This window comes from Amborella trichopoda, chromosome 5 (assembly GCF_054954075.1).
Source record: "Amborella trichopoda isolate Santa Cruz 75 chromosome 5, AtrichopodaSantaCruz75HAP2 v2.0, whole genome shotgun sequence".
In the NCBI taxonomy this organism is placed as follows: domain Eukaryota; kingdom Viridiplantae; phylum Streptophyta; class Magnoliopsida; order Amborellales; family Amborellaceae; genus Amborella; species Amborella trichopoda.
Window position 1 is genome coordinate 14324684 of NC_142340.1, and position 144179 is coordinate 14468862.

The window sequence follows — 144179 nt, forward strand, 5'->3', positions numbered from 1 at the left end:
GACCTTTTTATATATAAAAATATTAAAAGATGACTAATTTTTAAATAATAAACATAAATAAATAAAATATTGGGTAAAGCCATCAAAAAAATGGTTAAAAATAAGAGAAATTTCAAAAATTGTGGTAAAAATCCAACTCATGCAAAAAATTAAATATTAGACTTTAAAAATTAGTAAATTACCATGATTCAAATACCTAATATCATCTGACCTATGACATTAATATTCATAAATTATTAATGTCCGTGATGCATAATTACAACAAAATAAAGCGTATTTGACTTTTTAAGCCAATAAAGAAGATATGATTTATGGTATAATAAATAAATAATTCCTTAAAAAAGTTACATTCTCATGATATTATCATGATCAGTGTTTAAAAAAATGCCGAGTCGAACCGCACTCGCCCGGTTCGACTCAGGAATCGCCATGGACGGATCGAATCGGTGAAAAAAACGGGAATCGTCCGGTTCTAGAGAGAACCGGATGATTCTGTACAATGACCCGCCGATTCACTGTACGGAATCGGCGGGTCTGTACAGTGAATCAAGAAGTCCCGTACGATTTTTTTATTTTATTTTTTATTTTTTTTATTTTTTTTATTTTTTTTTTTGTAATCCATGATAGATTTTTTTGTAATACTTGATGGATTTTATTGTAATCCATGATCGAATTGTTTTTTTTTTTTTTGTAATCCATGATCGAATGTTTTGTTTTTTTTTTTTTTTGTAACCCATGATAGAATTTTTTGTAATCCATGATCAAATTTTTTGTAATCCATGATCGAAATGTTTGTTTTTTTTTCTTGTAATCCATGATCGAATTTTTTGTTTTTTTTTTGTAACCCATGATAGAATTTTTTGTAATCCATGATCGAATGTTTTGTAATACATGATCGAAATGTTTTTTTTTTTTTTTGTAATCCATGATCGAAATGTTTGTTTTTTTTTTTGTAATCCATGATCGAATTTTTTGTTTTTTGCTTTTTTTGTAACCCATGATAGAGTTTTTTGTAATCCATGATTGAATTTTTTGTAATCCATGATCGAATTGTTTTTTTCTTTTTTTGTAATCCACGATTGAATTTTTTGTTTGCTTTTTTTTGTAATCCATGATCGAATTTTATGTAATCCATGATCGAATTTTATGTAATCCATGATCGAATTTTTTGTAATCCATGATTGAATTTTTTGAAAATTTGTGAATTTTTTTTTTTAATCCATGATCGAATTTTTTTTTGTAATCCATGATAGAAATTTTTGAAAATTTTTGATTTTTTTTTTGTTAATCCATGATCGAATTTTTTTTTGTAATCCATGATAGAATTTTTTGAAAATTTGTGATTTTTTTTTTTTAATCCATGATCGATTTTTTTGAAAATTTGTTATTTTTTTTTTAATCCATATTATTCAAAGAGAAAATGAGAGAGATGATGATTCTGAGGCCACCCTATCCCAACCATATTATTCACATATCGAGTCCCAACAGCAACAATGTAGGGATGAGAATGACAGTGCAGGTGAACATGAAGGATGGACAATCTTCGGGGATTTTAGATTGGGAACACAACAAAACACTAACACTAAGGGATTGGGGAATAGTCAGACGCCTGCTAATATCGATGATTTGTTTTTAGATCGAATCAATGAATTGTTAAACGAATTCAATCAATGGCACCAGCGTGACCAAAAAGAACAATAACGTCGTTTATCATTTTATTTTTAGATCATATGTTACTAATTTTATGCTTTATTGTAGTCCATGTATGTTGATATACTTATTCCATGATAATTATATGTTTATCCTTTTGTGTGATGTAAATTAAATGTTGAATGACAGTTCATGCAGGGAAAGAACATATCAATATTCGCATATTCATTCAACAACATGAAAATTCTTAATGGAGTACCCTCATTTCTTATTGAATTCCTAAAAAATAATATTTATAATGAATTTTAATAATTTTTTCGGATTTTTTTTAAGCTTTATTCTGACCGATTCACCCGATTCCTGATCCGGATCGCCGATTCGCCGATCCGGATCGGTTCTTTGGAAGCCCGATCCGGGTCACCGATCCGTTTTTTAAACCATTGATCATGATAATTTAGGTATGGTACTAATTGGCGAAAACATGAGAGAGAGTAGACTTAGGTGGGTGTCCATGTGCGGCGTTGACCAAGTATAATACCTATTAGGTCATGTGAGTTAGTTCAAGGGGTATGACCAAAAAAGGCAAGGGCTAGGCCCAAAAAGACGTGGTAGAAAGTAGTCTGAAAAGATATAAAGACTTATGGCTTCATTGAGGGTATGGCTTTTATTAGAACAGAATGACGGATTGGGATTCATGTAGTCGACCCCAATTAATTGGAAAAAGGTTATAACGATGATGATTTTCGTCATATTATCATCCATCAACAACTCTATCTTAACCATATACGTATAATAAGATAGAGCTTATTTTACTAGTCCAATTATCGTCAAACACATCCAAATTTTTCATATCCCATTGTCTCAATACTTATTTTCTAAAGTAGATAATAGATCTAAGGTTTCTTATCAATGTCCTCCATGAAGTAATCCCCCTCTTCAACATTTGCCCCGTCATCTGTATTAAAACATGGATAAATTAGTTTCAGTATGTTTATTGTAATATTTTGAATTTTGAAGATCATTAGAGAAAAAAAATAAACAAGGACAACATGGTCATAGCCTTATACTTAATCCAAGTAGACCTTGATCACAATCTCCATCAAATGGCCAATTTGATGGTGATTATTTCATTCTCATCTGAGACTTGAGCTCCTCATCATCTTCGAGGATTCCTTGGTCCTCTTCCACCACCTAATCCACAACTACGTGAACTATATCCAAATTAATAAGATCGATGATTTTTTACTTGCTTAATGTCCTTATATGCATTCATTGTAATATACAATAACCAATTCTTAGTTATGAAAAATAAATAATACTGTTAAAATTTGTGGCAGGGAGTATACATGGAGATAGAAGAAGAGAGAACCGTTAACACAATATTTACGTGGTACATGTCGAAGCCTTAAGTCGACAGATCCAAAGCCCTAACTGACTACATCTTCACTATTTTTGGATAAAAAATTATACAAATACGTGCCTCTATATATAGAAGATAATCACAATGAATATTGAAGATAGAGGAAAATAATATGAGGCTTATCACCAATAACCAACTTGACCAGTCAATTTGACTTGGTCTATCTTCAACAAATACAAGTATAACACATAAATTGACAAGTATTTCATTGAAATGTTATCTCTTACCTTTGCCTTGTCCTCGAGTCATACATAACATAAACCAAATTATTAAATATTTGATACTCCAACTTATTATTTTTTTAAGTATTCTCATGTCGCGTCCTGTGGCACTGCAATTCTAGCTAAGGATATAAATAGCCACTATTTGGAGGTGAGCGACGTGACTTCCAAAATGTGCCCACCAATGAATTGTGGGAAAAATTTATATGAAGCCGAGGCTCTAAACAATCAAATTTGAGCATACCTCAAAAATCTCACTAGAAGATGTTGTTTCGATGCCCAGATATCTTTAAATTGATCATCTAGACATCAAGATGTATGAACATGAGAAAAAAATAGATTTCAAGTTTTGGAAATAGTGTACTTTGTAACGCATTTTTTGACCATCAATTTCAAGATTTCCAAGTTTTCATAGATTTGTCAATCTACACTATTTTTTAAGCTTTGAACTTTATAAGTAAATATGAAAATATATTTTAAGCTATCACAAAGATTTCCAATATTAAAACTACATTTCTCGACTCTATTTAAAGGTAGGATCTAATGTGATTGTTTAGAGCTTAGGCTCTATACAAACCACACCCATGAATTATACATATACAAAACTAGGGCAATAATTTGGTAATTATGTTGTAATATATAATAGTTTCTAATATTAAAATATTTTAATTTAAAAATTAACATAATATTAAAATTTGTAATTATGAAGAGTTAAAACTCAATTATCATGTATGGGAGAAAGGCATTGCGTGAATGAATAGCTATGGGAGAACCAAAGTTTCATGTCGCTTCTTAATATAATTTGATTTATTGGTTGATCTTCATTCAGATTCGAACATTTGGTAGTGCAGTTGATGTAATCAAGTACTCCAGGGCTGACACCTTAGCTAGAGCAAATATTATAGAAAAATGGGGAGTAAGCAAATGTCCTACATGACTGATAGGAAGGCATACTTGCTTTTCTTGCTTCAAAAACATCCAAATGGCACTTTCTTTTTTTGGGTGATTCAATGCGGAAGACGGCCCCTACCGTTTTTTTTTTCCAAGTAGATTAAGAGTTAACTTTTTGAAGGTATTAATGGGGTGGCGTTAATGGTCGAAATCGAAACCATAATGTGGTAACTAGAGTATGGCGGTTCTACCGCCACAACTCCAGCCCTTTTACCATCCAATCAAAATAACACTTGTCATCTAACTTATTTCCCTTGTAAATATTTTTTTAATAGCCGTTGTTGCTCATTTATAACTTCATTAATATAGCCCATGGCAAGCCTGTCATCACCATCGACCATTCTCAAGACCTTAACAAGGGGCTCTATAATTTGGATAATATTTGTGACACTAGTCAAAAAATATGAGCTAAAAGTGAAGTTAGAGATATCTGTCCTTGCTGCCCTTCTAGATCAACACAATTAATTCATTCCACTAAATTGTTGGCATGATTAGCTCTCAACCATTTGTATGCCTATACATCAAGCTAATGTCTAATCTGTGGTTATATATGAATTTGGTGATTAATTTGATTGTTTCCACAATTTTGTAAACTGTATCGAACTTCCTAAAATCTTATAGCATAAGATCAATACAATGAGTTGCACAAGGGGGCCAAAATAGAGTAGGAAACTTGATATCCAACATATGTTTAGTAGACCTATGATGATTGTGTCCTTACCTCCTCACCACTCCTTGGAATAAGGGGAATAATTTTCATTAGTATTTCGTTCTTCGGATAAATCAAAAGACCTAAGAAAATATAAAACCCTAGGACAATTCACTATAAAACTAATTAGAGTGTGGCCCTTTTGGCCACTCCATCCATATGTTCTAAATACTACCCATTTCCTATTTCCTTTTAAAGAAATACTAGTTACACTTTATTATGGTTGTGAAATTCCCTTTTGTCTTTGTGACATATCTTGGGATGCATCAAATTTAACATAAGCCAAGACCAATTGTTATGAGTCAGGGTCTCCAATCTCTTGGATAATTTTGTTTCATTTGTCCTTTTTTTAGTTGCATGTTAGAGTCAAGAACATGGTAGGCAAAGGTTTCACGGTTGAATTTTTAATGTAAAAAATTCGATGGGAGGAACTATGCCTCATGGAAATATAAGATTGGCTACGTTCGCTTTGAGGAAGGACTCAGGCAGATGCTCATAGAGAACTCCCTTACCAAGCCACGAAGTAATGCCAGGCAAAAATACTTTATTTTAAGTATCTCCTTTTCATGCCCATGAATCATTCCTAGAGTCTCGAGTATCAGACCCTGTAGATTGCAAAATAAATCCATCGGAAACTTGAGAAAGATTATGCCACTCCTTCCCTCACAAGGGGAATCCTAGCAATGAAGTAATACTCAATCTTGAAATAAGGAGGAAAAATTGATCAATCACATCTAGAAGTTCAGAGCACAGGTCTGAGAGCTTGAGGCAGCTCAAGTAACATATGACAAGAATATGCAAATATGCCAAATGTTGAATACTCATCCTATCACATGGGAAGCCTTCACCTCTACCCTAACAACCCAAGAGAGCATGCTTAAGTAGGAAGAGATCATCATAAAGGTCAAAGCAAAAGCAGACAAAGGATGACTAGTGACACTCCAACTTTCAGAGACTCATGAGCCCAACAAATCTGATACCCAACTCTAAATCTTTTAAGAAAACCGGCAAGGGAAAAGATAAAAACAAGATGGGTAAAAATCAAAAGGGATATCAAGGGCCTAAGCTTAACCAAAAAATGAATGATCTAAAGAATCTCTTTCATGGAGTAATAGGTGTCAGTAAAAATATCTCCTTGTATGATTGGCCGTGCCACCTGCATGTGAATATATATCTTGGAATGCAAACTTTACTTATAATGTTCATTGTTTTAATTGCAAAAAGTACCATCATATAGCCAAATATTGCAAAAATAAATGATCTAAATAATCTCTCTTTGTGGAGTAGCCATTTGAAGCTACAGTTGCACACATTTGGCTATCTAATTAGGTAGGTTTAATGGATTTGTTTTATTTTGGAGAAAATAAGATTAATGGCGGATTGAGGTTTTGGGATGAAATAACCCCAAACGTGTCAGATGGCTGCTCGGTGAAGAAAGAAGGCTCTGGTTTACAAAGAGCGAGAGAGAGACAGAGAGAGAGAGGAAATAGAGCGCAAGAGAGAAGAGAAATGACGCGAAGAGAGGGCTCACTGAGTTTTAGGGAATCCAAAGATCTGTTTGATATCTCGAACACTAGACAACAAAGAACTAGAAAGTAACAATGACGCGAGCTGTCTGGTAATGCGAACGTCAGATGGCTCTTGGTGATTGTGGAAAGAATATGCCTCCTATGCTGTGGTTTCATTGTCAAGGAGGACAATTTAAGGAAAAAAAAGGCCGGAACAAGGGGGGAAGGAGGGGGGGTTGATGCTCGTAATATATGGGAACAATATCACCAAATGGTAAAAGGGCCTCCTAAAAGTGCTCGTACATAATTTGCTCTAAAATCTAATCTAGGAGTTTTTAGGATCCCAACTTTTAGTTATACAACTTCTTCGAACTATAGACTAACTAAAAAAATAGAGAAAATTTTAATTGCACACTTTTCGCATTTCAAAGAGTGCTGTCCAAAATTGAACATAGACTGCCAAATTGTTTGAAGGTGATATCTAAGTGTTAGAAAAACATTTAATCCAATTTTCTCTCTTGAAAATAATTGTAGGGGATTATTTGAATTTCATGTCCAAAAAAAATCCTCCCAAGTGGGTCATATACCAAAAGGAGTAAATATATAGTATGACCCTCCTTAAACAATCCAATTAAGGCGCACCTTAAAATTTTATCATAACATGTATTTTTTTGTAAAAAATTCTCAGTATTATCTTAAACTCTATTTTCATACCTAATTAAAAATTTTTAAAATCAAGTAGATCTATAAATACGTGAAAATCTTGAAAATGAACGGTCTAGATAATGTGTTGCAAGATGCACTCTTTCAGGGACTCAAAAACTTTTTTTTTTCCATATTTATACATCTCGATGTCGAGATGATCGATTAGAGGTTTTCAACATTAAAACAACATTTTCAATAGATTTTTGAGTTGCATATGTGATTCTACATTTTAAGGTTGCAACCTTATTAAAACATTTCCCTAATATACATGCTCGTATTACAATATATGTTAGAGGCACTAAGGAATTCACTGTGATACTAAAAATCATATTCCACCTATAATTTATTGTGTGCAATTTGTATAAGGTGTCCACCTTAATGATCAAAATAAGACGCACATTTAAATCTTGTTGTAGTTTTGGTGCTGAAAATTCTTACAATCACCTATAACATATATTTTGACTCCTAAATATTAAAGCTCAAAAAAATATTTTGTAGATCGCCTAAACATATATTTTGCCTAAACATATATTTTGACTCCTAATTATTGAATCTCAAAAAAATATTTTGTCGATCGATCACGTCCATCAACACTTAAAAATCGTTTTTTTTTTTTTTTTGGGAAGGGAACGCACATGAATAAAAACCCCATTCACGGATCACAGCATTACTTGGGTAGATAAGTTACCCGGTCCTATTTTCTTGACCATTTTGCTTCTGCAAGAGACCAATGAACTGACTTGCTGGAGTACCGTTTCCTGAAAGCTCAGAGAAGGCTTAGAGATAGAAGGCCTAGAGAGAGGAGAGAGGGTTTAGAGAGAGATGCAGAGCATCAGTGGGTCTCGTTTAGATCCCATTTATTTTCCTCTGCGTTCACCTTGCACGCTTCCAAAGTGTCCAAGGGGCCCTCGGACTTGGGTCGCTCTCTCCTATCCACAATTCAAGTCCACTTCCACTTCCCATTCTCTGGTTCAAAAATACATTGCAGAGCTGGACAATGGCTTCTCTCAAACAAACAGAAACAAGCCTGGTTCCACTTCTAGTGAAGCAGGCGTTAGTCGTGTGCTTTCTGAGGACGCGGTTAATGGGCTCACGGTTCGGGATAATGCGTTCCCTTGGTTCGAAAGGAGGGCTGCAATAACTGAGATTCAAGGGGCTTCTGATTTGGGTTCAGCTCTTTCCAGGTCCATTGCTTGAACTCATGCGCCGAAAGCTCAGTTCTTTCCATTTGGTTTTGCTTATTTCTTTTGTTGGTAATCTGATATGCTTTTGTATGGGATTTTACCTATTTGTTTGGCTTTCAGTCCTCACTCTGTTATTTCTCTTTCTATTCTGAAACTCATTTTCTGGGGATTATAATTTCTGGGCTTTCCACCATTCTGTTTCCGTTTCGTCCTTGTTTGTATTTCTCCCTCTAGTTTTTGAATTTGAAACAAACCCATGTTGCAGGCTGATTTACATAAGTCTTTTCCAATGTCTGATGATATAAAACCTCCGATGGCTATTTCTGACACTTTTTTGTTTATCATGAATTCAATCTCTCAACCAACACTGTGCATTGTCATCTATTTCATCAGCATTCGTCTGTGTGGTTTTTCATCTTTTGACATCATCAAACTTTCAATGTGGACGTGCCATTTATCATTCTATATCTTGACAGATTCTCCACTAGCAGGCATTGTACAGTGACTTTGCCATGTGTTTGCAAAATGAAGATTCGTCCGAGGAGCACCCAACATCCTCAAACACAATGTTGGGAAACTCCTTTAGTTATTTTGTGGTGTTTCTTTGTCAATTCTTAGAGCTGCAGAGTCCTTCACAAGCAACAGATCTTTATGCAGAAGCCTTATTGTGGCAACAATTAGGAAATATGGGTTTTCTATATGTTAGATAGAAGAACGTAGTTCATTTGTTCTTGAATGGGGGTAGGGGCCACCAAGTTGAATTAAGTCCATGATCAACGCATTTCAACTTTTTTTCTTTATGTTAATGCTATTCACCATTTTCCTTGCAGTCAGAATTATCTGGTCTGTGTAAAGGGTAAGTTTTTGACTAAGTTCAGAGAACCATATTGCTAAGGTTGAAATACTCCTGCTAACGAACCATCATGTGAGATAGCTAAAAGAGATGGGTGCTCCATGCACTTAAAATGGAGGTATCATGAACTTGAAAGTGCTGTTTTTTAACTGTGCGACAACCCCTTTAGTCGCAATATTAAGTTTGAGCTCATGAAATGCTCAAATCGATCGCTCCCCAATCTACATGCACAGTTAGTTAGTCACATTTTTTTTGAAAATGAGGAAATTGAAAGAAACATATCAGCATAGGGAATGAAGAAATTAAATAACCATACAACTTTATAACAACAAAATCATGTCAATCGACAAAAGAGCCTTATCAAGCTCAAACTCTACACCTGTGTGGAAGTGGTCTTTCAGTTTATTTTTTGGGTTTGAGACTTGTTATTCCAAATATTATCTTTATGGACTGCATGCACTATCAAAACTTGAAACTTTTCTATGATTTCTCCGTGAAGGTTGCAGTCGATTCAAGTCACAACTGTCCTAATGTCTAGATTGCTTACATTTTTATTTTGGACAACAATCTCAGTGTATAGTGCACCAAAAATTAAACTTTGTTCGAGCAACTTGTTTTGTTATAGTTATTGGTTTCAACTTCTTGGCTACCTCTCAGAAAAAGAAAAAATAAAAAACAAAGAGGCTCAGCTAGCATTCAGGAGCTGATGGCCATCAGTATTTTGCAGATTGGGAGGCAAGTTGCAGTTGCAAGATCTGAATATTATTCTGCGAAATTTTGGGAAGTCTAATAAATGGCGGGAGATTTCTCAGGTGCTATTGATGGAATAACTATTTGTTTTATACTTCATATAACGAGTGTTTTCAATGCAATTACAATGGAGGCTTGTTTTCACATTTATACTACTATAAGTTCACTATCTATCCCAAATGATGTTAACCCCCTCATAAATTGTTAACCTTGGAAATTTCCTTACAACTAATTTTGCAGTCCTTGTCTCCTTGATGGAAATTAAAATACCAGATGCTTGTACATGCATCAATGATCTGTACCTTATGGAAGTTCCCAAACACTATGATTTCTGCGAGTCATTGGAGTATTGTAGTAGTGACATCTTCAAAGTGTTATGTTTGAAAGATCAGCAGTCCCACAGAAGATTGTATTCTATCCTTGCTGCATTGACCTTTAGTCTTTCCTTTACTTGGGATTCTTTGCTTAGAAATCGTTTGCACCAAATTGAAAGCCAAAAGCACCTTAAAATTATAGAATATCTCAAACTTCAGTGGGAAAACTTTCAAAACCTAACAGAGTTCAATCAGATCTATTACTTTCCAGTCTAGTGTTTAACTCTGGTACATTTTAAGAATAAATATTAGGTGTGGGATGCATTGTTCAAGATTTTGCTAAGCATGGTGAAAGAACCCGATTTGGTAATTCTTTTGCGTGCAATGGATTTTCATCTATCTATTTATAACAGGCCATCCAAAACACTTTGGGTTATGCTAAAATAAAAGAACACTGACTTTCCACCTTTCAAATAGTTTGTTGGTCTTATCCGAAACCTCCGTACTAAAACTTCATTTTCTAAACTTCTAGAGCTTTAGCATGGTCTTATGACTTTGATTCTGAACTCCATGCTCGTTGGCAACCTACCCGATTTGTTTGTGGTTAAAACCCAAACTCTTATGGGATTGGGATTTTGATACATAACAAAAAAAAACTCTAGGTTTCTGCAGCGTAACTGCATGAATTGCATGACTTTTAGTGGGATGAACTAAATACTAGTGGATAATAGGTGTGTATTGTTTGTGCATCTTCACACATTTCTCATTCATATATCCTTTTAGTTTTCTCCTCACACGGAAAAAAAAAGAAGTAAAAAGACTTGCATATTGGTGCAAATGGGTGTAATTACATAGTGCTTTGTTGCATTGTGCAGCTTTTTAATTGGATGCAGAAGCTTGGGAAGGTCAATATTTCATCTTACAGCAGCTTCATCAAATACATGGGCAGGAGTGGCAATACTGTGAAAGCTTTACAAGTATACCAGAGTATAAAGGATGAACCTACACTTTACGATGTGACTGTATGCAATTCCATTTTGGGCTGTCTGGCTAGGAATGGAAAATTTGAGAGCAGTATCAAGTTGTTTGAACAGATGAAGAAGGGGGGTCTCACTCCGGATACTGTGACCTATAGTTCAGTAAGCAATATTAGCTTGTCGTCCCTAACTGATGCATGATACATGGTTTTTAAGCTCTTTTATTTCTCTTGAATATTCAAGTCCCTAACTGATACATGGTTTTTAAGCTCTTTTATTTCTCTTGAATATTCAAGTCCCTAACTGATACATGCTTTTTAAGCTCTTATATTTCTCTTGAATATTTATAGTTTGAGTTCTTTAAGGGTCTCAGTTTTCTGATCATCTTTGCCTCTCTCTCTGCCAGCTTCTTGCAGGTTGCAATAAAAATAAAAATGGCTATTCACAGGCTTTGCAGCTAATCAAGGAACTAAAAATTAGCGGTCTTTGCATGGACAGCGTCATATATGGGTCTCTTTTAGCTATTTGTGCTTCAAATAATCAATGTGAAGAAGCTGAAACATTCTTTCAGCAAATGAGAGCGGAGGGTTTTTCCCCAAATATCTTCCATTACAGCTCTTTGCTTAATGCATATGCTGTGGAAGGAAACCATAAAAAGGCTGATAAGCTGGTGGAAGATATAAAATCTGCTGGTTTAGTGCCAAATAAGGTGCGTTATCTTCTCTTCATGTATTTTTCTCACTTACAGAATCTTCTTCACTTTTCTTTTATCACTCACTGTTCCTTTTTCCTTTGTCTTCATTAGTATATAATCTGGCATATCATGCATTTATATTGTCATAGATTACTGTTCTGAAATTCCCATCCAGATAGTAGGTTAAATTGCATTTCGTTATATTTGGAGTGATAAACCATTTCTTTTACCTTTTGTCTTTTTTTCTTTTTCAATTTTCTTTTTTGTTTTATGGAAGTTGCCGTCCTCTATATGCAAGTTTTGAGATTGTCCCAATAAAGAATTGCTTTTCTGCCCTTATTTAAGGTGGGATGTTGAGTTTTTTGGATTATGGGTAGAACATAAAATGTATATTTTAAATCTCTCTGAGTGGCTGAGATTCCATCTCCAAATTTGTCTACTTTTGGTCTAGCGCGATATAAAGATATTCACTAAATTACTCTTCTACGCCTCACACAACTCGATGATTGCATTCTTCACCCAAAGCAGAAAGGTATATCTTTGTCCGAAAGGGTTTTGTTGAGTGTAAAAGAGAGAGAAGGTGAGGCACGTGCATGGGGGTTTTGGTTTCCTGTTGTCCGGTTCTACTCAGGAGTTTCTTGGGTTCCTTCTAGATCGACATCCACTATTGGGCTAAACTGACCTCGATAGAGTACCCTGAATCCGATGCGCATCATAGGGACTAGGCCTATCCAGCCCAGGCTATGGGTCTACTTCATCTAACCAAGGCCTACTCACACGCCAAGGTGAGAGAGACGCAGCCCAGCACCTAGATAGTTGGATCCGCTCCAACCATTTCAAATGGCTTCTCTCATCGAAGTATTTTACCTGCCCTATTAGCCTCTTTCATCAGGTAGGTAGACTCACTTGGTTTCTTTCATCCCTGGAGTCTTTTCACATGGCCTCTTTTTTCCATGGACACAGTTTTCATTGCTCTAGCCTTTAATGGTTTCTTTCAAAATAGGAAAAAAAAAAAAGAGGCAGGGAAAAAAAAGAGGCAGGGGAAAAAAAGAAGGAAAAAAAAAGAGGAAAAGAAAAATGGTATGCTTGTAAAAATTGAGCAGGAACTATTGCTTCCTTAAATCTCCATTAATGTCATGGTTAAGTATGAAGAAGCGGAGACATCGTGGTCTCCCTTCCTCCTCTCTCTCCCCTTTCAATTGGAGTGTTATCTATGACCTCTACCCCAAGCCCTTCCGCCTTTCTACCCCTCCTCCTTCCAAGGCTCTGCCCCCCCTCCGGCCCTCTGGCCCCTTGCTCTCTGCACCGAAGAAGTTAGAGGCATCCCCACTGGCCTCTTTTCAAGTGGCTTCAGAGGATCCCACCACCTCTTTCCCTACTTCCTACTTGTAGGTAACAGCCCGCCCCTCGTCTTCTCCTGCTCCCTCTGCCTCCTCAGTGGGTACAAAGGGGATTTCTTCCACTCCTTGCAAGGCCTCCTCATTTTGCCCCTTCGTCGTCTCCATCCTCCCTGAAGAGTCCTCCCTTCTTCAAGTCAAATTCCTAGCCTCTCTGGTTGGCACGTTCCAGCCCCCTCGAGGTGATGCGAGAGGCATAGAAAAATGGGGTCAAAGCACCTGGCAGGACCCAAACATCACCGTCAGGTCTATCTCCGGGGGGGACCTCCTTTTTTCCTTCTCGTCTACAGAACAAGCATGCCAGGTGTTACAGAACTCCCAACCCCTAGCCTTCAAAGGGGCTAATCTCTGGCTTCATGCATGGACCCCTCTGGAAGGTGCCTTCAGAAGGAAAAAAATTTGGCTCACCCTACACTACTTGCCCCTCCATGCATGGTCTCTGTCCACGTTTGGGAGAGTGGTGGAAGCCTGTGGAACTCTGATTTCAATCCATTGGAAGTCCATTGAAACCCTCCCTCTTGGCTCCATCCGTTTGCTTATGGAGGTTCTGGATACAAAGCTCATCCCACCTTGTGTGTGGATAGAAGCTAACAACCTCTTCTACCCCATCTCTCTCTCATGGTCGGAGGCTTCCCCTCCTTTAGCCAATTTCCTTGTTTCTCCGACTTCTCCCGTGCCCAAGGGTCCTTCAACCTCTGCTTGGACCACAGTTTCCTTGAATCCACGCTACCTCCAGCGGCATCGCCCCCACCAGCCCCCAGGTTCCGTCCTTGTCCCGGGTCGCGCCGGGCCCAGATCTTCTGCATGTCCCCCCTCCTGGCAACCACATGGCGCTCACCGGGGTTCTGCCTTTGCCAACAAATAGGCATCACAGGTGGGTCTCGAGTCCAGTTCCAAGGGCCCATGCCCTGTAGACGGCCAGGCAGTAGAGCCTGGAGGGTCTAGCCCGGGCCTTTCGGTCCCTCTCTTACACCGACCCGGGAAGGTGGGTCTTGAGCCCAGTTCTAAGGCCCCCTGCTCCGTAGACGGCCAGGCAGTAGAGCCCAGTGGGTCTAACCCGGCCCTTTCGATCCATTTCTTACATTGACGTGAGAAGGAGGTAGTGGTGGACACGAACCACCCTTTCCCCCCTGGGCCGTCGGGCAGTGCCTCTGACCCGGACCCCCACATCTCTGGCCCTTTGGCTATTACCCTTATCCCGAGAACCTCTGACGAGGCCCAAACACTTGTCCCTGTGCCTTCGGCTCTCTCCTGCCATCTGTCCCCGCATGCCTGACACGCGGCAGATGGGGCTGTCCTCTTCGTCCTTGGGTTCGCTATCACTAGCTTCTTCACATGCTTTAGCATTTAATGCTAAGAATCTCGCCGGGCCCAGCCGCCTCAACCTCCCCCGTACGCCGACTCCGTCCTTTCACCTGGCCCCTAGCCGCCTCAACCTCCCCCGTACGCCTGCTCCTTCCTTTCACCTGCCCCCTAGCCACCTCAACCTCCCCTAGACACCTCAACCCTCACCTTTCCATCTGGCTTCCCACAGTCGTCCGCGTCCCCTATCTCACCTACCACCGTCTTGTCAGTGACAGACTTCCTGCCACCTGTCTCCTCTTCCCCTCCCAAGGGTGAGTCATCCCCTCCTCCCCGTCATACCAACCTCTCCTTCCTTTCTTTGCCCCCTCTTGGTTCATAGGGGGTCTCCTCTTCCCCCTCCTCTCCTCTGCTACCTCCCCCTGGAAGGCCCCCTACCTTGTTATCTCACCTCACCTCCCCCTCTCAAGCTGAGAGCCGAGAATTTGGCTCTTTCTCTTGGCCCCTTCTGCTCCTCTCCCTGTCGTTCCTGCCACTTGCTTTAGAGGATGTTTGCTTCCAGTCGTCTTTAGTGTGGTTCTCTTCTCCTTCGTCTATGGATTTGGACACCTCTTTGCTTCCTTATGGCATCATGGTCGTACACTCCCTTGACCTGCCTCTCCTTGCTTGTCGCCCCTTAATTTCCCCAATCTTCGCAAATTGTCCATATCGGCAGGGTAGCTACTGTTCTCTTCCCTTTTCCTACCTACTCTACTTGGCCATATGTTGTTCCCCACTCCTACCCCCACCACTTCCTCCCACTTTACTCCCCCCCACCCCCCCACCTAACCCTGGTCCCTTCGAGGGTCTTGGCGAAACCTCTCTTGCCCCCCTCCCCCCTCCCCTGTCTTTGGTGCTTTCCCTCCCCCCTCTCATCAGTATTTCCAGCCGACCCCCTCCCCTGTAGCTTCCCCTGGATCCGTCTCTTAAACGCCGGAAGTCTCTGCTTCCACCCCTACTCCGGTGGCCTCTCCCCCCTTACCTCCAGACCTCTACCCTTGTTTCTCCCCCTCCCAAACCACAGGAACCTCTATTGGAGCTGCCTTCACCTGCTTCCTTGCCTTGTTCTCTTACTTTCCAAGATCTACCCAAAACTTCTACAGCACCCACCTCTCTTGCACCCATCTCTACCCCCTTGGCAGCAGCGGAAGCCGAGAGGGTCGACGGGGATGGGAACCACAGGTTGGTAGATAGAATGAAGGATTTATACCCGGTTATGGGTTTCGAACACGAGGGCCCGGAAGGCGCGGCGCACCGGTTCTTGCAAGCAGACACCCGAAGCCGAGCCAAGGTGAGCGTAAAAGGTCAAAGAGAGTTGCTAAACCTCTTCTCCTCTATCAGCTATGACAAACACTCTGTTGGTGCCTTAACTCCTTCCACCCCACCGCTTATTTTTCCTTTGAGGCAATCGGTTAGGATTGCTTCCCCTACTGTCCCTCCTTCTACCTACGCAAATCCTTTCCTGGAATATTAGAGGGTTGGGACAGAAGTCCAAAAGGGACTCTGTCAGGGATTTTTCCATCAAACTTAGCCCTGCTATCTTAGCCTTAACAGAGATCAAACAACCAGAGCCTAACCTCCGGTTAATCCGCGAGGTGTGGGGTAGAAGACCCTGTCATTGGGTTACCTTACCGGCGTACGGGGCTTCTGGAGGCATCTGGGTGCTCTGGAACCCAACTGAGTACCATCTCCATTCTTCCCACATAGGAGCCTTCTCTGTAACGGTCCTCCTCTCTAGGGTCTCAGATGGCTTTCCTTTCAAATTCTGTGCTATTAACAGGCCCAACTCCGTTTCCCTTCGTCCACGTCTCTGGTCTGAACTTGAACTGGTTGCCTCTTTACCCCACTTTGCGTGGTGTTTGGGCTGTGATTTCAATATCACCAGGTGGTCCTTTGAAAGGAATCTCAATCCAAGCATCTCACAAGGAATGCTCGACTTCTCAGACTTTGTCTCCCGCTAAGAACTTTAGACATTCCTCTCCAAGGGAATGGTTTTACTTGGTCAAACCATTTTTCTCAACCTTCCCTTGCTAAGCTGGACCATCTTCTACTTTCTCTGGATTGGGAGGCTGCCTTCCCTGGCTCCCATGCCCTCACTCTACCTAAACCTACCTTGGATCACTACCCCATCCTCCTAAACATCTAGGCCTTTCGAAGGGGCCCGAAACCTTTCCGTTTCGATATGGCCTGGCTAGAAGAACACTCCCTCTCCGACCTTATCCCTAGTTGGTGGTCCTCTTTCTCATCTCAGGTATTGGGTAGAGTAGGCTTTAAGCTTCAATTCAAACTCCAACTCTTGAAAAAATCTCTCAAAATTTGGAGCACATCTTTACCTAGTAACTACTCCCAATCAAAATATTCCCTGCTCAATTCTATCCAAGAGCTCGATGGGGTAGAAGAGTCCAGACCCCTCACTGATACAGAAGCTAACCTTAGAACACAATACAAGCTGGACAAGTTTTCTACCCTTAAGAAAGAAGAACTCTTCTGGTACCAGAGATCCAGAGTCAAGTGGCTTAAAACATGGGACTAAAACACAACTTTCTTTCACCGAATAGCAAATTGCCGTAGAAGAGAATACGATTTCCACCATCAAAGTGGACAATCATTTTCTAACTCAACTCGATGAAATAGAATCTGCTATCCTTGTTTACTTCAAGTCCCTCTACACTGCCCCTTTGGACCTCAGGCCTAGAATGACTACCTTGGACGTTTTAACTCTTCCTGCTCAGTGGTTGGAACGACCTTTCTCTCAAGAGGAAATCGTCTGTGCTATTGACCAACTTGCCAAAGACAAAGCCTCGGGGTCGGACGGCTTCCCAGTCGCCCCCTTCAAATCCTTCCAGGGTGTCTTTTTACCTGATATCAGTAGCTTCTTCGAAGAATTCTACCATAGGGGGATCCTCAACAAAGCAATAAACGCTACCTTTATTGCTCTTGTTCCCAAAATTGACGGGGATGAGGAGCTTAACGACTTTTGCCCCATTATCTTACTCAATTCCTCATACAAAATTCTGGTGAAGGAATTAGCCTCCAAACTAAAGCTCGTCCTCCCTCTGATCATCTCTCCGTCTCAATCTGCCTTCATCCAAGACAGGCAGATTTTGGATGGGGCGATGATTGCGCATGAGTGTCTCCACTCATGGCACTTATCTAAGAAGCCAGGTTTAATTTTCAAAATGGACTGGGAAAAGGCTTATGACAACGTCGATTGGTCCCTACTAGCCGAAACGATGGCTAGGATGGGCTTTGGTAACCGGTGGAGAATATGGATGCAAGGCTGTATCACAAACCCCCATTTCTCTATTCTCATAAATGGGAGCCCGAAGGGTTTCTTCCCATCCTCGAGAGGCCTTCGCCAAGGGGATCCTTTGTCCCTTTTTCTCTTCGCTGTAGTCGCAGAGGTCTTCAGTAGGTCCATTTCTTGTCTTTATCAAGAAGGCCTTCTTTCAGCCTTCCAATGTAGCACACAGGGCCCCTCAATGTCTCGTCTGCAATATGCAGATGATACACTAGTCCTCCTTGACGCGTCCCCACAGGAGATCTACAACTTGAGGCTGTTTCTCATTTGTTTTGAGACTGCCACGGGATTTAAAGTTAATAGATAAATCAAATATGCTGGGGGTGGGCCTCACGAGTCAAGAAATCAGAGCCCTTATTCCTTCCTGGGACTGCAAAGTAGAGGACCTCCCCACCACCTACTTGGGCATACCTTTGGACTTGGGGAAGCCCAAAAAAAGACAATGGGCTCAAATTATTGACAGAGTGGACAAGCGCTTGGCCGGCTGGAAAGGGAGGTTTCTTTCCCTGGCAGGTCGATCCACGCTGGTCAAAGCCACTCTGGCCAATGCCCCTATCTACTTAATGTCCATTTTCCACATGCCAGCCTCGGTAGCTAATAACCTGGACCAGCTCATGAGAAACTTCCTTTGGTCTGGCCAAGGGGAAACAACCAGACACCACCTAATCTCTTGGGACACAGTCCGACTACCCAAATCCCAAGGAGGGCTCGGAATCAGGAATCTTAGAAAACAAAACCTGGCTCTACTAGGGAAATGGTGGTGGAGATTGGCTACTCAACCAAACTCCCTCTGGGCACAGGTCATTCGCAACAAATACAGGATCCCAGCTCATAAGTGGGTGCCTGACAGGACCTCCTGTAGTAGGCCCTCTGGTGTAGTAGGCCCTCTGGTGCCTGTCCTTTTCATCCTCTCTTGCTCTTTTCAACCAATCCATCCCGCTTCCACCCCAAATAAGGTTCTAGAGTGTGCTTTTTGTCCGACCTTTGGATTGGACATGCCTCTCTTAGGTTCCCCTCTCTCTTTCACCTCTTCGTCAACAAAGAATCAACCATCGCTGAAGAGATGGTCCTATTAGGTGGCAAAAGGTCTTGGAATCCCTTTTTCAGAAGGAACTTAATCGAGGAAGAGACAACACTCTTCATCTCGATGTCCGCAGCCTTACACCCCATCTTCTTATCTCCCTCAGGGACTGACTCACTGGTATGGACTCTCTCTCCCTTGAGTGCCTTCTCAGTAGCCTCTTTCTACAACAAACTTATTCAACCCATTACTTACCCTCTGAACCCCACTTCTGTCCAATCCAAAGTGTGGTCAACCATAGCGCCTCCAAAAGTCCAAACCTTCAATTGGATGTGCCAACGGGCTCTCACAGTCGACCACCTTCAAAGAGGAGGACTTTCGCTTCCAAACAGATGCAGTTTGTGCCTGCTTGAGGAAGAGACTAACCCTCACCTTTCCTACATTGCAGCCTGGCTTTTGACCTCTGGAGCTGTACTCTTCAGCTGTTTAAAATTCAATGGGTTCTCCCACCCTCGGTCCAGGCTCTCATTCCTCCTACCCCGGCTACCATTGGCCTAAGGCCGGCAGAACTTTGTGGAAGTCAGCAATCGCTGCAATCATTTGGGTTATTTGGATAGAGAGGAATGAGAGGGTTTTCAAAGGCCACAAAAGAGAAGTTCCAGTGCTTTTCCAGAAGGTTACGTCCTTAGTAACGTTTTGGGCCTCAACTCACAAGGATTTTGTAGGGATCTCTTCTAACACCTTTCTCAGTCAGTGGGAAAATATTTTGAACCTCCAACCTTACAAGAAACAAAGGCCCCACAACTGGTTGGCCCCTCCAGTCAACGCCATCAAACTCAACTTTGATGGTTGTTCATTGGGAAACCCAGGGCCATCAGGGGCAGGAGGGGTATTTCGGGATCACAACAACAATATTCTCCTCACCTACTTGGAAAATGTGGGCCATGGAGATTCCCAGGTCGCTGAAGCGATGGCTTTCCTGGGGCCAACACTTGATGGTGGAAGGAGACACCCAAAACATCATCTCTTGGGCAGCAGGCACCTCCCCTTCTCCGTGGTACCTCTCCACAATTTTTGATGAAATTAATCATATATGCAGGGATATGAACGTCTTATGGAGGCATACCTGGCGGACGTCAAACGAGCTCGCTGATCTTCTTGTTAAAGACGGAGCACGGGCAAGTGTGGAAGACTCTGACCGGTCCATCTCCTTTTTTGCTCTGGACCGTAGAGGCTTCCCTGGACTATAGTTACCTTTCCTTTTTTATTGTACTCGGGCGTCTCTTATAAGCCCCATTTTTGCTACACTCTAATTTTTGTAATCTGGCAGGACATGGCTGATTTTTTGTATAGGGTCTTCGGACCTATTTTTTTGACCAAGGTACCTGCCTCGTGGGTACTCGAGGTCCTCTCTTCCCCCTTTCACTTGTACTCTCTCTTACAGCGATACAAAGTTAACATTATCAAAAAAAGAAAAGAGGAAAAGAAAAAAGAAAAAAAAAAGAAGAAAAGAAGAAAAGAAAAAAGAAAAAAAAAAAGAAGAATTTCTTTTTTGAGGGGGCACATACCTTTACTCCTGCATGCACATCCCCCCATCCTATAGCTTCCGCAACAATATTTCATACTTCTAGCCACAGCTTAAGAGCTCGAGGTGAGACTGGTACTTCTCGCTACATCACAATCTCCACCGCTTCAGCAATTCATTCATTGGCTAGGCCTTCTCAGCAGGAGATCCCTAAACAAGGAAAGCATTTGTTCACCCCTACCCCCACTCAAACCTAGCTCTCTCTTCTTCACCCAAACCCTCTCTCTCTAACCATCTTTCTGCCCTCTCTCCAACCAACCTACTCAACCTCCTTTTCTATACCCAGACCCCAGTTCTCTCTCTACCCAAATACACCAAATCTCTTCAACCTAACACACCCCCTATCAATCAAACCCCTATTCCCAACCCATCTCTTTTTTCTGCCCATACTTTTAATCTTTAGTGCTGATAGCAGCAACTTCTCTCTCGGGGCACCTTCTCTCTCCTCCGCATTCTCTCTTGTTCTGTCTTCTTCTTGCTTTGAGTACTCTCTGTACTCTCTCTCCTGCTTTTCTCCTCTACCCTCTTCTCTCCTCTCGTCTCTTCTATCCCTTCTTCTCCTCTTTTCTAACAGCTGACCAGAGATTGCATCTCGCTGCTGCCAGCAGCTAACTCTCTCTCAGTACACCTTTTCTCTCCACCTCTTGGTCTCTATTTCCCCCTTCTTCTTGCATTGAGTACTCTCTCTCCTCCTCTCCTTTCTTTTATTCTCTCCTCTCGTCTCTTCTATCCCTTCTTCTCTTTTCTTCTCTTCTCTAACAGTTGACCAGAGATTGCATCTCGCAACTGAGGCTACCTCTCCCCCTCTTATCTCTCACAGTTTTCTCCTCTCTCCTCCTCCTCTCTTCATATTTCTGTCACCTCTTGATAGCTGACCTCAGATTACATCTCGCTTTTGAAGGCTCCTCCTTCGATAGTTGGAAAAGAGGTGTGATGGTATTTTAGGGATTCACCAAGATAGTTAGGAAACAGAGGTGACAAACAATTTGGGGAAAATAGAATTATGATAATGGGAAAAATTACAAACCCTATCAGTTTCAAAGGCTTTTCGGGTGTGGAAGGTCCGCTGGATAGCCCCTCGCTAGTAGCCAGAGCTCCCATTTTGTTCCACAATACCTCCGTTTTTCTCTATCTTACCTCCCCATCCCTATAACTTCACCAACATCACCCCTTTTTTACCTCTACGAGGTGCTTCTTCTCCTAGCAAAGGAAGCAAGTCAGAACGTCGGTCACCTAAGTCGCACCAACATAGTCAGCTTATGAAGGAAATTTAAAGCTCGCCGGTCGAAAGCAAAACCTGGATAGAGATCTTTTTGGGAGTTTGTTGAACTCGGAGTACTTCTATTGTTGTAGATCGTTTTGTTATTTTTCTACTTTTTACCTCTCCCTCTTTCTCCTTCTTCTCTTACTACTTATGTTTGTCTGAGCACCCAACTTGTGGGAGTGCCGTCTTTAGGTTATAGTCAAATGTATTCTTTCCATTTAATTACAATGTTAACCTTTCTCAAAAACAAATAGAGCCATACTCTAGGGAATATAAAAATATGAGTACATAAACACATGGGAACAGACATCATCGTCAACCTAGCCATATCTCCGACATATATGAGAGCTGAAATCCATAAAACCATGTTCATGGCCTTTAAAGGCCACAAACCCCAACATTCAGAAGCAAAATCAAAGTGCAAATGGCATTGTTTATGAAATATTCGAAACACACTGATACACAAACTCACTGTCACACACCCTTTGTGACAAAAACACCCATGCCAGAAATGTTTCCATGTGTTTGACACCAAAATGTATCTGAGACATGCATCTTTATATCCAGTGGATATATCTTGAAATGTTGCCGAATGTACCTTGGACCATTGCATGTCAAATTCATGCGCGTGCAACATGCTATTGGCATGTGTGACCAAGGTTCTTTTGGAATAAATTAGAGACTGCATGTGTGACCAAGGTTCTTAAAAAAATCAAACTTGCATTTCCAAGTCATGAACACATTCATTGAAAACTAGGACATGTGCAACAAAAAATTGCACATCCAACATTTTGGATGCATGTCTTAAATTTGGGTATGCATATCCTGACATGGGACAAGTATTCAGATTATATTTATAATATTAAACCTGGTTTATTGGTAAATGCTAACTTTATATGTAAATGTGAAAGTACCCATATATGGTCTTGGACAACGGGATTTCAATAGAATATGGATGTGTCAACATTGGCAACTCCTTATTCTACCAACATACTAATGTCTCTAGGTGCATTATGAGACACTGGATCTCAACGTCCTTGTCCTAGGGAAGTATATAATTCTTATCCTCATTTGGTGCACGTGATCCTTCACCAAAAATTTTGGATATCAAACACCTCTACACTCTGCTACAGCCTACAAGTCATTTGTGTTTGAGTAATTTTTTGTTGTTTGCTGGGGCCAATAACTGAAATAATTTTTAAGGTCGAAATTTGGCTATATAACAGATTTTGAAGTTTAAATGTGAGCAGTTACTACATTTAGTTTATTGACCCTAGCAAAATGATAGGAATTACCACTACCTAAAATGATAAGCAGTCGAGAACAATTGCAAGGGATTTTTTGAGAACGTATACAAGTCCCCCTCACCCATACAAATGTATAGGGGGAATGATCAGACTTATTATTGTGGGATTTCTTCGATATTAGATCTCCTATGTCGTTGGGTTAGAAACACTATGGAAACCAGGTAACCTGGTATCTATTGATGGTGCAAGGAACTCACTCAAGAGTAGGTAGAATGGACCTTGCACGATAGCATTCCCATATACATGTATGAATGTCATTACATTATAGATTTTCATCTTGTCAATTCTAAGTATATGTACAATTTCGTCATTGTTTACTTGCAAATTTTTTTTTTAAGGGTTTTTGTTTTTCCAATTCTCACTGAGAAGTGTTTTCCAATGATTATCTTCATTGTTTGGACATAATAAACTGTCCTTTTTCATGCATGGGCAGATTCATAGCATTACAATTATGATATTGTGCTTTTGCGCTTTGCTGCAGTACCTGCTGAGACTTTTATTACAGTGATTCGGATTGATATAGACTGGTTTTTGTCTTGTATGCGTTATCAAAATAATTTTAGTTAATCCTTTTCTCCGCAAAAATTTCCAATGGTCCATTTTTATTCAAGTTCACAAGAGTGAATGGATAGGGACATCATCAAATTCATAACTCAAGTTCCCTATTAGTTACACAATTTTTATATGTATGCTTATTTTGACTGCTGATTTTTATTGTTCATTTCTTTCAATTACCTATGTTTGTGATTGCCATAGGTGATTTTGACCACCTTGTTAAAGGTATATGTTCGCGGTTGCTTTTTTGATAAATCCAGAGAATTACTAGCTGAACTTGATACTTTGGGCTTTGCGAGAGATGAGGTACACAGTAAACTTCGGCAAGTGCCTAATTTTTCATTGGCTTTTCCTTTGATGTTGAAGTTCTACATATCTTAATTTTTAGGTGATTGCTAATTGCCCGTGTTTTTGTCTTTCCCACACAAAACATGGATGGAAATGGCAGGTGCTTGGTTTCCACCATATACATATGAAACACATGGGGCCAAATAGAAATCCTAATTTTAGGCTAAAAAAATTGCTCTCTTTCTCTCTCTCTCTCTCTCTCTCTATATATATATATATATATGCTTGTTGGATATAACTCAATGAGAATATGGGAGAATATTGTGGTCTAATCACCTTCCAGATTGGGAAAGTGGTATAAATTGGATCTATGGAAGGCTCCAAAAAGGCATTGCACATGTTATCTTTAATTCATTTCAATGAGCCAGTTCAACCTTAAATTAGCTAGTTGGCAGCTGAATTATTTCATTTTGACTGGTTCATTTGAATCAATATGGAACAAAGCAGCTCTCGTGCTTTTTGCGTAAATTGATGGTCTTAGTTTTTTCTTTTTTATGCTTTATTTGTTGATTTTCATTTCAAGTTAGGAAAGCTCAAATGACTTGTTAGTGGATTTATAAATGCCGAACAATATTTGATTTGGGGTGGTGGGAATTATCTCCTCACAGTTTTGGGGTATTCCAAGAGGAAACTCTTTCACAGGCATCTTGCTTGATTGTCTGTGATTACATGTTAATATTAAAAATACAGCACTTTTATGCCCTTGTTCAAAATTGTTTTTGAACCTTATGATACGGAATGGAATTTGGGGAGATAGTGTTTTTTAACCTCTAGTCCTCTTGGTATATTGCTCTGGTTTTTATGATTAGGATCTACGTGTTTTGGAATTGCATTTGTTAGACCACGGGTCTTAAACTTTTTTATATTGACTTTTGTTGCTTGGTAAGTGGATGTTGTTCTAGGATGGAAGAAGAAACACCCGAAATCAAGTGCTTACTAAATGCATTTTTTTGTTTGGTAAGATGGAATAATACCTCTTGAATGGCACATAAGTGGGATTTAACCCATTTTAAAACGATGAACTTTTTGTTATCTAGTTCCTCAAATTTTATTTATCAATTGTTAAAGAAATTAGTAAAGGAAATAATTAACTTAGAATGCTTTTATGGTACCATGTACATCTTGTTTAGTTGTTATTTCTAATATTTTTTTATCAGCATTATTTCCTAATATGTTATATTATGTCATTACATTCTGCTGTAATTTGAACTTGCGATTATCAGGAGGTGGTTTCTCAATCAGTTCCCTTATTCTTTCTTTCTATGTAGGAAGGGTAATATCAAGTAATCATGAAGGGTGGGTTAGAGTGGGAGTAAGTCTTAGTCGTTCTGTGACAAAAAGATGCCCTTTTCTCGCTAGGCGGCCCTGGGTTTGTTGGGTCTTGCCCCTTTTTATTATGACTAAGAATGTTGGGGCACAATGATTTACGTATTCAATTTGGAGGATAAGAGGTGCATATCACACAAGTGATACAATGTCAAGTTTGAGGTGTGTGCGTAAGAAGTTAAAAAGATGCTCTTGTCTGTTACATAAATGACCTACTTGCCCCAATTTATACACATCTATTGCTAAAAATAGAGGTTCATTGTATTAAAACTGGGTATCACCTTGTGGAAAGGATGATTTACCTCTGTAGTTACTCCTGCATGTGTCCACTATTATATATCATTCGATACTATGTTTAGATGTATAATTTGAAAGAACTATTTTATATCGCTTCATCTCTTTATGAACTGTTATCTACCAAAAATAAGACAATTTTTGCTCTCTCCATTCTATATTAGTTATATATTCCATGCAATAGCATAAGTAATTCTAATGAGAAATATATGAGCTTTTAATTTCTGACGGTAGTGTATATTACTTAATATTTGAGAATGTGTGAATTAGGTGAAAGGATAATTTTTTTCCCCTTCATGGAAGATGATGGTATTGGTAATGAGACATTATGGCGTTTATACTGCCATATAATATTAATAAGCCATACAATGGAGACCATGTTTTTTTTAAAAAGAGAGAAAGATCACAAAATGGAGACCAAGGATTCTATTATAATATTGAAATTTGAGGGTGTGTTCTAGTGCAATGCTCTTTAATTGCTAACTTGTATTTATATACTTCTTGGAAAAATTATACACTTTCTGTTTGTAACACAGTGACTCCATGATGTCCATAATATCTTTAAAACACTGTTCTTTCTGAGATCCCATTGGACATAATTTTGATATTGCGCTGATTGGAGCAATATTACATTTGAAATGCCAGGCATGCATCATGTGGTAACCAGTTTCATTTGATTGGGTTGGTATGATCTATTTGATTTCTTTGAAACACTTATCCTTTTATAAATATCACAGAAAAAAAATGTATGCATGAAAGAGTACATTTGACAATGCTTGGTTAGCCTCGCCTTTGCTGCAATTGATGCTACAAAATATTCTTCAAATTAAATAGAACCTATATAATCAAGGTTTCTATTATTTTGCCTCAAAATATCAGCAAATGACAAATATATGTCATTGACCTTTATGTTCGGGTAGAATTGGTGAGAACTATTGGGTTGTGTTCAGAAAAGTGGGCCTTGACCTAAAATTGGTTAAGCGACGTAGCTAATTGTAGCCATTACTGAGTGGAAGGGTGATGTTGTGATTCTAGTGCCTGTTTCACTGGTTCTTTGCATAATATGGTGGCAATCCTTGATGCATCAACAGATTGGCAAGGCAATCTGCATTTGTTTTTTGACAGACCAATATCTATCTGTCTATATATATTACTGAATTCAGTCAGATTATGCGAATTTAGACCTACTTATCAGCAATTTAAGTGCTTGATACCCGTCTTTCTGTGCTTAGTTAAATGGTAGATGTAATGTTGTCAGCTTATGGATTGGTTTACAAAAGGTGGAAATGAAAAAGTTCGGAATAGTATTGAAGCCAAAGCATCTTTTCTCAGCTTTTCTGTTAACCAGCCTTGGTGCTTCTCAAATTTATGTCACAATACATATTTTTTCAGATGCCATATTGTCTATTGATGGATGGACTTGCAAAAGCTGGACATATCGATGAGGCCAAAGCGGTCTTTGAAGATATGAAGCAAAAAAATGTGAAGTCGGGTAATAACTTTTCTAGAATTCAACAGTTTCTTAAGATTGAAATACATGATGGATGCAACAAAAGAGAAAATTCTTATAAAACATTCTTTGGATTTCTACAGATAAATATCTATGGGACTTGCTTAATAATTATTTCTAGAAATAAGTAGTTGGAAAACAAAAGAGACGTGTCTCCAAATAGTAAATAATCATATGATATGCAGTATTTTTTGATTTCCTAGGAGACATTCAAAATGACTTTTTAATTCTATTATGGTTTTCAACATTTTCAGTAAGTATGTAGCCTATGTTTATTTTGGTTGCTTAGTAGTAGTGGGAAGCATAATTTGATAAAGTGTCACTTCATTTGTTAAATGGTGGGGTGAACTTTTTCAAATAGGACCTAAACTTTAGAAGCATGCTTTATTTGTTCATGCTTATTCGAATTATGCTCACACATTTTTCTTTAGCCTTAACTTTCAAGATGCCTTGGCTAATTTTGTTCAGTCAGTTTGTCATATATTGCTATTTTACTTAACTTTTGGTTTGTTATTAGAATTTGGTTTCTTTTGAGCTAGTGATGAATATCCATGAACTATTTATTAGTGTACATGCATTGATACATATGTCCACACATGCATGCACGTATACTTGCATATATTGCATGCTTACATAGATACATAAACAGATACATATGTCCACACATGCATGCACGTATACTTGCATATATTGCATGCTTACATAGATACATAAACAGATACATACCAACTTACATGCATACATGCACACATGCATGTGTAAGCGCATACGAACATATGGGCATATTTGCACATACTTGGAAAGATGGTTGTGTGCATACATTAAGATTGATAGAGTGTAGTGAGAGAGCGTAAAAAGGAACTACAAATTTTGGATTTCAAGAGGTCTATTGGTTATGTTACTCAAACTTTCTATCATAATTATTTGCGTACATATGATAAAATGCTCAAATTTGCTCTACAATAAAAAGAATCTGCCATTGTAATGGATAGAAGTGGAAGTTTCTTTGTGAAAACACCCAAGGAATATTTGTTGCATCAGGAATAGGAACAGGTGAATAGACAATTCAACAAATTATGGGTCGCTTAGGAATCACCATAAGACTGTTAGTTTTGGGTCTGCAAATGTGATGGCTCCAACAACTAAGAATGGAAACTCATAGTAGATATGCATGGGTTTGCAAAGATATTTGTAAAAAATAGAGAAAATTTGCAATAGGTCTTCTTGGTGCCATCGAAGATTACTTATAAGGCCAATTTCTTTTGCTGTTTTAACATTGTACGAAGCATGTCATGTCTGTTATTGCTGAATGAGGGTACACTACAAATTCTAAACAAAATCATCAAGTTACCATCTTTTAAGTAATTCGGCCTCTTCATTGGCTTGGCTGTGACTGTAATCTTTTACGGACTAGTGGATGGCATCCTAGCGTTACTAATCACATTGGGAATCCCCTTCATGATCGTGGTCGAGAATGAATAGTCAAGTCTTTTTCCGTTAGGCAGCCACGATCTAACAAAATTAATTTTAAGATAATAAATCCGTGAAGAAACCACAGTAAAGAAGATTCCTCTACAGCACCTGCTGAGCATTGTTTATCTGAGATGTTTATGAAGATTGATTTACCCTAAATAACCAGCAGGGTGAGGATAGTGAAAGCAAACTTCCTTGATGGCAATAGCAATACGGTCTAACATGGCCTTTCCCCTAGGAACATCTACAATCAATCCTGTGTGCTTGACAAGATCACCTTCGATGTAGTAGCAATAGCCGATGATTACTTGGAGAAAAGAGAGAGAGAAAAAAATAGTATAATAGGAAAAAAGTGGCCTGCAAATAAGTCGTCAACATTTTTTAGCCTATCCTAGTAAAGGGAGGTAATAAAAAGGGGTTATTTGTAATAAGCAGAATTCATTTGGCCTTTTTAGAAGTCACTTAAGTTGTAGAGGATATTTTTGTGCTTTTGCCTTTTAGTTATGTTTAAGGGTCTAGATTAAAAGATGGGGTCTAATCTAAGGGCTAGTGTTGAACCCTGCAGGTTTTGGGAGAAAACAAATAGAAGCTTATATAAGGCAGATCTAGCCACCTCTTTTACTTGAATAATACAGCAGGAAGAAGGGACGATCTGGCACTTTCTCTCCATCTTCTTGTGGGGATGTGATCTTAGGGTGGGTTCCAACCCTGTGACATGTATTTCTACTTGATTTTCCCTTTTTGTGTAGAGAGCCAGATGAGTTTGGAGAATGCTATAGGGACACACGGCATACTGAAATGAGTATATCAAGTAGAGTAAGTTGAAATCGAAGAAGAGGAGAACAATTAGATAGGTTCTAGAGAGAGAAAGAGAGGAAAGAAAATAAGGAGAGAGTGAGAGAGGGAGGCATGTCAGAGAGAGAAAAAAGAGTGGCGTGTTAGTCTCTTGTGACCTCAATCCCTCTTATTTGTATTACAATCTACGACCAATATTACCCTTACTTAGAGAAATAAGACAAATAAGTCCTAAACAAAGATAATAGACAGTCCTGCCCATCAAATACAATAAAACTTAATTCTTTTATTTCCAATACTCCCCTTCAAGCTGGTGCATAGATATCAATCATGCCTATCTTGCTTGTGATATTATGTAATCTGTCCTGTCCAATAGCTGTGGTGAAGCTATCTGCAAGTTGATCTTTAGACTTCACATGAGGAGTTTTAATGATCTTGGCAGCAACCTTCTCTCTTATGAAGTGACAATCAACTTCAATGTGTTTAGTCCTTTTATGAAATGCAGGATTTTCCACAATATGAATATTGCTTCATTGTCACAATTATAGAGTCATGGGAAGCTTAGCTCTAACCCCCTAATCAAGAAGAACACTTTGGATCCACATTACTTCACATGTACCATGAGCCCTATATTCTGCTTCTACACTTGATCTTGCCACCTCATTTTGTTTCTTGCTTTTCCAAGTAACCATGTTTCCCAAAATGTAGTTACAATAGCTAGTTGTGGATCTTCTATCATTTTGGCAAGCAGCCCTATCAACATCAGTGTAAATTGCAACATTAGGATGCCCTTGATTGGAGAAAAATACCCCTTTCCTTGATGTAGACTCGAGATATCTTAACATTTTGTGCACTGGATCAAGGTGTGGTTTATGTGATGCACGCATAAATTGGCTAATCACACTAACTGCATAAGATATGTCTGGTCGAGTGATCGTGAGGGGTCCTTAATCTTTGATATTGAACACCTTACTTGAATAAGATTTAAGATCTTTAATGCCTTTCACCTTATCCTTTGTCACAACCATATCATTAACATACACTATTAGGGAAATAATACCAACAACATTCTTCTTCACAAAGTGTATGATCAGATTGACTCCTTTTGAACCCAAATTTAAGTAAAGCTTCACTGGATTTTTTAAACCACGCTCTAGGAGGTTGTTTAAGTCCATATCGCCTTCTTTAACTTGCACACCTTTCCTGTCTCCCTGTTAATCTGAAAACCAGGGGGCATGGCTATATACATCTTCTTCGATGTCTTCATGCAAGAATGCATTCTTAACATCTAGCTGATGGAGTAGCCAGGATTTATTAGCAACTAGTGAAAGAATGATCCTCTTAGTGTTCAACTTGGTCACAGGAGCAAAAAGTGTCTCAGTAGGTTATACCAAGAGTTTGAGTGGAACCTTCTGCAACCAATCCTACTTTATACCTTCCAATGGTGCCATCAACTTTGTATTTTACCGTGAATGTCCACAAGCATCCCACGACTCTCGTCCCTTTAGGAAGGTTGGTGATTTCCCATGTATTATTTCATTCAAGTGCTCGCATCTTGTCAACCGTGACAACCTTCCATTGAGGTTGCGAAATTGCTTCTGGAATGCATGAAGATATTCTAACAGAAGATAGAGCAGATATGAAGGCACAGTGAGAGGAAGACATTGAATTGTAGGATATGAAGTTTCCTATTAAATGTTGAGTGCAAGAACGTACACTTGCGAATGGTACTAGGTAAGTCTAAATTACGATTATTTGAGAGGGTGAAAGAGTTACCTGAGTCGGGAACAGTTCCTGATTCTGGGTTGGCATTCTAGGTGTAGTCGCTTAGAACTTAGGGTTGTACCATTTTCTTCCTTCTGGGATATGTCTTAAGCTCCTTCTTTGGGCGCGCGCTATTTGCTTCAGATAAACCATTCTCTTCAGATAAAGGCGGTGTGCGAATAGGAAGGGGAAGAGCTAATGTGCTCTCTTCACTAAACTGCATGTTATTATCCCCCTAAAGAAAGAACTCATGACCTGTAGAAGAGAAGTATGGAACTGATCCAAAGAAAGTAACATCCATGGAGACATAATGGACCTTCGTAATAGGATCTAACACATGTATCCCTTTTGATGAGCAGAAAAAGACATTTGATAGCTTTAGCATCTTTGTCCCTCTTTGGGCCAAGGATGTGGACAAAACATACACAACTAAACACCTTGGGGCACAAGAAACATGGGTTAGTTAGGATTAGCAATTTTAGCGGGGGATTTTCCCTAAAAAATACGAGAGGGCATGTGAGTTATTAAAAAGGTAGCAGTGAGAATTGCTTCAGACCAAATTTCTTTTTAGAATTTTCATTCCTAGTAAAAGAGCTCGGGTGACTTCCAACAAGTGTTTGTTGTTTTCTCTTAGCTATACATTCTGCTGAGGTTTGTATGTCATGTTTTTTGGAACTCAATCCCTTGATCAAGAAGATGATCTCTGAGTTTGTTTCACACATACTCAACTCCTTTGATGGACGACAAGACTTTATTTTGTGCATCATATTGAGTTTTAACCATTTTGTGATAAACTTTGGAATAGATTAATAACTTCATCTTTGTGTTTTATTAGATAGATAGCTGTAAATATATAAGAGAGAAAGGAATATTACTTTATTTATTATTAATGATAGGAGATGAAGTTCTATAATGTTTTGACAACTCACAAATGTCTCATTGCAATTGAACTTGACTAAGAGACTCAAATATTTTAGGACATAAAGAATGCAAAATAAAAGATGATGCATGACCAAGATGGGTATGCCACACATACACCGTTCTTTATTAGCAATTGAAGATGTGGTTGCAACAGTCAAGGCACGATCAGGAGTCTCTAGAAAGTACAATCCTCCATTTTCACAACCATGCCCAAATGTCTTCTATGTCATCAAGTCCGAGAAGGGAAAAAGGTTATACTACAGTTTAGGTCTTTGTAAGATTACTAACTAACAAGAGGTTTCTAGAAAGATTGGGAACATGGAAGTTGGATGAGAAGTTAACAAAAGGAGTAACATGTATGGTTGCCCTTCCCTTGATTGGAATAAGAGAACCATTTGCGAGTTTAGCATATTCATTACTAGAACAAGGGATATAAGAGGAGAAAAAAATCAGAAATACCAGTCATAAGCAAAAGGGGTCTCAGATCTATTTTTAGTGATATGATGGCTGATGCAAATATATCTTATTGTGTAATGTGAGACTTAAAGGAGGAAGAAGGGTCTCAAATAGAAGTCTGCTGCTTGAGATCCACGTGCTTTCTTTTAGGAATGGTCACCTAACTCTTCATCAGGTTCAAAGGAGATAGTGTCTTGCTACCCTTGAGTAGATTGAGCAGTACTTTCATTGATTGTTACTGAATTTGCCCTTGAAAAGTTGTCTTGGGTGTCTAACTAGATCCCAGCATGTTTCCCTCGTGTGTTGAGTCTTTCTACGGTGGGTGCAATTTAATTTGTCCTTCTCATCAGATGTGGAGTTTTTGCGGCTACATCCACGACCTCGGCCTCCACCGCGGCTTCCAAAACGTCATTCATCTCGATTACCACTAGAATTTGTGAATAGGCCATATCTTTTCACCCATAGACACTACCACTATCTTGCGGCGAGTTTCTTCATACCGAAGAAGGGAGAAAACAATACCAAGTGATGACAAAGTCCCGCCACTGAGAAGGTTTGCCAAAATTGATTCATGTTCTACATTAACTCCCTTCAAACAATAAAAAATATACGTTTGTTCTAGTCTCTCTCTTTGTTCCTTTGCACAAGAAGAATATTGTATGGGCTGATGATGGCTTAATTCATCTAAAATACCATGTAGACGAGCATAATAGTCCCCCATTGACAAGTCACCTTGTTTAAAATCATTGATTTGCTGCTCCAATTCATAAACCCTTGCAATATTTTTCTTTTGGGAATTTGATTCAAAAACTGCATACTACAATTCCTTAGAGGTATTGCAGTTCATAAAGGATCGACTCATATTAAGCTGCATAGAAAATAGTATCTAATTCATAATTGCCATATCTTCAGCTTCTCATTCTACATATTTCGGATCCTTTAGGTCTGGTTTTCCAATACGGTCGTCAATGTATCCCACTTTTTTTCTTGCTACCAAGAAATAGTCTAACTGACCTGGGCCATTCGAAATAGTTTTTTTTTTTTTGAAATTGTTAACTTCGTATTAAGGATAAGAGTATACAATACACAAAATTGCCCAACCTAGGGGCCCAAAAAAGCCACAGAAAACGTGACAAAAGCAAAACTAAACAGGTAGAAACATGAGAACAATTACAATCACAAGCACATTTGGTAATTACAAGGATATGGCAAGATTCATTCCAAAAAGATTAGAGCAAAGCCGTGGCAGCTCCTTGCTTAGCTTGTGTGTCAGCCACTTGATTGGCCTCCCTCCAAGTATGAGTCCAAGAGACCTGCATATGCTTCCAAATTCCAAAATCTCGTCAAAGATAGTGATGAGTCTCCAGGGTGGTGTAGCCTCTTGTAGGGCCCAGGAAATGACATTGCTTGGGTCACCTTTGACAATCAAAACTAAGCTCCAAGAGGCGTTGAAGTTTTTTAAGGCCTTCCAAAAGGGCATGGGCTCCGGCTGTGGTGGAATCTGTGATGCCAATGGGGGAGGCGTAAGATAAAAGAGAAACTCCATCATGGTTCCTGCAAATGCCCCCTATACCCGCTGGACGAGCGAGCACCCATTGAAGTTGAGCTTGATTTGCCCAAGGTCCAAGGGTCTTCAACTGGAGGAGCGGGGGACACGCTTGGTGTAGGATGAAGGATGGTAGTCCAGTTAAGGAGAAAGTTTGATGCGGTGAGGAGCTTGAAATGGTTGTGATTGGTGGCATAGAAAATAATCATGTAGATAATGGATTCCTTGACTGAGAGATGGTGGGAGTGTTATCCCTTCAAAATTCTGTTGTTGCATTCTTTCCATAGGGACCAAAGGGTGGCCACTATTGTTGCTTTCCACAACATCGTGCCGGATTTGGTCCACGGAAGGAGGCCCATTTGTTGAAACAACTGCAGAATCCGATTCCGGTGTCACCCATGTCCAACCAAAGAGTTGAAGTAGGTCGTCCTAGATATGGCTTGCAAAGTGGTAGTGGATAAACAAGTGTGCATTTGTTTCCTCCTCCAATTGGCATAGAGCACATCTATTAGGAATTTGAATGGCTCTTCTTTGAAGTTGGTCCATTGTGAGGATTCTCTCGCATAGGGTATCCAAGTGAAGACCTATATTCTTGGAGGGATGAAGGGAATCCAAGCCTGGGCAATGGTGGACTGTTGCGAAGATTGCAGGGCATGGGGTGAAGAGAGTTGGAGGTAGAAGGAAGAGAGTGAGAAAGTCCCCAACGCAGCCAGACTCCAAATAATTTGGTCTTCCTCACTAGGTGAGAAGTAGAATAGAAGAGAGTTCGAGGAAGGCTGGAAGTTCTTTATCATGAATTAGTCTTCGGAGATAGGATTCCAAGATCTAGAGATGCCAACAGTGTCAAAGAGGTCGGCTATAGAGGCATCGGGGTTCCTTGCTAGAGAAAATAGATTGGGAAACAAAACGATAGGGGGCGTCGTCCTAGCCAAAGGTCAATCCAGAATTTCACTCTTGTCCCCACCTTAGGATGAAAACATATGAAAGATTTGAATAGGTGGAGGGAGCGAAGCAAAGATCTACAGATACTGAAGCTTAGTGGAATTGTCTGTTTGGGAACCAGGGGGAGGAGTTGAGGCGATATTTGTGGCATAAGACCTAGTGCCACTGTTTGTCCCCTTGATTCTCAAGTCCACTACCATTTACCTAGCAAGGACAAGTTATTCTTTTGTATACTGCGGATTCCCAGACCTCGAGGACTTTGGGCTGGCAAACATAGGACCTTGCTAGAAGGCGGTATTTTTTGGAAACCCCTTCTCCTGCCCAGAGGAAGTTGCGCATCAATTGTTATGGAGGATGTGCCACAGAGGCTGGCATATGGAATAAAGGCATTTGAAATATTGGAACATTTGAGAGAGTGTCTTTGATTAGGGTAGTTCAACCCGCAGGGGGAAGATATCTACCCTTCCAAGTGGCTAGTTTGCTATCTATGACGTGACTCTAAAGTGTCTTTAAAGAATGATCAGCAGGATGAACCTGAGAATGGGCTGGAGCTCGAGTCCTACGATTGAAGCGTAGAGTTAGATCTTGACTCATGGGGATAGAAAGTTAAGAGACCCAAGAAGAAGAATTGCCAAAAGAGAATCGTTTTGGATTTGCTGAGGCACAGAAGAAGACCAAGGTAGGTCGAGGGGAGGGATTATATGCCACATCCCCATGTTTGAGCAAGGGCTTGGGTAATATGGGGGTTTATAGCAATACCAATCATCTTAGATTTTGCCAAATTGACCTTGAGGCCCGTGTCAAAGTGGAAACAGTTAAGGAACATGAGAAAGTTATCAGCTTGGGTAGTGGAGGGATTGCAGAAAAGCAAGGTTTCGTGTGCGTATTTGAGATGGGAGACTATGGGACCAGTAGCACCGAATTTGAAACCTTGAACTAAGACACAACGGTAGAGCCCATAGATAGAACTGCTGAATAAAGTCAACTGCTATGGTGTAGAGGAAATGGGCTAGAGGATCACCTTGCTTGAGGTCCCTAGATGAGGGACCCATTGATAATAATGGAGAAATGGGGGTGGCAAATACATCCATGGATCCTAAGGTTAACTTTCTCCAAAAAAATATATCCATGGATCCATTTTCTCCAATGATTACAGAAGCCCATTCTCCTTTTGGCCTCGTTGAGAAGCTCCCAGTTGACATGGTCATATGCCTTTTCCCAATCTAGTTTGATAATTAAACGCTGGGACTTGGAGGTTATCATGGAGTGGATGCATTCGTGTGCCATCAATGAACCATCCAGGATTTGTCTGTTTTGGATGAAAGCACTTTGGTTGGGGGAGATTACAGAGCTCAAATTTTTTTTAAGCCTAGTGGAAAGGACCTTAGCCATAATCTTGTAGAAGCTGTTTATGAGGCTGATAGGTCTGAAGTCTTTTAGTTCCTTCACCCCTTCCACCTTGTGAATGAGGGCAATGAAGGTGGGCATTCATCGCCTTGTGGATGATGTCTCTGTCATGGAATTCAACAAAAAATGCGAGGAGGTTGGGGCACAGTAGCTCCCACAATCATTTGAAAATGGCCATGAGGAATTTCCATTCTTTAAAAGGTTTTTCAAGTCCAGAAGCTTGATCTGGGGAGAGTGAGAGAAAGAGAGTTCGGACATTTGGGCCTTAGGACGGGTTGGAGCACTGACAAGGTTCGTAAAATAGTCGAAAATGGTTCTCTTAATAATGGGAGGGTGGTCAATAGTGACCACCTGGGATTGGATTTGGGAGATAAAATTGCCCCTCCTTCTACAGTTGATGATTCTGTGTAAGAATGCTGTGTTTAGAATGCCACTTTTGAGCCACTTGACTCTGGAGCACTGCACCCAGAAGATCTCCTTCCTGATAGTGCAGTAATAATCACTCTTGTATTGAGACCGAAGGAGGACTTCATTTGGCGAGAGAGAGCAGGATTCTTCAATGAGGTCTAAGTCGTGGATTGAGGAGAGAAGGGATTGTTTTTGAGCTTGGAAGTTACCTGGTAAGAGTCTACTCCAGGACTCAAGAGAGTTTTTTAAGAAGATTGAGTTTCTTTGGACTCTGATACGGTAAAAAAAAAACAAAACAAGTGGTATGGTAAAAAGAAGAAAAAAAAGTACATAAAAATGGTTCGATAAAAAAAAACTAAAAAACATAATTTACTCAAAAAAACAAGAAAACTAAAGAGTTATATTTACGGCATATATGCGAAACTACCACAACGGACTTTCTGGGGCATTTGTGGCCCCTATCCATGAATTGGGCCTGACTCAGGCAAGTCAGATGACTCACCCTAGTCACTTGGCTCGGCAGGGGCCCAAATATATTGTCTGTGCTGTATTTTCAAACATTGATTGAATCATAAAACATTTGGACTTTGGTTTCCTCTTTTGCAAATTGGATTGCCTAACTGTTCTGTTGTTTTTTCTTTCTGCACTACCTCTTGGTTCCTACTGTATATTTGTAAGGTGTAACTGTTTTACTTTCTTGCATCTGCAGATGGTTATTCTCATAGCATCATAATTTCTGCATATTGTAGAGAAGGACTACTAGAAGAAGCAAAGTTACTAGCAAAGGATTTTGAAAGCACCAGTGGCAAATATGACTTGGTAATGCTGAATACATTGCTTAGGGCTTATTGCAAGGGAGGTGAAATGCAATATGTGATGCAGACAATGAAAAAGATGGATGAATTAGCAATATCTCCTGATTTACACACATTCAGTATATTGATTAAGTATTTCAGTAAGGAAAAGCTATACAACCTTGCCTACCGTACAGTTGAAGACATGCATGCCAGAGGCCTACAAATAGATGAGGTTTGCATGATCTTGCTTGGTCTTTTTGTGACTTGTATACTTTATCCACTGCCTATTTCATTTTCTCATGATGTCTTTGCATGTCCTCTGCCTTTGTATATGCACTGAAGTGTTAACATGATGGTCCTGCAGTTTTTTTCTCAATATAGCAATAAAAATCAGTGCTCTTCGATCGAAAATCTTCAGCTTTGATGTTCTTTCAGTGTGCATGTATATATACATATATATCGAGTAGGACTTTCACATATGAGTTTGTCCTTGATGAAGAACTCCTCAAAATACAAAAGGTTAAGATTAGACTGGTTTGTGATGGGTGTGTCGATAATCATTATCTTTTGGTAAAAAGTTACTTTTTACTCGTTATGTTAGTAATTAAGAAGAGCTACATATAAAATTTCAAAGTAGACTGAGTTTTCTCGTTATCTTAATAATTAAGAAAAGCTACATATAAAATTTCAACGAAAAGTACATTGAGTTTTTGACTAACGTTTCTTGAAACTTTATTAGCATAAAGATATAGTTGTTCTTTAGTGAAGATTTCAACTATCTAGTTATGAAGATGACAAAAGTACCTTTTGACTTTCAGTGATATTCACATATGTACGCTTACCTAATGACTAAGCTAATCCGTAAAAGAAATCTTTTAATACTAGGAAACCGCATATTTGTTAAATTCACCTTTCACAACCCATTCTAACATTAAACTTTATATTTTGAATTATTGTTAAGGTTAGATTATACACACACACATGGTTAAGATTGTGAGAGAGAGACTTTTAATGCTAGGTAACCACATATTTTGTAAATTCACCCTTCACAACCCAGTCTAACATTAAACTTTATATTTTAAATTATTGATAAGGTTAGATTATAAACACACACATTTTTAAGATTGTGTGTGTGAGTGTGTGTGTGTGTGTGAGAGAGAGAGAGAGAGAGAGAGAGAGAGAGAGAGAGAGAGAGAGAGAGAGAGAAATATTCAAATACAAGATGGGGTAAAAGATGTGCTTTTTTTACATTATTCCAATCATGGGGGTAAAAGATAGATGTGTCTTTTTCACATTATTCCAGTCAAGGGGCAGTGTGGACAAGTTACAATATAGTTCAACATGCATGTGAGTTACAATTATGATTCATATAAGTTACAACAGGAAAACATCTAAATCTAGTAGGATAGTACAGATTGGGTTTCCAGAAGTGCAGGAGTTCTTGGTCAATGTGCATTATCACCACATGGAGATTTCATAATGGGCACGAGGCCCATGATAGGTGTAGGGCCCATATTATGGGCCCAAAAGGGTAAAATGTTAAAAGAGCTAATATTTTGGTAAAATTTAAACAGTGTTTCAAAAAGCGCTAGCGGCACCTAGGCGGTGGGGGGGGTCCAGAGCGCCTAGGGCCTACGCGGTTTTTGGGTTTTCTCTCGCTAAAATAGCCCCTAATGGGTTTTAGGTTTCAAATGAATCTAAAACCCATAATTTTACCCTTTTGGTATTAAAAAATGACAAACAAATACCCTCAAGGAGCCGCATTTCCGCCCCTAGGCAGGGCGCAAGCTCTGGGTGGCCGCTCAGGCGGGTTCAAGCGGGCGACCAAGGATATCCGCCTAATTTGGCCGCTTAGGCAGCTGCCCTGGCGTTGGGCGGTCCGCTTTTTAAAACACTGAATTTAAATATATATTTTCAGAAAAAAAAAAAAAAACTGAAACAAAGAACTTCCCCAAGTCAAATATAGAACAACAGGAAGGGGAAAAAATATACAAAATGATAATATACAAGCAAACATCCAGAACTGTATTGAATATATGCAGCATTTAAGGCCCTTTAATTACGTAATTGGATCATTCAACCTTGTCCATTTACCTCCATGGATTCATTTACTTACATTACTACTGTGCAAGAACCCAGGTTTCTTGACTCATATATATTGGGAGTCTTCTGATGGAGCCTAAGGGAGTTAAAACGTTCCAATAGGAGAAGTGGAAGCCCGAATCAGAATTGTTATTTGGTCTTAGAACATTTGTTTTTCGTTGAAGGTATATTGCCTTTTCGTCGTGCGGAGTATGTTCACACTATATTGCCTTCTTGAGATAATGGAATTTTTTGACTTGGTTTGGCTAGTCGAAGTCCTTTGTCCCCATTCTATCTTTTCTTTACCTACCATGAAAGAAGTTTACAATGTTTGCTTTCTGTTTTTGGTTTTTTACAAAAGCGATACAACACAACTTGGGGTCCGAAAATGGTAACCATAGCAACTGTCAAATGATTTTGTATCAAATTATCTGTCTTAGTTTTTACATAATTCTTGTCCTCAATTTGAGTTTTTTAAATGCCTAACAATATTTTGATATCAAATGTTAAAAACTATCTGCAGGAGCTTTGTACTTCACTGATCTTAGAACTTGGAAAAGCAGGAGCTGCTTCAGAAGCTTATTCTGTTTACAACAAGCTGAGATACACCAAACGTACACTGTGTAAAGCTCTTCATGAGAAGGTGCTGAAGATCCTAGTTGCAGGGCGGCTTCTTAAAGATGCTTATGTCCTTGTGAAGGTATTGACCCTCCAAACATGGTTGAGAAAGGTTTTTTCACTTGCTAAATTAAGTTCTCTATTTTCAGGATAACTCAGAGTTGATCTCAAAATCTGCCTTGGACAAGTTCGTCACCTCCTTCATGAAGTTTGGTAACATCAACCTCATAAATGATGTTCTCAGAGCACTTCATAATAATGGCTACCTGATCAATCAGGTAAGCCAGGGAAAAATGCTCAGCATTTGTACAAAGCAAGGTTTAAAAATCAGTTATAGTGTAAGATATTAGGCATTGACCTTTGCATTTTTTAATGCTAGGGATTGTATACTATGAGACCATTTATTTTTGGTACAAAGAGCTCACAATCACTTTTAGTTGTTGGATGCGAAATCCAATAGATAAAAGTGTCACAACATTTGAAAAATTTTATTTTGGACTTTGTGCCTAAACAATAATACATCCTCAACCAGTCGATTTCAAATCTAATGGTTAGTGATGATTGTGACCCCCTTGTATCAAAAGTACATAGTTTTTTATAATGTTAACTGCCATTATGATAGATTTGAAACAGAAAAATAAATAATATTTAGAATTTTGAATATAAGTTATGACGGGCATTATATCAAGAATCATAAGTATTATGCATAATATTGGTTCTTAGAGTTTTGCTCGGTGTTATATTTGTTATTCATTCAAAATTCATTAAAGTTTTAAAAAAACAACATTAAATTGTAGATAATGGGTGTCTTTTAAAAAAAATGGACACTATAGGGGGGTAACACACCTTTTTTCCAACCTTCAAGCTCATTGTAACAGCCATTACACCATTATGCGGCAACTGTTATATTGAAAGACGTTTATTCATAATTACATTACAATTACATGGCATGGTTGTTGCAGCTATAACAGCTGTCATAATCTTATATTTTCACAGTTTTTTGAACCATAGTGCCACTTATGCATTGAAAAATGTGCCATGAGTAGGGTATATGTCTCTAAAGTTGACACGCCATCCCTGTTTCCACCAACAAATGGTTGGAAATTATCTCTACTTGGGTGAATCAATGTCCCTATGTGCCCCATTCCAGTTAATCTCAACCATCTGCGGTGGATATGGGTGGTGGATGTAGCCTTTGAATACTGTATACGATAGTCCAATGGATAAGAGTTAATCTTCCCTTTTCTATTCTGCTTTGGTTGCTCATTCCTGTTTCAGTCTATTTTCAGTTTTACCACTTTAGTGTAATCTAAATGCATTTTTGACTGTCTGCATTGTTATAGGGGGTATTCTCTTTAGCTGTTTCTCGTTACGTTGGTGAGCCTGAAAAGAAAGAGCTCCTACTACATATGCTTGAGTGGATGAGTGGGCAAGGATATGTTGTGGATTCGGAGTCAAGGAACTTGCTACTTAAGAATTGCGACCTGTTTGGTAAACAACTTATAGCAGAAGGATTATCCAAGCAGCACGCGATGTCGAAAATTAGGAGAACCCAAGCAACAAATGCTTAGGTATCTTAATTGAAATGCAATTCTGTTTTGTGGAAGTTGAAGAGCTAATTGTGCAAGTTAAAGGGATGATTCTTCCCATATTTACATTATTGTCTCTCATATATTTAGAAATTTTTCAGTTGTAAAAAGATATTGGGGAAGTGGGCCCTTGTATAACTAGAAATTCTCTCCATTTTTGGTAGGTAACATGGAAAGGGATGCAGCATGTAGAAAGCAATTTTGTTGTCATATCACTGAGATTTGTTAGATAAGAGGAGAATGTAGAGAGTGATGTAACAATTCTTGGTGTTCATCGAGGATGAGATGGATAACCATCTCTCTTGTTTATGCCCATGTATGATAGTATGAGATTTAGGGATTGTCTACAACTAGATCATTTATTTTTTGTACAAGGAGGTCACAACTATTCCCACTCATTAGATACCAAATTGTATGCTTGGGGTGAGTCATGAAGTTTGAGAATATATTTTTGGCACTTTGTGTCTAATCAATGACCCCTTAACAAACCACCCATTTTGAAATCAAGTTATGAGTTTTGAGGGATGGGGAGTTAGCAGAGAGGGTAATGGAGGTAGGACGGGTGGTTTGTGATAACTCGGGGGTAATAGGTTCTGATGGCTTAATCCTCTTAGATTATTTGGATAGGATTGTTGTGGAAAAACTAGAGATCAATCCTGAATTCTTTGTGACTGGTTCTTTCTCACCTTCCATTAAAGAGTTGTTTGGCCTTAGTGATTGGGGGAGAAGATGATAGTCTTGAGTACTTACCGGATGTGGAAGCCACTGGGGGGGAATAAGGTAGTGTTTCTAATGCTCTTTTGAACATATTTTGTAGGTTTAGAGGATCTCTCTGGTCTCATGACTATTGGAAACCTTCGAATTATGGCTCGTAAGGAACATGCTTGGATTAGATTGTGGAGAATTCTGCTGTATGTGTGGAAACTTATTGTCATCCAAAATTTAGTTAATCTCTATGGCAGTTATAGTGATTTAGACTGGAATTACCATCTAGGTATGAATTGTAGTTTTGTGCGAGTTAAAATTAGGCATACACCGGAAGCTCTGATGTCCGATAAGATCAAACTGCAAATTGATAAAGAGTTTTTCTTTATTAAGGTGAATGTGGAAGGTTTGGGTAGAGAGGTTGTGAAGCCGTTGATACTCTCAGAAGAACAAAAGAATAATGGATGGAATGTGGTTGCTCATCGGAAACATCCCAAGCCACGGCTGAAATCAACCACTGGTGTAGCCGGGAATGGTGTGCAACGCAGACCGTTTCATAAAAATCGGTGGAAACATTCGCAGTGTCAGTTTTGGAATTCTGATTCTGGATACAATTCAAATTTGCCAAAGAATTTGAAAATAAAAAAAGGTGGGTTCCGCTTGGCAAGTTTCCGATGGAGACGGCAGGTTTCTCGCCCTTGATCTCTCATAGCTTGGAGGCATATAAAGGGCAAAATCCTGTTGACTTTGTGAATTCAATGAAACCGATAGACATTGACTTCCAGTCTGAGGGTCTACCTTATGCTTTTGATCTTGGGGGTGCATCCTGTTCTAAAGGTGGTGGGAGAGATTTTGTGTCCCACGTGTCAATTTCTACGGATTCCAAGATCAGGAACCATGATGACACGTCCTTGGATATTTGAAAGGAAATCTTCTTTGCAATTGATTTCCTGAATCCAAATCCCTTTCCTATAAAGAAATTGCCCTTCTCGAAGCCATTGAAACAGGCAAAGGTTGGTGTGGGCTCGGGAATCATCGCTGTGGCTTTAGCTAAGAAAAGGGCTTATGTTGGATTTTCTTGGCATGGTGGTACTTCTTGATCTTGTGGTGGAAGGGAAGATGTATCCCCTACCCTACCGTCTTTCTGCCATGAAGGGTCAGGCTTCAAGGTAGAGGGGTTCGTTCTGATCCACTCAACATTGACCTCTTAGCTGTTGTGGTGATCCTGAGGGCGAAGTACCGGCATTGCTCTCTGGAGATGGAGGTTATACAATGCAAGAGGACATGACTGGGGAACAAGAGGAGGACGCCCCAATCGATCAGAATTCATTTGATCCTAACTATGCTATGGCAGTGTTTGATGCAGTCGATCCTCTCACCTCTGAGTGTGATCCCCAATGGAGAGAATGAGCCCTTGATGCTGACTGAGGGTTCCCATAGGCCGGCTGAAGAGGCTTCTGATGAACCTTTAGTTGCCACTATGGTACATGATATGGGGATGGACTTGAATGTCCCAATTGGTGTCTGTGTAAGAGTTGAAGGAGATAAAGAAGGCTAGAAAGAGAGCAGAGGCAGGAAATGCAGTTGTTCATAAGGGTGCAGAAATTCAAAAGGATGCAGAGCTTTCTGGTGAGATCTAGGATGCAGTGAATGAAGAAGCCCTAAAGAATGGTGATGTGTATGGTAAGACCCCCGTCAAAATTGGGAAGTCTTCGAAAAAGAAGAAGATCTACTCTGGTTTGGGGTCGAGGTCTTCTGCTCGTCTAGAGGCTCGAGGTATCATCAAGATTGTTGCAGCATCAAAAGGACGCAAGGCTGAGGAATCTGTAACCATTGATCTTACGGGGGAGACTTTTGCTTCAGTTGCTACTGATTCGTCAAATTGGTGATTCTTCTGTGCTGAATGAAACTCTTTTGCTAGAAGAGCTATATTTTGGCGTTAGGTCCTGATGGGTCAGGTTCCTCTTCAAACCCTCCTATTTAATGAATGTTCTTTATTGGAATGTAAGGGGTCTTGGAGACCCTAGATGTAAAAGGTACCTTCTTTTTTTGTTTACTAAATTTAGGTTGTGGGTGGTAATTTTACAAGAGACCAAACTCCCTAGCCCAAATATTATTGGGGCTACGGAGGTGTGATGTTTAGGGGCAGTTTCTTTTTGTGGAATCGATGTTGTTGGAGCACTCTTGAGTCTAAATCCACACAAAGATTAGCTAAATTTTAGATAACAGCAAGTTTCGATGCATGCAGCGGAATTCCCCACAATCTAATTCAAACATGTTCTTTACGAGCACAAGACCCATGATCCAAAGGTTTTCAATGGTCAATAAACAACAGAGATCCTCTAAACCTACAAAATCTGTTCAAAAGAGCGTTAGAAACATTTTTTGCAGATTGTGATTTAAACACTACTTTATATCCCCAATAGCTTTCACATCCGGCAAGTATTCAAAACTCCATCATCTTCTCCCTCAATCACTAAGGCTAAACAACCAATGGGAAGTGAGAAAGAACTAGTCAAAGAATTCAGACCTGATCTCTAGTTTTTCCACAACAGTCCGATCCAAATGAACTAAAGGGATAAAACCATTAGAACTTACTACCCCCGAATTATCATAAACCACCTGTCCTACCTCCATTACCCTTTTTGTTAACTCTTCATCACTCAAAACTCATAAAATCCTATTCTCTCCTCCCAAGTCCTCGTCCCAAAGCTTTAAAAGGTTAAAAAAGAATCCAGGGTTGTGGGCGAGCAAGGAAATTATCCACACAACAAATCCATCCCTATAGTCCCTCTATTTGTTACCTTTCAATCCCTTTAGATGGTTAAAACTAATGTTTGACCTTTTGACAATTATGAAACAAGTCAAAAACATAAAATCTAACCCCTCATCATCATCAGTCTTTTCACAAATAATTAGGGTCGGCTACTGTCACACCCCAAAAATTTACAATACTGATATTCTTGAGATGTGACAGTCAAAACAAAGCAATTTTAGATATCTACTATGCATTGAAACAAAATTAAAACTCCCTTTTATTTATTTATTTATTTATTTTATTTTTTTGAAATTTTAGGATTAGAACATTCACTCTGTTCATAACCAATATTAACATAAAGGTCTAAACATATATACATCTCTTGACAAGACAAATTTACAATGGCGAATTCTTACAAAGTAACAAAAGAAAGTTTAAGTACAACTACAATATCTTTCAAAGTTGATCTTGACGAGCACTCAAAATGAAACCGCAGTTATCCTGAAATAAATGTTTACCATAGTTTGATGAGTTTGGTTATTTAGTAAGTGATCTTCATAATCTTAAAAATAATCATGGTTGAAAGATATCAATATTCTAAAAAAGGAGATCTATTAAGAGAAATGCATCAACAGTTTCACTTTAAAAAATGCATAATTAAGTATAATTCGAATAATTGAAATGCGTATAACATTTTAACGGTAGTGCATAATTCAAAAGATTTCACAAAATACCTTACTGGCGTCCTAAGTAAGTCACTTATATACCCCATCAACTTCCTGATGGGTATCGCATGGTAGATATCTAAAATTGCTTTGTTTTGACTATCACATCTCAGGAATATCAGTATTGTAAATTCTTGGGGTGTGACAGCAACATGAATCTTTGGCTGTCATTTTGCTTTATCAAGGACCATACCCTCAATAGGGTCATAAATCTTCATATCTTCTTTCACTATTTCCAACGATGGCCTTGTGGTTATACTTTTTTCTCTTTTTGAGCCTTCCACTTGAACTAACTCGCACATCGTAACAGGTGTTGTACTGGATTTACGTTACATGAGGCAAGCCCACCTAAATCTACTTTATCTCATTATTGTCTATTGGTGCCACTATTAAATTAGCTCAAATGTATTTATTTTGAGTTCTATCTTTTTTTGCCTTACCACTCATCGATTTCAACATTCTCATCTCAGCTATACTCATTCTATGGATATGTAGTTTTTTAATTGCCCAATATTTTACACAAATAAAATTTAACCCCCCAATTATATAATACTCCAGTTTTATTTTTGAGCACGTACACTATGCTCCCTCGGGAGTATACTATAAATCTACTCCCTTGTGCAAAACCCTAATTGGGAACTTTGTTTTTGCTTGAAATTCAGGATCCATCTAATTATAACTAGATGATTATTTTTAAATAGAAAATTTTGGAATTTAAGTTAAACATCTATATCATTCATTCCAAAAAATGGGATGGTTTGAGCCATTTGCTTTAGGTAGATAGAGAATGAGACTTAATTTTTATCGTTACTTTTTTTTTTTTTCCATTTTGAGGTTGTCGGTTATAGAGATCACATTCCCAAAATTTGAAATCTAAAAGATATCCCGAGTTTAAGTTTTGCCTAAGGGAGTATATTATCCCGCATGATTAGAAAATTTCTTCATTTTTCTTTTAGAGTTCCCATCGGACAATTTAGTTACCTTAACATTATTTGATGGCTGTGGTTTGCATAGGGCTGAGGTCCTAAACATCCAAAGTGAGGCGTACTTTCAAATATTGTTTCAAGATCGGAAATATTTGTGATGGCTTGAAAATATATTTTTATATTTAATTATAAAATTTAAACATTAAAAAATATTTTAAATCGAGCTGATCAATGAACACTTGAAAATCTTCAAAACAACTCTCCATGTGAATTTTTGAGGTGCTCTTTAATTTGATTGTTTAGGGCTTCATCATTATATAAATTTTTTTCTTATTAAATAAGGTGGTGGTTTACATAAGGTTGCAACCCTAAACAATCCAATTAAGGCGCACCTCTAAATTTGATCATAAAGATAATTTTGATATGAAATTTTTTTAGAATGGCTTGAGAATCTATTTTAATCTCTAATTATAAAATTTTAAACTCTAAGAATGGCTCAATCAAGTAGATCTAGAAACACATGACAATGGACAATCCAGATAATGTGTTGTAAAATACAATGTTTTGTGGACTCAAAATCTGTTTTTCTTTTCATATTCATACATCTCGATGTCGAGATGATCAATTAGATGGTTTTTTTAACATACAAACAACCTTTTAGGATAGATTTTTGAGGTGCACTTTTATTTCTACATTATATAAAGTTTTTCCATTAAATAATAGTTTGAACTTTTTTAATAACTTTCTCGGAAGACGGTCAGACCGATCAATTTGTGGGTTAGACCCTATCGAACTCGCCTGCTTAACCTCCAATCCAGGCCTTATAAATACTTGATAGGAATCGTGAATAAAAAGTAAACTTGAATCTATAACTTCTCAAAAGTCAGCAGTGCGGTAGATCAAAACTATTTATTAGCATTAAAAATAAAAGGGAAAAGTTTATATAGATCTGAGGCTCCAAACAATCATAATCAAATTAGAGCCTACATCAAAGTTTTCACTAGAAGAAGTTATTTTGATGTCCAAATGTCCTCAAATTAATCATAATCAAGTTTCTCCTCAAATTAATCATAATCAAGTTTTTTTTTTTTTCTTATGGATGCCGTTTAAATGTAGGTTGTACGCCGGCTCAGCCCCGGTGCGTGAGGTGAATACAAAAGGAGAGGTGTTACCTAAGGTGTCTCGGTGAGAAGCTTGGGTTGGGAAGTAGAGGTTATTATGAGAGATGTCTTTGTATGCCACTACTTGTCGTTTAATTGGTATCTTTGGCAATTGGTGGTGTAGGATCTTAAGCTTAAAAGTTTTGTTGTGTTTGAAAAGCAAAGCAGATCACCTAAAAAAATAGGAAGTACTACTTGTATTCATCTTCTTCATCTCTTTTTCCTGTAGCAGTTTTGGAGCTTTGCACTTTTATCTAATGGAATTTTTTCATAATTAAGCTGTATACTCATCTTGGTGAAATCCATCTCCTTTGATATTTGTTATTTCCATTAATTCTTCCGTCAGTCTCTACTAATGCATTCTCGCCGCGTTATTCATGGTCAATAGCAAGGTTTGTACCTCAAAAATCGAAATAAAGTAAAATATTTTTATGGTGAATGTAAAGAGTAGTTTATCGGTTTATATTATGTAATTTTTAAAAAGTTTATCAAAATAACCCATACGAGAACTATTCAACATTTTACCCATTTGCAACTTTTTCATGTCTTTTGCTGGATGCTACGAAATTAAATCAAACGATTAAATAGTTAAATCTCCCATGGGTACCGGTTAAAGGGATTGTATACTATAAGGACCAGTCACCATCGCTACAACCCATTAGATGTCAAATTCAATGGATTGGAGTACGGAACAAAGTTCAAATTCTTTTGCTTGAGTCTTTTCCTTGGATAAATTGCTCCGCATTTTTTAACAAACTCAGCATGGCACTATATGAAAAACAGAAACGCATTTAGAAGTCTACCAAACGATGCTACCGAAACACAGGAGTGGAATAAGGATATGGAAACTTTCATTGACATCAAAATATTTGAGGTGGGGAGTACACATTTTCTACAATTTACTAAATTTCCCACGTGCAATCTTCAAGCATGATCCAGCAAAATTTGCACACACCTGCAACAGCAGAAAAACAGTAACTATTGGTGTTAAAGTATATGTACATATATAGAATGCAGTAGAAGTGTGAGAAAACTTTGCTCTTATACTAGGTCTATCAAATGTATTAATAAATAGCCCACTCTCACAAGAACACATTGTACATACACCCTATCATATAAAAGAACCAGTTGGGAGAATTTTCTTGATCTGAAAAAATTTTGGATTCCAATTTATAATCACCAGAAGAGTGTTTTCAAGAATAAAAAATTTGGATATTGAACTTGTGAACACGCTTCCCAAAAAATTGTACAGCATTTATTCAACCTTAGGAAGAAAATTTTCGATTGCACATTTTTCTCCCCTTTTCTTTCAAGAGAGGTTACATCTTCAAAATTTGGTGCTAATAATATTCCTGGATAGGGTTTTGCCCGACAGAGTGTGACAAGATAGCATATAATATTTTTTGAGAAAAGTTTTTATACTTCCCCTATAGCATAGAAGATCTATGCTTCCCCTTACCCTACCATCCAACTGCCCAATTTTGATCAAGACAGACATTCACCGTTTGATCTTAGATCCGATGTCTCAAAGTATTTTATTTTTAGTTTTTTTTATACAAATTGTAAAAATATGAAATTTGATACGTGCCATCTTCTTATTGGGGCGCACCTATAAAAAATAATAAAAATAATTTTCTATAAAACATAATGACCAAAATACCTTTTGAAACTTTCAAAGGTATTTTGATCATTTTATTTTATTAGAAATATTTTTTTTTATAATTTTCTCTGGTGCGAGCTTAATAGAAGATTGGATGTACAAAATTTGGTGTCAAAATAGTTTATAAAAAAAAAAATGGCATAGAGACGTAATATTGCGATTGGAACAATCTTAGGCCTCCATTTAAAATAAAGGGCAGGATAAAAGGGAGCATATAAGTTTTATGCGGTAGGGGAAGCATAGAAAGCTTGCCCATCTTTTTTTTTACATAAATATTCCCAAACCAAAGAAATCAGCTTTTGAAGCAACAAAAAATCTCTCTTTAGAGGGTAGCCCTCTCTAATAACCTGCTTATAAGGAAAACTAGCGGGTAGCTGCCTCCCTAATAGCTGTACCATTTTTTGTATAATATAACAAAGAGAGGAAAGGCTGCACCATTATTTTTTTTTTTGTTTGACAAGGTTATGTAGGAATGGAACTTCGAGACATAGTGCTATAAAAACCCAGCTGCTGCTGGCTTGACCCAAGCCCGATTCTTGAGGGCCAGCACCTATCCCCTACAAATTCTAGAAGGATGGAGTAACATATGAGCACACACACGTGCAATGTTGAAAAGTCGGCTGCCCAGCCGCATGAGCGGCAACACGCACACACACTAATGTTCAAAAAGTCGGCTCTTGGGTGGGCTGCCAAGTGGCTAGGAGGACTCTCCGCATGGTATTGGGCCTATACAGCCCAGTGCAGGACGGTAACCAATAGCAGCCGACTAGTTGCCCAGGCAAACTGCTTGGGCGCCCGCTTAGGGCCTTTTTTGTGAGCGCCGAAATTGCCTCGCCAAATGGGCCAAGAGGGGAAATAGTATCTTGGGGCATTTTGGCCCCTGCAAAACCCTAGACAACTATTCCTTTGCCTCAAAAACAATTTTTTTAGCTCAAAATCAAAACTTTTTAAAAGGTCGAATTCGTATTTGAAGTTTTTAGTTTCTTGCCAAATTGAGAAGCACTCAACCCAAAATTTTCTAGGGATTAAAGAGGCTGCAAAAGAGAGCGAGCTTTTAGTAACTGACGGTGGTTGATTCAAGCCTAATATAATTGGTTTTCGAAAGGTCCGTAAATTTAATTGTTTATGTTTAAGGTTTCATATTTTTTGAGTACCGTGTTATGTCAAAATTTTAATCATTTTCTTACTTTAATTTTTGAAGTATAGCTTTACTTTCATGATGAAACTTTGTGTTTCCTTTTTTTTTAGGGTTTGCTACTTCTGTGATTGTAAATTTTTTTAACTATGTTTCTACTTGATAATGCACATTTGAAAATTCATAATGTATATTTTGGCTATATTCCCCACTTCCCCCCACCCCCCCCCCCCCCATCTTATTGAACATTGCACATGCGTTGCGTGTGTAGGTGCCTATGTATTTTGAACCTCAGATGCACGAGTTTATCGATTCCCATTACCACTCTAAATTTCAATATTTCAACTGAAACGGAGTCCAGAGCTCTCTGTATGTAGGGCTAGCATCAACCCTCAAAACCCCAGCATACTAGCCATTTCTACTATTTCTCTCGTTTTTTTTTTTTTGTTGGGGGGGAGGGAATTGTTAACAGTGTAATTTTTTACCACATCACAATGCTAAGCAGTAACCGCCTTGAAAGCCAGTATACTGTTTCATACTGCCCAATTCCATTTTGTTTTGAATGTTTTTCCAGAATGTCATTTTGTTTTGAATGATATCAGTGTAACTTTTCAGTTCTCACTAAATGACAAACTTGATCTACAAGAGTGTCTTGGTTCTGTACAAAATTGAGTCTATACTCAGATTGGAAAAAAATGAGAGCCAAAGAGAGGCTAGCAACTCCCTCTCTTGCCAATCAGTCTGCCACAAAGATAGACTCTGCTGCAGTGTGCGAAAGTGACGTTGAATCCCTGTGTTAATTGGCAAAACTCTTCTAATATCACCCTAGCTCACACGGAGCTGATTAAACGTAGTTGCCATTATACAGTCATGTCAGGCCTACGCCATTTGGTATTTATGTCCTTCATCTTTTTGGTTTGGAGATGGTGATGCCCTATACAGTAGGGCATTTTTTACATGTTGGCACCAGGGGCCTCTCCTTCGTGAAATTTATGTAGCATTCTTATATTCTGGTGTATATGAGACAAACATAATTGCTGCCATTTTTGAAATAGGCAGGTAGAGAGCATTGGTCATTCAGGAGAGGATTAGGGATGTGGCTGGTTCTTATTCCTTTTAGACCATAGTCATGAGGAGCTACTGTGTTTGGGTGGTGAACCTCCTATTGAGAGCCTAGAATTTGGTTGCTCTTTTGGGTCCTAAAATGCAAAGGTCTGGATTGGGCCGACATAGAGAACAATGAAACTTAATTTTGAATACTGTATACCTAAGAACAGGGGCAGGAGGTATAGGTTGTTTTCTATGTTACATGGATGATTTTGTTGGGATGTCATACCTGCGTTAGACATATCACCCATACTAACAAAGATTCTTCTGAACTCTTCATCTTGTTCACTAACCATTCACTAAATTGATTGCGACTTGATCTTCTGTTTTGTTTCAGTATACACATTCAGCCAACCAAGGCATTATTCTTTTTTTTGGCTACTCAGCCATCAAATGGATATTAGTAACTAATGTTGGACTTTGTAGTCTCTTCATAATACAGCCGCGTGGCCAAATCCTGTTTATCACAGCAAAGTGAATCTGATGCCCCATACCACCAAATCCTGTTTATCACAGCAATGTGAATCTGATGCCCCATACCTGTGTGTGTCACGAACATGGATACAAGTCCTTGCAAGGAGAATCTGTTACCCCATATTTCTCCTATTTTGTACCATTAGGGACACTAAGGAGCAGAGGTTCATGACCTAACTGGGACCCTTTGCGATTGTGACTTTGCAGAGGCACAGTTGTGTATGCACATTTTATTAGGGAGATGCCCTTTCACGTTAGATATGCCATTGTTCTCTGGAGTGGAGGGATTTGTCTCAATGCAGTAGATGAGCTGGAAGACTCTTGTACCATGGCACCTGGTAACTGCCTTTGAAGAAATTTGACATTTGTAACTTCAAGGATGTGACTTCTAAACCTATGGGGATATTGATGCTTTAGCTAATAGAGGTGTGGCAGGGGAGAAGTTCTTGGTCAACAGAGGTATATTGTCACTGATATGTTGCCTCGTCATTTCTTCAACTACTTATTTCCTTCTTCTTGTTATGCACTTTTCAAATTAATAAATTATTAAAATTTTCTCCCATTATCAATAGAAAAAAAAGGGCAATTTACATATTCCTGTTTTATTTCTTATAGGGGAAATATCCCCGTACCCTTTATTTTTTGTTTCATATCTCAATAGACCCAAAGATTTAAAATATATTTCCTAACCCCCTGACTAGCTTTACCCACTTTTAACTACTTTTAACTTTGCCCACTTCTATCTATTTTGGACCTCGAACCACAAGGTCTACTCGGGTATACTAAGGAGATATTCTTTCCCCAATGGAAAAATATCCTCCATCACCGCCGACGACAACCACAAAGATCCAGCATTTGGCAACCACCACCAGAAGGAATCATTAAGTTAAATTTCAATGGTTGCTCCTTTGGGAATCCTGGCCCGTCTGGGGCTGGAGGGGTCTTTAGAGACCACCAAGGCAATGTACTGCTTACATTCTCAGAGCATCTAGGCTTCAAGGATGCACATAATGCAGAAGCCTTGGCCCTCCTACACGGCCTGAAAAAGTTCAACCACTTTTGGGGTTTACACCTCATCATAGAAGGAGATTCAAAAAATGTTCTCTCATGGGCTAGTAGGATTACCTCTCTGCCATGGTACCTAACCACTATCTTTGATGAAATTTACCATATTTGCAGGGATATGGACGTCTCTTGGAGGCATATATGGAAGACGTCCAATGACTTCGCAGATCGCTTCGCGAAAGAGGGAGCTAGTATGCAAGTACAGGATCAAGCCGGGGTTGACTCCTTTGTTGCACAGGACCTTTGGCACAACTCTTCAACATAGCGTATTAGTTGGCAATTTTAGGCCTCCTGTAATTTTTGTAATTTTTGAGAGCTTCATGTAAATCCTTTAATTAGGGCGGAATCTATAAGCCCCCTTTTTTATATATGATACGCTAACCGTTTTTTACCGATCCACCCCGAGCGGGTGAACTCGAACTTGCCAATTCTTGTACACAACAATTTCAGTAATACAATGTTAACTTTATCTCAAAAAAAGCTATTTTTTTAGCCCTAACAAATATAAAAAAGAAGTGCTCATTCTAAACCCTTCCTCTCTTTACGTGATCTATTCCCCCCAAATTTCTCTCTTTCTCTCGCTTCCTTGAGATTCTCCCAAACCCCTTCTCTCCCTCTCTCTGTATTTTTTCCTACTTTCTCTCTCTAAGTCTCTCGCTCTCTCTCTATCCCGTATTTCTCGAAACCCCTCTCTCTCATTTTGGGTTCAAAAAACAGGCACAATCTACATACAGTTAATCATCCATGCGAATAATATCCAACCAATCAATAGAAAAAATCCATAGAAATCAAGCAAATATATAAAGAAAAATAAACCATGGAGAGAGAAAGTGGGAAAATAGGGAGAGAGAGGTTTTGGGAAAAGTCATGGAGAGAGAAATTTAGGGGAAAATCATGTGAAGAGATAAAAAGGATGGTGTTTAGAAAGGATGTCTTTATTATATTTGTTTGGGGCAAACAAATAGGTTTAAAGGGGATAAAATTAATTTAGAGGGTTAGAAGATACAAGACTTAGAATTTCTATGACCCAAGATATGTTTTGAAACATTGGGTCTATTGAGATATAAAACTTAAAAATGGGGGGTATGGAGATATCTTCCCTTTTTTCTATTTAAAAATAGTCTCATGTATTTCATATGAAAAGTATACAAAGAGACCATTTATTTTTGGTACAAGGTCACAATTATTCTTGTCCATTAGAGTTCAAATTGGGTGATTGTATGATTGTCACTGACTACACTCAAAGTTCAAAAAGAAATTTCTGGAACTTTGTGACACACCTCAAGTGTTCCAACTTGACATCTAATGGCTACGAGTAATTGTGACCTCCATGCAACCAAGATAAATGGTCTCATAATATACAAATCTCATTTCATATTTAGAAATGGCGCAGGCATAATAATAGACGAAGATTTAAAAACTGAAGACTTGCAAAAAAATCCTCAGGTATACAAGATGTCATGGTTTAGGAAATGGGTAAAAATGGGCATAACATTGTGTAGGCTCTATTTGCATGAAGAAAAAGAAGTGGGAGAACAAGGAATGGGGTAGAAACAAATTCCAGAGAAATCTGTGAGGAGATCAAATAATTCCTTTATGTGCGGACAATGTGTACCACCAGTCAACAGGCATACAAGTTCCTAATGCATTTGAAGGAAGAAAAAGCTGCTAATGGAGAGCATGCAGATTTCCAGAGTAGTCGATGAATTGAGGACTTTACAATGATATACAGCATTAAACCTGTCACTCTAGAACCAAGGAGAATTGAAGCAAGAGCTTGACTAGAGGATAGTTAAACTATGTTTGATTTGTTTCAGTTTTAGCAAGAGTCTCCTAAGTTTATACTACTGATCGAGTAATAAATCACCAATTTTTTATACTAAAAAAAGTGGTTTCATTAGGAAAATTTGCCTGTTTTGAGATGTTGCTGGATGGCAAATAGACATTTGCATTAAGAAGATTTCTTGGGGGTTAAGAGTATCTTAATTAGGAATGTTTTTAAGCAGCAAAATCATTATTTGTGAAAGGTACGAAATGGAATTGTCATGGGGCATGTATATGCTATTTCTACATGAAAGGAGAACCACATTGATGTTGGTGAAATTCTCTCTAATTTGAGTGGGTTCTCCATTGACTGTCTGACTGCCATGTCAAGTTCCATGCTTGTTCTAGTAAGTTTTGGAGGGATTTGCCGCTCATTTTGATGTTGGTGAATTTTGATATGCCAAGATTCACCGCTAATTACACCCAGTGCCCCCACACTGCTATAAATTATACACAATGATAAACCCACTAAAACATGGAGACTTACAGCTAAGGAAATTCAGAGCTGAGAGCAAAATTTGATTACACAACCTTCAAGTATAATGTGGAAACTCAGTGAGTAAAAGCATAACCTATCATCTAGAGTTTCAAGAATCCTATATCAGATAATGAAAAACTTGATTCAGGTGTTCCCTTAACTACACAGGTGCAGGTAGAAAGTAGTAGACCGTGAATCAGGGGCTAATACTTGTTTCACACCACTCTAACATCCAGTATGACATATCTTGGAGTCAACCACCTTTACAGATTCAATTCATTTTTTTGAAGTTCGAAATTCCATATATTATATTCTCTTCATCTAATGCCAATTTGTACAGAATCAAGAACATGTCTGCAAAAGTCAAATGCCAAACTGTAAAGCAAGAACAAGTTCCTGATAATCAACAAGAAAAAGATCTTTCGCACAATGAAGTATGCCATCAGAAAAGAAATTAATCAGAATTATCGTGTACAAAATTATCAAGATAACCCGTTCAAGCTTAAGGTCAAACCAATATATGTGTATGATGCATCTAGAAATCAAATGCCACATATGCAGAGATTTATAATTGACACTCCATATTACAAGGAAAATGGGTATGGACACGCATAAAGGAAAACTGCTTTCCAAAATATTCACAACTTAATCTATCATGTATTGTACTAACAGCTTCACAGACACATTATAAACCATTCAACGATGAAGTGACAGCAAAGCCAACATTCCATTTGGTCATAGTTTTTCATGTTAAAAATGCCCAAACATTCCAAATCAGGAAGCCTCCACCCTCATAAAGAATCTGATAACAAATTGAGTTTGCAAAGTATACATGCTATATGAAAGAATATGTAAGCATACCTCTTTGTACTTCAATGGTGCCACATCACCATCACTGTGTGGAGTTGACTATATCGGACAAGGTTAAAATTATATTCATGATGCAACTGTCAAGTACGATTCTGTAGAAGTGAAGGAAGCAACCAATGTAGTTGGATGAAACAGCTCCAGTCACTCAGGATCAAAGATTGCACCAGTAATCATTTTGCTTACCAAAATTTCCTGGTCTGGGAAGGAAGCCTACTTCTTTTGTAAATTGTTCCTAAGCTTTTTCAACTCCTCAGAATGTTGCTGTAAAGAAACCGATGACACCAGTAAGAATACTTTAACAAATAAAATAATGACTATTTATCTCTACATTAATAGAAGTGTGATTTGTCAAGTGATCTAAAGACCTTATAAAGCTCTTTCCACCAGCAATCAGATTTTTCTTGTAATAATCTCCATTCCATGGCCATCTCATACTCAATCGTGTTTGGCTGAGAACAGTGTGATGTGGACACTGCTTTCCTCTGAAAATTACCGAGATGTTAAACAATAAATATTTTGAAGAAGCAAAAACAGGTCATGCATTCATTTAAGGTATAGGAAAGAGTATGTTGAGAAACCAAATTATCCAAGTACAGGAAGAAGCACACAGACCATTTCTTCACGGTGATTTTGAAACTTGAGCTTTTCAACAGAGAGATGGCCAAAAAATTTTGTGGACATCCTTGGCATCAGATGTTTTCCTTTGCTGGCAACAAGTGGTCTACCATGCACAGAAATGGCATCATTCCAATATGGTACATCAAATAATAGCAAAAAGGAATGGCATGACAAGATAATTATCATCCTCAAAGGGAGTAATGCAACATCAGTAAATTAAATGACATGCCAAAAAGCTATAAGACGAAGCATGATAAAAACACCACACAGCTATATTGATGGCATAATCAGCACAAAGTCAAGTTCATCAAATAAATACACCCATGAACCTCAAAAATCTTAAAAACTAAGAAATCTAAGAGGTATACGGTGATGGCTGAGGACATTGACACATCAGAACAAAGCATGACTCAAGAGTTTAAGAATTTCAAGGTACCAGTTCGCTAATGCATCTATATGTTTCTTTAATCTAGGTATTAACCCCTCAATTTGAATTATCAATTCCCATTTCAAAGAGTTATTGCCTGCAACATAGTTGCTAGGGATGACTAGGCATTGACAGTGCATGTGAAACAGGTTTGCATCATCTTTCATTTATTATCGAGTGCAGAACTTTATATGCTTCCTTCTAACACTTTAGCAGAAGCCCCTACACAGGAGTAATCATAGAAGAAAAGAAAATATAGAATCCATCTCAACTGGAAATGAACAAGAATACATTTGACTCCCATATCAACCTGTTGCAATTTCAGGTTCCTCAAAACCTCTGTTAAGAAAAAAAACCAAACACCCTGCAACTTGTGGAAGAGGACCACAAGAAAGAACCTCATATCTGAGAAACAAAAAGGCTCTGGTTGATATATTTAAGACCAGACGACCCAGCTGCTTTTTGAAAGATGTGCAGAAAGTAACCCAGGTCCACTTAATCAATCCTATCCTGCAAGGACAAGGAACTCCACAAAAGCTACACTAAATAGCACCCATTTACCTCTTAGCAGGATCCATAAGAAAAACTGTTGTTTTTATTCAAATTGGCTTTCTGAGAGATCAGCCACCACAAGGCTTATCATGTACTTTCCTTCATCTTGTTGTAAGTTGTTGATAAAACATATGAAGTCTACAAGTTCAACAGAGAAGAGAATATTGAATCATATGAGATACTAGCAGTGAAACCATATGGAAGAATTAGAGGGCTCATGATTTTGGTATGCCTATCAGCTATGCTAAACTGTTGTTTGGTCATAGCGATCACAATTTAGAATGACTTTCCAATTTTCATGCCCCACAGAATAGAGTTTGATTTATTCACTCATAAGAGATCCTTTATCTCTTTGTTTCTCTTTGACACGTCTCTGATTCCTGAGGGCAAATTGCCAGTCTCCTGATGAAAGACAAAATAAAACAATAAATCTTATATTTGATGGGGAAAACCTATCACTCATTAAAAAGTACTACTAATTTGACCAGGAGCACAAACAAAGGGGTATTTTCAACTTCTAGATTGTATAAATATTTAGATGTTGTTTGCCACTCATGAAAATTTCATTGATAAAAGAAAACAAAAAAATAGAAACAAATAAAAGCCAAAGAAATTTCAAGTCATCTCCCACTCTCTCCCCCTCCCTCCCTGTGTGTGTGCGCCCGTAGTAGGGCTTTTAGTCTTCTAAACATAATAGGGATTTATTGTAATCATATTAGGGACTCAAGACCGTGTACCAATACAATAATTGTATCTTGTATAAAAGGACAATCCAAAACCAAATGAGATAAATCCATTTTTTATTTTCAAGTTCATAACAAATACTAGTGTATTCATGAAACCTTTCCCAGCATAATTATCCCAAAACACCAAGGCTGAGTGATATTACAGAATGGTTTGCCTTCTCGTATAGGTTTCTAAAACCCTGGTGATTGATATGAGAACTTCCATATAATTATGGTCTACAGCCTTTTATGCTGTTGCACAGTCATTAAAGAAAAAATGTTGCCTCCTATTTTTGAATCACAATCTCCAGTACAAGGTCATCTCAGCAGACTCCCATTGCATGAATGTTGGAGCATGTGTTATTATTTAAATCACTCTTAGTAAATATATCTTCTTTTGATGACTGGCAGTCTCATATCTGAATGGGAAGCTTTTCGTTTGAAATGATGACTTGTATTCTATTTCAAAAATGGTTGTATACAAATTTCTGTCAGAGATGTCATGATATACAAAAATTTAATGCTAAGAAACTCAAAAGTTTCTACAAAATGAAAGGAATTCTGCTATAACGATCACTTGGAGAGACCTTTCCCAGCCTTTATCAGAATGCTTTAGCCCCAGGAAGGCCCGTGGCAGATTATAGAGAGTTGAGGACATGGTAACTTGGACACCATGATTTTGGAGGAATCTTAGGCCTGGAGACGAGCCACCTTGCTCGCAGGTGGTCAACATGAGACGTTTGCGCCAGTATGTGACTAGGACCGGAAGATACGGACTTGGGAAAGTAGCAGTTCTTTCGCTAACACATCATTCCTTAATCATTTGTTGCAACAGCCAACATGTCTACCACCTGTGTGTTTCATTTCACACATTCCAATTGGTTGGTTTGTATTGTTTGGATAAGATGACTGAGATCACCTTTAACATGGGGGATTTAGATAAAAAATCATTGCTCATTATGTAAGGAAGACTTGGAAGCAATGCCACAATTCCATCATTGGATTGTCTCATCCATCTGGTCATACATGATGGGGCTTTTTGACCTTGATTGGGGTATGCAACAGACCACTGGCAGTCTCATATTTGAATGGGAAGCTTTTCGTTTTTCTTGCTTTGGAGGATGTCTAAAACTCGACCTGAGTTTTAAGGGCTGGCTCTCAGTGTCAGATGTTGTGACTGAGGGTTCTTGGTAGCATTCTGGATGGCCCATCACATCTAGTCCTAGACGAAGTGCCCCAACCCACCATGCCCCTTTGCTCTTTTCGGTTGACTCAATTGCGATGAAGTCAAGGGGCAACCACACAGCTGTCGGCGAGTCCTCACAGAAGGAAAAGGTAATAGAGTGCTTACTCGGCTCCTCTGGGCTCAAGCAAATTGAGTACTGGACAATGGCCAAGACTAGGCATTTCTATTGGGGATCAAGTTAAGCCTTTTGTAACTGATCTTCCCTTGCGGTTGAAGGAAACCAGCTAAATCTTCTTAGGTGGGCTTGGCAGGACAGGCACAGCCCATTGCATGTAGCCATCATATAAGAATGTTCTAGCTATGCACTTTCATCCCATATAACCTTCTCATTTTCTGAGAGGCAAATGGCATTGCAGAATCTTCAGCCAAAGAAGGGGGGGATATTGCATAACTCTTAGTCACTACTGATAATATATGAATGTGATGAGTTGTTTCCCCAACATTCATTTGCATTGTCATCATTGCTTCTATTGGTGTAATTTTTGGATGGACTAATAAAATGTGATTTACTGGAAAAAAAAAAAAAAAGAGGAAATATAATTAATGAAACCAAACATTCCAAAAAAAGCAAAACACAACCAAGACCAAATGGTCACATCAGCCCATCGTCTTGCACCCAAGATCCCAAATTCAGACCCTTAAAGGAGATTACTTCAGTTGAATCTCCTAAATAAAAAATCACTAGAGAAAATATCCATGATGGAGATTGGCCAGGGACTGCCGACTTTCAGCACAAGATGGCCACATCAACTGCAGTTTCACAATTAACTTTTATATTTTCACAAACCATCCATGAATGGGATATTCCAAAATGACAAAAGCGTGAAAAATTTCAGAGATGTAGAAAACGTCACTTTTTCTTTTTTTGAGAGAAGATGTAGATCATCACAATGCTTATCAAGTAATCTGCATTTCAATGCAAGGAAGAAAAACTTTGGAAAGATAACAGTTATTTAAAAAAAAAAAGTCACTTGGATCAATACCTTCCAGATGGTAGCATCAAGCATCCCTCATCCAATCTTCGAATAACCATATCTGCTGCTTCTCTTGTTTTGAAATCAACAAAAGCACGACCTAAGATGCAAGTTCAAAACCAGACTTGTTTCAACTCAATTGCATCCTCAGACTAAATTTAATGACAGCAAACATTAAAATCCAATATAGTTTGGTTTAAATGACTTTGGCCAGAGCAGTAAAAGCATTCACAAAATCTTCTCACCACAATGGGGACTGGAAATGGCAGTCAATGGTATCACTTTTGCACGACAATTCTCCTGGAAGGCAGTATGAACTATTTCCTGAAATGGGAAAAAAGCAAATCCTGGATTAGTTTGCAACTAGCCAGTTAAGAAGAAGCAGAAGATTGCTTATTCAACTACCCACATTGAAGACATTTCGCACAGGCATCGGTACAGATTCTTTATGGATTAGCTAAACTCAAGAATCCTGAAATCAGGACTTTTTGGATATACACACACACACCAAATCTGGCAAATGTAGATTCTTCTTAGAACGTGTCAAAAGTCCTCTCCCCTAAGTATCAAGTAATAAAATATGACTAACATTTCACTTAATTTTGGTTTAATTTTAATTTGGTATGCCAAGAACATCTCTCTCTCTCTCTCTCTCTCTCTCTCTCTCTCTCTCAAGATATATCTATATATATGTGAGTAAGCCTTCCGAACACTTGGCAGCTATAATGAATAGTAATATAGGTGGAATCCCAGCCGTTAGATCTTCATCATGTGGTGCCGAATGCATATCACTATATGAATTTTAATATTTTTCTAAAAATCGGATCATAATGAAATTTTAGACATGTGTACTAAATAATAGGGCGCACAATTAAAAAATATATAAAAAATATTTCCCAAAATATAAAATCACCGAAATACCCCTGAAAAATGACGGGGTAATTTGGTCATTTTAAATTATTGAAAATAATTTTCTTATATTTTTTATATGGCGCGCAATAGTGTCAGGTATATACACCCAAAATTTCATCTTAATCAGATTTATAGAAAAAAATTTAATTAAAATAATGACATGTATTTTGAACCACTCGATGAGGATCTGATGGCTGGAATTCCACCTTTATTACTATTCATTATACCTGCTGGTGTTTGTTGGCTTTTTCCTATATATATATATATATATATATATAGACACGGTTTCTATGCGGCCAACCCACATATTATAGAAAGGCGAATATTCTTGTTTTTACCAAACAGATGCAGTGCGGGCATGGCAATAAATATATTTTTTAAATATAATTGGATCCTAATATTTAGAGAATATACAAATCTTTAACATGGAGATCATGAATATGAAAAAAAAAAAATTTTGAAAACTAGAAATAATAATTATATTAAGAAAAAATTTGGACCGTTAGTTACACTTGTTTTTAGATGGACCACCTATTTGCATCCATCTTTAAGATGGATGCTTTATACCTCAAGAAGGCATAATGTAGAAATGTGGTCCAGCCCGCATGGAACAATTTTTCTATATATATATATATATATAATTTACTTAAGGGTGAGGCCCTAAATAATCAAATTAAGGTACACCTCAAAAATTCACTAGCAGAGGTTGTTTCGATGCTGAAAAACCCTCAATTCGGTCATCTCGACCTCAAGATGTATGGAAGTGAGAAAAAATGCATTTCAAGCCTACATAAAAATTTTATAATAAGAGATGAAAATAAAAATTTTCAGGCCATCATAAAATTTCTAATATTGAAATAGCATGTTTTGAGACTATTTGAAGGTGTGCCTTACTTTGGTTAGGGCCTCAGCCTTATAAAAACCACACCCTAGACAGACAGAGACACAAAGACAGAGATAGAGACACGCGCGTGCATGCATGCATGCATGCACACACACAATTGGGGGCAACAATACATTTTTATATCATCGCAAGGCTTTGCGGCACCGAAATTGCATTTTCAGCATAGTATTGAGGTGCACCTCACTTCAATGAGGGTATGTCTCTTGATATAGTTCATGTAGCCAACCCCAACACCCTTGTTTGGTGGAAAACCTCATACAATCGTGGCTTTCTCCCCCTCTTCCAACCACCCATTAAATCATAGAACTTTAATGGGAGCCTACTTCGAATAACAGCCCTCACTGATCGAATCAGAGCCTCCATTATTTTTTGGGCCCTATCTCCCAAGGAATTTAGCCTATTCCACAACCAACTTACTTACACAAAGGAAACAAGTCATCATGCCCTCACCTAGCTCCCCTCCAAATATTCTCATTGGTTGGCCCCTCCCCATGAGACTGTTAAATTGAACTTTGGTGGCCGTTCTATGGATTCCAGGAAGGCAGGTTGAGGAACTTTTGGAAACTGTCAAGATGAAACACTTCTCACATACTCAGGGCCAATAAGTGTGAGTGATGTCATGCAAGCGGAGTCCGAAACTCTGCTTGCTGGTCTCCAATTGATCGACAGATTAGGGCATCAACATCATCATTAGGAGACAATGTGATTAACTGGGCCAAAGAGCACCCACCTAGACCGTGGAGATTAAACAATTTGCTTGATCAAATTTTTGACCCATGCCACCCTTTATAGGAGTTGTTTGGACAAACTTGTTGAGAAGCAAACTTTTTAACCAACAGCCTAGTGAAAGAAGGGGAATTCCTCACAATAATGTTCATCAATCGCCCCATAGACCTTCCCCTCATCTGAAACATCCATATCATCTTTTGTACAAACCCCAAACAATTTTCTTTTAAGAAGCACAAACCCAACATCATTTTTGCAGCCTCCAAATATTGACATTTGGATTAATTAATACAAATGCTATCTACCAGAAAAAAAAAAAAAAAAACCCAAGAGGGGCTGCTAGTATTTTGTTTTGAGTTGTCAAATGTTTTGGTTAAAGACAAACGACAGATGAGAATTATGTGAAGGTAAATTTGAATTTAAGCTATGAATATGTATCTTTTGATGGGAGTCTTCATTGGAGGCCCTCATAAGAAACTTGTTTCTCTCAAATGAGTAACACTAATTCATCTAGTGAAAGACAACCTTGGCATATATATGATGTGCTTATTTTCTAGTTTTGATTAACCTCTGAATTTAAAAAGCTCCAATATACATGAAACGAGATCCTTGGAGCCTGAGTATGTTGCTGCAGGTTCCACTGATTTTCAGAAAAAACAACCAAGCATACCCCTGTAACTCATTAGGTCATAGACATAATGTCAAATGCTGAGGAGACAAGAATATTAACAACATAATAACTTAAAATTGTACAATAGGAAAAATTGAGACTAATCGAAGTACATAGACATCCAAATTGGTTCATGATTATTCTCAAGAAGAAATCAAACAGTTGGACTAGAGAAAATTTACGGAAGGATTAGCATTCATGAAATTTTCCTTTTGCAAGTGATAGTCCATCCAAAATGGCAATAAATATTTTTTACAAGAAAATATTGCTGGACATTTTTCAATCAAGCACCAAGATAAAATGTGAACTATAAGTTCTAATTAGATAATCAATAAGCAGTTGTTGCATGTCAGTAAATATCAAAGGCAAAATCATGAATTCAAAAGATAAAGTTGGACCAAGAATATTCAGAAAACTTCCATCATGAGAATTTGCAGTACAACCAATCTCAGTATCCATTTGGAGTAGAAAATTCACCTCAATTTCTGTTGAAGTGTATGATGGGTCCAAATTTTCAAGGAGGACAAGTGTTCCATTCTCATGACCTTTTAACATTTGCTCCTCCCAAGGCTGGCAATGAATAATTAACATGTGAAGACATCCAAATAATATAACCATCTAGATAAATTTTCACTTGTTCTAATGTTGAAATATTGCAATTAAGAATGCTACCAACATTAATAAACTGGAAGACACAGACAACTGCAGGAAATAAGCCTAACAACTCTCCAGAAACACAAACTGTTGGGATGAGCCAATTTAGTAGCCATCGTTTGTTTTGCCAAGTTTTTCTGATGGCTTTGAAGGTCACATACTCCACGAACTAGTGACCTCTAGATAAACTTAAGTATGGGGCCAGGCTAAGTCAGAAATGAGTAGTGACAGACAAAGATACGGGCCCAAGGTTGGTACCACGTGTTAACATTGTAACACTGACAATATCCACTTTTCAAAACAAGAAGAGCCAAGAGCAGCAGCATTATGAAGGCTTTTATGTCAGTGAAACTCACTATTTTTTTTTTTCCAAAGATGGTCCCGATCCATCTCTAATACCATCTTGGTGATGACCCTCATGAACATGGATTGTCCACAGGTCCACGAGGATTATAGTGTAGGCTTGCCTTTTTAGGGGTCCCGACCCATTTAGTTACTAAATGACATTTTTGGTTTGCAAAGAAATCAAAGACATGATTAGAAGCATAAGGCCTCAAATAAAAAAACCTGAATGTTTTGAGAGGAGTAAGTTTTGTAAATTGGCTCGAAAACAGGTTTCCGTTCTGAAACCTGATAGAATATCACTTGTTCGTCAAAGAATACAAGAGAGAGAGAAAGAGAGGAAGGAGGTGTGGGGGGGGAGAGAGAGAGAGAGACTTGTCAAAGAATACAAGGGAGAGAGAGAGAGAGAGAGAGAGAGAGAGAGAGAGAGAGAGAGAGAGAGCATGGTAAAAATCAGTAAGGCAAATAAAGGAAAAGATGTAGGTGATTTGGGCTCGGGCAGACATAGATAATTTGCAAATATTTGTATGAACCAGTACAATATATATGGATTGGCTCATTCAAAACTTGGCTACATTAGTCACTCTGTTGCATCATGCAATATATCATTGATGTTACATCTTTCTTGTGAAATGTCCCAAGCAACATATACAAAGGGAATCAAAAGAGATTGATGCAAGATGCTACTCACAATTTGCCTGAACCATTTGCTTCTGTCCTGCAAAAGTTAAGCACAACAAAAAAGAATGTTATATAGGAAAGGAGCTATTGTGCACATGTATCCCAAATGCTTAAAAAACCCATGTCGAAAGAAATCAAAGAATCACTTTCAACTAAACATTAACCATTCGTAGCAATCAAAGAATTTCTTTTTGACCAGGAGCAAAAGAATTAATCATGGATGCTATGCGCAAGTGTAACCACATTCACAAACAGAATAGCAGGGCACTACACAGATTTTGAATTATAGGCATGCACAATCACAAGCAGTAGTGGTAATTTCCCAAGGGTCCTCTAGTATCATACCATTGAGTCTATGATGCACAGATAACTTCCCAAGGTACCCGTGTTGATACGGTCCGATACCGATACTAGTACAAGGTACCTTATGAATACAGTGGGGACATGGTTCAGCTGCATCCTGATTATTACTTTGAAGTTCATTAAGAATTTGACTACTTTACATCGTCCTATATAATATTAAGGATGATGTGTGAAATAATGCTACAATAATTTTTAAGGATGATGAGCCCCTAATATTTGTGCTTCTTGCTAATTAGCCAGATCAAATTTTCATGTAGAATTAATACTGTGTTATGCGTATATTTAATTCAGTACCTATTAGCGTATCAATTCTTTTCCATTTTGTAGCTTTAAAATTTTGCACTGAAGCTAGAATATTGAAACTCCCACTTCTTTCCATAGTTACACATTCCATAACTTAAGCTTTTCACATATGGTCGTTCTTAATGCTTTTCTACGTTATATCCTAAATATAATTGGTTTCCCAGATTTATTATTAGTGTCTTATCCTATGGTCTTAACCTGTCAGATATGAACCCACACCAGTGTCCTAGATTCTAGGAAAAGTGGAAAAAGTGGGTCTTCCCATATCTGTGCCCTTGTATCTATATTCTTTAATCATAGCACCGAGTGCTTCAGATAATATCTAAACGTAACAAATACCAATAATCTGGTAATAATCTATGCAAAAAGAGTTTCTACATCTACTCAGGCATATATATTCGTAGGCCAAGACGGTAAAAAGCTAAGCCCAAACCTCTAAGATTTTCATGATAAATAGAGTAAATAATTTCAGTTCAGAAATCCTTGCTTGAATGATTGAAAGATTATTTAAAAACAAAAAGCTTCTAGTTCTCCCATGCATTCTGCAACCAAAGAAAGCTAGTATGTTGCTTTCCACCCAAATCATGACGTCAAGAATCACGACTAATTTTCTTGTCAATTATAAAATTAAAACTAATGCTCTAGAATTCAAATGTTTGAAAATTAGTCGGACTAAGACAAAGTATATGGAGTGCAACTTTAGTAATACTGGGAGTAGAGACGCAGAAGTAGTCAAGATTGATGGCCAGGAAGTAGACCACACTTTCCATATCTTGGATCAATAATCTAGGAAAATAGAAAGATCGAGGAAGATGTCGCACACAGAATTAGAGTTGGGTGGGAGAAGTGGAGATGTATAACTGGAATTTTATGTAATCACTGCATAGAAATGAGGCTGAAAGGCAAGTTCTATAGGACAACGGTGAGACCAGCATTGCTCTATATGGCGGAATATTGGGCAGACAAAAAACAATATACCCATAAAATGAGTGTAGTGGAGATGAGGATGTTGAGATGGATGAGTAGCAAGACAGGAAGGGATAGAATTTAAAATGAATCTATTTGAGAGAATTCAGGTATGGCACAAATGAGGATGTTGAGATGGATGAATGGCAAGACAAGAAGGGATAGAATTTGAAATGAATCTATTCGAGAGAATTCAGGTGTGGCACCGATAGGCGATAAAATGAGAGAGAAGAGATTTAGGTGGGCTGGCCATGTGTGGCGCTGACCAAGTACAACACCTGTTAGGAGGTGCAAGTTAGCTCAAGTGAAAGGATTCAAAAGGGCAATGGGTGGGCCCAAAATGACATGGTTGGAAGTAGTCCGAAAAGATATGGGGACTTATAACAACTTCAAAAAAACAAAAAGGATATGAAGACTTATGACCTCACTGAGGATTAGGCCTTTAATAGAGCAACATGGAGAACTAATATTTATGTAGCTGACCCCAATTAATTAAGAAAAGGCTAAAATGATGATGATGAATTAGAACTTCCTTCAAAGAATCATGTCAGAGCATCACACAGATAGAAACAAATGGGTCATTTGGATCCTTCGTATAAAAACCCAGATTTTGAATTGTAACCTGATAGGCTAAAACCTAGTTTTGCCAAAGCTGGTTATTAAGACAGTTGTTTGGATAGCTTGTGAATGGATCTCAAGTTATGCAAAGCCCTTATTTAGGTAATTTGTAATATAAAAAGAGTTCAAATATTTATAATTTAAAATAATCTAATAAACAATTATCATACTAGTCCAAAACAAACAAAAACAACAACAACAACAACGACAATAATAACGATCCTGATTATTGTATTTTTATAATATTTATTATTAATATATGTTATTACTATTTATAAAAAGAACAATATTGATATTTTGTTCTTAGCAATACTAACATTGTATAATATAAGGAATTGGGCTTGGGTTAAGACGGTAGCAGCTGGGTTTTCGTTGCGCTACGCTTCAAGATCCATTTCTATGCAACCTTGTCAAAAAAGAAACATTGTATAATATAAAATACACGTTAAAAAAAAAAACATTATATATCATATAATAATAAAAATAACAATGTTTTTATTATTATGACTTATTATGATAACATTAATAGTATTTTAGTTTTCATACTATTACATAAATTATTTTTAATACTATAATCATCATCATCAGAGCCGTTTCCAAACTATTTAGGGTTGGCAACATGAATCCTAGTCCACCATTCTGCTCTATCAAGGGCCATACCCTCAATGAGGCCATAGGTCCCCATCTCTTTTCTCACTACTTTCAACTGTTTTTTTTTTTTTTGAAGTTGAATAATCCATCATAAGGTAAATATTTCCAATTGTTCTCATAATTATTACATATATCATAGTATATGATATTCATTGTATTTTTAATTCAATTTTAAAAGTGTATTTGTGGAAAATAATAATAACAACACTAATATTAATATTAATAATATTAATAGTAATATTATTATCATTTTTTTATCAATTACAATATATAATATATTAATATCGAGTGATGATTATATGAGTCCATGACACCTGGGAGTGTCATAGGACCACATTTCTCTATTGTTAGATCTATAACAAATCTTGATATACATATTGGGTTACTTGGTAAACCATTAAAAACATGTGGTCTTGCCACCCTCTATTGTTTCTAATAGCTTGCCACATGGACTGAGAGAGAAAAGAGAGAGACAGGGCTCAAAGCTTGAAAACTCAGAAGAAAAAACCCATAAAAAATGCCACCTTCTCTCTCTCTCTCTCTCTCTCTCTCTCTCTCTCTCTCTCTCTCTCTCTCTCGCTCTACTCTCTCTCCCTTTCTCGCACTCCTCTCTCTTATCTGTTCCAAATATCACAGAACAAAAGCATTTTCATGATGCTGGAATCTCATAGTATTTTATATTTATCATTTATCTTTCTCTATATCTTTTTTTGGTAAATCATTTCTCCTAGGAACGGCCAAATATGGGACCATAGAATTTGATTCAATAATTAAAAAGAAGATTTCATTGAACGAGGAAAGACGAGAGTTCGGATCAAAATACCAAATTCCAAATTTTTTATCATTAACCATTATTGACAAGAACTGACAAGAAAATAATAATATAAAAAGAAATATTGAGACGCAAAGAACTCATCAGGCACTTGCCTCGTAGAATCAACTGAATAATGCAAAATCACATATTAAAGCTCCAAATTGATGGTCATAAGTCACAATTTATCGAATTTATACTCTAAAAATCTATCTCCACAGTCAAGGTTTATCAATGGAACTTGTGTTCTTATTAATTTAAGTTTAATTAATCGAACTTGTCCTTTTATTTTTGAAAAAGTGGTACAAGAAATTGCTAGAAAAACATTAGCCATTACAGATAATAGAATACAACATAAAATGGAAATTCAAAATCACAGTCCTCTCATAGTGAAAGGATGACTGGTAAGAGATAATAGAACACAACATAAAATGGAAATTCATGCAACTTGGCATTTAACATCCATGAGAAAGGAATGGGGAGATTAAACAAGGTTCTTGAGTTTGTGTTTCCTCACTCCAATTCTGCTGGAGGGTGGAGCAAGTTAATATCATTTAAGAGCACCAATTTTGATGACTCAACTACACAAAAACCCTAGTTTTGAAATCCTTGTTTCTATAAACCCTTCACAAAAATACGAGACTCGCTACTTAGATTTCCATCTCTGTTTTTTCTCATCCTTTTTCACTTTTTTTCTTCCGGTTTTCCTCCTCTATTTCCCAGTTCAAGCCCTTTCTCTCTCTTCTTCTCTCTGTGGGTCAAGTGGGTAACCATTAGAAAATAGAAAGAAAAAGGGATTTCTAGGTCATTCCACCAAGTGACTTGTTTATCAAGTCCCGCGACCCATATCTTGAGGAGAGCCCTGATCCAACGGACAATTTGTTGGATCGCACAAGGCCATCCATGTGAAAGGGCTGCATACGATCATTTCCCATTAATATTACACATTATCTTTAAAATCTATTAGTAATAGAAGTCAGTACGACTTATTAATAATAATATTAGGTTCTTTATTCTAGCATATTACTAATATCATTATAAAATACTAATATTAAATTTATTATTGTTCTAAGATTGTGTATATTAAAATATTCAGTAAATATGCGAATGTGTATGCAAGTGTGTGTGTTTGTGTGGATCACGTCCCAAGTGAATAAAGGATTTCCTTTGTATAATCACCCACGCAGTATGGGTGGTGGGCACCGAGGTTATTCATGAGAATTCTTTTTTTTCTTTTTTGTTTTGAGGTAGTCACGTTTTGAAGTAGTTTTTGCCTAGTAATAATTTATTTTGGGAATAAAGACACCACAATAGAGGAGGAAATGATACCGGAGGGAGGTCGAAGGGTGTGGCAAACCTCATTAAGAAGAAACCTCTCTGAGGAAACAAACCACGTTCTCTCCCTATCGGCACTCTTGTACCGTACTTTTATCTCTGCTCAAGGTAGGGATCAGTTGGTATGGTCCCTCACTCCTTCAAGGGTGTTTTCAGTGGCCCCTTTCTACAAGAAACTCATCCAAGCCCCCACCTTCCCACTTAATCCCACATCGGTTCTCTCTCAGGTTTGACACACTATAGCACCACCAAAGGTGCAAACATTCAATTGGATAGCGGGCTCCCATAAGGCACTCACAGCTGATCACCTACAAAAGAAAGGGATCTCAATCCCCAACAGATGCATCATGTGTTTGTGCGAGGAGGAATCCAATACCCACCTTTTCATCCATTGTGATTTTGCACACGACCTCGGGAGCCTTCTGCTACAACTGTTCGGTGTCCATTGGGTAACACCATCAACGGTCAAAGATCTGTTAGCTTCGGATTACGCCTCTCATTGGCCGAAAGCGGGCAGAATCCAATGGAAGGCGACTGTGGCAGCAACCATTTGGGTGCTCAGGACTGAGAGAAATGCCAAAATATTTCTAGGACAGGTCTGCCTAGTCCCATCCCTCTTTCACAAGGTTACATCCTTAGTAACCTTCTGGGTGTCCAACCACCACCTTTTCAAGGGTATCCCATCGAATTCCTTCCTTAGTCAATGGGAGAATATTCTTCTTCATAGACCAAGGAAGGAGAAAAGATCAAGCATCTGGAAGCCACCCCCTAATGGAGCAATTAAACTAAATTTCGATGGGGTGCTCTTTGGGAAACCCCGAACATGTAGGAGCCGGTGGTGTCTTTAGACATCACCAACGTCATATCCTCTTCACTACTCCAAATACCTTGGCTTCCAAGATTCCCAGTATGCCGAATCATTGGCTCTCCTTAAAGGCCTGCAAAGTTTCGTTCGATCTTGGAGACGAAACCTAATAGTGGAGGGTGATGCCCTAAACATCATTACTTGGGCTACCAGGAAAGCTACTCCTCCTTGGTATCTTGCACCACTTTATGACGAGATTGTACACACTTGCAAGGATATGACCATCTGTTAGATGCATACCTCGAGAACGTCAAACGAGCTCGCCGATCTGCTAGTGAAGGACGGAGCCAAGGCCCATGACGAAGACTAGGCCCTTTCGTTTTTTGCTTTGGACCGCAGAGGACACTGGTAGAAGAACACCTTACTGTAAACGGGCAATTTTGTTGAGCCTTTATTCGTAAACTCACTATATACTTTGTAAGGGGCAAGCTTATAACCCCATTTTTTGTATAGGGTCTGTTGACCTATTCTTTTTTATCAAGAGTCCCGTCTAGTGGGTACTCTCGGACTAACCCCAACTTGTACTCTCCTTTTATACAGCAATACAAATGTTAACGCTTATCATCAAAAAAATAATAATTTTATTTTGGGAAGAAAAAAGTGGCTAAACAACTTTCTCATTGAGATAGTGGAGTATGAAAATCGAGTTTTTCATACTTAGGGATCCAAACGGCCGACAAAAATCCTACGAGTGTAAAAGGAAAATTATGTTAAGAAATTTAGACTTTGACAGCGTTGGAGAGATGAGGTTTAGAAGGCCATTAACGAAAAATGATTATGTTATAAAACTTGGCTATGTAATAGAAATGATCAATAACCTAGAAGAATATAAAAATGCTAAGAAAAACCCTAAACAAATAATAAGGCTAAATTTAAAGCATATGATAATCTATACAGTAAACTGGGAACAAGAAAAAACGAAAAAAATGTCTCCAAATTAGCAAAAATGAGGGGGAAAAAGTATAGGGATCTAGACCATAGTAAATACATTAAGAGTGAGGATCAAAGGGCCTTGGTGAAGGATGAAGAGGTCAATGAAAGGTGGAGAGTTTATTTTCAAAAATTATTAAATGGCGAACATAATGGGAACATAGCGGTAGAAGGAACCGTTGACATAAATGAGGGCGGAGGTCATACACACATTCGTAGGATTACGATATCGAAAGGGCAAGAAGGTTTGAAAAGGATGAAAATAGGAAAGGCTTTAGAACCAAATGATATCCCAATTGGAAGTGCATGGGGGAGGTTGGCATTGACTGGCTGACCAAGCTGTTCAACAAGGTGTTGAGAACAGTGTTTTAAAATGTGGCCCCAGCATGTGGTATGCACCAAGAGGCGCATCACAAAATAGCGTAGATGTGCTTTGGTGAAATGCACCAGCATAGCGTATCGCACCGCATATGCGACCCATCATCGTGATGAAAGAAAACCTCTCGAAAAGGGGCATTTACATAATTTTCCACCCAAAAGGGGGGAAATAGGGTTTGAGGGAGTATTAAACCCCCCAAAACAACAAAAACAACCACTTATGTGGTTTTGTTTTCATCAAAACGATTAAAAAAAATTGCGGAATTTTTTTTTGATAAAATATTTTGATTTCGTGTTGGTGGATTTTGCTTGTTGATTGAGATTAGTTTGGGTGTTGATTTGAAGAAGTTTGAGTGCAGATTTGACAACATATCAAGGGTTTCAAGAGCCGAGAAGATATCGATAGCTCCATCTAGTAATCGATATTTTTTATTTCTTAATACAGTAATACTTTTTTTGGGGGCAATGTCTTCTTCACAGTCTTCTAGTAACAAGGATCCGGCTTGAAAATATGCAAAATTCAAAATCCGTACGACAAAAATTGTGTTGTATCTTATTGTGGTTTTTGAATGTTTATGAATTATGATAATATGATGTCCTCTAAGTTTTATTGTCTTTTATAAAGTTAGTTTTACGTTTCTAGTTTCTACCTTCTAATGTCTTTTATGATCTATCTGCGGATAGTGGATACAGACTCTCTGACAGCTAATACTATTGGAGTTAATGAATAAAACTATTGGAGTTAATGAATAAAGTAGATACCTACTATCATATAAATCACCTCTATAATTTTTACACACATTAACCTATTTTTTGAGATTTTTTTTGAAATTTTTGATATTTATTGACCACATCGGGGTGATGAACCCGCATCCAAGGTTTCAAGAAACGCTAGGTGGCGCCTAGGTGGCCCACCTGGCGCCCAGAGCCCAAGTGGGCGCCTAGGACCTTGGGCACCCTGTAGTACAACTTCTATATATATATGTGTGTGTGTGTGTGTGTGTGTTTTGTAATTTATTGCATCTGAAAATGTTGTATTATTGTAACATATTTTTTTATATACAAACATATGACATATCGCATGTTGAGAATAAACTTGTTCAAAATTTCAAAATTCAAACCATACAAAATTTAAAAGTTTAATGGGATATGTACTAGTAATAGTCTCAAACTCTCCATATTACTAAGTGAAAAAGTTTAGGAAGCTTCTTCAAACCACAAAAAATACGTTTGATTCTCAGAAATAGGTATAGTTAAGGCATTAAGGGTTTATGGAATTGTTCTTTTAACTTTAGGGGTTGAAAATAATCCCTATAACCTATTTAAACCCCTTTCGGGTCAAAATAACTCCCTTTTTCATTTTGGGTATCTTACAAAAAAATAAAAAAAACCACGTCCCTAGGTGCTCGCCTAGCCCGCCTAGGTACATCAGCCTATGTTGGGCCACCTGGGTTTAGGTGTGCGATGTTTTGGTCTAGGGCGTTGGGAGGACCATTTTTTGAAACATTGCCCGCATCTGGACTGCATCGCCGCGTCAGTCCCTCGACCGTATCCCGCATTTTAAAACACTGGTTGAGAACAAAGAAAATTACAGACGATTAGACAAATCGAGGAAAAGTTACCTATTTATAAGCAGAAAGGAGGCATACATAATTGTACGAACTATCAAGGGATCAAACTTATGAGCCACACTATGATGCCTTGGGAGAGAGTGATTAAGCAAGGACTAAGCATGAAACAGTGAATCAAAAAACCAATTCGATTTTATGCTAAGGAGGTTAACAACCGAGGCTATTTTCCTACTTAAGCAACTGATTGAGAAGTTTAGGGTGAAAAAAAAAAACCTCCACATGGTCTTTATTGATCTGGAGAAAACTTAAAGTAAAGTGCCTCGAGATTTAATTTGGTGGGAGTTGGAAAAGAAAGGAATCTCTGGACACTACAACGACTTGGTGAGCGTTATGTATGATACAACGCTAACTAATGTACGAACAACTAGTGGAGGGATGAGTGAGTTTTCAGTAGCAATAAGTCTCCATCAGGGTTCAGCATTGGGCCCATACCTCTGTCCTAGTTATAGACGATTTAACAAGGCACCTACAAGATGAGGTATCGTGGTGCATGTTGTTGCAGATGACATAGTTTTGATCGATGAGACCCAAAACGAGGTCAACACAAGGTTAGAACTTAGGAAGAATGTTATAGTATTTAAAGGTTTTAAAATTAATCGAACTAAGACAGAGTATATGGAATGCAAGTTCGGTAATAATAGGAGTTAGTGATTTAAAAAGCGGATCGCCCAGCGCCTACGCGGCTTGGGCGCATTGCTCAGGCCTAGGCGGCCAAACTAGGAGGGCGGTAGCTGGTACCTAGCGCCCAGCCTTGGGCGGCTGCCCAGGGGAGAAAATACCATTTGTTGATGGTTTTTTTGGGGTTTTTTTGGAAAAAAAAATATTTTTAAAGGTGAATTTTAGGTTTATTTGAAACCTAATCCCACTAGAACCCATTTTAGAGGGAGAGAAAGAGAAACCTAAAAAAAACTAGATTTTGTGATTTTCATTGGATCGGAGTGTTTCTCAAAGTTATAGAAAATGGATCCAAACATCACCCATTAAGATTAGATTTAGTTTTGGAGTTTTTTTGGCTTTTGAGAGGGTATTTTTGAAGATTTTAGGACTCCGAGGTGGAAGTTTGGAGATCGAGCAATCAAAGTACGTGCAAAACTTTATTTTTTAGATTGCTTTTAGTATTTTGAGATGTCTTCTTCAGGATCTAGTCGAAGTGGTGATCCGGGTTGAAAATATGGATATAACTCGAATCCAAATGACAAATTGCATAATATGCAATTATTGTGAAAATGATACAAAATTGAGCATAAACCGGTTTAAGAAACATCTTGCTAGTATTGGGGAATGTTGCCCCTTGAAAAAATGTTCCTGAAGCTATCCGAGAGGAGATTAACTAATATATGAGTTCAGTAAAACACAAACAAGAACAAAATCCTTGTCATTTGGATAGGTCTATTTTTTGTTCTGCTCGAAGAAGTGATCCAGGTTGGAAGTATGGTTATAACCCGAAACCAAATGATAAAAACTGTATAAGGTGTTAATTTTTGTGAAAAAAATACCAAAGGGGGTATTAACCGATTCAAGAAACACATTACTGATAATGTTGCTTCATGTAAAAAGGTTCTTGAAGCTATTCGAATGAGAATAGACAATATTTGAATTTAGTAGAACCAAAACAGGAAGAAAATAAGCCTTGTTCTATAGAAATTCTCCAGGCTCTTCTCGAAGTGGTGATCCGGGTTGGAAGTATGGTCATAACCCAAATCCAAATGACAAAAATCATATTAGGTGTAATTATTGTGGAAAAGATACTAATGGAGGTATTTACTGGTTCGAAAAACACCTTGTCGGTATTAAGTGGGATGTTGCCCCATGTAAAAATGTTTCTGGGGCTACCAGGAAGGGGTTTATACAATATTTGAGTTCAGGGAAGCACAAAAAGAAAGAAAAAGGTGAAAAGGAACCAGGTAGAAAAACCAAGACTCCTATGGCTTCATCTGCATAGAGTACGAGGGAGGTAGAAGATGAGGAGGAAGAGGAAGATTCAGAAGAAACAGAGGAGGACAAGCATTATGCTGAAGAGAGAGATGACTTTGATGATAATGGCCTCAAATCTGATGCATATGATGAGGTTTACCTTACTCCTGATGATGATGATCTGGAGACGCTCGACTCTTGGTGTTGACTATTTGAGTCCTAGACTGTATTATTTTTTTTTTTTTTAATAGTTTTCTAGTTTCTACTATCTAACTCTTATGTGTATGCTTGTATGGTTCTAGCATTGTATAACAATATGGACTATGGACTATCAAAAATACCAAAAAGAGCGCATTTTCAATACCTTGGGTCGATAATCTAGAAATGGAGAGATTGGGGAAGATATTGCACATAAAATTAGAGTTAGGTGGGCGCAGTAGAGATTTGCGACAGAAATTTTATGTGATCGCCACATATATACCAATGAAGCTGAAGGGCAAGTTCCATTGGACAGCTATGAGACCAGCTTTGCTCTAAGGGGCGGAGAATAATCTATTTTATTGCATCTCATAAGAGTCTCAAAATGAAGTTATGTTTCTAAAAAAAATGAGAACGAAAAGATAAAACTCATAAGCAAAACTGGCAGGAACGGATAAACTAATCTTCTTGGCAATAGAAATAAACTTACAGTATCTGGCCTTCTCATCAATTCCATATACCGTCCATCAGTTGTGTTGTTCTTGTCAAGAGCTGGAGCAGAGGACACATTAGGCTTCGGTTTATCAATCTTGCCATCAAGCTTTGCCATTTTGGGAGGCCTTTTATCAAGTTCCGAAGCATTTTTAACTAATTTTCTCTTCTCGTTGATGGAAACCTCTGAAACCTTTCCTTTTCCACCATTAGATTCAACTTCAGCCATTTCCATAGCAATCACAGTCACACTATTCTTGTCAAATTCTAATTTGGGAGAAATGTGTGACTTTGGCTCACTAGAAACTTGTGATAATTGCTTAGTCCTCTCTCCTTGTGATGCACCTTCTGGGACTACATTTGGAAATTGCGAATCTGGCTTGGATGCCGAAGGCATAGATTGGCTAAACAGATTAGTCTTTCCAATTCCCTCTTTTCCATGTGATTCATGCTCAGAGATGGAATTTGGCTTTTGAATTCCTTCCCTATTAAATATGAACTTAGCTATAGCACATGGAGCAAATGAATGTGCCAAGAAAATAGGATAAAAACAAATGTTATTTTCTTGATAAGATATGGAAGCCAAAGAGAGAATATAAACGAGAGAGTAAAGAAAGTCCATTCACCTTCAATGCCTGCTACTTTGACCCCAATGTCTTCAGATATTTTACAGCTCCCAACATCAAACAACCGATAGAAAATATAGTCAGCCATTTCCAAGATTTCCTTAGAAGGCTGGGGATTTCGATTATCCTTCGATGTGCAGACGACATTGCATTTCCCTACTAAAACTTCCTATGCAAAAGAGAAGAAAGAAGTGCATTGAATGTATGGAAGGGACACACTCCACCAAAAGGTAATTGATCAATCTTCTATAAAATGAAATAATCAATACCTTAAGAACCATCCCAATTGCCCAAACTCAAGAGAAACAATAAAATGGGACAAGAAACATAAAATGCAATAGATATTCCAGGAAATAAGCCAAAAAATAACAAAATTTAGTATAATGGCATCAAAATGTTTCAAAACCTGCAATAAACATGGCATTCCACAATACATGAGCCGAACAACTTCTCAACAATGTGTTAATCATAAAATTTGAGTGTTAAGTTTTTTCACCAAGTCATAAATGAGCAAATAAGGCTTCTATACTTTTTATATGACACAAGTTGGATAAGTACCCTTGTTTACAAAATTATATTTTACGATATCTGCCTTTCCACAACAACAACAACATTGTCTATATATCCATATGAAAGCACAACAGGCATAACAAGAAGAAAACATTCCCAATGAACTACAAGAAAACATTCCCAATGAATTATCATAGAAAAATGAGAGAAGGATCCAAAAGTAATAGTAATCACTAGAACATTTTAAAGGTGCCTAAAGTGCCTAGTACATACACTCTAGGCACCTTGCAGAAGTTCTAGGCCTCATAATCAAATTAGACTGGGAAAAGGCATATGACCATGTTGACAGGGAATTTAGAAGAAACTCTTGCAAGAATGGGCTTTGGTAGCCGGTGGAGGTCTTGGATGAAAGCCTGCTATACCCAACCTTTCTTCTCTACTAGGGGATTAAGACAAGGAGATCCCCTCTCCGCTTTTCTCTTTTCCATCTCAGCAGAAGTGTTTAGTCAGTCCATATCCCGGATGTTCGCTGCTAGTAGTGAATGGCTTCTCTTGTGGAAGACAGGGCCCTATCGTCACCCATCTTCAATATGTGGATGACACCCTTGTCTTTTGCAATGCCTCACCCGAAGAAATCAGCAACCTTTTCTTGTTCCTCTGATGCTTTGAATTTGCCACGGGGTGCAAAGTTAACTTCAGTAAGTCTAAGATGATGGGGATAGCAGTAGACTCTCCTACTCTTAAAAGAGTTTGCGGATATAGGGTTGTGAGGCAGATAATCTCCCATCCAACTATCTCAGACTGCCCCTTTGTATTGGCAAACCTAAGAAGCGCTCCTGGTCACATATTATCGACAAGGCGGACCGAAAACTCGCGTGCTTGGAGGGTGGTTTCCTTTCACCAGTAGGAAGATTAACTCTTATTAAAGCCACCTTAGCAAATATCCCGTCTACCAGATGTCAATTTTCCGTGCCTATGGCAGTGAGTTCTCAGCTTGAACAGTTATTTCGCAGGTTCTTTTGGTTAGAAGAAGCAATGAACCAGAAATTTCACCTCAACTCTTGGGAAACTCTTTGCCGACCTAAGAGACTAGGGAGACTAGGGATTAGAAACTTGAGGAAAAATTAACACGGCTATACTTGGAAAGTGGTAGTGACGACTAGCCACCCAAAGCGATCAATTATGGATTGATATCCTCAGGCACAAATATCAAATCCCCTCCTCCCCCTGGTTACCTAACTGCAGGACCAACAATAGATCTTCAGGGATTTGGAAATCAATGTGCTCTTCCTTCCAGTTGTTCAAAAGGTGAATTCGGTTTCACCCAAAAGTTGTAAGTCAAATTCTTTTTTGGCAAGATCTTTGGTTCGGGTCAAGAACATCTCATGGAAAGGTACCCAGATCTCTACTCGCTTGCTTGTTCACAAGGGGCAACAGTGGCAGATGAGATGATTGTGGCTGGGTCCTCTCGTTCTTAGAACCCAGTCTTCAAAAGAGCGCTAAATGAATCTGAAATAACTCACTTCTCAAACATGGCTGCTGCCCTACAAGGTCGTTTTATCACCACAGAGGGTACGGATCTCAGTATTTGGACTTCGTGTGCTTCTGGTACATTTACAGTTTCCCCCTTTCACCAAAAACTTATCCAACTGCTCACTTTCCCCATATCTCCTTCTTCCCCTATAGCCCAAGCTTGGTCCTCTTTTTCCCCTCCAAAAATTCAAGTTTTTACGTGGTTAGCCCTCTCCCAAAGGGTACTCACGGTTGACCAGCTACAAAGAAGAGGAATTCCTTTACCCAATGGTTGTGTCCTTTGTTTGGCAAATGAGGAAAGCAATGCCCACCTTTTTTTGCATTGCCAGTTCGCTTTTAAGATTTGGGGTGAACTTCTTCGCCTCTTCAATTGTCAGTGGGTCCTACCTGCCACTGAAACCCTTAGCCTAAACTCCCTTCAACCTTTCCCTTGGCCTAAAGCATGAATTTGGTTATGGAAATCCTTGGTGGTGGCCTCTATTTGGGCCGCCTGGATAGAGTGCAATAATAGGATTTTCCAGGGTGAATACACCTCGTGGTCTAGTTACTTCGTCAAGCTTAAGTCTTTGGTTGTGTTTTGGGCAACTAACCATAAGAGTTTCAAAGGGGTTCCTCCCTCTGCCTTTTACCACGATTGGGACGCTATTCTTCATTTTAGGCGTAAGCACCTACCCTGGGCATCCAATTGAAGACCACCAGACCCGAGACAATTCAAGCTTAACTTCGACGGCTGGTCTTTGGGGAACCCCAGCCCTGCGGGTATAGGTGCTATACTCAGGGACCACTTGGGTTAAACTATCTCTTCCATTTCCAAAAACATCAGTCATGCCGACTCTATGGAAGCAAAGGCGACGGCTCTACATGAGGGGTTCAAGCCTCTTCTCCCTCATAGGATAATCTCCATTAAGAATGTTATAGCCTGGGATTCAAACTCCTCCCCCCTTCTCTCTCCTTGGGTCTTGGCTCATATTTTTGATGACATTAACCACCTTTGCAGGGATATGCTCGTCTTATGGAGGCATACTTGGCAGGAATCAAAACAGGAAGCAGACACTCTTGCTAAGGAGGCAGCGATGCAGGATGCCCTTAGCTACTTTGTTTTGGATCGGCTTCTTTTTGTCGATTACTTTGCTTCTACATCATTGTAACTTTTAAAAGGATGGCTTTTTTATTTTACTCCCTCACCCCCAATTATGAAGGGGCTTTTTGTATATAGAGCTTCCACCCTATGGATAGCCTATACTTTTTGGTTCTTATAACTCTCTTATATTATTAATTAAAGGTTAACTTTCTAAAAAAAACATTTTAAAGATAAATACAGTGACAACAATGATGTCATGCCAAAGGACTCAGACAAGATATAAGAGCACAAACTTGATGGAAATCAAGATGCAAAACATCAAATCTTTAAGATAGAAAACTGTAAATCTTGTATGAGTTTGGAATCATTAAATAATATCTTTTATATTTGAAAATTTCACATAACATAAGTCCTAGAGCTCCTACATTTCTTTTCCTTTTAATGGAAACTTCTCTTCACCTTTCACAGTTGATAACCAATTTAAGACTAGCATCTACAATTTGGGCATTTTACATATCGGTGATCCTTATCATTAACTTTTTCCTCCTTTTACGAATAGTCCCTAACAGTTTTCAGATCCTCAGTCTCTCTTTGCATCAGCATTTCCCTCTTTTAATATTTTCCCCACAATTTCATTGGCCTTCTTTCCCTAATGGGCAAAAAGATTTCCAATCTCACAGGTGACAGTGTCAATAACATCTCCAACTAAACGGTCACATTCCAACTAAACGGTCACATTACACCTTATATGCTTTTGTTTTCAGGACCAGCTCATTATCCTAGAATCATTTCCAACAGTTGCATTTCTCTGACGAATTCATCTTCCAACATAGGCTCATCAAGCTCCAACAACCAATAACCACCAATTCCTGCTAGCTGAGCCCTTCGACTACTAGTATGAGACTTAAAGTAACATCCACGAGTCCCGTTCTCTCATTTATATAAGGAGAAACATCATTCTTTGGGTCCTCAAAAAATCCCATAGATATCTTTACGAAAAGGTTGATATGGTCATAGAAAGGGAAACCAACACCACCCATAACGAATCAAGTTAAGACTGTCTTCTGGCTTTTTTTTTTTGGTAGTGACTCTATTTTATTCAAAATCACCAAGTCGACATAGTAGATGCCATTTTTTCATTGTCCTTCAAAATCAAACAAGCCAAAGATCAAAACCTCAAGGCTAGAGGAACCACAAATCATATTTTTATCAACAACACTAATATTTTCAAGCTCCCACTTTGTTGTAATCTCTTTGTTCAAAGATAAGGGTGCATGTAATGGGTTCTCATTATAAAGCATAGACTATTGCAGCATTGAAAGGTGAAAAGTGTTCCCAAGAAGAAGGTCAAATTTGTAGCAAAGAATTTTCTTTTGATGCAAAAGGGATGCATTATGCAATAAGACCTAATCAATTCTTGCACTAAGACACAATTAATGTTTAACGGCCAGTTTGGATGTCAAATAAAAAAATCTTCACTTTGAAAGAAATCGTAAGTTTTTTCTTCCTTAATTAAGAAATATTGCTATCTTTTTATTATTATTATGCTGGACTGTTTGGATGGAGTGAACATACTAAAAGCAAAGTCGCATTCTACCCTTCCCAAATTCTATAGCCAATCCAAAAGTTTTTCCTGTATCCCTTACAGCAGTAAAAAATTTGCTTCCATACAATACATGCAACCTATTCTCCTTATTCATGAAGAGAAAGGGTTTCCCATGGGTGTGGTATGAGAGAAAAGGCTCGCCTTTTGTAGAGAAAGAAAGAGCCTTGGCCCTACAAAGATGCCGCCTAGGGCTGTCATTGATGGGGAGAGAGAAAGGGAGATGTGGTTACTGTGAGAACGGAGAAGTAGAAGGTGAGGACAGGGGGATCACAAAATAATAGGTTGAAAAATGGGAAAGAGAAAGGGGGCTTTTTTTTTTCAGTCATACCTTCGAGCGACTTAATTTTACTACGAGAAAGAGCTTTGCAAAGTATAAATCAATCAGAAACTTGGGGTTACCCTGTTCTTTAGAGAGAGAACATATGGTTTCAGATGAACCCATTTGTGAGAATTTTTTGTTCTTCAAAAGAAAAGAAGTTAAACCAATCAAGGAAAGTGCGGATTTTGCAAAGAGGATATATTCGATTGTTTAGAAACGTGGGTGGAATTCAGTTTGTTCCGATGAATCGAGGTTGTAAGCATCAAATGAGAATCACCGAGTTTTAAACATCAAATGCAATTAAAGGAGTCTTCTTCTGAGGAAAAAGAATATCACGCACAGAATTTACTAAAATGGTGCAATAGAAAAATGTATCTAACATGGCATACAACTACATGAAACATTTTGTTAATGAAACCAACATATTCAATCTGCTGTGAATCAAATGCAAAGAAGCCACTGATGAAACCCAAGGAAACATTAATACCGATTGCTTGATAAAAGGAAAACATGAAAAGGGCAGAACCATACTTCACTATGAGGAAAGATGATTTATACATCCCTTATAATCAATGAAATTCTAATTAGTAAACAATTTATCGAAGAAATTACAAAATCACAGACTACCACAAAATGTCCATCTCATCAAAGAAAAAAGCTTATTATACCGTACCAGAGGATTTATATTGGCAAGACCAGGACCTTCACCAGACGCCAAAAATAACTCGTTCTCCATAGCTCCATCACTGTCCAGCCAATTAAGGATTTCAACAGCGCGGAAAAACCAGAGGACCTTAATTTTCTTCACCTTCTGAACTCGTTGTTCCCATATCTTGATAAGTTTACCGATGTAGGGCTCCGGTTCACGTTCCTTGTAGAGATATACGCAGTCATAGAGATGGTAATCCACACCATCATAACTGAAGGACTCGTAGAACTGAACTTCCTGTTGCTTCCCTCCAACTCCTCTCTTTTTTCCCCATTTAAATGCTATGTTTCCCTCTTTACATGTTTCCCCAGATTGCGACATATCTGGCAAATCTCCAGAGAAACTAGTCCAACTTCAATCAATTGTTTAAACGCGACCTTAGAAACAAAGAATACACATCAAGACTTGAGTAAATTTCAAAAGTGAAGGTATGACAATGAAGAAATCGGGTAATGCAAATTTATAATGTCTTACAGATACCAGTCAACAGGGACATGTAGAATAACATCAGTTACTGGTAAAAGAATCCACAGACTTCAAATAGAACACACAGCAAAATCCATGATGGTGATGAAGAAATATATCTTTCAATATAAAAAATGGGTTACATAAACCATGAAAATTGCAGTCAGAACCCAAACAAACAGTTTTTGCATTTATTCCTGTGTAAACCTCCTAAACAAAATGATGGTACATTTTTCCCTTTCCAGTAGTATCTATACCATAGAAACCTCAATATAAATTCAAGCAGGATATTTTTTTACTTGGAACTTTATTATGAACAACAAAAAAGTATGACCATGCACAGCACGACTATGAAATAGCCATAGAAGCTTATTCTTGATCTGGAATTGATGCTTCCACTCACAAAAGCTCCGTGATATTTAAGCAATTCCTATAGAAATTTATTGGGCACCATATATTCAAAGGCCCCATGTCTCTCAAAGTAGGCAATTCTGGTTCAAGCAAATCAGAACAATTTCAGACCAGGCACACACTGGTTTCCAAAGAAATTGATCAAGCAAAATGAAAACCCAAATCATAGAATCAAATGGCTTTAGACAACACTTACAGGAAAGTTTGTGGGGTGGGGGGTGGGGCTAAAGAAGAAGCCAATTCACAATCTAAAAAAAAAAAAAAATAGACTACTTTTCTTTTATTGGTAACCCAATTTACAAATCCAAAAATGGGTTTAATGCGCAAATGGAAAACAATGCACCCACTTGCTCAGGAAGAAATAAATTAAGCAGAAAAACAACCCTATTTATAAAAGTAAAAAAAGGGCGTATTTACACCACTCCTAGAGAATCTTTAAGAAATTGGGTGCCTGAGGAAAAGGTAGAAGTAGAAAATCGGTGGCTAGAAGTTGAGAACCCTTGACAACCTGTCTGTGAAACCGAGGAAATCTGCTGCTAGCAATTTTACCTGTTTGCTAAATTATGAAACTCATTCTTTAGATGCTAAAACTTATCTTTTGGTTGAGATTTTTCCATTAAAACCCATGCATGGATGGTGAAGATCGTAAATTTGCGAAAAGTTTTCTCCCTCTCCCCATTTCATCAAACTATTTATTGTTAAGAAAGAAGATGGAGATAACCTTAAAGAGATCTCAATCTAGAAATTGCATGCAAACTATATCAAACATGAGGTCATCCAAGACATCAGCTAGGATAAGCACTTGATAGATCAAGTGATCAATCATAAAGATTCACAAATCATTGGTAGATTAATGGCACAAATACATAACCTAGTGATGTACCAATACATCATTCAATACAAACAAGACATGACCCAATAAAAAACACTTACACATGAGGCACCTAATGATCACTTGGCCATATCGGCAAGCACGTGACAGGCATTTATGATATTATGCAAAAAAATCATAGCTCGGAGATTAAAATTGAAAGTAATAAAGGGAAATGAAGATTAATAAAGAATAAGGAATATCAATAAACATGGAGATTAATAATAAACAATGAAAAAAATGAAGAAGGAGCAGATTAAGAACAATGACCGTATCAAATCTGCACCCAAAATTCTCTCTCTCTCTCTCTCTAGAAATAACGGACGCCTTCCCTTCCCCCTATCTACGCCTCCAAACTGCAAAGCCCCTTCTTTACAGAATCAACCCCACACTTCTTTACTTCCCCTTCCCTGCAAACTCTAAATGTGTGGTATATATATATATATATATATATATATATATATTAGGAAATGGTTAACTTATTTACATGAGTAAGAATCACAAAAAATAAAAATAAAAATAAAAATGGAGTAATGAACAAAGAACAATGAAATGAGAAGTAGAAACATGGGACGTACCTGAGATTTCTTCAAGGGCTTAAGCAAGAGAGAGAGTACATGATTAGTTGGGGTGCTTGGGGTTGCAAAGGGGCACAGCTAGTAGAGAGAGAGAATAGGCTTGGGAAGAGAGAGATTGAGGGGGCTTGGGTAGTGTAGAGAGAGAATGACTTGGGTGGAGAGAGGTTAGAGTTGCAGAGGAAGAGAGAGAAAGGGGCTTGAGCAGAGGGCTAGAGCCGAGCAATTCCCCGTTAATATGCGGTTTTCTCCGTTCTCAGGGCCCAACAGATAGCAGATATCTGGGCATTGGATAGAGAGTTTACCTCATCTGAGGAGAAGCATGTCTACAATGGAGAGAGGAAGGGAGGGGAAGAGGGGAATGGTTTGTAGATGATTCTGTATGTGATAGAGCTTGAAGAGCTAGAAAAAAGAGGGGAAGCAGTTCAGAGGAGGCTTTATGCGTGACAAGCAGTAGAGAGAGAGAAAGAGGGGGTGAATGAAACACAAGTAGAGAGAGAGAGGGTGAATGAAACACAAGGAGAGAGAGAGGATGAATGAAACAGAAGTACAGAGAGAGAAGAATGAAACACAAGTAGAAAGAGAGAAGAATGAAACACAAGTAGAGAGAGTGGGGGAGGCGGAGGGGGAGAGAGCGACGGATCCCCTGTAGAGAGAGAAACTGATTTCCTGTGAAGCACACCAGGAGAGAGAAAAAAAGAGAGCAATTCAGAGACCAGAGAACCGACTGATATCCATTATCGGAGATGTGAGAGAAGAGCGCGCGCTTAAAACCTATGATCACAACGGAAAACGATGATACAGCAAGCCACTAAAATTGAAAGGGTTTGGTTTGCAAGGTTGCAACATTGAACGATCAAAGTAAGGCGCATCTCCAATTATAAGATGTAATTTTGGTGTTGAATTTTTTAGGACGGTGCCATAATCTATTTTTATCTCTAATTATAAAGTTTAAAAATGGTTCAAATCAAACATATCTATAAATATATGAAAATCTTGAAAATGGATTGTCTAAATAATGTGTTGCAAGATTCACTATTTGTAGGATTTATGGTATCCTTTTTTTCAATAGATCCATACATCTCGATGTCGAGAGGATCAATAGATGTTTTTCTAATGTCAAAACAACCTTTTCAAGGGATTTTTGATGTGCACCTTAAATCTACATGTTAAGGTGTGAACTTTATACAAACTTTTTTTCAAATTGAAAATACCATAGGGGAATTTGGTAATTGGAAGTAGGAATAAGGATTGGAGATTTCCAATTCTAAAATCAAGAAGACAAAAAATCTAAGTACCTGATAGTAAAAAAATATTATGTCGTTAATTTGTTTAGAATTATGGGAATTCTAAAAAACTGTGTTTGGCTTAAGCTGGAACTTTGTAAACTAGCTGATCTAGAAATTTGCCAATTTTATTAATTTAATTTTTGTTAATAGCATGGTGATTTAAATAATAACTCATCCAGATAGTTCCAACAAAATGGACAATCTAGACCATTTAATCTTTTGTTAATGATGCATCGCTAAGATATTTTATGTTCCATACTCTCACTCTCATGCAACTATAAAAATAAAAAATATTTGGAAAAATAAAATTATAGAAATACCCTTATTAATAATTGGAAGCATACTTGAGTATTTTAATTTCATTTTTTTTCTATATATCAGATTAAGCTAAAATCTTGCGCATCTATGATTCTCACCCTCAAGCATATGTGAAAAGTATAAAAATATTTCGAAATAATAAAATAACCTAAACACCCTTTAAATTATTGGCAGAGCATAACAAAGAATCACAACACAATTAGGCAGTGGAGCTAGGTCCAAAGTGAAGAAATGGTACACATCTTCTTTAGTGTTAGTGTTCTTGAGTTTAAAAATATCGAAAATATTTAATCTAAAATACTCGTGAGGAATTTACTCCAAAAAGCAAAGGATCACAACACAATTAGGTATTAGGAGCTAGGGCCAAAGTGAAGAGATGGTACACATCTTCTTTATTGTTAGCATTTTTGAGTTTGAAAATATGTGAAATTTTTAATCTAAAATTCTCGAGTAAGAAATTTACTCCAAAAAGCAAGCAAAAAAGAGAAAGCTCTCAAAATACTTTCACATGAATAAATTATATTACAAATCTCAATATTCTCATAATATTTTCAAATCTCAACATTAAAATAGAGATTACATTACAAGTGTCCTTTCCCTTTTTCCTTTCTTCATGAGCATGTACATCCATCTCTCTATCAACCCATTATCGAACATTATATTTTCCCTAGCCTCCCATCATGATATTGACACGTATGGCTATGAGGCCTTACGTATCTTAGGCTACACTTGTGGGAATCCAATGTTTATTATAATTATCCAAAAAATTATATTCAACATTCATATGGTGCAACGTCCATATGAACATTGGATGAATATCCTTGAAATCAAGGAAGCCTCTTTTTTTCTCAGAGACCCATTGGAGAAATATAACTGTTAGCCCTTCTTCTCCCTATAAAATGAGAAGCTAGAGAGAAGAAGCGAATAACAAAAAAAAAAAAAAAACGTAGAGGGATACAAAGCTTCTTCTTCCTCTGTAAACATACTTTTTCTTTCTCTCTCTCTAAAAAGCAAGCAACAAGGGTTCCTAATCCAAACTTTGCGATCACCTGCCTCATGGCACCCCTTATCTAATCGCGAGTTTAGTCTTATACGCCCTTCATCAATTTTCACTACTATTAGTATCAGAGCATTCAGGTTTCATCTTCCATATTGTTTTGTTGTTATATCTCTACATGAGTCCCATAAGACTCCTCGTCCCTACTAACTATTTTATATCTGATTTTTGTTTGGCAAAGGCTAATCTTTTTTGCAGAAACTACTAAGCCAGCCATCTTAATTGCTTTAATAAAAACATTTAGGTGTTTAAAATGTTGTTCTAGATTTTTAGAAAAAACAAGGACATCATCAATATATACAATCATGAATTTAGTATAGGGATTAAAAATATTATTCATAATATTTTGAAACTCTGAATAGGAATTTTTTAGACTAAAGAGCATAACATTCCACTCATATTGCCCAAAGGAAACATTAAAAGCAGTTTTATAATGATCATTTTCAGTAATCTGGACCTGCCAATATCCAGACTTTAGATCGAATTTTGAGAAAATACAAGCATTACCAAGTCTATCCAAAAGATCTCTCTCATTAAAAATGAGATACCTTATCCATCTTAAGACTTTATTGAGGGGCTTATAATTTATAACCAATCTAGGTGCACCCCGTTCTGTTTCAGAGGCTTTTTTCAACATAAAATGCTGAACAATTCCAAGGAGAAGAATTTTTCCTAATATCCCTTTTATGTTGAAAACGCCTCTGAAATAAAACGGGGTGCACCTAGATTGGTTATAAATTATAAGCCCCTCAATAAAGTCTTAAGATGGATAAGGTATCCCATTTCTAATAAGAGAGATCTTTTCGATAGACTTGTTAATGCTTGTATTTTCTCAAAATTCGATCTAAAGTCAAGATATTGGCAAGTCCTGATTGCTGAAAATGATCTTTATAAAACTGCTTCTAATGTTCCCTTTGGCCAATATGAGTGGAATGTCATGCCCTTTGGTCTAAAAAATGCCCCTTCAGAGTTTCAAAATATTATGAATGATATTTTTAATTCCTATACTAAATTCATGATTGTATATATTGATGATGTCCTAGTTTTTTCTGAAAATCTAGAACAACATTTTAAACACCTAAATGTTTTTATTAAAGCAATTTAGATGGCTAGCTTAGTAGTTTCTGCAAAAACGACTAGCCTTTGCCAAACAAAAGTCAGATTTCTGGGACAACATTTTCCAAGGAAGTATAATCCCCATTGATAGAGCCATTGATTTTGCTAATAAATTCTCTGATATAATCAAGGATAAAACTGAACTCCAAAGATTTCATGGTTGTCTCAAGTATATTGTTGATTTCTATAAAGATTTGGCCATTGATGCTAAGCCATTATTCCAAAGGTTAAAAAAGAATCCTCCTGATTGGACAGATATACACACTTCTGCCGTTAGAAAAATAAAAATAAAGGCAAAAGAATTACCCTGCCTTACACTCTCCGATCTTACTGCTTTTAAAATTATAGAATGTGATGCTTCAGAAAAAGGATTGGGAAAAACAACAAATTTCAAATAAAGAGCAGTTGGTCCGTTTTACTTCTAAAGCTTAGAATCCTACCCAACAAAATTATTCTACTGTTAAAAAGGAAATCATAGTCATTGTCCACTGTGTGACGAAATTTCAAAGTGATCTACTCAATCAAAAATTCTTAATTTCCACCGACTGTAAAGCTGCAAGGGATATAAACATATATTTGCCCGATGGCAATGTATTCTCTCCTCCTTTGAATTTGACATTGAACATATCAAAGGTACTACTAATTACCTTCCTGACTTTTGACCCGAGAATTTTTGCAGCGAGGGCAAGAGGAGTCTATAAAAAAAAGGAATTATGGAGATAGTCCCTGTTCTAAGTAAAGCCTTGGCATCATCATCATCACCAATAACCCCAAGACAATTAACCAAAAAACAAGCTCAAAAAATAACATTTTCTCTTGAACCAATACCGATAGCCGTAAATACGACTGGCGAAAAAAGCAAATTTATAGAAATTTCCTTCATAACTATTATCATAATAGAAGATGACAACAAGCATAAAGATTCTGGTGAAATAGCTGCAATATATTTGAGAAATCATCTACATCCTAATAATGGAGAAAAAAATAGAGAATGGTATGAAACCATTCTTATTAAAACATGATCAATAACTCTGGTCCATTTCTATAAAAAGAATACTAATACGATTGTGTATTCTAAATTCCAAATACAAAAAATAATTTCATATAAAGAATGGGGTTCTGACCCTCTGAAACCCAAGAAATTACAAACTGAAGGTTTCAATAAGAAATACTACCAATATTTTGAATATATCAAAGCATGGCATGAGGTGTTTGCCTTTCAAATTGATATGAATTCTCATACATGGTTTCTACAAATTAAAATACTAATAATAGGGGAATTCGCCAATTGATTTAAATATTGTTTTCAATTATGGGGCTCCGGAACGGATATACTACCACCTAATATGCAAGCTTCTCAAAGAAAATTCATGGACTATAACGAGAACAGTCCAAAAAGAGATCTCCATATGTACTTCATGGCCTTATACCAGATCCCTTGGATCATGAAATGGTCATAACATTTATCTGATGATTATACAAATAACTGGAAAAACCTCCCGAAATTAGGGAAACAAATATATATAAAATGGTGGGATGTTTATGAGAATGACTTTCTAAATCCTGATAAGATAAAGATGAAAAAACTACCATCTCCACCTTCCAATAAATATATGAATATGACTGATTATCTAAATAAAATTCGTCAGCAATATCCTAAAGCAACTAAAGAAGAACTAAAAAAAAAGTTGTTGCAAATATTCGATGAAGATGAAGAAGCCATGTCAACATCAACCCAAAATGAAGAAACTTATGAACAGGAAAATGAGAACATAAACTATAGAATCTCACAATAGGACAACACATAATAGAGGACGGATTGACTGCAGTTTACATAGCACACGAGTCCTCAGAATAGTTTACCGACAAAATAGTAACCTTCTTTTACTATTCATTCCTTTTGGTAAGTTAAAAGCATTGTTTATACCTTTTTCACCGACATCTTCAGATGGAGCATATGCCATCGACATCTTTAATCACCTCAGTACGTGAAGAGTTACTTTTGCTTTACGGACCTAAAATAACAATTTGAAGTTCGCCATACGCTTAAAAAGAGGGAGGGAGGGGGGGGGGGGGGTTTCAGAGAAGGGCATCGAAAGTGAGAAGGAGAGTGTTCTACAGTCTGAGTCTAAGAAGAGTGTCTTATGAGTTTGAGTTAGAAGGGTTCGAATATTTGAGTACTGAGTGAACTATATGTGTGACTGTCACTGGGATCGTCTACCCAGCTATTGTCCAGAAGGGTGGAAGCTTTTTTCTAGTTTTTGCAAGTGTTGTATGTAAGTATTTCTTTTTTATTTCTCTCTTTATGCAATTTAAGTTTATTGTCTATATAAGAACTTGGCATGTCATTTATATAGACTGGATGATTATTAATATATCTACCCCTGTATTTCTGTGTTGTTTATTATTCATCGTTTGGTATCAGAGCCATGTTTCGTTTACAGTGGTGAACTGTAGAATAGAATTGGCCTAAAGCTTAGTAAGACTAAGAAAATTTCCCACAAAGATAATAGATTGACACTAAAAGTCGTCATGACCCGAACTACCAGTAGGCCAAAAAGTGTCGTGAAAGGTACAAGGACTGTTTTCGACTGACTCAGTGAACAAACTATTATTCAAAATAGAAAATTTCCTTAGGACACTATCCAGTAGGACAACCTCTTCTTTTAGTACACTACGTGTAAGAAATAGAGAAGAAGTAATTATAAACAATATAGAAAAACAAATCCAAAACTGGAATATCCCCAAAGTCCCAGCTTCTGATGTTTATAGAAAAGGGACATTTGAGTTCAAAACTAGTTTTTCTATTAAGACTGTAGAACAAAGCATCTCTATCACGGATGAGCAGAATAGTTTTCAACTCATTTCTAATCGTATGATACAAGATTATAAGAATAAAGATTATAAATATTTGCATATAGGACTTGTTCAAGTCGCTATAAAACCACTTACTATAACAGGTTTAAATAATTATGTTCGACATTGTTTAAGAGATGAACGACATAATAAGTTCTCAGATTCTCTGTTATGAATATTAGAATCAAGTCTCTGCAATGGTCCAATATACTTTAATTGTTTTCTAAATTTTTCAGTAGCTTTAAGTGATCCTAATCTCTTAAAAGTCCTTACTTTAAACTTAAAAACCCAAAGATTTGACATGGATTCAGGATCCCAGAATATTGCTTTTGTCTATAGAATATGCTATAAAATCATGAATACTTTATGCCCCAGTGTACTGCAAATGGATACTAAGGGACAGACAGTGTTCTTTCAAACTAATATAGAGAAATCTAATATTGTCATACCTAGGTCTGCATCTTGGTCTCAGATCAGGCTCCCTGAAAAATGGTCTTTGCATTGTGAAAATCAACAGTCTAGAACTCCTATAAACAAAGAACCAGAACAAATAATGATGTTAAAATACAATTTAATTCGTCTAGGCGAACTAGAATAAATATTTCTGATTGTCCCTCTAGATGTTCTACTTCTTCTGCTCCTCAGTATGCACACGAGCGGAATCATAGGAGATCCATAGTTGACTAGAACAAATAGTCAGGTATAGCAACCAGTTTATAAACTTTATGAACCGAGCTCTTCAGATAGAGAACCAACACTTTCAGACTTAGATTTTAATATTCTTACTCTCCAAACTGAAGAAAAGTTTAAAATAAATAAAGAGTTGATACAACAAGACTTCTTGTTTGATGAAAATAAGAGAATCCGGGAATGGTATATCGCAGAATTTCCCCAAGAATTACTTCATGCCCTGCATAAAAGATTTATTGAATTTATATTAAAACATAAAAGAAATGTACAATTCTTTGAATGGTTAAAATGAACCTTAGCAGAGAAGAATAAAAAAAATCTCAGAATTCAATCTTAGCATAGCTGAGAACCCATATCAAACTTTTCATACTGCACAAGGGGAAGAACTAGAATCAATTTATCCCCCTGAAACAAGTATTCAGATAAAAGGAAAATCTGAAGAAAAACCAGAAACTAAGGCTTCACCTTATAAAATTACCCCAAAAGAAACTGATCACCATACACATAAAATAGATGCCATTCCACATATAATTGAACAAAACAATTACACCAATCTTTGTCTACAAACAATTGGAAGACAAACTACTAGAATTGAAAATATGATTAATAAGTCCTAGGAAAGAGTCGTGGATCATAAAAAATCTAAAGGGAAACAAGCTTTGTTGTTCCAACCCCCTCCAACCATTAGTAAAGAACAATTTAATCTTCAAGGTATAAAGAAGAAAGATAACAATAAAGAGCTAGTTGATGAATTAGTTAAAAGATTAGCCAATCTAAATATTAAAGGGAAAGGGGCGGCTTCTAAGAATAGTCCTGACAAAGGAGCTATGGTTCTTCAAGAATAACCTGTCTATGATAATGATGTAGATAAAATAGAACAAGTTTTCAAAACAGAAAGTCTTGAAATAGACAAAATAGATTATGGGAAAAAATTTAGGCCTGTTTTTCAAACTAAATGCATTATCCTAGGCTTACTCCAGTAGATCTCCAGTTTGAGGAAGATTTAATTACAAGTTCTGTATCCTATTCTGGAAGATCTATAGTAAATTAGAATATTGATGGAATGTCAGAAAATCAAATTCTTGACCTTATGAAACATATGACCATGTATGCAACTACCTATAAAATAAGCGAAAACCAAGATCAAGAAATAGCTAAAGCCATCATTTGTGGATTTACTGAATAGTTAAGAGGATGGTGGGATTTCCACATGGATGAAAATATAAAAAATGAAATATTAGGTGCCACTAAGCAATGGGCAGTCAAAAATGAATTTGGTCAAGATATAATAAATAATGAAAGTGATGTTATTAATACTCTTTTATATACAATTACCCTCCACTTTGTAGGAAGTACTGCTTTGCTTGACGCTAGGTCTGAAGACCTACTCTCTAGTTTGAGATGCCCTACATTATCTTATTACAAGTGGTATAAAAATGTGTTTTTCTCGAGACTCCTTTCTAAAGAAGATAGTAGGTCAGACCATTAGAAAGAAAAATTTATTGCATTTATTGCAGGTCTACCTCATCTTTTTGTCGAAAAGGTCAAGACACGGCTAAAAAATAAACATGGCGGACTTATTCCATACTCTTTATACACTCTAGGGGAATTATCTGCAGAAATATGTACAAAAGGCCTTGCTCTCTGTACAGATCTAAAGATTAGCCAATCTAAATATTAAAGGTAAAGGGGTGGCTTCTAAGAATAGTCCTGACAAATGAGCTATGGTTCTTCAAGAAGAACCTGTCTATGATAATGATGTAGATAAAATAGAGCAAGCTTTCAAAACAGAAAATCTTGAAATAGACAAAATAGATTATGGGAAAAAATTTAGGCCTGTTTATTTTGCCTTGATTTTTATTTTTCTAACGGCAGAAGTGTGTATATCCGTCCAATCAGGAGGATTCTTTTTTAACCTTTGAAATAATGGCTTAGCATCAATGGCCAAATCTTTATAGAAATCAACAATATAATTGAGACAACCAAAAAATCTTTGGAGTTCAGTTTTATCTTTGATTATATCAGGGAATTTATTAGCAAAATCAATGGCTCTATCATGGGGATTATTCTTCCTTAAAAAATGTTATGTCCCAGAAATCTGATTTTTGTTTGGTAAAGGCTAATCTTTTTTGCAGAAACTACTAAACCATTCATCTTAATTGCTTAAATAAAAACATTTAGGTGTTTAAAATGTTGTTCTAGATTTTTCAGAAAAAATTAGGACATCATCAATATATACAATCATAAATTTAGTATAGGGATTAAAAATATCATTCATAATATTTGAAACTTTGAAGGGGCATTTTTTATACCAAAGGGCATGACATTCCACTCATATTGCCCAAAGGGACCATTAAAAGCAGCTTTATAACGATCTTTTTCAGCAATCTGTACCTGCCAATATCTAGACTTTAAATCGAATTTTGAGAAAATACAAGCATTAACAAGTCTATCCAAAAGATCTCTCTTATTAGGAATGGGATACCTTATCCATCTTAAGACTTTATTGAGAGGCTTATAATTTATAACCAATCTTGGTGCACCCCATTCTATTTCAGAGGCTTTTTCAACATAAAATGCTGAACAACTCCAAGGAGAAGAACTTTTCTTAATAAGTCCCTTATGAAGTAAATCAGCAATATCTTTTTTACAAATATCTAAAAGTCTAGGATTCATTTGAATAGGCCTAGCTTTAGTAAGAATTTTATCCTCATGAAAATCAAAGCTCATAGGGTAGATCAACAATATGTTTTCGTCTGTCCCAAAAAGCATTTGGGAGTTCAGCACATATCACCTTTTCAATATTATTTCTGGGGCTTTCTATTGTTCTTTTATTTTCAGGAAGTAAGAGCTTGGTTGTTTTATATTTTATTTCTTCCTTGAGGTAATATAAGAATTTTTCCTTATTAGAGATTTTCTCTTATATGTTATTGATTGCTCGAATTTGGGTTTTTCAATAAAATTGAATTTTACATCATGTCCTTCCATATCGGTGAAAAAGGTATAAACAGTGCTTTGAGCTGACCGAAAGGTATGCATAGTAAAAGGTATGAATAGTAAAAAGAGGTTACTATTTTGTCGGTAAACTATTCTGAGGACTCGTGTGCTATGTAAATTGCAGTCGATCTGTCCTCTATTATGTGTTGTTTTATTGTGAGATTCCATAGTCCATGTCCTCATTTTCCTGTTCATAAGTTTCTTCATTTTGGGTTGATGTTGACATGGCTTCTTCATCTTCATCGAATATTTGCAGCAACTTTTTCTTGAGTTCTTCTTTGGTTGCTCTGGGATATTGCTGACGAATTTTATTTAGATAATCAATCATATTCATATTTGTATTGGGAGGCGGAGATGGTACTTTTTTCATCTTTATCTTATCAGGATTTAGAGAGTCATTCTCATAAGCATCCCACTATTTTACATAATACGATTGCGTATTCTAAATTCCAAATACGAAAAATAATTTCATATAAAGAATGGGGTTCTGACCCTCTGAAAACCAGGAAATTACAAACTGAAGGTTTCAATAATAAATACTACCAATATTTTGAATATATCAAAGCATGTCATGAGGTGTTTGCCTTTCAAAATGATATGAATTCTCATACATGGTTTCTACAAATTAAAATATCAGTAATAGGGGAATTCCCAAACTGGTTTTAAAATTGGTTTCAATTATGGGGCTCCGGAACGGATATACTACCACCTAATATGAACGCTTCTCAAAAACAATTCATGGACTATAATGAGAACAGTCCAAAAATAGATCTCCATATGTACTTCATGGCCTTATACCAGATCCCTTGGATCATGAAATGGTCATATCATTTATCTGATGATTATATATATATATATATATATATATATATATATATAAATATTCAACAAGTTTGGTTATGATAAAATGCAAAAAATCATGCCTTACATTTTGCTGTAAATTTCATCAAAAGGAAAAACCCCTAACCTTTATTAGCAAACTAGCCATGTTTCATTCTCTACAATAAAAGTTGGCTACAGTTTTATTTCCCTGTTAATGAGAAACTTTCTCTCTCTAAGTTATTTTTTTTTTTTGCAAGAAAGACCCATTTCCTACTCAAAAGCACGTATTTGCCCTTTGATCCCTCTATCTTTTCACTGCTCACACTTTATCTTATATTCGATCTATATATATTCAAGCTTATCTTGAGGCATACGTGAAGCATATATTTCATCTTATCTTATATATCACATATTTGCCATTTGATCCCTCTATCTTCTCACTGCTCACACTTTGTCTTGTATTCGATCCATATATATTCAAGCTTATCTTGAGGCATACGTGAAGCATATGTTTCGTCTTATCCTATATATCACGTATTTGTCATTTGATCCCTCTATCTTCTCACTGCTCACATTTTATCTTATATTGGATCGGTATTTGCCCGTTGATCCCTCTATCTTCTCACTGCTCACACTTTATCTTGTATTGGATCCATATATATTCAAGCTTATCTTGAGGCATACGTGAAGCATATGTTTCATCTTATCCTATCCTATGTATGACGTATTTGTCCTTTGATCCCTCTATCTTCTCGCTGCTCACACTTTATCTTGGATTGAATCCATATATATTCAAGATTATCTTCAATTGTGAGGCATGCGTGAAGCATACGTTTTATCTTATATTATATATCATGGATTTGCCCTTTGATCCCTCTATCTTCTTACTACTCACACTTTATCTTGTATTGGATTTATATATATTCAAGGTTATCTTCAAGGAAGCCCATATATTATGTTGTCACTAAAAAATATAGCATATATATTAATTTAAGAGATTGCTTATAAATACATAAAGATATAAAATGATGGGCAGCAGCCATATCTTTTAATCTAAGAAAGTAGTTAACTTTTGGTGGGCCCCAACCTCACGTATTAATTGCGTACAAGTCATTGCAACCCCACCATTAAATCGCACATATATCGCATATTTGTAAAATATTTTTATGGTGGATCAAAGTAAGGCTCATCTACAATTATAAGATGTAATTTTGGTGTTGAAATTTTTTAGGATGGCGCCATAATCTATTTTTATCTCTAATTATAAAGTTTAAAAATGGTTCAAATCAAACAGATCTATAAATGCATGAAAATCTTGAAAATGGATTGTCCAAATAATGTGTTGCAAGATGCACTATTTGTGGGATTTATAGTATCTTTTTTTTCTCTAGACCCATACATCTCGATGTCGAGATGATCAATAGATGTTTTTCCAATGTCAAAACAACCTTTTTCAAGGGATTTTTTAGGTGCACCTTAAATCTACATTTTAAGGTGTGAACTTTAGACAAACTTTTTTCCAAATTGAAAATACCGTAGGGGAATTTGGTAATTGGAAGCAAGAATAAGGATTGGAGATTTCCAATTCTAAAATCAAGGAGACAAAAAATCTAAGTACCTGGTCGTTAAAAAATACTATGTCATTAATTTGTTTAGAATTATAGGAATTCTAAAAAACTGTGTTTGGCTTAAACTGGTAAACTAGATGATCTAGAAATGTGCCAACTTTATTCATTTAATTTTGGGTGTGGTTTCTATAAGGTTGCAACCTTAAACAATCCAATTAAGGCACACCCCCAAATTTTATCATGACATGTAATTTTAGCTTAAAACATCCTTAAGGTTATCTGAAAATCTATTTTCATATCCAATTAAAAAATTTCAAAATCCAAAAACGGTTAAAATTAAGTAGATCTATAAACATATGAAAATCTTGACAATGGACGGTCTAGATAATGTGTTGCAAGATGCACTATTTCTGAGACTCAAAATCTTTTATTTTTTCATATTCATACATCTAGATGTTGAGATGATCAATTAGTGGGTTTTTCAACTTTAAAACAACTTTTTCCGAAGGAATTTTGAGGTGCATCTTTAATTCTACATCTTAAGGTTGCAACTTTATAAAAAAAAGTTCGTTTAATTTTTGTTAATGACATGGTGATGTTTCTTAAATGAATGTGCTTTTGAAATAATAACTCATCCATGACAATTCCAAAAAACGGACAATCTGGATCATTTAATCTTTTGTTAATGTCATGGTGATGTTTCTTACATGAATGTGTGTTTGAAATAATAACTGGTCCAACAAAATGGACAAATCTAGATCACATAATATTGGATGAGTTTAGAGCATGTCTAAGTATTTAAATTCCTTTTTTTTCATATGCATTGCTAAGATATTTAATGTTCTATATTATCACTCTCATGCAACTATAAAAATAAAAAATATTTGGAAAAATAAAATGATAGAAATATCCTTATGAATAATTGGAAGCATACTTGGGTATTTCATTTTTTTTTTTTTTATATATATTGGATTAAGCTAAAATTTTAGGCATCTATGATTCTCACCCTCAAGCGTATGTGAAAAATATAAAAAATATTTCAAAATAATAAAATAACCTAAACACCCTTGAAATGCTGCATTATAGGTCATTGAAAACGTTATCAATCTCAACCATTGGATCTTGATGGGATGGTCTGGCTCATATTTGAGTATTTCAATTTTTTGGATTAAATATGATATTTTGGATGTCTATACATATAAACTTCACGCACCTATAAAAGTTATAGAAAAAATATGTTTGTAAAAAATGACCAAGAACACCTCTCAAGGTTTTTAGGAGTATTTTGGTCATTTATACAATATATATATATATATATATATATATATATATATATAGATATTATAGGTGAGTAAAAGTTAGATACATAGACATCCGTATATCATGTATGGGTCTGTGTATCTATGTTGATTGTGTTTACAGTCATAAATGTAAAATTGAATGCAAATGAGTGGGCAGCATAGATTTTGTTCTTTCAATTTAAATTATTGGCATAGCATAACAAAGGATTACAACACAATTAGGCAATGGGAGCCAGGTCCAAATGGAATAAATGATACACATCTTCTTTATTGTTAGTGTTTTTGAGTTTAAAAATATCGAAAACTTTTAATCTAAATTTCTCGAGTGAGGAATTTACTCCAAAAAGCAAAGGATCACAACACAATTAGGTATTGGGAGCTAGGTCCAAAGTGAAGAGATGGTACACATCTTCTTTATTGTTAGTGTTATTGAGTTTAAAAATATGGGAAATTTTTACTCTAAAATTCTTTTGTGAGGAATTTACTCCAAAAAGCACGAGAAAAAGAGAAAGCTCTCAAAATACTTTCACATGAATAAATTATATTACAAATCTCAACATTCTCATAATATTTACACATGAACAAAATCATATTCAAATCTCAACATTAAAAAGAGATTACATTACAAATGTCCTTTCCCACATTATAAATTTCCTTTCCCTTTTTCCTCTTTTTTCATGAGCATGTACATCCATCTCTCTATCAACCCATTATAGAACAGTATATTTGCCCTAGCCTCCTATTATGATCCCCATTGCCTTGGCGGCGCCACCTCTTAACTCACTGACCTCCCCTCCAACATGAAGATACCTTCCTTTCATGGTCAGGGCTCTCTTTTTGCTTACATTCCTCACTTCCCTTTGATGACCTGCCATCATTGACCTCTGTTGTTGGTTGCTCAGGTGGGAGAATATTAGTTACCTTGCTCTGCACAGTAGGGATTATAATTCGGCTTGCAGACGTAAATATTAGTAAGAGATTCGTATAAATGATTGAAGAAGACTGGGCGCTTTGGATTGACATGAAGTATTTTCAACAAAGCGGTGCCATATAAAGTGGAGTGAAATCCATACTTTTTCTATTTGAGTTCCTCTCTCTTCTCTTTATTTGACTGAGATAGTTTTAGACTTGGGAATTTTTTTTATTGAATTACAATACTCGTTATCTTTTTCTCTCAAACACACAAACACATTATCTCGCTCTCTTTCTTATTGGAATGATGATGAACTTCTCTATCAGTCTCTCTCTATCTCTATGATATGAACTTCTTGTCGTATTACAAAATATGGCTGATATAATGGTTACAATATAATTTCATTGGAATATTGATGACGATAGCATTAGTAAATCTTGTTGGAATGATAACAGTATTATTTCACGCTCTCATTCTCTATCTTTCGAATGGTGATGATTAAGACCAATATTTCGAACTCACTCTTTATCTTTGAAATGGTGATGATTGCGACCTTTATCTCTCTCTCTAGAATGGTGATGATGACAATATTAGAAAATCTTATTGGAATGGTGTGATGATGACTTTTATTTTGCATTTTAGTGGATTTTTGTGATAAGAAAAAATAGTGATAGTTTATAGGCAGGCGCACCATTTTATTAGAATGTCATAGACCAATGTGAATATTACCTTTGCATATTAGAAAACAAAGTAGTTTTAATTACTTAGTTACTCTAAGAAGAAAAAAAATATATTAAGAAAATCATATTAGAAAACAAAGAAGTTTTCGTTGATTATTTATCCTCAAAAGGAAAAAAAAAAAAGGCATTAAACCACATTACTATAGATAAAATTAACGTAGGATTTTCTAGCCAAATGTTGGTAATGTATTTCTCAGATTTCTTCCAGACATAGCCAAACAGAGCAATGTGATTCCCAGACAATATATTTGCAGGTAATATATTACTGATATATTATGCTAGTAATATATTTCCCAAACAATATATTTCTAGGTACACAAACGACCCATTAGTGTTGTCCCATTGATAAAAGCACATATGAGTTACACTCAAAGGCTTACTCACTCAAAACAATAGGAAGCTTGAAATCACTGCGTCACTGTTAGGATATAGATATCACGGATTCATATTGATATACATCATTATGGATGTATGGATATTTATCTTGGTCATCAAGTTAGTTTGGTGATAAGGTTCTTACTATTTACCTCTACCTCCAAGAATGATACCAAATATTTTTTTTGTAATTGTGTGATTGTCCTCTATATATAGAGGTACTTATTGATATAAACATCCATCCAAAATAGTGAAGATGTAGCCAGTTGGGGCTTTGGATCCGTCGATATAAGGCTTCGGCTTGAACCACGTAAATGTTGTATTCTCTATTCTTCTATCTCCTTTCTCCATTCAATGTCTGTACATGTATGCTCCTACGAATTCTAATATTTACCATTTTATATTGTTCAAAATGAGAGAGAGAGAGAGAGAGAGAGAGAGAGAGAGAGAGAGAGAGAGAGAGAGAGAGAGCTAAATTCAAAGCCCAAAAAGGTTTGATGATGCTTAGAAAATCATTTCATAAGAAGTATAAAGGAAAACAGTATCTAGTGATAGACGGTGATGACTACACAATGTACACTGCAAAGTATACATGCATCGTATAAGAAAGACTATAATGGGTGACCAAATCTAAATGAAGTAGAATTACAATATTATTGTAAATGGTGAATTACAACAAGGAAATAAAAGGGATAAGGCTTAAAAAATGAAAGACAATAGATGTGGTGATTACCTTGAAGACTAGAATTAGACACTACGAGATTTGACATACACCACCACCATGACAAGGAGCTTCACCAAATAAAGGGGAAGAGACTCAAGAAAGGCAATACTCTCTCTTATTTTTATCTCTACAATGGCACATAAAGGTGTAGAGAATAGGATGATGAAGGGTGTTTATAGCCTTGAGGTGGTGATACATTTTGATTGAGTTAATCCTAACCCTTGATGCTTTTCATCTATGGCACATGAGAGGGTTTTGATCATAGCCACACATCCATGTATAGCCATCAAGGTCAATGGATGTGAATTGCACATCTTTATTACTTCATAAAAATATTAGATTAGTTATTTTATCAAATTGTCCTTGTCTTATAAAAGCTTTTCTTATAAGTCTTTTAATCATTCCATAATAGATCGTGAAACTTTATGAAAGTAATAAAACATTATAAGGGATGCCTTTATGGTAGTTTAGAAAATATCCCATGATTAGCCAATCACAATGTGTCATTTCATAAACTTTACATGGACTTAGCCAATGAGATAATGCCACACAAAAAACCAGTTTGATTTTTATTTTCTCTCATGGATTAGGGTTTAAGCCAAAATATCATGTCTACCCTTAACCTTAGCACACATTATCAAATTCACAATTGTCAAATTCCCACGTAACAAGATAATTAAGTTCTAAAATAAATATTTATTAAAAACTATACAAGTGGGCAAATAATATAATTCCAAAAATATGACTCCTACTTGTGATGACATCAAGATGATGTCATTAGCATGAGGATGACAAGGGGAGACATGGGGTTCACTCTATAGCCACTTGGATGGCATGTGGAACCGCCCCACAAATTGTCCTTCCTTGGAATTGTCCAAACAATTTTAAAAATATTTTTTTCTCTGAAAAAATTTTGAAAATTTCTAAAAACTTCCCAAAATTTTTCCAAATGATTCTCCATCATAAATAATCATTTTCTCATCACAAGTAAAATAAGACAATTAGGAAATGAGATCTATAGGATTAGATCTAAACATTGGAGTACTCAATTGGGCTAGTCCAGAATGGTAGTTTACTTTATCTTAGGATGACCCAATGAACTTATATTCCATAGTCTATGGCAGGAACACATAATTTGACCTCATCAAAATCAACCTGCTCAAGCTTTTCATCTCCCGGTTATCAATAGATTATAGGTGGATATATAAGTGCTCATATAGAGATCTCATCTCAAGGCACATGTGCACTAGCATTTCTTAGTTGGACCAAACATTAGAAGACTGGTTTCCAATGCGACTGCGAGTGCACATGCCATAGGGTGGTTTCGTATCAGGGTATAGATTCATGTCACATAAGTTATGACCACCCCACACATGACCGATTCTCATAAATTACTTGGGTTCTTTTGTACTATTTTGGTTCTCTTAGCGTTAACCAATCATACCAACCATGAGACATACTCATCAACATCGCTCTGACTCGGAGGTCACCCTCACACCTCCCTGAAAGCTTTTTCACTCTTAAATCGTAAGACACTCATTGCCTCATGTACTCGGGGTATATAAATCTGGGCCTCATTGCGCCATGTACTCATATTCATTATCACTTACTCCAACTGAGCGAAAGAATCTTAGGTTTAGGGCGTTGAATGACCACAAATCCAATAAGAATAGGGAACATTTGCATGCAAAAGGATCTTGAGGTGATATCTCAGCAAGAAAAGGCAGGAGCATAGGGGCTTGGTGTATGAAAGAAATAAGGATTGCCGTCAAGAGTTGCCATCACATGTTCATTCATTCCCCACTGATGTCCATGCTAAAAAGGATTATAGGCTCTAGGTGCCATGGGTGTCATATAGTTTTCAGCCCCAAAATCACAATATTGCATCTCATTAGCATTAGAACGCCGGTGTGTCTTCTGTCTCTTTTTCGCTCTCTACTTACACACTAGTAACTTCTATTGAACTTTCTCGTTTGCCCTCGGAGAAGTCTCTTGTGACACCCGCTCCTTCATAATTATTGTATCAAGCGTGGAGACTTTATATGTATCAATTTTTTTAAGCTTTATTTTGCTCTAGGGGCTTCTTAAAAACGACCTTCTTATCGTTTAGAGTTTCATTTGGAGTTCCAAAAAAAGTAGGGGATGGTGCTTTAGGGTAGCCATTAATACTTGGCTGAGCATACTAGCCATCTGGGGTCACCATTGAATTGGAAGTGCTAGTTGCTATCATTATCTTAATATCAAAATTGGGATAGCCATTTGTAGGATAATGTTTAATGAAATGCTGGGGATTGTTGTTGAAATGTGGACACTGTGATCTAGCCAAATATATGCAGTTAAATTTTTTTTCTTTCTTTTATTTATATAGGTTAGAACACTTAAATGTATCAAAAAATACAACTTTAATGTACAGAATAAACCCCAATACAATCTAGGATCTTCACAAATGAGATTGAATCTAGAAATATGGAGCCATAAAAATATTAGATAACTTTGCTAAGGCTTACCCCATTTAGTTTTGGCTAAAGATAAGATTCTTTTGCCAAAACTGAATGAGGTATTTATTTTGGCTAAATACCTCATTCAGTTTTGGCTATTTAAAAATATATTTAGCCAAAATAAAATATTTAGAGGGAAAATTCATTTTAATGTCTTAAATTTAAATAAAATATATTTAAATATATTAAAATGAATTTGATGGGAATTGAATTCAAAGAGTCAAGGATAATACAAATATACTGAGGATTCCATCTTTTCTAGAAATCGTATCCCATTGTCCTCTTCTTAAATTGACTCAATGGAACCCATGACCCACAACCATTCGTAGGGGTTCATACTTAGTCCATCAAAGCCAACCAATAAATGTAGAGAACATGATTCTAGTCCATGGAGTATAGGTTCCTCCCTGAGGACAAGTCTATATTATACTTAGCACGCTATCTCATGAGATCTTCAAACACAATCCAGGATTGCAAGGAAACATATATTCCACACACGTGCATGACACACCCTAAAGGGCAACTTCTCGAACGACTATCTAGTTTACATGTTGTGTGATGGCAATGATGACGATTTTGGCCATTGTTCTTTTTGGCCAGCCATCGCACAAATGGGTTACACTCAATCCCCTGGCCAACCGCATTGGGCATCTCTTCGACCTCATCAAGGGATAACGGATATGCCATATTTCCCAGGACAAAGGTTTTAGACATCAACCCGAGCTTAGCCCATTGAAACTCAGGTAAGTCATGACATCAAAACTGCCTCTTTTGGTCCTTTTAAACCATAATCGTAGGGACCCCACTCCCATTGAAGTTATCATATCACTATATTCATAGTTTTACATGTTCTCATAAAGCTTTTAAAGGGCTGCATAGCCTCATCATCTACTACTTGGCCTTTGAAGGCCTTACAATCTCTCCCTCACATACACTCATCCCCCCATTACAATCTCTCTCATGCTCATCTCGCTTATTCTTTCATGCCCATTCACAATATACACATTTTAGAGAAATCATTTGCCACCAATCCTTTCATCAAGGATTCATTAATGTAGCCTTTGTGGAGACACAAAGCCTCTATGTCTGGTACTCGGATTTTACCCCAATCTGGTAGTAGTATGTCTTTACATCCTTGGTCTTCTTGTAAATCGTGACCTTTTAGCAACATAAATCATGGACTCTATTGTTGCAAAAGATCTTAACACACCATCGAATGGGGGTCATGTCTCAACAGCTTGAGGAAGTTCTTCAACCATGCCGCTTCTTTCACGGCTAGACAACCTAACCACATATACGGGTTCCATGGTAGACAACCTCACTGTATTTTATCTGGCTACTCTACCAAGCATGTGTAGGTACTTCCACTGAGATGTTACGTCGTTTGGATCCCTTCGATGGTTATCCATACATCGTATGTCAAGGAAGCCTGACATAATCAACATCCCAAGACAATCCCTATAGTTCTTGGTCTTAGGTAGTTGAGGATTCCAATAAACCGATTATCATGTCACACAATTGATACTATGAAAAATAGGTGCAGGACAACACGTCTCCTGCTTTACAAGAACAATTTCATGACTCAATGTTTTCCTTTATCAAAACTCTCAACTTGGTATAATTTCGCGAGAAATAGTTTTAAAGTAACATAGTGGTTTGGTGCCTAATTCAGTTTCGAGAAAAAAACAGTGTATTTAATATTTGAAAATCATTTTTACCACATTCACTTTAATTTCATCGAGTCAAATTCTAGCCAATAAAATATGAGTCTTAGAAGCTCATCTGTGATTTATACAAAGCAAAATACGACTTCAAAATAGATGGCTACCAAAATCATGACCATCCAGTTTTTTCCTTTCTAATTTGGACCTTCCGGAGGGCGCTTGTGCATCATTCAAATACCCATATTATGTTGACGGTATATTTTCCCTTATATTATAAATGTGTTCATGCAAACAAATTTAAAATATCATATAGATGATATATACGGGTTTGTTTCTATTTAAAAATGTTATTACTCTAAAGATCCTTTTCAGCCTAAAGATATTCTGCTCCCACGAGAGTATAATGTACACTTACTCCCTCAGGTAAAACTCTATCTAGGATTAATTTTAGGTTTGGAGATGTAATATTTTCAACCCATAGATTAACCTCAATAAAAAAAATAAGTTTCTGAATTGAACCCTCTTTACACCTGAAAAAAATAATGCCTTAAGTTTGAAAAGAGATCGTCCAATTTTTGGAAGGTGAGATCTATGGGTTAAAAAATAAAAATTCAAACTTTTTATTTTGAGAATAATCATTTAGTGATTCTCAAGTTTTTCCCAAATTTCAGACTGAAAATATCCTTTCAAGTAGGTATTCTAAACAAAGGAGTAGATGCACACTATGCTTCCGTGGAAGCATAGTATATGTGCTCTACTCTATGTAATTAGCTTAATTATAAAGTAGCTACTTTTTATAGTTGGCTTAATTATTAAGTAATGGTATAACTGAGTTTCCATAAATTATAGTTTTTTTTTCAAAATAAGTATTTTAGAACTATATTATAGGAAGTACACTTGTTATTTAGTAAAAATTTTGGTTGTCCTTATTAGCATGAAAAAAATACGAGTCGTCTTTAGTAATAATTTTAGACCGTTTTCACTTAATGACCAAGCTGCCTATAAACAATAAGTTTTATCCAAAATTGATTATACACACTCGCCACCCTTTCTAACTTTACCATATACATTTGAAGCATTGTTAAGTATATAACATCCCAATATATATTAGGAAAAGGATACAACAAGATCATTTCCTTTTAGCGTAAGAAGTTTACAAGCATTGTTGACCATTAGATTTGAAATCGGAGGATATGCGATCTATTCGGCACAAAACTCAAGATAAAATTTTTAAACTATGTGACACACCCAAGTTGTCGGGTTTTGCATCCAATAGCTATGGGTGATTGTAACTTCATTATACTAAAAATGCATGGTTTCATAGAATTCAATCCCTATATATTATGCAAAATTTATATAGAGCCGAGGTTCTAAATAGTCAAATTAGAGTGCACCTCGAAATTTTCCCTAGAAGAGATTGTTTTGATGCTCAAATATCTTCAAATTGATCATCTTGACATCGAGATACATGATGGACACAAGAAAAAAAAAATGGACTTTAAGTTTTGGAAATAGTGCATCTTGTAATTCATTTTTGGGCTGTCAATTTTCAAGATTTCATAAATCTGCTCGATCTACACTATTTTCAATATTAAAATTTTATAATTAGAGATGAAAATATATTTTAAGGCTATCACAAAGATTTTTAATAATTAATCCACATTTCTTAGCACTGTTTGAAAGTGCACTTTACTTTGATTGTTTAGAGTCTCAGATCTATACAAACTGCACCCATGTATTATTAGAAAGAGGTTGTAAAAGAGGGCAAAGTTGTTGGTCAACCTTGCGGGTCTAACAAATTCATCCTCGGTGAGGTTTAGGCAAGGTTTTAAAAAACAGATCAATGACCTTGATCGCCTCTCTGGATTTTCGATCCAGTATGGCGATCCAGATTGGCGATCAAGTTTACCGAACTGGAAATCACAAAATGTTTTAAAAAATTAAATTCGGCAAGTTCTGACCGATTCTATCAGAACTAGTTAGAACCAGCCCCGAACCAACTAGTTTAGAGATTAATAAAATAAATAATAAAAATAGTGGATCTGATTTATATGATTTTGTTAGAGAACCGGCACGAACTGGCCGATTCATGGCCGATTCATAGGGCGAACTGGCTGACTCCAGATATTTTAGAGGATTCATATCAGCCTACTAATTCCCAATTTGGATGGGTCAGTCGCAATCCAAATCACTAATTTTTTAAACACTTTCAGGTTTGGAAGGGAATATCCATTAATGGCGTTCTCCCACCAAGGATGCTTACTTGATCTCTAGGCAAGGAAAAATGTGTGGTACGAATTCAGCAGGATTTGTTTCACCCCGAAACCATGGAATCATATTTATTCATTTCTAAGATCGATATTTATAAAAGAAGTTTATTTGGAGCTAGAGAATTTTCTAGATCATTTTTAGCTTCGGGATTGGTTATCGACCATGTAATTTTGATGGATGACAAGGCCACATCAAGCCATTGTTTGGAAAAGGGCAAAAGAGTTTATACTCCCTCGGGAGCATATATTGTCCATTTGCTCCCTTAAGTAAAATACACTCTAAGCGTAATTTTAGGATCTCAAAATTTTAGGGCGGTAACCTTTTCAACCCATAAACTAACCTAAAGAAAAATTCTAAATCACACTCTCTATGCACTTGAAAAAAAAAAGTATCTCAAGATTGAATGAAGACCATTTTCCTTGGTTTTGGACCTTTATAGTTCGTTTGGATTCCTGTATTTCTATTACAGGGAAATAGATTATGAGGAAATAGGTCATTTTCAGTGTTTGGGTACGCACAAGTGGGTAGGAAATGAAACACATTACTTAAATTTTCTTAAAAAATAGTAAAATGTATTACCAAGCCGAATAGCTAAAAAATGTATTACGGGATCGATGGGTAATATCAACCCAACGGACCTGCTATAAAACATTAAAAAAATACTTAATAAATTTGAGGTCTGCCTTTGATCTTATTCTGAAAGTCGCTCTTATTACTATGCAAAGAGTCCATTTCCTACATGTCTACCTCACCAGATGCAATATAAGAGGTCATAAAAAAGAGGGCCAGAGACATGGAAGACACTTCAATTTTCAATGTGGAGTCCCCTTCACTATTTGTGCTTAGAATTTTGAAGCTTCCATTCTTCATATCTCTAACATTTTCTTCTTCTATTTTCTTTTTTTTTCTACAATTACAGTAATGTGTGTTTCTCTGTGTAAGCTTCCTTCTCTCTCTATGTGCACTTCTTCCGGTCTCTCTGCAATTGAGCAAAGGGTTTTCCTCTTTGTCTTCAAAACCCTAATCCCCTTCTCTCACTAAAAACCACATCTAAAAAATGGCGTTTAACAATCACACATTCAGAACCCGCCATTTGTTTGCTCTAAAAGTCTGCTATCATACCATTTACTCTCTTTGGAATTCTGCTTTCAAGTCAAGGGATTTTCTTGCTAAATTTTCAGGCAAGAACACTGATAACTGGGATCCCTATTCCTCATGCCGTAGCTATATGCAATTCTTTCATTGGGATCTTCTGATTTTTTGGAGTGCACAGCTACGAAATCTTTATCACAATAAAAAACTCTCTTCCTAAAGTACACAGTGAAAAAAAAATAAAAATATATATATATATATATATATATATATATATATATATATATATATATATATATATATATATATATATATATATATATATATATATTTACCCATTTCTTTTGGCAAAAGATCAATTACAGGTGATCTTTATTATAAGAAGATAAATTTCAAAATAAAATCAATATAACAATAAAACCAAGATCTTAACAACTTGATGCCATTGAAACAACTATGCACTATGCTTGAGAATAAAAGATAAGATTGTAAGAAATGAAAGGAAGAGTGCCAGAGATTACCTCAACCGGGCTTATTACACCCCACATCGAGTCACCACCATCCGATGGCGTGGGATCAACGGTCTAGTTTTAATATCGAACCGAGAAAGCAAATTTCGGCCAAGCCACATCAATGGAACATGAACCCCTTTGATCACAAACTCAAACCTTAAGTGAATGCTCTTAGCAACCTAGTTTGAGAGAGATGGATTCTCTTTTTGCTAAACCCTAAAACCCTTAGCCTTAAATCCATACTTGAAAGATAGGAGAGAAGAACTCCATAACCTAAACCCTTAGGTTTTTTCACAATATGGGAGAGAGAGATAAACTTTCTTAAGAGAGAGAGATAGAAATATAAAGTGTAGAGATTTTAGATAAAGACAATCCCTTTTTAATAGGCTTGAACAATATTAGGGTTTTGCTTGGCTTGCCTCTTCTTGTAAAATTGAACATAGACAGTCGATCAAGGGTGACTTGTGAGGTGAGAGATCTGAGCCATCCATTCCATAGATGGGCCATCAACATTATGGAAGGTGTATGAACCACTATCCCCTTTTCTTAAATCATTTTATAATCAATAGAAATTAAATAAATTAAATTTAATCAAAATATTGTGCATACCATAAAATAGCACAAGTCTACTCAATCTTTCTATAAAATCTTTCAAAGATATATCAAGTCAATATTTAGTCAATATCTTCCAACCATATGGCCATATGTCATATCACCAAAAAATAGGAAAGAGAATAAGGGTGGGGCGTGCCACCCAAGGGAGGCACTCATGGGCCCCACCTTCTAAAAAATATGGCGGGCCCATGTGCACAATAGGGCCCCATGATATTTTTATATATTTAAAATTAATAAAAGGATTTTAGAATAGTATTTGAATATTTAAATAATTGTAAAATTAATATATTTAATTTTATAAATCCAAAAATTATAAATAAAATATCCAGGGGTTCATAAAAATTCAAATAATAATCATAAAATAATTTTCATCATAAAAAAAATACAATTAAATTAATTTGATGGGAAAATGATCCGTATGATTTAGGAATCAATAATCATGGGGCACTCCACCTTCAACTGTGGACTACAGACCATACTTACTTTACCAGACCGACCCAGTGCTTCCTATAACCCACAGTCCAAGCAGGGGATCATTAGTGGGTCACCAAAGTCCGGCCGATGAGCCAAGTGATCGCAATCCCAGTCTGTGGATTTTAGGTTCTCCCCTAGAGACGAGTCAAGGTCACCTACATTTGATGCAACCATAACTCCTATGATGCATGGGGGTATCTCTCACACATGCATACGCTTCATATTAAAATATGGATTTCTGGCTTTCCTGAACGATCTATCGATATGCATGCCGTGTTATGGTACATTGATGAGGCTTTGACCCCCGTCTCTGTAGGCCACCATTACACACAAGGGTCACACAAACCCTCGGCTCACCAATCCGGGCATATTCTCCAACCTCATCAAGGGCTAACCCATTAAAACCCTTCTTGATTTGTTCTTTATGCCCAGGTAACATGGGTTTTTTCCAACCGACTGGTCTAGATCGTTAAGCACAGTCTGGTATCTGCAAATATCGTTTGCTTAGTATAGCCCACAAGGGACCACACTCCCACTGAGTTCATGTTCCACTTTATCATTTCATTTTACAAGCAGTCATAAGGCTTTTAAAGGCCAAATGAACCCAACATCTCCTACTTGGCTTTTGAAGGCCTTACATTCTCTCTTTCTCACTTTCTCTTATTCCCATCTCTCTCTCCTAATTACAATCTCTCTCAAGCATTTTTACTTATTCTCTCAATACATTAATCATAACTTTCGTCATCAATCATTTCACAAAAAGATTTATAAAGGCAACACATTTTTTTCTTTGCTTATCGGATCTCATTCAAAAAATGGTCGTAGCTCATCTTTCACATCGCGTTGCGAATCATTGACCTGTTGTCGCAAAAGACTATCACGTATCTTCATTGCATGGGGTCGTATGTTCCGGGCTCAAAAGAGTTCTTTAAATAAGTTGCTCCATTTTGTAGCCATACACCCAACACCAAACATTTGGGTTCAATGGGTGAACAACATTATAGTCTGTTGTTCTATTTGACATGTCAAATACTTGCAGGTGCCCTCACTAGAATATTTAGTTTATCTGAATCTCGATCTTTCTCAATCTCTCCTCATTCTTCAGGTGATAAAAACGTGGTTTTATATGCTTGGAGTTCTTATGGAATCGTGGCTCCTTTGACACACATATCGTCACCGTGCTGTCCCAGAAAATTCTTACTGCCTCATAACGCAAAGGTGAAAGTCAAGTTGATTAAGAAATTTCTTAATCCATATGGCCTCCTCAATCACCAAATAGCATATCATGTACTCTGCCTTCATGGTGGACAATTTCGTCACATCTTGTTTCTTTGATTTGCAAGAAAATGCACCCCCTCCAAGTATGAACACATATCCAGATGTAGACTTCGCATCATCTGACTCTGTAAGATAGCTTGTACATGTATATCTGAATATCCAAGCAACTAAAAAAACGTGGGACTGTAGCAGCTCCCACTCAATTATTGCACATACAACATATACATTCTCAACATTATTATGCATATATCATCAGGTAGCATATCAAGTCTCATGCAATATGTAATTCAATACCCGTTGGTTTCACAATATGCAAATACCTTAATGAACCACAAAGGTTCAACCACATTAGACATCTTGGTAATAAATTCATACAAATCAAGTTATCTAATCAACACAATATGTGTTAGGGAAGCCCAGCATGATGGCATTCCTAAAATATTCCCTATGGTTCAAAGGCTTAGTTAATCGAGGATTTTAAATAACTAGAAACATGGGTCAAGGCATATAGGTATTTAAAAAAAAACAGTGCATGATAGTTTTTCTCTCACTTTTATAAATACCTTCAAGAGAGAATGTTTTCCTTTTTAATAAAAAAAATTGACTTGGTATATATATATGCATTTACAAGTAATAATTATATAATAGTATGACAATTTAAAATGATTTTCATAAAAACTTAATGGACCTTGCAAGACTATGTGGTTTTTTCAAAATCATATTCATAGACTTAGGCTTTTCTCAAATCATCCAATTTAATTATAAAATACATGCTTAGCCTTCATAAATCATTTTACTGCATTCACCTTTAATTTCCTACTAAGTCAAGTTCATGGCCACAAAAAGAAATCATATATACCATTTTATAATTTTATCCAAAATAAAGAATAACTAAATAATGTCTATTAAAGCCTTAACAAAATACTTCTTTTTTGGCAATTATGGAGAATTTATCAAGAGATCATCATCACATGCAACACATCATATTATAGACATTATTGAGAAGATAGTCACCAAGACCAAGTTTCATCAGAACACTCCCTTTGTGCTTATATATTTGAATGAGCCACACCCATCTCTTATATTTCATCATTAGGGCGCAAATCCCTTGATCAAATCATATCTCCAGGTGTATCACTACCTTAAGTAGTTCATACTCAAGCACAAGGAGGCGCAAAAACACAAGGTATTCAAAACATACACTTTCAAATTTGTTAGCACTTATCACTTAGTGTCCATACACTCCATACATATTCATAAAATAATTAGCTAAAATATAACCAAAGCACATTAAACAAGTATTGAAGGACCTTTCCCTATATGACCTTACGATATAATATGAGATAGATTTTATACCTCAAAACCATGTAGTATGGTACCTAGGCTTTTTTGATGCATCGTTTTTACTTGTTTGACAAACTTTTGTGATCTTGAAAGTACACGCAACTGATGGAGAGTATATTGATCATTGGTTTCACAAAGTGTCCATCTCTTCGGCACTTGGAATCTCTTGTCTTACACCGTGAAGAAAATATCTTCTTCATCCTATTATTTCAAATATCACAATTTCGATTCTCCCACTGATCTTTAGCGTTTCTTTGCTACCACCAAGTCTCTCTATATATCTCTTCATTTCGAAGAAACCAAGATGTTTTTATAGGTATTGTGTTTCTTCTTCTTTCAGCTATTCCCAGATTGATCACTCTTTACATAGAGTGTCATATTTTATCAACTCTGTATCACCTCTCTTTGAAGTTTATTATAATAAACTATACTCATAGCACATTATAAAACCTTTTTAAATGAGCCCTAAAAAAAAAGGTCTTTATATTTAGGAATCCAAAAATGTGTCTTAATATGCCACATCTTTTTAATTTACTGTAGAATAGAACTTGAGCATCTCATGATAAAAATATGATATCTCTCAACTCATAAGGAGTTAATCTTCGAATCCTTTTGAGTATTGAAATAGACTGGAAAAAATATAAAATAGTGCTCAGTTCCATCCCTAAATCATACCATTTAGTGAATATTCATTTTAGTGACATTTACATCACAATGCAATTTTTTTTAGTTGAAAATTAGGTTGAGCACCTTTCAATAAAAAATTTGTTTCTCTCAATCCTTAAAGAATTTCTTCTTGAAATCTTTTGTGTTGAAAACTAGACTCAAAACCAAATCATAACATTATAGTTTGAATCCCAAATAATACTTTTCTTCAGAGAAATAAATAAGTGACATTCACGTTACAAAATAAATCATACTGCCGAATTCCAGGATGAACATTATCTAGTAAAATTGTCTTTTCTCTCTACCATTTTGGAGTTTCCCTTTCAAACCAATTTTGTTTGAAATTACACATATAATAGTAACACATATATTTTTACAAGCCTTATATCACTCTGTTTAGTAGGCTTGATAAATATAGCTATTCATATCTTCAATGAAGGACATACTAAATTACAGAAAATTCAGTATGGTCTCTCTTCAATCCAAAATTTTTATTTCTCTCTTCCCATAAATATTTCTCGCTCAAATAAATTTTATTACAAGTTAGACTCAGAAGGACCTATGTGATCTTTTAAACCACAGATAACTAATAACATCTTTTAAACCACAGATAACTATAACCAATAAATTGATCATATCTTTCAAACCACAAGGACTTTCTTGATGAAATATTTTTTGTTTGAAAGTAGACTCAATTTTATGAGTCACAGTCTAATTTCAGCTAGAAATAAAATCATATGATTGGTGAGAAAAATCACGGAACTCAATGGATAGTTCCCGAATTTTGTATGGTCAGAATTGACACCCTTCATTGTTGAGACCATAACTCTTAATTCCTATAGGATCTCCCATTGAAATTTTGCAGGTAAATCTCTCCCATTGAAATTTTTCAGGTAAATCATACTCTTAAAGACACAAAATATCACTAAATTATGTAATAGAAAAATACCTCATTATATTTTTCATATTACTACTCCAAAATAGCTCAGAATACGCATTATGCATAGTGCCTTTTTGGTGTTGAAATATTTCAATTATTCTTAATCGTGGGTGTATTTCTTGACCACAAAAGTTATAAGCTTTCTTATATCTCATCTAAACCCAATAAAGAGAAAAGATAACTAATAACATCAAGTATCAATAGCTCTGATACCAATAAAAAAAAGACCTATGTGATCTTTTCTCGGGGAATACATTTTTTTTTTTTTTTTTCACCGCTTTCTTTTGGCAAAAGATCACTTACATGTGGTTTTTATTATAATAAGATAAATTTCAAAATAAAATCAACATAACAATAAAATCAAGATCTTAACAACTTGATGCCATTGAAACAACTATACACTATACTTGAGAATAAAAGATAAGATTGCAAGAAACAAAAGGAAGAGAATAAATAAAATATCCAGGGGTTCATAAAAATTTAAATAATAATATTAAAATAATTTTCATCATAAAAAAAACACAATTAAATTAATTTGATGGGAAAATGATCAATGTGGTTTAGGAATCAACAATCATGGGGCACTCCACCTTCAACTGTGGACTACAGTCTACACTTGCTTTATTAGACCGACCAAGTGTTTCCCATGATCCACAGTCCAAGCAGGGGCTCATTAGCGGGTCACCAAAGTCAGATCGATGAGCCAAGGGATCACAATTTCAATCTGTGAATTTCAGGTCCTCTAGAGAAGAGTCAAGATCACCTAGACCTGATGCAACCATAGCTCCTATGGTGCATAGGGGTATCTCTCGCACATGCATATGCTTCACCTTAAAAGGTGGATTTTTGGTTTTCCCGAATGATCTATCTATATGCATGCCGTGTGATGGCACATGGATAAGGCTTTGACCCTCGTCTTTGTAGGCCACCATCACACATAAGGGTCACACAGTCCCTTAGCTCACTCATCCGGGCATATTCTTCGACCTCATCAAGGGCTAATCCATTAGAACCCTTCTTGATTTGTTCTTTATGCCTAGGTAACATGGGTTTTTCCCAACCGACTGGCCTAGATCGTCAAGCACAGTCCGGTGTCTGCAAATATTGTTTGCTTAGTATGATCCACGAGGGACCACACTCCCACTGAGTTCATGTTCCACTCTATCATTTTCTTTTACAAGCACTCATAAAGCCTTTAAGGGCCACATGAACCCCACACACAAAACCATGAACATATGTAGTTCTCTGATCAAGTAAAACTAATCTTAGGCATCCCTTTAAAATTTAATGGATTGAGTGGGTTACTGCATATTCCTTGTATTTCCGGATTGTATCTAGATGCTACTCAAACAATAACAATCATTGGTATATAATGTATTACGTCAGTAATATGTTTCCCAAACAATACATTTTCAAGACAATATATTTCCAGGTACCCAAACAACCCATAAGTTGGTTTTGTTGTTATAATAATATTACGTGGTCTCATAGAAACTTATTGTACATTTGTTCCTATAGCTGAAATACTATGTTGAGGGAAATTTTGACCCCAAAACTATTAAATAACATTTATTCATCTCTAAATTAATACCTCCAACATTAACTTTGGGCCATGATGGATGATCCACGATTATGTCTAGAGTTTTGAATAACTAAAAATTGTCTTCCTTTTTTTTTTTTCGTTTTGAAATTGATCACAAGGTAAGTCGGACACGTTTAAAAAATATCCTGCGAAATTCCCGAAGTGTTTCGTTCATGGAGCAAATTTATAATTTAGTCCCATGGGACCACCATGTGTGCGCTTGTTGTTTAAGGACTATTTTCCTAAGTGAATTAGGACATAGCAATAAGTGAGAGTTTTGAGAGTGATAACCCCATGTTTATGTAACAAAGTATCAATCAATTTTAATAATAGATAAAAGAAATAGTTCGTATATAAGGTATCAACCTTATATACTATAAAAGTGAGGTGCACCTCAAAATCTATCAGTAAAGGTTGATCCAACAAGGAAAAACCCTCCAATTGATCATCTTATCCCCTAATGTATAGATATGAAAAAAAATAAGGATTTTTAAGTATTAAAATAGTGTTGTAACATCTTAAATAGACCATCTATTTTCAAGATTTTTAAGTGTTTATAGATCTACTCGATCCACACTATTTCTGGAGCTTTGTACTTAAGGGTAGAACTAGATGAAAAAGCTTTCTATATTCCCCATACAACATAGAAGTTCTATGTTGCCCTTACCATCCAGTCGTCCATTTTTTATCAAGAGAGCCACTCACCGTTTGATCTTAGATCCAACGTCTCAAATTATTTTATTTTTAGTTTTTTTAATACAAATTTTTTTGAATATAAAATTTAGTACGTGCCATCTTCTCATTGGGGCGCACCTATAAAAAATATTAACAATAATTTTTCGATAAAAAATAATAACCAAAATACCCCTTGAGACTTTCAGGGGTATTTTGGTCATTTTATTTCATTAAATTTTTTTTTTATATATATTTTTAGTTAGTGCGAGTTTAATATAGGAATGGGTGTCTAAAATTTGGTGTCAAAACAGTATATAGAAAAATAAATAAAAATAAAACAGTGTTGAGACGTGACATTGTGATTGGAACAATCTTAACTCTCCATTCAAAAATAGACATTTATTTGGGTAAAGGGAACATAGAACTTCTATGTTATAGGGGGAGCATAGAAAGCTTTCCCGAAATAGATATTCAAACTAACACAATAATTTCTACCATTGGCGCGCCTTCCTTTAATGGTTTAAGGTGGGGGTGCCTTATATAAACCACACCCATAGATAGACATTGTAAGTAAAATTTCTCCACATTTTGTGGTGCTTGTAATCTGAATTTGAGGGTACTATTTTTGAGAAAATGTTTTAGTCGGCTTTGCAAATTTTGAGTTTTGTTTTATTGCTCGAGGGTGTACCTTAACAACATGATATTACTTAACCAGTATCATGATTTCTCCTTCATTGTGGTCAAAACTTCTTATTCTCCTTAACTACTAACAAAACAACACAGAGAGAAGATAAAATGCGTAGATCTTGAGCTTTCTTTGTCAGAGTGAAATTTGAGTTGGAAATAGAGCGTTGTATTCCACTTTTCAAAAATTACAAAGTTTCTAAAAGGGGGCGAAAAAGTTCAATTTCACTAATTGATCCTCTAATTCAATAATTAAACCAAAAGACACGAGATGCTCTTGCTTTCTTCAAGGTATTGGATCACGCCTGATTGGAAAATCCGATATACAGTTAGATTATGATGAGCAATGTTAAAAAAATCGATTTGGCCAAGGTACTCAGGACCTGGCCGAGGTGAGCTACTCGGGCAGGTCAGAGAAACTCACCCGAGTCCAACTCATAATTTTTGTTAAAAAAAAATGAAAAAAAATAATAGTTATATTTATTATAAGTATCGCTTTTGCTAACAAACTAAAAAAAAGCTTGCTGGTAAGTGTGCATATAAAAGGAAGTTCTGAGCTCCATTCCTGGTGGGCGGCTTCCTTTTTTTTCGAATAAACCTTGAACACCAAGGAAACTGATGTCTTAAAAAATCGTCACGGGTGGGATGCGTATATTCATTTGGGGTAGAATGAGGTAAATTTACCCGACAAGCTAACCAACACACCATTCTAACACATCCAATAAATTGTGGTAATATTATACTGAATATTTAAAAACATTGTGTACTACTAACTCGCCCAAACCTATGGGCCGAGGCCGAGTTCTTCGGACGAGTCCTAGTTGCCTTGGCCGATTTTTCGAACTATGCTGATGAGAATACCCCCATATTGCAAGTAAGCCTGATGAAATCTTCTTTGAATTGCATGCAAGAGAAGTTCCAGGTCAACACAATCTACAGACTAATTCATCTTCAACAATGATTTGGCTTGGGCCCCATTTTTTTCATTTGGAATCAAAAGGATGAAATGTAATAGAGAAATTGAGGGTTTTCCATTAGCCACAATCAAATGCCCCGTTATGAGTGCTGCAAAATGAAGCAGGGGAGGGAAAGGAACAAATTTAAGTCTCAAAATGGTATTTAAACAATTATTGTATACATTTTATTATTAATAATATCTCTTAAGTTTTTTAAAATAGGAAATTTGCCTTCTTAAATTTAAGCCCATAGTCATTTTTTTGTCCATTTTTTGCCCTTAAATGACTTCATGGACCTAATGGATTTGTAAAGGCCCTAAGCCTTGGAGCTTCAGGGCTCTAAAAGCTCACTTAGGGCCTTTGACGCGTTTAGGTTTACAACGACCTTTACGAACATAAGCCCATAAGCGCCCCAATGTAATAGCCTTGTGGGCTTTATGTCCCTGTTAGGTCCATAAAGACCTTTACTAAACCAGTAAAGGAGTCGTTTGGGGTCTTGACAGACCTATTAAGTTCCTAAAAGTTCACGAAACCATTAAATCCATAAAGCCACCAAGCACCTATTTCGGTGTTTCTGGAAATTCCAGAAGCACTCAAATATACGTTTGGAGGCTTTACTATCTGTTACTTTGCAAAGGCCCCAAACAAGTGGATTTAGGTGCTCACCAAGAAGCACCCAAATGAAAGAAAAAAAAATATGGAGGAAAGAAAACTCATGGGGCCTTAAAGACCTTCATGGACCTAATAGGTCTTATAAAAGTTCTAGGAATGAAACAAATAGAAAAAAATGGGTATGGGCATAAATTTGGAGTATTTTTTTATTTTTTTAGAAAGTTAAGAGATATTATTGATGCTTTCTCAAAAAAATAGCGTGGTGCAAGTGCTATTTGCATATTTCTTGTTTAGCTAAGAGTGTCAACATTCACTCTCATGTCGTACAGAGGTGGTGCTTTTCTTTCAAAGTTAACCTGGTCATATTTTTCAAACCTATCACTCCATTTCTTGAAATGGATTGTATACAATGAGACCACTTACTTTTAGTATTAGGAGATCATAATTACTTACAACCATCCTATGTGAAATCTAATAGTTTGGCTGTATCATAAAGTTCGAGAAAATGGTCAAATGCCCTAAACGAGCTATTTGAATATGACATCACTTAGGGCCTTTGACCCAAACTATCAAGTAGAATGCCGCAGGGGCATCTAATCAACGGGCTATGAGTGTAGTTGCCATGTTCAGAAAGGTAACACCAGTAATAGAGTTGTGTGAATTTTGCACAAACCTTAACATTATTGTGCCCTTATATTGAGCTGAATTTCATCAGGATTGCCTTGTGGCGACATTGTTAGTTGACAGAGACAAAGCAATGAGTCGATCAATGGTGCTGTTGTGGTAGGAAAAATCAATTTGAGCTTTCTTTACCATTGTATGATGTAATCTCTAAAAAACCCATAAACTTGTAAATTTTTTTTATTTATAGTGAATCATTTCCTTGCTGGTTTCCCTTGGATGTATCTCAATTTTGGATGAACCACATGTATTGTGTACTTATGGTGCTTTGATTATGATTTGTAGTGTGTAGGTGCACTATTAGAGTTCCTATTTTTCTTTCTATTGATTTCATCGTAGTTTTACAAAATTTATAACACGATATATAGTTCTTAGGTATTAGATTTCTTAGAATCAATTTGCCAGTGATTGGCAAGTTGGTTTCGAGGCATAAGATTTGTTATAATGGGGGTTTTACTGCAACATGGATAATCCAAATAGCCTCGGTTCCCCACATGTGGTATTAGAGCTCAAGGGAAGCGTGGAGTAATTTGGGAAAGTGGCTAATTACAAATTTGAAGTATAGTAGTTCGATGGAAAAAAGTATTTTAAACTATGGAAAATAAAAGTTCATGATATATTGCTACAACAAGGTCTTTATAAAGCACTACAAGAAATACATGAGAAACAAAAAAAAATGAAGAATATGGTAAAATAACTATAAAATTTAAACCAACAATTTCAATTTAGAATATAATATTATAGTTCGTTAGGTAGTGATAATCTTGGAAGAGTAAAATAAGATATGATACTAATTTCATTTAATATGGAAAATTATTACTTTCAATCTTATCATAGGGAAATATTAATTACATTATATTATATGGTTATTGCTATTAATATTATATTTTTAATATTATTATATTATAATAAATATTATATATATACTATATGCCCCTCTAATTTATTTTACATATAATACTTAATTATATTTTTAAAATAAAGAAAAATAAAAATATAATATTTGTAAGATTATTACAAAAATTATAATATAATTTATAATAATACTATATATATTATTACAATATTGTATTAATAATATATATGTCCCTTTGTTTTATTTTGTAGAAGAAAAATAAGTTCAACAAGGGACACATAGTTTGGCAATGGAAGATTTATTTTGTAGAAGAAAGAATAGTTCAGCACGGGATACATAGTTTGGCAATGGAAGATCACAGTGGCACATAGTAGGGTTTTGATGAAGATATTCAGTAAGATAGAGAAATTGAAGATTTGTGACTTTTACAAGAGGATATGAACCCAGAAGCAACTCATAAATTTTTTTCAGGCCAATATTCAAAGTTTGGTGAAAGAGACGCCGATGTGACTAGAGCGTTGTATATTACTCTAATGTTAATTTGTTATTATTGCCATGATCTGTATAAAATTTATTATTTCACTTATTTGTGGTTTTCTTGATTGGCTTGTGTTTAGCTTAAGAAGAAAATGTTGGAAGCGAGTGCAATGGGTACTTCAAAATTTAAAAACTATGGGCAAGTATGATTAAACTTTTGAATATATGAAACGCTTGGTGGGAACAACTTACGCAAAGGATCTCAAAGACATGAGATCAAGCATGGATTGTGCTTGTAGGTGTGTTAGAAATGATTCACCTAGAGCATGTATGAAGGCAAGATGGCCTCAAGAGCTTAAGGATAAAAGTGTTGCAGAAGGTGGAGTTTGAATAAGAAGAACAAACACGAAGGAAGATGAGCAAGACATGCTCATGGTGGTTATTAGGCTAGAGAGATTACAACATAAGCTAAGTTACCTAGATTCTTCTAGAAAGAATAACCAAATATGAATGACAAGGCATTGGCAATGTAGAGATTGTTGGAATGGTGATGCAAAATCACATCCGGTTTGTCCCTAAGGTATTTCTCTAATTAACCAAGAGTATTTTGGTCACAAGAGAAATGACTTTAAAAGAGACCCATCACGTCAATTCTAGAGAGAAAAATGTGGGGTTTTTGAGAGGGAACTCTTTATAAAGAGAAAATAGAAGAGTTTGGGGGAAGAAAGAAATTGAGGGTTTTGCACAAACCTTAACTTTTTTGCCCTTGTATTGAGCCGGATTTCATGGGATTTTCTTGTAGCAATGGTGTTAGTCGACGGAGACAAAACAAGGAGTCGATCAATATTATTATTATGGTAGGAAAAATTAGTTTGAGCGTTTTTACCACTGTATGAGGTAATCGCTACAAAGCCTACAAACTCATAAATTTTTCCCATTAATAATGAATCATTTCGTCGCAGGTTGCCCGTGGATGTAGCCCAATTTTTTGGTGAACCACGTATGTTGTATTTGTGGTGATTTGATTATGGTTTATAGTGTGTGGTTATGCCATTAGAGTTTCCATTTTCTCTCTTGATTTCATCATATTTTTTCCCAATTTATTATACCATATACGGTTTTTGGGTGTTGGATCTCTTACAATCAATTTACCGATGACTGACATGTTGGTTTTGAGGTATAAGAATTTGTTATATTGTGGGGTTCCTGCAATAAAGTGTAATCAAGATAGCCTCGGCTCCCAATAAAAAGACATGTATTGCCAGCCAATCTATGTAGTACATTCTCTAGCCTCCAATATTCTTTTCAAACTACATATTTCCTTATTTTCCATTTTTGTCCAAATTCTTGTTACATTAAACCATAATAATACGAAGGTGTGCTCACAGTGATAGATCCTTGCGGGGTGATTCATGAACTGGGTGGTGCTTGGCGTCCATTCTCGTTGGGTTTTGGAGAGGGGGGAGTTAAAGCCCCACCTCTTCCTAATGGTGTCGCTGATGAGTCCATGGAATCCTCAACTTTATCTGTAAAAATCAGAAAGAGAAAAAAAATAAAATGTGAACTCTTGGACAATAAAAATAACATTCTTAATATTCTTAAAAGTTTTTCAAGATGAGATTTCTCAGAAAAACTAAAGAGGGAAATGAACTAACCGACGTGATTGTTCAGAGTCGCGATCTCTCTCGATTCAACTGTGAGAATCAGTAATAAGACGGAAAGTAGAACCACCACAGTGGCTACAGATTTGTTGGAGGAGATCCATGAAGAAGATGGTTGCTTCATTCTAATTTTCCCTTCTTTCTTCAACACAAATCCAGGTATGGTAGAAGCTCTCTCTCTCTCTCTCATGGTCTTGCCTCTTTGCAGGTCTGAAGAAGTGCTTATCTGATCTTTATACAATTGGGTTTGTTTCTTTTTCTGTTTAGAATAGTGCTGTAGTCAACCATGGTTCCCATGGGAACACGTCGAACACCTGCTCCAATCTACTTATGAATACATTGTTCCTTCCGTCTTTGAAAAGGATGAAGTTTCTATAAGACCTAGGTTTTATGAAAACAAAATAAAGCTCCACCTCAAATCTTCATATGAAAAGTACTTTTGGCAACGAAAATCTCTATGATGAGTACTTTCGGCAACAAACATATCTATGATGATTCTAAAATCAATTTTCGACTCTCACAATAAAATTTGAAATTAAAAACTGTAAAGATTTTGTGGATCTTTGAACATTTATTTAGGGCGAATTAGACTGTTTAGACCAATGGTTTAAAAACCGGATCGGTGACCCGGATCGGGCTTTTCAAAAACCGATCCGGATCGGCGAATCGGCGATCCGGATCGGCGAATCGGCGGTCCGGATCGGAATCGGGTGAATCGGTCAGAATAAAGCTTCAAAAAAATCCGAAAAAATTATTAAAATTCATTATAAATATTGTTTTTTAGGAATTCAATAAAAAATGAGGGTACTCCATTAAGAATTTTCATGTTTTTGGATGAATATGCGAATATTGATATGTCCTATGTTTGGCAATTTTTTTACCTTTGCTAGCATTAAGAATTGCCACCATCTGTTTTTTTACATTACTAGGGACACTAGTGCATGCAGAAACTTCTCCCTTAACCCCTGCCAAGTGTTGCTTGAACCTATGTACCCCACTACTTATCACTCTTTGACAGTAATTACAAATAATTTTGTCTTTCTTGTTGAGATCAAGTCTGATCCCATGTTGCCATGCAGGGTCTTCTATAGATCTTGACATGATTCAACTGTTTTAAGATGTAAAAAGTTTAAATTAACCTGACAGTTCAAAAAGAAAAATAATCACAATATGTAGTGATAATATGTTGCGGTAGTTCATGTAGTCATATTCGTTGTTATTTGTTATTGCAAAATACCTTTTTTGACAATAATATTTCGTACATATCAATTACAAACATTTAGAATAATACAAAATGCAAGCTCCAAACATGGCTACAACTCAATTATCAAGAACATACATTTTTTGCATTAAAAAATTAATAATAAAAACAATTCTTCAAAGAGCCGGCTAACATCAGTCATTCCAACTTAAAAATCCATGAACAACAAATAAAAAAAATACAGTTTTGTATTGAAAATATAATAACATGCATTTTTTTGCATAAATAATCCATCAACATACAATTTTTTCAACAAAAACTTTAACAATAAAAATTTAAAATATGGTTTAATACCTCATGATAATTAAAACCTTGTCACGATTTTCACATCTTTTCGGAAAATCATCAATTTTCAAAAAATTCGATCATGAAAAAAAAAAAAAAAAAAATTACAGCAAACTCAAACAATAAAAATTAAAAATTAGGTTTAAATGTTTAATACATCATGATAATCAAAACTTTATCACGATTTTCACATCTTTTCGAAAAATCATCATTTTTCAAAAAATTCGATCATGGATAAAAAGAAATAAAAAAAAAAAGTACAGCAAATTTTCAAAAAATTCGATCATGGATTAAAAAAAAAATTAACAAATTTTCAAAAAGTTCGATCATGGATTAAAAAAAAAAATTCATAAATTTTCTAAAAATTCGATCATGGATTACAAAAAATTCGATCATGGATTACATAAAATTCGATCATGGATTACATAAAATTCGATCATGGATTACAAAAAAAAAAAAAAACATAAAAAAACAAAAAATTCGATCGTGGATTACAAGAACAAAAAAAAACAATTCCATCATGGATTACAAAAAATTCAATCATGGGTTACAAAAAAAAAAAAAACACAAAAAATTCGATCAAGGATTACAAGTAAAAAAAACAAACATTTTGATCATGGATTACAAAAAAGTTGATCATGGATTACAGAAAATTCGATCATGGATTACAAAAAATTCGATCATGGATTACATAAAATTCGATCATGGATTACAAAAAAGTCGATCATGGATTACAGAAAATTCTATCATGGATTACAAGAAATTCGTTCATGGATTACATAAAATTCGATCATGCATTACAAAAAAAAAAAACAAAAAAAAACAAAAAATTCGATCGTGGATTACTAAAAAAGAAAAAAACAATTACATCATGGATAACAAAAAATTCAATCATAGATTACAAAAAACTCTATCATGGGTTACATAAAAAACAAAAAACAAAAAATTCGATCATGGATTACAAAAAAAAACAAACATTTCGATCATGGATTACAAAACATTCGATCATGGATTACAAAAAATTCTATCATGGGTTACAAAAATAAAAAATAAAAAATAAAATTCGATCATGGATTACAAGAAAAAAAAACAAACATTTTGATCATGGATTACAAAAAATTCGATCATAGATTACAAAAAATTCTATCATGGGCTACAAAAAAAAAAAAAAAAAAAAAAAAAAAAAAAAAAAAAAAAAAAAAAAAAAAAAAAATTTGTTCTTCACAGAGTCGTTTTACATAAGCGATTTTAACTCAAAAATTCACCTCCAAGTGAATAAATTACATCCAATTGACTATATTTTCTGATAAACAACAATATAAGGAATCAAAAACCTAAATTTTTAACACATTATTTCTAATATATCATGAAAACAAAATCAAAAGGCGGAAAAAAAAAAAAAAAACAGCGGAATTTTTTTCCCCTGACATCTCACTGTTCATATCAAATTTCTTGCTGTAATTGACCAGATTACGTAAAATTAAAAATTTTAAATCATACTAGACACAATAAAGATTAAAAACCCTAATTATTGAACTCATTTTGTTCAAAATATGCCATGAAATAAATCAAATGGCGGAAAAACAAAAAAACCCAAAGTTCTTACCTGTTTTTGTGAACCGAAGCCTTCAATCTCCAAAAAAGTCTGTTTTTCTCAACGATTTTCACAAATTAGTAACAAAATCTTTTGATTCACAGCTTTAAGATCAATATGCCAACAAATTTTGAAAGATTCATGCCCTATTTGGCATGAAATTTCAAAAATGGCGGAAACCCTAAACCCCGAATTTTTCTTGATCCAAAAACAACCAATTTTTCCACCATTAAATCGTTAAAAAAGCTGAATAAAGCTGTTTACAGCCTGAAAAACAGATCACGTGCCGAAAAAAACAAAAAAAATGATCAAAAAATGACAAATTTGAAAAAAATCCGTGAAGAACACTGTGCAACCCGTGTTCTTCACGGACTCGCCGATTCCGCACAGTGAATCGGTGAGTCACTGTGCGGAATCGTCCGGTTCTCTCTAGAACCGGACGATTCCCGGTTTTTGAACCGATCCGGTCCCTTTTTCGTGAATTCCGAGTCGAACCGGGCGAGTCCGGTTCGACTCGGCGATTTTTAAAACGCTGGTTTAGACAATTTGTTAAAATATATAGTATTTTTAGAGCTTGAAATCTTAATATTTATTTTTGACAACCATAATGTTGAAGCAGAGATGATCAATGTAAATATTTTCCAACGCTTGAATTATAATTTCCAATGAGTTATAAGGTGAAGCTTTACTTATTTTGGTAGGGTTGCAGCCCTATCAAACCATTTTCCTTCAAAGTCCATGGTCCAAGAAGCGCTAACCCATTCCACCAATAAAACATGAGAAGAGTGATGATTGAATTCTTCTTTTCCTTTTCTAATGGGTTGGTTGATGGGCCACTAAGATCCAAGGGATAAACAAACAATCGAATGAGTGCCTCCTCCCTAGTTCGAATGTCAAAGTGTTCACACTACTGTTTAACAAAAAAACAAAAGGAAAAAGTTTCTATAAGGGTGAGGCCCTAGCCAATCAAATTAAGCTGCGTCTCATAAATTCATTAGAAGAGGTTGATTTGATACCCAAAAGTCCTCCAATCATCTATCTTAACCTCAAGATGTATGGGCATGAAAAAAAATGGATTTTAAGTCTTGAAAATAGTGTATCTTGTAATGCATTTTCTAGACCGTCAATTTTTAAGATTTTGAAGTGCTTGTAGATGTGATCGATCTATACTAATTTTGAAGCTTTAAGTTTTATAATTAGAGATAAAAATAAATTTTCAGGCCGTTACAAAGATTTTCAGTACTAAAAAAAACATTTTTCGACACTACTTGAAGGCGCGCCTTACTTTGATTGTTTAGGGCCTTAACTTATATAAACCACACCCTTAAAAAAAAAAACAGATCGAAATTGTTTATCCATAAAAGTATTGGTGGATCAGCCGTCTGAATTGGTGGATCGGCCATATTAGTTGGTTTGTCCATAAAAAAATTTAAATTTAGAATTCTTAAAAACCTAGTTTTCTAGGTTTTATAAAAAAGTGATTTTTTTTTCATTATTTCAATAAAAATAAGTAAATATCATGAATCGGTTGGAGGGGATAGAGATTTAAAGGAGATCACTTTAATTTTTATGGGAGAAAGATTTTAAAGGAGATAATTTCAATTTTCAATTTTCTATGAAGGCTGGAAATATATAATGTAATTTTAAAAGAAAGCATTAAATTTGGAGAGCATAGAATATATTGGTGATAAAAACCAGCCGACAAATAAACAACAAATTTGGATTTGAAATTACCATGTAATACATACATAGAGAGAGACAGATTATTGATGGGTGGAGCTCAACTGTGGAAATCAATTGTTTGTATGAGGTCATTTGTATAAGGCATTCAAGTTGGTCAGTACTCAAAAGGGATTTGCAGTTCTTTTTTGGCATTCTAAACGGGCTGCTCAAATCCGATTTAAGTTACTCTATCCTGACCTATTTAATAAAGTTCGAATTGCAAATAGACAGTCTGTAGTTTGGAATATTAACTGTATTTATAATCGTCGACCGCACACTGCAGTTGAGCAATCTATGCAATTGTTAAAGGTGTTGGAGAAGATTCATATCACAACCCACACAATTGATGAGGCAATGTAGGAGTTGGTGACTGACGGCTTTTTCTCGGTAAAATCTGCCTACCACATTCTTTTCTATGATCGTATTAGATAGAACTTGCATGTTCTAAAAAAGATATGGAAATGGAGAATACTTCATAAAGTTCAGCCTTTTATCGGCATTTGGCTCAAGGTAAAGTCTTAACAGTTGATAATTTAAGGAAGAGAGGTAAAGTCATTGTAAATATTTGTCTCTTTTGTAAGAATGATGAAGAGAACATTGATCATCTTTTTCATCTCTACACGCTAATGTGTATATGGTGTTGGGCCATGCAAAAAGTATGGGTTTCTTTGGTTTTTCCATCATCGATGTCTGATATTGTTAAGTAGCTGAAGATCAATGGAATTCCAAAGATTGGTGGCATTTTCTCGGACATTTTTCGAAGAGCTATTATTTGGGACCTTTAGTTAGAAAGGAACATAATGTACAAGATTTAAAGAATGACATATTGTTTAGAGCTAGGATGTAGTTTAGTGCAACCAAGGAAGGGTGGGTTGTTTCAAGGGTAGATGTTGAACATAATACTGCGCATTTGGTCTCTTTAAGACTTGCTTAAGATACGACCCAGATGCATTTGGGTTCCATCAATGAGAGGGTGTTTAAAACTTAATATGCAAGGATATTTGGGGTTGGTGGTGTTTTTAGAGATAGTGGGGGTAATATAATCGTATGCTCCCATGTGGTGTGGTTACAGCTAACCATGTTGAAATGACAACAAACCATGTTGAAATGACAACATTGTTAGAAGCGACGGTAATATGGAAGACTAAAGAATTGGGGAATTCGTTGGTCTTAAAAGGCGACTCATTCAATGTGATTAACTAGTGCAATAGATCTTCCGAACCACTTTGGCTGTTAAAGTCTCTGTGGTATGGAGTTGTCATTTGATTGCATTATAAGTTTTAATCATGTCTATAGAGAGGCTAATCCCATTGGTGATGATTTAGCCAAGAAGGGGCATTTTTAGATGGAAACGTATACAAGAGACTGTTGAAGGGTATTTTCCAACATTTGTCATCCTCGATGCACATAAGGAGAGAGCAAATTGCAACCTGGGTACGCAGGCACCAAAATGCTTATGGACCACGGAAGCAGTAGACAAATAAGCCCCATTCAGAGTGTAATTCCTGACAATCCCATATTGGCCCCAAAATGATTGAAAACGTGGCTAAGGGTCTCCTAAGAATGCCTGTCGAGTTTCGTCGCAATCCGATGCAGTTTATGCGGATCATAGTTCAAAACAGTTTTCAGAATTCTGCTTCTAACACTGAAAAGAAGACCCCGTAACTATAGCCCTATCACCGGAGCTTCAGATGATCACCACACTGCTTCCATTGGATTCAGAACATCTGAAAACCCTTGAGTACCAAGTTCCGGCTTATTCATACTCCTTTGGACTAGTCTGCGTCCAACTTACCAAACATAGGTAGGTCGCACGAGATCTCGGTGCACGCTCGATGAACCAACTTCCATTTATGGAAACTGTGTTCTCCAATTTCGGGCTAAATTTCCCTTGGCCGTATCTCCTCCATCCCGAGTCAATTTGAGCCCAAACTTGAAGAGAATGTTCGTCTCATCGGCTCGATCGCTTTGACATATGGCATGTCCACTGGCGTGGCCTAAGCCAGGAGAAATCGAAAAGAGAAGATTGCCATGGGAAGGCAAAAGTTGCAGGAAATTTGAAGAAGAGAATCCCTTTTGATCTAATAGCCATATCGCAGTGCCTGCATACTCGATCGACCTGTAAACAGAGGCATCGCGACCATAGGATCGAGAACCTCATTCAGGCCAAACCTCGTGCTTGATGATCGGCCTGATTTACTGTATTTCAGGGACAAAGAAGAGGCAATTTCTGGCCACCGGAATCCCAACTCTAGCCAAAATTTCCCAATTGAGAAAGTGGTCATTTGAGTACTAAATTGAGCCATTCTTATTGTAAAATGATCAGGGTGACTTGCCCGACAATCTAATGTAAAGAAATCGAGGGGAATAATCCTAAAATGAACACAATCTCGGATCTAATATCACAAGTATCTCACAAAACTTGCTGCTTCGAGTTAGTGGCTCAAAACTTCAGTTCATTGCTCGAAATCTATACCAAAATGACCACCATATTGAGCTCTACAAATGTCTTATGCTATTTTGGCCGGACAGTGGCCGGGAAGACCCCATGTCAACCACAAGAAGCTCACGTGAGTTCATGGTAGGGACTGACCTGGAATTGCTCAACTTGTTGTGGGCGAGGGGTAAAATCCTCATTTTGCCCCTAATTTCTAGCTTTTTTGTAATTTATTTTAATTGTATTTTTCAGCAATTAAGTTAGTTTTTTAGCATCCACCCATGTTTTAGTGGTTGCCTATATATATCTAGCATGTAATAATCAAGAGGACAGTCCCCCGATCCTTGATTCTGTTCCACTTAATTCAGATTATTGAGTGCTTCCCTCACTATTTTTCCTATGCCTTGCGTTTGAGAGAGGAGAGAGAATATTTTTGCCATTGCCCCTTGGTCTTAGCTGCTGAGACAAGGACTGTTAGGTAATCCCATCCCTTCCTACGTGCGAGATTGGGGCTGGCGGCCAAGCCACCAGCCCCAGCTCTTTCTCTCCCTTCTTCCTCTCTATTCTCTTTCTCTCTACTCATTTTTCTTTTTATCTCTTCACTTTTCTCTCTTTATCTCCCTTCTTTCCTCTCATTCTCTCTCTACTTTTCACTCTTTCTCTTTCTACTCTTTTCTTTTTTTCTCTCCACTTTTCTCTCTTTCTCTCTCTCCTTCTCCTTCGCTTTGTTTCCCTTCTTTTCTCTCTTTCTCTCTACTCTTTTTCCTTTCTCTTTCTCTCTCTTCTTTTGTCTCTTTCTCTCTCTTCTTTTCTCTCTTTCTCTCTATTTTTCTCTCTCCTCTTTCCTCTTTCTCTCTCTTTTTCTCCTTCTCTTCCTCTCTCTTCTTTCCTCTCTTTATCTCTCTCATCTTTCCCTCTGTCATATCCCTCTCTTTCTCTCTCGTCTTCTTCTTCTCTTTTCCCCTCTCTTTTTCCTCTCCGAATGGTAGTCAGGGGACTTTTCCCGAGTGGCAGTCTCAACCGCCGTCTCATCTTTTACCCTCTCCCTACTTTTCCTCCCCTTAGGGGCGGTGGTCAAAGCCTTTTCCCAAGTGGCAGGTCTCAGCAGCCGTCTCGTCTTACTTCCCCGAGCAGCAGTATAAAGGCCTTTCCTTGAGTGGCAGCCTTAGCCGTCGTCTCGCTTTCTCCCTTTTCTTCCGACTTCCTCTCTCTCCTCTCCCCTCTCTTCTTCTTTCCTCTCTCTTCCCCGAGCGATGGCTTAAACACTGTCTCACCCTCTTCTCTTTCCTCTCTATCTTCTTAATCTCTCTGTCCCTCTTAAAAAATCCCTCTCTCTTCTCTCTTCCCCTAGCAGCGGCTTAACCACCGCCTCGCCCTCCTCTTCTCTCTCTTCAAAAATCTTTCTCTCTCCTCTTCCTCTTTCTCTTAAAAAATCTTTCTATCTCTCCTCTTTCTTTCCCTCTTCAAAAATCCTTGTCTCTTCTTCCTTTTTCTCTCTTAAAAAATCTTCTCTCTCCTCTTCTTTTCTCTCTCTTAAAAAATCCTTCTCTCTCCTTTTCCTCTCTTCAAAAATCCTTCTCTCTCTTAAAAAATCATTCCCTCTCCTCTTTCTTTCTCCCCTCAAAAACGTTTATCTCCTCTTTCTTTCTCCCTTAAAAAACTTCTCTCTCCTCTTTCTTTCTCCCCTCAAGAATCCTTCTCTCCCTCCTCTTTCTCTCCCTCTTCGAAAATCCCTCACTCCCCCCTCTTTCTTTCTCTCCTCAAAAATCTTTATCTCTCCCTCCTCTTTCTCTCTCTTCAAAGGTACCTCTCCTCACCCTCCTCTCTCTCTCTCTATTTTCTCAAATATCCTCTCTCTCTCTCTTTCTTTCAAAAGCATATATCTTTCTCTTTTCCTTCTCTAAGGTATGACACTTTCTACTCTTTCGATTCTCTCTCTGCCTTTATCCTACATCTTTCTCATTCTCATTCTCTACTCTCTCCCTCCTTCTTTCTCTCTGTCTCTACGATCTCTTTACTTTCTCCCTATCTCGCACTTCCCTCCTCTCTCTCTTTTCCCCCTTTTGATCCCCCTCTTACATACCTATTTTCATTTTTATTTTTCTCCATCTCTCTCCCTTGAGTACACACGAATGTGTACTTACCTAAGTGACAAGCCAGGGTCCCCTGACCCACTTGTTTGGACATTTTATGTGTGTGTGTGTGGTTGCAGGAAGGAAGCGAAGAGGCTAAGGGAGGCGAGCCCAAACCAGTCACAGACTTAAAGGGCTTTCTTGGCGATCTAAGAAGGCGCCCATGCGAACCAACCTGAGCGTATCACGGACTCACATAAGGCAAGTCCCGCCTCACGACCTTAATTCCTCTCTCACTGGTTGGTACCCTGCACGTGTCCTCTCCATTCGGTTCCCAAGAGAGTGATCTTCTGCCTCGAGCTCCTTGTGAACTCGGAGCCACGCTATCAGGCCATCTCGGCCCGGAAAACGAGATCAAGGTACCCAACTAGAGACTATTTATCTTTGATATAAGGTGGTCACAATTAATCTTGATCATTAGATGTGAAATTAGATGGCTGCATTTATTCAATTGACTAAGCTCAAACTTCAAAAGGAATTTTCTCAAAACTCCTGACACTTGCAAGTTATCAAATTTCACAACATATAGTTGTAAGTAATGTTTAAAAATTGCAGCTCCAATCCGAAATCGAGCGATCCAAATGGGTATCATCGATAACGTTTCAGATCAGCCAACAAAACGGGATCCATTTCACATCAAATGATTGTAAGTAATGTTTAAAAATTACTGCTCCAATCCATCAAATAGTTGTAAGTAATGTTTAAAAATTGCTGCTCCAATCCGAAATTGAGCAATCCGAAACGTTCTAGATCCGCTAATCCAAAATTGAGCGATCCAAAACGTTTTGGATCCGCTAATGAAACAGGATCCAGACGTCAGAATCGCAAATTCATTAACGGAATCGCACGTCAGAGTCGCAATTCATTAACGGAATCGCAAACCAGTACAGCCTTAATATTCCATGTTTTTTATTTTTATTTTTTTGAAAAGTATGCGATTTGAAACTTTTTAGTTTTTTAAATCTCTAGCGCCAGCCATTTTTATTGGAAGTGATGCGTGCACATACAATTAAATGGCACCTGTTGTTGCGTCGGTGAAGCAGAATGCAATTCGACAGGCAGCGGCCACGCACTACGCCAAACGCTTTTAAAGAGCCTCTCTGATCTTGGATTCCTTAATGTGGGATTCCTTAATGTGGGACTTCGTTTACTTTGTGCAGCATCGAATAAAACATAGCTAGCACCATAGATTTAATTTTATGTTATCATATTCTTCCTTGTTCCAAAAAATTACTCTTACTATCAGGCTAATAGAAAGCTGGCCTATGTGAATTACCAACCCGCTAGACCTTCAAAATGGACAAAGTTGGGCAAAAACCATAAAATGTAAAAATAAGGTACAACTGAAAAATAACAAAAACAACGGTAGGCTTCGACATATTTCCAAAGTTACGATTTAATGAGCGCATGGTTTACAACAGGGAAAAGTTTATATAGACGCGATGCTCTAAACAATCAAATTAAAACCTACCTCAAATATTTTATTAGAAGAAGTTGTTTTGATAGCCAAATATCCTACATCAAGTTGCATGAGCATGAGAAAAAAAATAGATTTCAAGTTTTGAAATAGTGCATCTTGTAATACATTTTTGGACCGTCAATTTTCAAGTTTTCATATATATGCTCGATCTACACTATTACTAAAGTTTTAAATTTTATAATTAGATATGGAATATTTTAAGCCTATCATAAAGATTTCCAATATTAAAACCATATTTCTCATCACTATTTGAATATGCGCTTTACTTTGATTGTTTCGAGATTTGGCTCTATACAAACCGCACCCTTACAGAGATTTGCTCCAAATTTTGGCAGGACAAGAGGTATAAAAAGGTGGCAAGGGATTGCGTTTGCATTGTAGTCTGCATATGCTCCTACAATGTTTGAACCAGTGGTCTAAAAAATGGATCGGTGCCCCGGATTGGGCACCCCAAAAATCCATCTGAATTGGTGAATTGGCATTTCGGGTCAAGAATCGGCTAAATCAGTAGGATTCGGCCTTAAAAAAAACTAAATTTTTATTATTAAAAATCATTATAAATGTTGATTTTTTTAAGAATCCAATAAGAAATGAAGGTACTACATTAATAACTTTTATTTTTTTACATCAATATGCGAATATTGAGATGTTCTTTCACTGTATGAAGATTCTCATCAAACATTTATTAAAACCTGACTAAATACAATATTATACATTGGAATTAGAATTATTGATTTGTATTTTATTGTTTTATCATCATTTTACTATACAAATGAGAATAAATTTGAAATTTGTTTTATAATATCATCTAATTTAAAAATCTATTTACAACTATATAAAAAATTAATACATTGCATAATTTATAATTTATAATGTAAATAAAGTAATAAATAAAATATAAGATTTGATTATCATTGTAATTAGTAAATATGACCGTAGTGAAAATGACAACCCATATGATGAGTCCATACACGTCCTTTGCGGCCATGGGGCTTTCACCCTATCTTACATGTAAATGCATTTCCTTGAGTGCAAATTCCACGAAGTATAAAATTTTGGGTCATATTGATACTAGGACAAAGGTGATCTAGCACGATGTATATAATTTTTAATTTTTATATTGACTAAATATTTATAATGGTCCAATTACAATAACTCAACTAAAAAAAATAATGGTTATTACTTGCTGCCTCTAATTACAACTTTCTTTTTTATTTAATGATAAATGATAATATAAAGTCATGTGAAAAGGAAATTACAAGAAATATATGAACTGCCAAATATAAAATAAAAAAGCCAGTAGAGTACGTCTCTTTCATCCAATGGTGCATGGGATCAATGGATTTTCTCGGATCTTCCAAATATGAAAAAGCTCTAGCTAAACCCCTTCACATAGTATGAGAGCAAGAAACTATTAAGGCCTCAATGCCTTAAAACTATAGAGTGGGGCATACCTACCTTTGAATGTTCTCTTATGGGGGCGTTTCCCCTATCTCTTCTTAGAGAGATGAGAACTTGAAGAGAGAGAAGAATATCTCCCTAGAGAGCACACACACACACACATATATATATATATATATATATATAAACAATGATCCAATGCCACAGTTATATTATAGTATAATACAATGACACTTCTAGAAAACTATGTTTGTGGTATTTGTATGAACCCAAATTTTGTACACACACTCTCTTCATCTCAATAATCAATCCCCCCAAAAAAAAGTTCAATTTGAACCCTAGATATGGTCAAAATGAGTCCCCTCCAAAAACAAATTTAAACCATTCATTTTGTGAATTTCAAGATCTTAGCCTTTATAAACTTAAAATCATTTTTTTCTTTTTAACATTGTTCATCTAATGATGATAAAGCCATCCACAAAAATTGGAAATGAAAAAAATCCTTCTAAAGTCTAAATCTAAGCATCTCACCAAAATGAACGGCCTATATTAATTGGCTAAAAAAATACTTTCTAGGTTGTGTTTTCTATTTTTTCTTTGTTTGTGAGTGTTCATTAGAATGAAAAGAGTTGTAATTAGAGGCAGCAAGTAATAACCATTATTTTTTTTAGTTGAGTTATTGTAATTGGACCATTATAAATATATATATATATATATGGAAAAAATTTGGGATTTGCCCACTAGCTTATATGAACATAGGAGCCCAATGACCCAAATTGAATATGGACCGATCTGACGGTCACGACCTCATTTTGTGTTTGAATTTTAATTTTGTTTTACAAATTTAAAGTATTAAAAACTTTAGGCGTGTCTTATTCTCATAAGGCGCACCTAATAAAAATATAAAAAAATTTATTCGTAAAAAATAAATGACCAAAATACCTCCGAAAATTTTGGGGGTATTTTGGTCAAATTTATTTCATATAAAATATTTTTTTGATATTTTTCAAAGATTCAAATATTTTTTATGAACATACTCCGAAAATTTCAAGTGATTTGGATTTGTAGACAAAAAATTAAAATTCAAACACTATTAGACATCCGTGATCATCAAATCAGCCCAAATTCAATCTGGGCCATTGGGCTCATATGAGCTAGTGGGTTAATCCTAGATTTTTCTAATATATATATAGATATATATAAATAGTTTATCTATAGTTAACAACCCCTCAAAATACAAATGTTAAATTTAGAAGGGGTTGTGATGGGTGTATTTATCAAAAAGATCATTACTTTTTGTTTAAAAATTTATTTTAATAGTAACTTACCCATTAAACAAGAAAAAATTTGAAATTTTTGCAAAAGTACGATGACATTTTGGAAGTTAATGTTCTGAAATTTTATTTGTAGAATGCTCTTGTCTTTTAGTAAAAATTTCAACTTTACTCTTTATGGAGATGACAAAAATACCCCTTGTCTTGTAGTAATATTTACAAAATTACCCTTACTAAATGTGAAGATATCACAAAAAATAACTTTTTTAGCAAAGGGTGCGGTTTGTATAGAGCCTAGGCTCTAACCAATCAAATCAGAGCCTACCTTTAAATGGTGTCGAGAAATGTGGTTTCAATATTGAAAATATTTGTGATAGATCGATAGATCTATGAAAACTTGAAAACTGACGGTCTAACAATGAGTTATCAAATACTTTATTTCCAAAACATGAAATCCATTTTTTTCTCATGTCCATGCATCTTGATGACGAAATGATCAATTTGAGGATATTTGGGCATCAAAACAAACCTCTTCTAGTGTAATTTTTTAGTTAGTCTCAAGTTTGATTGTTTAGAGCCTCAGCTCTATATAAAATTTTCCCTTTAAAATAAGAGTAATGATCCTATAGTTTCAGGAGTATTTTGGTCAATCTATTTTAATAGATTATTTTATTTTATTTTTTTATTAGGTGCGGTTTGATGAGAAGAACACACACCTAAAATTTTAATTGATTTGAATTTGTACAAAAAATATTTAAATTCAAACATGAAATAAGGTCGTGACCATCAGATCAGTCATAATTCAATCTGGGCCGTTGGGCTCATATATATATATATATATATATATATATATGGAAGATACTACAAAACGGTTTTAGGCGAAAATGACAGTGATTTTGCCTACCCTCATCACCGTCGAAAGTTCATCGCACGGTCATGATTGTCTCGTAGTGATTTTTGTTTTTTTTCTACAGATCAGAATAACTTGAAATTTGGAGAGTGTGTTTATAAAAAACAGGCGAATCTACGAAAAATATCAAAAAAATATTTTACATGAAAATTATTGACCAAAATACCTCGATACTTTTCGAAGTATTTTGAAAAAAAATTCACGAATTATTTTTTTTAGATTTTTATTAGGTGCGCCTCACTATGATGTACACATGGTCCAAATTTCAAATCATTCTAATTTGTAGAAAAAAAAAGTAAAAAATTACCAGATTTTAAATCACTGTTCATTTCTTTCTATAAGCGTTGAAAAGACTTTATATATATATATATATATATATATATATATATATATATATATATATATATATATATATATATATATATATATATATATATATATATATATATATATATATATATATATATATAGATCGAGAGAGAGAGAGAGAGAGAGAGAGAGAGAGAGAGAGAGAGAGAAAGAGAGAGATTTTGTGAAGAGAATAAGAGGTGAGGAGGCCCATATTTATAGACTTCTCAAGGGGATAGGGTTTCCTTGAGGATAGCCATTTTATAGATCGATCCAGTTCTATTTATCTTAAGAAACCTAAAGGTGAGAGATTTGAGTTATTCATTCATTAAATCAAGCATCATAGTCCTGATGCAGAATCTTATCATTCAGATTCCTAAACCTTTATCTCATCAAACAAAAGATAAGTAAAATATTAGATAGTAATTATTTATGTAAGTATTGTAAACGCTCCATTTTAAATCAGAAAAATTCTATGGTTTTCTAAATTCTTAGGATCACATTATCCTAGTAGGCTTAATTTAATTACCCCAAAACTACCCAAATCTTATCCCAATTTGAAGTGGAGCCCAAGAGCTTTCCAACGGTTCAAGAATCGTCTGAATCGAACCTACGGATAAAATGATATAACAAATGACAATTTAGTCTATATAAGACCCAACTGTCAGACCGCGGGGCAGGCTGTAATGGGCTCGACAGGCCTAGACGCGGGCTGATGATGCAGCCAACACATCTGATGAAACAGTAAATACGTTTTATTTAATTAGATAACGCTAAAACTTCAAGATAAATCCAAAACATTCCAAAAAAACTCCAAAAATTTTAGAAAAAATCACCAATTGAATATTATACATACCCCCTCTCCCTAACAAAAAAAAAAAGAGACAAAAAAAAACCTTTAGAAATTCATGAAATTAGGAAAATTACCCAAACATACCACAAATAAGAAAAACCCTTAGAAAATTCCTAAAAATTTAGATAAAATCCCCAAAAATCCCAAAAAATTAGAGAAAATCTCATAATTCATAATCAACCTCTGGAGATCATAAAACCCTTAGAAGCCGAAGTAAATTCTCCTTCGGACCCCGAGAAAGACCAACAGTTTTAGAAATTTCCCTAGATTGAAAACCCTAGAGAAGATAGAAACCATAGCCTCCTGAAGTCCTAACCCCTAAGACTGAAAAAACCTAGACCTAAGGTACAAAAGCTTTAGATCAAAATTAGAATTAGGGTACAATAACCCTAGATCTAACCCTTTACACCAAAGATCTGCTGGTCAACCTCCGAATCAGAGAGGCAAAGAGAACCGGTTTTGATACGGGCCATCCGGCCCGATTTGGTATTATTCCTCGCTCTTTCTTCTTCTTTTTATTGTTTTGATTCTTTTATTTATTTTTTATATGTTAACTTGTCTTTAAAATTGTATTTTAATGCTCTGGATCATATTGGCTTTGCTACAAATCTGAGAGTAGATATGCTCGTTTCCGGGCAAATCTGGCGTCACATTTGAATTCGATCTGTCTCACTTTCTCTACCACTTTATTTATATCTTTTTAATTAGTTTAAGGTGTTCAAATTCGCGAGATCTTTATCAGAAGTTCTGCTAGATTTTCATTGTAAACAATTTGGCGCCCACCGTGGGGCGATTTCAAGCTTGATCCAAGCTTCAAAATATGATTTTTATTCATTATTTTTCACTGTTTTCAGTCACTAGAGGTCCCAAAAGTCGGTTGTGACCAGAATCCAAGGTTTTAGTTCCCCGCTTTTTCCGGGCGACACTTCGCCCAAATTCAAAGATCTCAGAAACCTCTGAAACTTTGTGGATCTGTTTTATGGATTCTTTTGTAACTGTACAAAAAAAAATCAGATCAAAATAAAATTTTTTAAAATACAAAAAAAATATTTTTCACTTCAATCTCGGCTTTTCTGTTTTTCTTTATTTTAATTTATTTCATCGTAAATATTTTTATTTCCTGCTTCTTCCAAGTTTAAAGTAGTCTTATTTCATCAATATTAACAAGATAAAAATATAAAAAAAAAAAAAATAATTTTTTGGGCACCACCACCCTTATCGCCCAACTACAAATGTTCCAGAAAAATTTTGGGACCCCACATGACCATTCCATGGACTTTTGGCTCCCTATTGGCCAATTTTTGACTTAAAATAAAATTTTAAAAAATATATTTTGCTTCAGATAGATTAATTCTTTTTCTGCCCTTTTGATTTTATTTTAGTTTGTTAATTTTGACTGAAATCATATTTTCCCTACTTTCACCGTGCTTAGTTTAACTGTGTTTCATAAAAATTAAAAAAAGAAATTTTTTAAAAAAATTACATTAGGGTTGCTTACCCCTCCAAACCTAGACCAACGCTTGGTCTGAGCCAAGACTTGTACACCATGTAGTCTATATCTTAGTCTGGGTTATAACATAGGTCTAAGCTTAAGACTTGCCTCTAGAGCTAGTCTAGGCTTACCCTAGTTCAGGGTCTTAACCAATATCCATTGAGTATATAGTAAGTCTAGGTTCCAGTCTAGTCTTAGCTTAGATTAGCTAAGGTTTTTGCCCCTAGTGTCAGGCTAGGGTTGCCCTAAGTCATCGAGTTTAGATCTTACCTAAGTCTAGATTTTAGAACCCAGCCAAAAGCAATCACCAATCAGTCACTCAAGGCAACTATGATGACTGCTCCACGGCCGACTCTAAGCCTAACCTGCCCAAACCTAAGGACCAGTATGCTGTAATCCCTTGGAGTTATCGACAGACCTCAGGACAATCCATTATCCAACTCCTAAGTCTTCAATTAGAGGCAGAGTCCCAAGCATCCACTCCTAATCCTGAGATCTGTGTGGCTCGAAAAGACAGCTCCACCCGAAAAACCTTGAATAGTCAGGGAGTCCGATCAAGCGTCGTCCTACAGGGGATTTTAGGCAACCAAAGTAGAAGTTGAGTGAGGGAATAAATTCATGCAACATCTAAAGTCAATTCCTGTAATTCGAACCAAGATAACCCTGAGGTGCAGCGATCTCAAAACCAAGACCCACTTAAGTATAGGGGATCTAACCCAATCTCTAGCTACCACAATATAGCTCATGATATCCAGAACACTGTATGAAGCAGAGGTGTTGACTCAAACCGACCCTTAGGCGAGATAGGAGTACAAGCTGCCCTCAATGTCTAGTTGACTTAGGTTACACTGTTTATGCCCCAGCTTATAGGTCGATCCCAAACCAAGTTAGTGGTATAGGTCAACCCATAGCACATCCGAGTGAGCCGATTCTTCAATCCGTCCATCTGGTTCATCCGGTCTAACAAACCGTGCAATTTTCGCAATTGATGGCGACACCTATGGTTCAGTATGCCCCTCAGGCACCAATGTATCAAACCGCCGCGGTGACTGCGGCTCATCAATCTCAGGCCCATGCAGGCCAACATATACCCCAAGTTTCAACTTATCAGTCTACGCTTGGGAACCCACCAACCAGTGGGCCTACTGCCATGCCAAATACTTAACAAGAAGGCACCTTAAAAGCAATGCAAGATATGCTTGTAAGAATAGGTATGCATGAAATTCTACCCCCAAAGGCTTATGTTCATGAGACCCTTGGAGGCATGGAAGACCTTCCCCTGGGATTTGTCGTCCCAAAATTTAGAAACAAGTTCAATGGGAAGAGCTATCCAGATACTCACGTCAACGCGTACCTCCTCTTCGTTCGAGCTTTGTAAGACATGCTTAACCAACTAAAGGCCATCTTTTCATAAACATTGACTGGTTAGGCCTTGAACTGACATCGGAGAACAGTGTCCGCTCGACCACACATCACTCCAGACGAAATGTTCAACCCAATGGTTTAAAAAGCAGATCGGTGACCCGGATCGGGCACCTCAAAATCGATCCGGATCAGTGAATCGACGATCCGGATCGGGAATCGACTGAATCGGTCAGAATAAAGCTTCAAAAAAATCCGAAAAAATTATTAAAATTCATTGTAAATTTTTTTTTTAGGAATTCAATAAGAAATGAGGGTACTCCATTAAGAATTTTCATTTCTTTGCATGAATATGCGAATATTGATATGTTCTTTCCCTGCATGAACTACTATTTATCATTTAATTTACATCACACAAAAGGATAAACATAGAATTATCATGGAATAAGTATATCAACATACATGGACTACAATAAAGCATACAATTAGTAACATAAGATCTAAATACAAAATGGCAGACGACGTCGTTCTTCTTTTTGGTCACGCTGATGCCATTGATTGAATTCGTTTGACAATTCATTGATTCGATCTAAAAACAAATCATCGATATTAGTAGGCGTCTGACTATACTCAAATCCTTGAGTGTTAGTGTTCTATTGTGTTCCCAATCCAAAATCCCCGAAGCTTGTCCATCCTTCATGCTCACCTACACTGTCGTGCTCATCCCTATACTATTACTGTTGGGACTCGATATGTGAATAATATGGCTGGGATAAGGTGGCCTCAAAATCACCATCTCTCTCATTTTCCCTTAGACTCCCTTCCCACTCTCACTCATTAGGTGCAATATCACCGACATCTC

General features: G+C 36.6%; 2 protein-coding genes and 1 long non-coding RNA gene across 24 annotated transcripts; 1 reads left to right on the top strand and 2 right to left on the bottom strand.

Annotated features, from left to right (window-relative positions):
- Positions 1 to 8091: 8091 nt before the first annotated feature.
- EMB3103 (Pentatricopeptide repeat (PPR) superfamily protein) lies at positions 8092 to 42182 on the top strand. 4 transcript variants are annotated; one of them, XR_016056695.1, is made up of 10 exons: positions 8092 to 8348; positions 9929 to 10013; positions 11141 to 11404; positions 11649 to 11951; positions 23909 to 24013; positions 27068 to 27167; positions 37647 to 37926; positions 40300 to 40476; positions 40544 to 40672; positions 41738 to 42182. XR_016056695.1 is itself a non-coding variant. In XM_006826704.4 (10 exons), exons 3-10 carry the CDS (start codon positions 11153 to 11155, stop codon positions 41963 to 41965), a joined length of 1614 nt encoding a protein of 537 aa, XP_006826767.2. In that variant the 5' UTR covers positions 8092 to 8348; positions 9929 to 10013; positions 11141 to 11152; the 3' UTR covers positions 41966 to 42182. The 4 variants fall into 4 exon arrangements, 3 of the variants coding, with proteins under 3 accessions (XP_006826767.2, XP_020518763.1, XP_088724610.1); XM_006826704.4 differs by having other exon boundaries at positions 37607 to 37926; XM_020663104.2 differs by lacking the exon at positions 9929 to 10013 and having other exon boundaries at positions 37607 to 37926.
- A 6904-nt stretch (positions 42183 to 49086) lies between these two features.
- Positions 49087 to 87364, bottom strand: LOC18421888 (bromo-adjacent homology (BAH) domain-containing protein). 19 transcript variants are annotated; one of them, XM_088868489.1, is made up of 14 exons: positions 86466 to 87363; positions 86158 to 86306; positions 84105 to 84463; positions 78383 to 78551; positions 77755 to 78260; positions 66312 to 66338; positions 65102 to 65194; positions 61658 to 61736; positions 61422 to 61512; positions 57483 to 57591; positions 57236 to 57352; positions 57054 to 57131; positions 56862 to 56962; positions 49087 to 49212 (listed from the first exon to the last, which is right to left on the bottom strand). In XM_088868489.1, exons 3-12 carry the CDS (start codon positions 84459 to 84461, stop codon positions 57081 to 57083), a joined length of 1599 nt encoding a protein of 532 aa, XP_088724615.1. In that variant the 5' UTR covers positions 84462 to 84463; positions 86158 to 86306; positions 86466 to 87363; the 3' UTR covers positions 49087 to 49212; positions 56862 to 56962; positions 57054 to 57080. The 19 variants fall into 19 exon arrangements, with proteins under 19 accessions (XP_088724615.1, XP_088724612.1, XP_088724611.1 ...); XM_088868486.1 differs by having other exon boundaries at positions 84105 to 84517; XM_088868485.1 differs by having other exon boundaries at positions 84105 to 84517; positions 86158 to 86297; positions 86466 to 87344.
- Positions 87365 to 124340: 36976 nt separating this feature from the next.
- LOC18421889 (uncharacterized) lies at positions 124341 to 125128 on the bottom strand. Its single transcript, XR_966456.3, has 2 exons — positions 124761 to 125128; positions 124341 to 124631 (listed from the first exon to the last, which is right to left on the bottom strand). It is a non-coding gene; the product is annotated as an uncharacterized LOC18421889 (long non-coding RNA).
- Between the last annotated feature and the right edge of the window lie 19051 nt (positions 125129 to 144179).

What these genes read in the sequence shown, in the direction of transcription:
- LOC18421888 (XM_006826706.4), bottom strand. Translation starts at nt 84,461, where the DNA reads ATGTCGCAATCTGGGGAAACATGTAAAGAGGGAAACATAGCATTTAAA. An exon ending in ACACTTCAACAGAAATTGAG is followed by an intron (nt 61,737 to 65,101) that starts GTGAATTTTCTA and finishes TTCCCATTTCAG; the next exon opens with GAAATAGTTCATACTGCCTT. An exon ending in TTGATGCTACCATCTGGAAG is followed by an intron (nt 57,592 to 61,421) that starts GTATTGATCCAA and finishes TGTGCATGGTAG; the next exon opens with ACCACTTGTTGCCAGCAAAG.
- EMB3103 (XM_006826704.4), top strand. Translation starts at nt 11,153, where the DNA reads ATGCAGAAGCTTGGGAAGGTCAATATTTCATCTTACAGCAGCTTCATC. An exon ending in ATACTGTGACCTATAGTTCA is followed by an intron (nt 11,405 to 11,648) that starts GTAAGCAATATT and finishes TCTCTCTGCCAG; the next exon opens with CTTCTTGCAGGTTGCAATAA. An exon ending in GAGGCCTACAAATAGATGAG is followed by an intron (nt 37,927 to 40,299) that starts GTTTGCATGATC and finishes AACTATCTGCAG; the next exon opens with GAGCTTTGTACTTCACTGAT.